At 34.9% G+C, this 144179-nt stretch overlaps 1 protein-coding gene across 7 annotated transcripts; it reads right to left on the bottom strand.

Annotated features, from left to right (window-relative positions):
* Window positions 1-32747: 32747 nt before the first annotated feature.
* On the bottom strand, window positions 32748-112128 carry LOC118745953. 7 transcript variants are annotated; one of them, XM_036479626.1, is made up of 10 exons: window positions 110638-111253; window positions 68141-68261; window positions 67476-67617; window positions 66556-66749; window positions 63708-63826; window positions 60890-60913; window positions 50527-50740; window positions 47335-47496; window positions 41533-41831; window positions 32748-32860 (listed from the first exon to the last, which is right to left on the bottom strand). In XM_036479626.1, exons 3-10 carry the CDS (start codon window positions 67580-67582, stop codon window positions 32849-32851), a joined length of 1131 nt encoding a protein of 376 aa, XP_036335519.1. In that variant the 5' UTR covers window positions 67583-67617; window positions 68141-68261; window positions 110638-111253; the 3' UTR covers window positions 32748-32848. The 7 variants fall into 7 exon arrangements, with proteins under 7 accessions (XP_036335519.1, XP_036335521.1, XP_036335523.1 ...); XM_036479628.1 differs by lacking the exons at window positions 32748-32860; window positions 41533-41831; window positions 50527-50740; window positions 60890-60913 and having other exon boundaries at window positions 47369-47496; XM_036479630.1 differs by lacking the exons at window positions 32748-32860; window positions 41533-41831; window positions 47335-47496; ... (2 more) ...; window positions 63708-63826; window positions 66556-66749 and adding an exon at window positions 111262-112128 and having other exon boundaries at window positions 67532-67617; window positions 108783-110653.
* Between the last annotated feature and the right edge of the window lie 32051 nt (window positions 112129-144179).

Raw genomic sequence — 144179 nt, 5'->3', positions numbered from 1 at the left:
CATACAACACCACTCTTTACTTGAAAATTGTAAAAATAATAAATTTTTGGAGCATTTCACGCTTTACACTCAAAAATAACCAAAATGGAAATCCATGCGTTACCACTACAATTCCAGACAGAAATTCCAATGAGCATAAAAACGGCGCTTGCGCATTATTTAGAACTGGCTTGCTACGGTGTCCTCGAGCAATTCTACAAACAACTTCGCATAAAATGCCTCAGCGGGTGAGCCATGCATGTCGTGTGCGCTACTTTGTACGTTGGTCTAATTTCACTCTGTGCCTTATTTGCTGTCTGACGGCCCTACCTTTCCAATGCATTTTTCTGCTTTTACATTTCTACCTTCTTCGCAATGCTGCTTGTTAGCTATTCACTTTTCCTCCATTTTCTTCAGATTGTATGTCAGTGTAACAATGGAAGTTATGTGCTCACACTCATCCAAATTCAAATACAAATACATGCATATACATACATATGTTCGCATGTGTGGAAGAGTATTCCCATACAGTTTGATCCGTGAATGAACTAGACTCGAAACTACACCGATTTGGTAAAGTGCTCATCCCTAACCAGCTTTTCTTATAAAATCTCTTAGCAACGTACCTAACTGGTATTCGGCAGTGATTTTGGTTAAATTTCGGACTGCCATACTAAGTTCTATTCAAAACGAGTGAAACTAGATCATTAATTTACGGCACAGGCAAATTTGGCACTACGGTTTCTTTCACCAATACAAGAGACAGTCATTTCACACCACCCCTTATTTAAAAACGTTCCATGTGCCCGTAAATAAAATGCATATGTAGTATGTGTATGCATGTATGTGTACATGGGTGTGAGTTTGTACGCATTCCAATAGCGTGCAATTAAGAGCGTAGCAGCGTAGTGGACGAAGGAGCGAGTGATGCCACAACGTAGACAGTTTTCCCTTTTTGGGGAAGGTTTTCATAAATAAATTGGCAAAAGTGGTAATATTAAAACGGTCCACTTTATGTGGCTGAGCTGAACGTGAAATTGTGTTAAAAAAAAAAAGATTTGGAGAACTAATTTGGCCACCTATTGGGGAACCGTTATCCGTGACGTGAATTGAGTTTAGATGAAATGAGGTAAGCTGGGGTGAAGTCAAATAAGGTGAGTTTAGGTGAACTGAGAGGAGTTGAGGTGTGATTCAAAGTGAGCTAAGGTGAGTTGAGGTGAAATGCGTTGAATAACGTTACATAACAAACGTAACATTACCCAACATGACATAACATAACATAGCAAAACATAACATCCCATTACATAAAATATCACAACATAACATAACATAATAAAACATACGATAATATACCACAACATAACATAACGTAACATAGCATAGATAATAAAGCATAACGTAACATAACATAACATAACACGGCACAGAAAAACATAACATACCATAACATCCAATACCGTACCATAACATAACATAACATCCCATTACACAAAATATCACAATATAACATAACATAATAAAACAAACATCATACGATAATATACCACAACATAACATAACGTAACATAGCATCGATAGCAAAGCATAACGTAATATAACATAACATAACACGGCACAGCAAAACATAACATAGCATAACATAACACGGCACAGCAAAACATAACATAACATACCATAACATTCAATACCGTACCGTTTGAGTAATTTCCTGCACTTCAGCTTCAAACTACCTTTCTATTTATATATAAGATACTCAGATGTACGAAATGATTTATCTGTTCTATTATATTAAGGTGACCAGAATTTTTTAACATTCCAGGAGCACAAATTCTCCACATTGAAAACACAAAACATTTTTTATATTTATTTTAACACATATATAACAAATAAATTAACAATTCAAAGTTTCTCTAAACAAAAGTCAAAGAAGTTAATAGTACACTGCCTGGCATGTTGCGTGCACGGTTAAAAATTTCGGTTTAAATTTTACACTTTTTGGACTACATATATGACCAAACTAAATTCAGTTTCAAATACAAACCTTCGAAGTTTATAAAAAAGAGAGCACATTTGTTGGGTTTAGAATTTAAACAATTCGGTTTAAATGTTAAACCCAAACATTTTCATAATTAAGAATAAAAAAAAAACAATCTTAAATTTCATGCTCCGTCTGGTTGGGATTGAACCCGGACAGCCTTGGTAGCAACCAATTGTATCAAGCATCTTTGTACACTCAGCTACAGCCACGCATGTAAATGTGCTTTCATATGTTGAGTTTGAATCAACACCACAATTCGCTGTGCAGACATATTCTATTTCGGTTTAGATTTTAAACCAAAGTTTCTATATTTGAAACCTAGAAACTAGAATTAAAACATTTTGGTTTGATTTTTAAACCACGAACTTTTTGGGCTAAAATTTAAACCAGAATATATTAAAAACTGCGTAAAACTATTGACTGGTTTAAAAAGTAGACTATAAAAGTTTAAAAAAGGCAGTAGTCCCAGCGCGGTTTAAAAATTAAACCCAAATTTTTGACCGTGTGTCTCACATGTGGTCCCATACTAATTTGGTTAAGATCCGATCATTGGATCATGAAAAAATTAACGGTACTCCTAATTTTTATATGAGAATTGAAGTCGGTTTTGTTTTTTGCTTAAAAATTACTTTTTAAATTATTTAATTGTAATTGTGTTCCTTGCAAAAGAAATTGCTTTCGTTCTTCGTCTTTCGCCAAAGTTCGATTAGAATTTTGTATCAACGCTATATCTCGTTCAGCAACATATTTAATACTTTAAATCGTCTCTAAGATAGCCAAGTTCAGGGTAATTTTTTAGAGAATTTAATGCTCTACAAGAATATGCCGACAAACCTTTATCCCTTTTTTATAACTTTTCTTAACGGTAGAAAAGTTATAACATTTTTAATAAAAACAAATTTTTTTACATATTATTTACATAGAAAATTTCAAATGCCGACCGACAACTTTTAAAATTGAAATAAAAATGTTTTCAAATGGGAGAATTTTCTTCTCAGTAAATAGGTCATTTTAAGGCCATAAATTCGCCAGGTTAGTTATTTTGGATCACCCTAATATTGTTCGAAGAATTGTTCGTAATTCGCTTGGTAATTGGATCTGAATTACCACCAAATTAAGTAATTCGCTCTCAAAATTTAGTGTGGAGAATTACGTAATTCCAAGGGCAATAGGAGTGTGAATTACGAATGAGAGAACAAACTACGTAATAGGCGTGCATTGGGAAAGCCGTATTAAATATTATTGATTAAGGCTCAAAACGCGTTTGTACTGTTAAACTTTCACAGGCGGTTAGTTGAATCAAAAGTTTACATCATTTAACTGAATGTTGAAGAATGTAAACTCCTTTTAAATACAATGATTACGATGTACGATTATGAAATAATAATATTCTGAACGAAATTTTTAAAAAAGTTCATCACTGCTATAAGACTTTGAAAGGAGGACAAGGAGGACATTTTTGCTCAAAAGGAGGATAGAGAAGGACAATATTTTTGAGGAGGACAAATCACGTTTGAGGAGGACAATCCTCCTCAAAGGAGGACGGTTGGTCAGCTTAATTATATGAATGTACAGGTATTGAGAATAAAAAGCAACTACTTTTGAGTCTTGGCAAAATGCATTAGTCCTTCATAATATACCTACATATATGTACATATCGTGTTCAAGAGTGGGATAAATTTTGGTAAATTGATACTTTTTTCAGATATTTTTCCTATCTACGAATATCTGTATAAATGCAATCATCTTGGAGTGTGGCAAAAATCAGGGATTTTCATTTTCCAGAGTAGACTGTGTGGCATCACTGTATGGAGCTTTGAACAGCACTGAGTGTACAGATTTGATTGGTGTGGGTTGCATTGTACGGAATCGAATAGTCAGCGCAGTTGGTCTTAATTGTAGAAACCAACATGATGTTGGTGGCAGATATTGCTGTTAACAGAGCTCAGTGAGCTTGTTTATACTCTCCTGATTTTGGTAGTAGAACGTCATTTTTGTCAACGGCAGTTCCGCAAAATGTCACTGTGTTTGTGTTAGGGTGTTTTTAGTCATTGAAGAAAAAAAAATAGAATAGATCTTTTCTCTTATGATTATGTACCTGAATTGTAAGTGGCAGCGATACAAGAAAAAAATTTACACGTACTTTGTTTTTAGTTTTGAGTGTGGCGATTGTCCAAATGTAGTGAATTACTTTTGAATGGAAAACCAAACACAAACGTAAAAAATATCTAATTTTGACAATCGTAAATAAGCTGTTCTAATAACGATGTTGGGCTTTCACTAATAACACGCCCCGAAAATCTTAAGTTATGATCAAAAAACTGAAAATCGGGATGTTGGGTCAAAACACCGGTCATAAATTGGACAATTTTCAACGGATGCTCATAATCTAATATCCGTTTAAAATCGAAAGGTTGTGCCTTTCCACTTCGTTAAGTAAGTTAAATCATTGACTCCGCGGCCCAAAATGCTTGAGAAAAATCCGAAAAAAGTTATGGTGAATTTGGGTTAAAATTACACCCTTACTTATATTAAACCCATACGTAGTTCTTTATCTAAAATAAAATATATATTCTTCCCTTTTCAAAAAGACCTCCATTTTATTCTCTAAGCTATAAATATTTTTTCGATTTTGCCCCCTTCATGGATTTATAGCATATCTATTAACTCAGTATCCGAGAGAAACTTTAGTTTGGAGCCTAAATCTAAGGATTTCACTTCGTCCTTGGTTATTAATTGTTCACCCAGGCGTCTTTTACGTGTGGACATTAGTGCAGGAAACCTTTCCAAGATATGCTGTGCAGTATCGATATTCGTCCTGCAAAATCTTCATCGCTCCAGCGAGTAAATTCCCGGTCAGGTGATAGTTGAGCCTGAAATGTCCTGCAATAATTCGTGTAATAATTCTTAACTTATTCTTGGATACATTCCTAGAAGCGTTTTAGGTTATAAGCTCTGGGCTCTGGGCTGATGAAAGGGGTTGATGCTCCTTTCTCAGCAAGTTTATTAGTAATCTCGTTTCCTTCATTACTAGTGTGCCCCGAAATCCACAGAACTCGAAACTCGTTTGGTCACACCAAGAGTATTCAACTTATCAAGGCACTCCATCACCAAATTAGATATTACCTAATGAGATCTGAGGGCCTTTATAGCCTTTTGGCTGTCAGTCCAGTTCGCGATGTTCTGATTCCGGTAGTTTCGCTTAATTTAAAGTCCACTCATCTTTTTATAGCGAATATTTCAGCCTGGAAAATGCACATATGTTTTCCCTTGGGTTCCGAGTATCTTAACTTCGGTCCAACTACACCTATCCCGGTACCATCTCCAGTCAGTGAGTCATTAGTGTACCAGGTCTCATGTTTTCGTTTATGTCTCGGGTATGCCTGTCCAGCAGATTACTCAGATCAGGTTTAAACCTCTGTGTATAGCTAAACCTCGGATGTGAATATCGACATTTATGGTATTTACTTTGTGCATACATATGTACATTCGGGTGGTCCAAAAATGCATGTGTAAAAGTAAAGTCGGAATTTTAATACCGCCGACCCCCAGAGTTTTTTTCTATACCGAAAATATATACCCCTATTTTTGTACTTTGAAAAAATATATATATATATATATATTACGGAGTGCTCAAAGAGCTCAAAGTTTTCCATGTATTTTATATGTAGAGAAAACAACCTTTCGTAGAAATGGTGTCGAATTCTTGAAAATCAATATTTCTCAATAGGAAAAATCTATTAATCTTCAGAGGATTACCAATAATAATAATACCCAATTGTCTCTTTAACCATTTTTTCCTGTATTTTATAGGTCCGCCAAAACCCCCAGAAAAGCAATGGGGGGACCAATAAAAAATCGTTAGTATTAAAAAATGGTTAAATAAACAATTAAATAGGTACTGTTATTGAAAGTCTCCTGAGGAGAAAAAGAGTTTTCCGATCCAAAAATATTTATTTTAAAGAACTCTACACTATTTCTACGAAAAGTTGTTATTTTCCCATATGAAATATATGGAAAACTTTGAGCGCTTTGGGCACTCCCTAAATATTTTTTGATTTCAAAATAAACAAATAAAGGTAAATGGTTTTCGGTATAGAACAATCCTAGGGGGTGGTGGCATTAAAATTCCGAATTTACTGTTTGTGGACCACTCTAATACATACAACAAAGTTCCAAATTAAAAAGTAAGTGAATAATGGAAATCCCTTTTTTCAAAAATTTAAAAACATTGACGTCCTCAACACTCATAGCTGCGAGAGTATTTCTATTCTTACTCATCGATTTTGCATTCATGCTAATAAAAAATGTGCAGTTTAATTTGAGTTTCCTTCGCCTCTGTTGTTTTTATGCCAAAACGTTCAAATATACATGTATAATATACATATAACATACACATAACATACATATGTATACATATGCACAACCATAAACATACATTTACAGATGTGTATGTATATGAAATGGGAATGTCGTCATGGAAACCCACTACCCTGCACCAAATGCGGCTAATACAGTAAGACTCCGGAACCAATCGAAAAGGACATACGACGATTTAATATCACTTTTGATGTCTTTATAAGGAATTCACTTTCTTTTCAACCGACTCGACAAAAAGGAGAAGGTTATCAATTCGTCGGATTTTTTTTTTTATGTACTAGCAGTCCCGGCGAACTTCGTCCCGCCCAAAATAATTTTTTTGTATTGAAACATTTTGGTCCAACATTTTCACCAACAGTTCACGTTCATGATTTTCAGTGACGCATGTATCTTATAATATTACCGTTTGGTGGTTGTCAGAAGGCATATTTGCATTGCTGTACACAAAAATTTTCATAAATATCGGTCAAGCCGTTTAGGAGGAGTTCGACCACTAACACAGTGATACGGGATTTTTATATATTAAGATAGCACGTTGAGAGTAGCATATAAACAATTTCGAAAAAAAAATTTTTTTCCGAATTCAAAACTATCTTTTAAGTTGGAACCAACAATACACACCCACAAAATTTCATTGAAATCGGTTACGCGCTTTCGGAGATCAGCGTATACGAACACAGTGACACGGGATTTTTATATATTAAAATGTTACCGTATAACTTTGGACCATGGTAACCGATTTCTGTAATGTTAGCTCACAGGTGGTCCCATACTAACTAATATGATGTAAATCCGATTATTGGATCATGAAGAAATTAACGAAAATCTTAAGTCGTTTTTTTTTGCTTAAGAATTACTTGTTTTATTTGAGCATTTATTATGAAGAGACTAAATTATCTCATTGGTACCCGAACGGCTGTAAAAAGCAACTAGTTGCTTTTGTAAAATAAAAATTTGCATCAGCTGAGATCCGAACCGCGGAACTCTATTTGCTAAGTGAATACTCTATCTATGTACTTGCCAACGTCGCATATTAAATTTCATTGATAAAGTGCGTACATATCATACAATCGTCAAAAGTAGCGGTTAGAGATGAGTCGGGGACTAATTGATCATCAATTATACCCATAAGGGATGATTCGAGATTAAATAATTTACCACCAATGCCCCATGGAGACTAATCCCGATATACTATCAATATGTAGTTATCCTGTAGTCAAATGTACCAGTTATAAACTACCTCACAACTAGTATAAACCGCGTGCCCAACTAGTCAGCCAACTATCTTTTTTCCATGCAAACAACTGGTATTTTTAACATGAGGATGTCCTACGAGATGGCAATTGTCAGATTTCGGTCAGAAATATACCAGTCTTATACTAGTTCAAAATAGACAGAAAAATACTAGTCCAATTATGCGCCAAAACCACTACTTTGGGACACAAAAAATAAAGTGAATTCATGAATAAACAATAAAAAACTTTTGATTAAGTACACTTTAATAAATTACACATTTTTATTTAGCAGCATTAGATTCGCCATTAATTAGTGTTAAATTTTTTGAGTATCATTTAAAAGGTAAAATAAATACATAAATATTTCAAACTTTCGAACATAAATTTAAATGCATTTTCCATTAAATGGCATTAAAAGTAAAAGCTTTCAGGTACAATAAATATGTACTATAATTTTATCTTTTTTAATAATATTGAATATGGAAAAGAAAAAATTTTATTTAAAAATAAAACGAATATTTTAGTTTATTTTTAAGTGAACTAAAATAAAAATAAAAATTTTCATTAAAATAAATTAAATTCATTAACTTTGCACATTTCAGTCCTTTCTTTTTAAAATTTTTTAAAAGTAATAATTAATGTTTAAAATTTGAGATTTGGATTAGAATAAAATAAATAAATAATTCAAGCAGTTATTAAATATTTTTAATTTTTGTCTATACTTTGGCTTGTTGATTGATAATTGAAATTAATCAAATTATTAATCGTGTAACTAAAAATAGTCAAAAATAACTGAAAATTATCTAAAACAACAAAATAATGATGTAATTAAAATTAACAAATTAATTAAAAAATTTTGTTTAAGTAATTAATCATTAATCACTAAAAAAGTGCCAATATCGGTAGTTAATCCATAAACGGTTATCCAAAAAAACATGCTTTACTTTATAATCATTATAAATAATAATCATTATTTAACAGGTATGGTATAATTGCGAGTACGTACTCGCTTTGATGGTTTACAATATACCCAAATAAAAGTTATAATATTTTGTGTACTCTATTGTATTAAAGTATCGAAGTCAAATAAAACCGGGCATGAATAAATCGTTTTGTACTTGGTACAAGTCTGGTAATTTTCGAACTAGTTCGGTTTTAGTCAGGAAATTTTAGTTGTAAGCTAGTATTTTTTACTGCAGGGTAGTCGCACAATTTTTTGCTGGATAAATGTGCTGTGCGTAGGTATTCGTGTTTGTTTCCAGTGCTATTGGTGTTTGATTTGTGCGGTAGATTCATCATTTCATTTCTTGGGTTTACTCTTTATTGAGCGGAAATGAATATCATTTTTTTTGTTTCTTAGAAGTTTGTCAAAATGGTGTATTATCATTTTGTATGTATGAATTTACTATACCATCTATGTATGTATAGTTGCATATATGTATATGTGTATTTCAAATATGTTACGTAGCCGCTTTATTAGAATTTTTTTCATCTGTAAGAGCCATTTTCACAGTAGAGCTAACTAGCGATGGGCAGTACAAAAATTTTAAATTAACTGTCTAAAGAGATTTAATTTTCTCTTTTGGGATTTGGGACAGGAATAGGGTTTGCTCATGGATCTATGCAAATTGGTCCCAAACAAATCTTCATTCGACTGGCGAAGAGGCTTTTAAAGTTGCATCAAGGCTTTTCTGTCGCAAAAAAAGAAAAACGTATTCCGTACCAAAATTCAAATAACTCTTACCTAGATGAAAATCATAAAGTTACTTCTATCGGAGCCTGGCGGACTAAAAGGACATTCGACTGCATAGTTAAAGAAGGCATAATCTTGACACCGTTCACACGGGGGAAGAAAATAAATCAGCAACAGGTAGCGCTCATGTATGAGAAGCTGACAGTCTTTAGTTAGAAGCGTATTCAAGCTACAGAGCCACAAAAGTCACGGGCAGCTGCTACAATCTGCTTATCGGATATATTTTACCTTTCAAACGGAAAATTTATAGGACTTTTAGGAAATCGAAAATTAAGGAAGAAGATTGAAATGTAAAATGAAAACAGGTGATTGGCGCATGTCTAGCGCTTGCAATTCTGTGGCGTGAATTGCCTACAGTAGGAAACCCCCCTGTAAATGGAAGAGGTTATAGACCAAGGAGCGATTGCTGCGGTTTAACAAGGGACAACATTGCCTCCGGCGGACAATGTTAGGGTTCAATGGCAGTATACGGACGTATTCGGTCTATGTGAGCGCCCTCACAGTTCTGCCAGTTTTATTAAGCTCTGAAAAAGTAATGGCACAATATACATACATACATAGCACACATACTTACATATGTATGTACACAAATATTCAACAGTACAAAAATATGAATGTTGCTGGATAATTTAATTTCAACCAGGCATTTCTAATGCAAATGTCCTTGGATAAACACTCTTCGTACCCACATGCGAAAGCAAATAGATAGATAGATATTACGACAAAAATCTCTGCAGTTGGTTTGTCTTGCACAAACACAAAGGTGCTGGTGCCAAATTATACAGCAGGAAAAGAAAGTGGCAGTTTGCAGACATACATACATGTGAGTACATATATGTAGTACCTACGTGTATGTACATTAGGTTGACTCCCGAAAAAATGTGTGGCTTCTTCAAGCGAATCGTAATGTTTAGTCTTTTTTATGGCTCACATCAAAATATTTTCTCTCAGTTTGGTTGTCATTTACGAGCTGGAGCGCGTTTAAAATACATAACTCTAAAAATTTCATTGCTCAATATTGCTGGTAATAATAGCGGTGACCGTTGCCGAAAGGTTAGAGATACGTATTTGCACCCGGTTGGTTGGTGGGTACGTTTCCCGGTACGAGCTACGTTAAAAAAGTTTGCTTTTCTTAGCTTCTCATGTAACCCCTTTTGCCGTTTATAGTCGGAGCAAAAGTGTAGGTCTCTCCATTTGTATAACGCACACCACAAATTGGAGTGAAAGCCCAGCGAAACACTTTTTTATCAAAAATTTCAGCGTCGAATACTATTTATGTATGTATTTTTGAATTCAATATTCGACATCGCTTAATAACGAATTCATAGAAATTGGAATAGTTAAGCCTAAACTTAGCAATTTTCGTGTGCCAGGGAATTTTGAATAAATAAATATTGCCTTCCGCGATCAAAATTTAAAATGTTCAAAATATTTGAGTTATTTGCTATGTACGAGTCCGGTTTACAGAATTTGGTCAGAACTTACAGGAAGTCCTTCCCATAAACAAAAAACCCGTAACTGGGAACACATCTGAGAAAGTAACTGAGTAACTCTTCAAACGATAGGCAGGATTGCATTAATGAACAAAAACAGAATACGGTGAAAGCAAAGAACCTTACATTTGTTAAAAAATGGAAGCAAACAGCCAAATATTTGTATATTTACGCAATTATGCCTAATTGTATGGATTTTAAGAATTATTTAGTGATATTTCAGCCAAATTAGTCTTGTGCCAATGACATGTAAACAAACCGACTGACGTTTTTGCTGGAAAAATTGCTTTTCGCACTTCTGCATCTGTTCTCCCTTTACTCTCACTTTAGCCCGACGTTCAAAGGAACCGACCAACTATGTGCCTGTTTGTTATCTGGACAGTGTTGGAAGTGTTTATGGCAGTTTTGGAACTTTTTTCAATAAGCGAACTTAGATATCTGAAAGATGGACACTTGGAAGATCAGTATTCAAGTTTATATTTAGATACTGGGCGGATATGTTTAAAAAAGTATGTTTTTATCGTAATTTTTGGAAACTTAACACATTTTATGTATGTATATGAAAACTTTAACAATTCCAACATTTCTTGTCCGATATTCCTTTCAGACGCATCATTGAAAAGATATTAAAAAATAAGAGAACAGTCAAGTGGATTGAAGACTTTTTATTTGCTCTCAAAACATTTTTGTCGGAGAGGGTTCTGAAGTGCGGTTTACGGTCTGTTCGACACATTTTATTTGGCTCTGAAGCAAACAGCTTTCCCACACATGAAAATATGGCTTTGAGAGGAAATAATATAAATCATCAAGTCGTTTAGACAGAAAATCAAAATAAATTTTAATAGAACATAAAGGGTTATGTGTGCACATGTTGGTTGCGCTCTAAGTGAGATAAAGTGGGAAAAGAACGCGAAAAATTTACAACAAAAGGTTTCCGTGCACGAATGGCGAATCCGCCTTAGTTTAAAAAAGAAAGTTAAAAGAGAATACTCTTTCATTGAAATCTTAAAGTTTTTGAGATTATCGTTGAATTATTTATATACTCATACTCGCATACTCGCATTACGAATTTGTCAAATTGAATCATACAATTTATTTATTTTAGACATGTTGGCAGAATTTTGAAAATACTTATTTACATTTTCTTGCTTTTTAGTAAATTTCATGGTATAAAAGTTTTGCGGTTAAAATTTTTGCATAAAAATCGCAATTATTAGACGTATTTTCAACAGGTCTGCCAACTTGGTTCAAACCGTGCCATTGTGGGCCCTGTTTTACTTAAAACAGCACTTAAATTTTCAATTTGGCGCAAAGTGCGAAAACAGGCACATTGGCAACTAAAATTTTCTAACTTGCTAAAGTTCATACAAATGGTTTGTCTTATTTTGGCATTATACTTTTGTTTTAGAAATGTGGTTCCTATTAGAAAGATTAAAAAGAATGGTACCTTCTTTGGCACTTTTATGTCTCTATTTGGCACATTTTTGTCCTCAGGCACCTCACAGCTAAGGATAGTTGGCAGGCCTGATTTAAAACACAATCTAGCATACAAATGACGTTGAATTGAAACTAACGAGGAGTTATCAAATTATTAAATTTCACAATTTGCATTGTAAAGAATACCGATTTTTCTTAGTATGGAGTACGAGGCTGTCTAATATGCATATATGTATGTCTATGTATTGCAATGTGTGTTGAAGAGAGTATTCTGCATCTACACTCCCATATAAGTTCACATGTACATCTGTATATTTGGACAACTGTAAGGGCCTTTCTGGTGACCAGAGGATACTCGCAAAAAGCGCAATGCCATGGTCGTTAATTACTTTAGCAAGAATTCAAACATTTGCAAAAGTCCAGCATGTGGATAGCCAGACGAAATGAAGATAAAAGGTAAGCAGAAGAACATCCAAAGCGTTTGAAATGCTTTGGTAATATGTATTCTTTTACAGTATAACACTTTTTTCCTTTATTTTTACGTTGACTGAAGTTAAAGATGCTAGTTTTTTTAATCTTTGTTTTAACTAAAGAAACCAACATTAAGCTTTGAGATGTTTTCTAACATAACTTTCTGATTCCTTAGTACTTCTAGATCCGTTATCTAATCATCTAGTTCTTCTTGGGTGAAAAATTTTGCCTTTGTAGATGCTGCTCTGTCGAAATCACTGTCACTGCTCGCTTCATTGAAGATTTCTTCGAACAAGGAGTCACGGATGGGAAAAAAATTTTGGAATATGTACTTCCTCGGAATGCGTTAAGGGTCTTCTAGCCGAATCTAAGTTTGGATAAATCATTTTTTAACGTTAACACCGCAAGTTAGCACAGCAGAAGTAACAGATATCAAAGGGTTTTTTAAACTTGCATAGATACTCGGAAGCCTATACGCCTTCTTTGACCACTGACCCACTGTCTCAGGTGTTTACAGCACAGTTTACCAACCGTTGGTATCCCAAATTTTTAGATTAATATATGAGAAATAAGATTTTTTTTATAAAATCTCGTAGAGATTTTCAGAACTTTTTAATTAAGTATTCACTACAATTATAACAAAACGCATTTGGCTAATTGGGACAACTACTACGCGATGACAGCATGCATTGAAAGGGAGTTATATAACTATAAAAACGTAGCGATAGAACTTTAAAATACGGCCAGGAAAAATATTGATTAACTATTTCGTTAGCGATATTTTTATCGATATTTTTCGATTTTGTTATCGATATTTATTGATTTTGTTATCGATATTTATCGATTTTTTTATCGATATTTATCGACTTTGTTATCAATATTTAACGATTTTGTTATCGATATTTATCGATTTTGTTATCGATATTTATCGATTTTGTTATCGATATTTATCGATTTTGTTATGGATATTTTTATCGATTTTGTTAACGATATTTTTATCGATTTTGTTATGGATATTCTTTTCGAGTTTCTAATAGATTTTGCTACTAATATTATTATCGTTTACGCTATCGAAATTTTTATCGATTTTGTTATCGATATTTTTATCGGTTTTGTTATCGATATTTTATTGGATGTTACTATCGATTATGTTATCGATGGAGTATAAAGATAAAAATGGAGATAAAGGAAAACAGAATAACATAAATTTAATTAGAATGAACAGAGGTAGAGGTAGGGATCTAGATAGGAAAAAGACAAAAAATATAACATTAAGCAAAATCAGATTTATGTATGTATGTATATTGGTTATGACATAAAATAGATATGTATGTAACGTAAGTTTCACTTCTCCAGTGTAGCCCAGGCGCACTTACTTTTTTTATCTTCATTTAACTTAATTTGTTGGCGAAATTTCGCTGTCACCATGGCAGGCTACTAGGCAAAAATTTGGCGCTTACTTTAATTGAATTTCCCCAAAAAACTTTGAAAAAAATTATTTTATTTTCTTTTTTTGTACACATTGACATATATAAAAACATAAATAAATGTATAAAAATATATATTTACAGTCAGTATTTACAGGTCACTACTAACTTCCATGTCGCTTACGTTATTTTTGCGGTAACTCAAAACAGCAGATGTCGCTTACGATAAAATTGAAAGTCGTATATCTCTGTGACTATGACGATTGACGATACAATTTTTTAACAGTTGACCTGTTATGGGTTTAAGAACAATTCTACATCAAAAAACTTATTTCGAAAAATATGCTGCTTACGTTAATTTCGCGGTTAGGGCTCGATAGAGGGAATTATAACAAAATAAAACACGAAACCAAAATCAAACTTTGCGAAGCACATGGTTTAAAAAAAATTCCTCGCCTATCTACATAAATGAGAAAGGCGCCCAAACCACTACCGAACATAAAAGTATACAGACAAGACATCGCGCGTTTAATAATATTCAGAAGTATTTCAAAATTTCAATTTTGTGGGAAAACGCGATCAAAGTTTGATCAATTCATACAGTTGGTATACAAAAAAAGGCCCACATCTTCGCCATTTTTGGGAACTTTAGCTATCTGTTAGGCTGAACATGTTCTACTTATCAAGCTTATTAATTGTATGATGAAATCCCCGAAAACGTAAATTTTGAGTTACATCTGTATATTATTAAACGTGCGACATTTTTGAGGGCAAAAGAGCCGAATAAAAAAATACTGTGCCGAACGTTATATTCGAACACTTGAAACAGTTTTACGAAAAAAGACCAACGTCAAATCAATAAGCCGGCAAACGCTGTTACGGTATACATACAAGTGCCAACAATACAATAATCACCGATTTTAACTAAACTGGAACTAAATACCGCAAACCAATCTCATAAGAATATCGAAATCGCAAATTACCTGTCATATGAAAAGAGATTATGCCGCAAATAAATTCTTAATATTTAACAACAGACGCAGCTAAGTATTTAATACTAGAAAGATATGTCTGTACATACCGCCGATGTATTTACAAAGACTCCCAACAACCAGTAGCAAAACTGCATGTGCTGCGCTGTGCGAATAATCAACTAACGCCGACGTGCATTTTCAAAGAAATCTTTGGTATTAAAAAAAGGTATTTTTAAAAGGTTGTTCTCTCTGTACCTACAACTGATCACAATTTTTTTGCCCTTCATTTTGGGCGGGCTATGAGTATTTATGTATTTGCTTGACCTTTCTTAGATTGGACAGCGTGTGACCGATCTCTAATTTTAGCAGGAAAAAAGGACCCATTACAGTATTCTGTACCTCAATGTGACCAACCAAAATTAACATATGTATGAACATACATACGAAAAAACACTATTTCTTATGAAAACAAACTTGTATGCCACGGTTAAAAATTTCGGTTTTAATTTTAAACTTTTTGGACTACATATATGACCAAACTAAATTCAGTTTCAAATACAAACCTTCCAAGTTTAAAAAAAAGAGAGCACATATGTTGGGTTTAGAATTTAAACAGTTCGGTTTAAATTTTAAACCCAAACATTTTCATAATTAAGAATAACAAATAAAAATTAAATTTCATGCTCCGTCTGATGGGGATTGAACCCGGACAGCCTTGGTAGCAACCAATTGTATCAAGCATCTTTGCACACTCAGCTACAGCCACGCATGTAAATGTGCTTTCATATGTTGAGTTTGAATCAACACCACATTTCTATTTCGGTATTCTATATATGAAACCTAGAAACTGGAATTAAAACATTTTGGTTTGATTTTTAAACCATGAACTTTTTGGACTAAAATTTAAACCAGAATATATTAAAAATTGCTTAAAACTATTGACTGGTTTAAAAAGTAGACTATAAAAGATTAAAAAAGGCAGTAGTCCCAGCGCGGTTTAAAAATGAAACCCAAATTTTTGACCGTGTGTAGAAGAAAATTTAGACGTAAATATTGATATTTATAAGTAACTAAATTCAGTCATAGCCACATGCACACATGTAACATCTGTAGAGGCACGCTGATTAAAATAAAATCCTAAATGCTAACAGCTGAAAAAGTCTACAGCGAAACAAGACATGATGCAGCATCAAGTTTATACACAAAAAAACAACAGTGCATTCAACATCAATGTATAGGTAAACCAGCAAGCGGCAACGATAAAATATTCATAGCGATTGCAGTTCGCTAACACCAAAGCTGTCGCTTCATTTTCATACAAACATGTATGCGCGTAGTATCTCTGGTAGCTCTGTCGACGCTGTGCACCACTGGCGTAGATACATACCCTGCAGTGAAAAGCTGAACTACCCTACAAGAATTGTGTGATGGAAACTAACACATTCTCATTTATCTTACTAACACTTTTGCAAATTTTGCGTTGGTTAAAAAGAGACCATTAAATAAGGCCATAAGTTGGAGGAAGACGGAAGATCACATGTACACAAATGTTTACATCATATTTTTCACACTGCCCTTTAGAATTTGATAGAAACTTGTAGGTAGCCAGTGACAGAAATCTCTATCAGTCTTGCCACTCAAATGATTTGTCAAATGATAGTCACTGTTCTTGCAGGGTAATATGCAGAAATTTCAGTTCATGAACTGTTATTTAAATCTGTTATGAAAGTTATACCAGTTCGTCATGGACTATAATTATACCAGTTCTCCGTAGTGAAATACCAAACCAGTCATTAAAAATACCAGTTCATTAACCAGTGTGTTCAAAAGCGAGGGGCCTACCATTTCCGCGATTTTGATCAACACTTATGCGACCCGCGACATCTGTCTTTGAATTGCTAAAACTAAAACTAAAATGCCGTGAAGACTACCGGTTCTGGATCTGAGATCTCAGGTTCGCGTCCGGTTGGAGGTGATTAAAATGAAGTAAGTAAATTATTTCAATTTACACATAATTTAAAAATTGTACATTTGAGTAACATCTTTTAAAAAGAGTAAATACTCAAAAACCATAAAAAATATTAAATGAAGTAACTGTGTTTTCTTTTTAATACAATACAATTTAAAAATTACATTTAAAAAACAAATTAATTAAAAAACAAGTAAGAAAGTCTAAGTTCGGGCGGAGCCGAACATTAAATACCCGGCGCAAGTATTAAATATATGTTTTTTCACCCTTCCGAAACCTTCCGCTAGATGGTAAGCCGGGGTGTATCAATTTTGAGTAAATTAGCGTCCTTCAATTTCGAAATATTGAAGTTTCAAGCATTTCTTAAATTTACCGTTATATGAGAATCGGCCGTTATTTTAGTCCGATTTCAATAATTTTCAACGTTTTGCTTACACGTGGCAAGTACAATAACCATACAAATTGTTGCAAGTTGGTAGAACGGTTACCGATATACTTATATGTGATCATAAGTGGGCGGTGCCACGCCCATTTTCTAAAATTTTACCATAAACGTATTTCTTGGTAAAGAATTGTTGCAAGCATGAGTTTTGAATAAATTAGCTTCAATATTTACTGATTTACCGAAGATTTTGTATTTCTCTAAATTACCGTTATATGGGATGTGGGCGTGGTTATTGTCCGATTTTAAAACGTTTCGGCGATTTTTTATGCTGTACCAAGGCCAACAACTGTGCCAAGTTTGGAAGAAATTGGTGCAGCGGTTACCAAGATATACACATGTAACCATAAGTGGGCGTGGCTACGCCCATTTTCCAAAAATTTATAAGATTCTTATTTTCCGTCTAAAAATTATTGTAAATATCAATTTTGAGTAAATTATCTTCAGTAGTTACTAAAATATCGCAGTTTTCGTATTTCTGGAAATTACCGTTATATGGGAAGTGAGCGTGGTTAAAGTCCGATTTCGCCCATTTTCAATACCTCCCTACCTTGGATTAAGGGAAACCTACATACCAAATTTCGTTGAGATATCTCAATTTTTGCTCGAGTTATCGTGTACACGGACGGACGGACAGACGGACAGACGGACGGACAGACAGACATGGCTTAATCGATTTCTTTTTTTTTTTCATCCTGATCATTTATATATACATTTTTCTATATCTATCTCGATTCGTTTTTGCTGTTACAAACAACCGTTATGTGAACAAAATTAATATACCCTTGTGCACAAGTGCGCTCGGGTATAATAATATGTAACTAAGTATAATAAAAATAAAATCCTCTACCTGAGATTCGAGCTTGGAACTCAGGAATGGCGCAATTGCAACTGCTACAGCGCCCCCAGCAAAATGGCATACTGATGCTTTTCAAGGGGAATGAATTGGCAGACCATGCCGTAAACTGGTATGATACAACTTGTATCTATGTATCTATGGCATCGCCATGTTAAAAATACAAGTCGTTAACATTGAAAAAGCATACAATGTGAACGAGTTGAGGTGAAACGCATAAAACTGGTAGCATTCTAGTTCACAACTAGTAAATTTCCCTGCAGGGTATGTACATATGTATGTATGTTTGTCTGAATTCGCACATACAAAATGTAGGTAAACATTCAGGCAATCTGCAAGCAAACAAATACTCGTACTGCTTGGTTCTTTTAATAAATTACAACTAGGTCAGTCAGCAAAAGTAGGGGAAATGTAAACGCTAGCCAGTGCTGGTTGCAGGTTACTGATAGCTGGTGACTACATATGTACATCCCTATGTACATAGAAGAACGCAAACAATTTCAATTTACATACGACTACATATTTAAAATAACAAAATATCAGCAATTCTAAGTACACACATATGTATGTATGTGCCAACAATTCGGAATGTGTGCAAATATTGTATTGAAAACCTTTTCTGATTGCCATGGACGTCTTTGATAAATTCCACCAAAAAATGTGTCTATGCTTGGATATACACAGAACCGAAATGAAATCGATGTGTAATACAGGCTTAATGGCATTGTATGGGAAAATGGTTTGAAGAAAAGGTTATTATATTCGGTTATCTGGGCTGTCCTCATCCAAGACAGGAAAAGGACACACTTAGTGAACGTGAACAATTGTGAAGCTATATTAAAGATTCCTAACGTCCTTTCTCCTACCTTACAAGTAGAATCAATTTGTAGCTCTGATGATGCACACAAAGTCGTAGATAATTGCTGAATCGAGTTCAGCTAACCATTCAAAATAGAAGTAGAGAAACGAGTGGAGACGAGCCCTCGCCAATGCAGCGCAGAGGCATAGGCAATGCGGTACGCTTTCGATTTCCATTATCTCAGCGGTGCACTTTTTATGGCATTTTTAATGCGATTTCGAGGTTAGGCTTGTATGTAAGGTATGCTTTAAAATAAACCGATCGATCGATTTTTTTTCTCGATTTTTGACAAATGTTACATACGAAACATTAAAACCCTACGCCACCTCCTTCTAATTTTTTCTAAAAACTGTATGGGGCGGAACCCGGGTAAGAACTCCAATTACATGTCGGACCAGTGGTGGCTCCGAGCAGATGAGACGACGAGTTCTGCGTTTATCCAACTTAGGCCAAATATGCTTTGTTATCCTCCACGTGGGCTACGCAGACCTTCTTTTATTTTCCCGTACGGTAAATTTCTTCTCCATTTCCTGGAATATGTTGGAATACCCGCATTTTTAGCTGATTGCATACTGTTCCCTGTCTTTCTAATGCATCTGCAACGCAGTTTCCCGGTATGTCTTTATGATCTGGAGTATTCTGCACTCCATGACAACCTTCGATGTCGATTTGTTACAACGAAGTGATTTGGTAGCTGTCTGGCTATGAGAAAAGATCGTTGATTCATGGAAATTAATGGCGGAAACAATCAACCATCTTGCAGCTCTGTTTATTGAAAAATGCTGCAGAGATCAGGCAGATGAAAACTGGGGCTACGAGAGAGTTCTTGCGAGAAAACCCCACTACCTACCTTCTGACCTTGAGTATAGTTGACTGCTGAATCAGAGTAGGAGATGAGGACTTAATCCTCCTCCCTTTTACCCTTTAAGGGGATTCGTGTCTGAAAATGAGTCCTCAGTCCAAAAGGTAGACCTATGTAGAAAAGGCGTGTGAAGTCTACTGGAAGATACTCCAGAATTATAGAGTGCCCGAACCTTGTAATATTTTACTTGATCAATCCGTTAAGTCTAATAGCTCTACAACTAACCAGCAGTTTGCCACACAGATATTTAGAGCTTTAGTCAGCGTTAAGGTTAACGCCCACGTCATCATCAAGCACGCCACCTTTTGAACCTTTTTTATTTCAGATTTGTCCACGGACGGACGGCCACCAGCCCGTTATGCCGTAAAACATGCCGCTGTGTACATCCAGTTCAAAATATTGGGCTTCAAGTCACATTTTTTTCCATAGTGCTGATTTACAGGAGTACCGTACAGTCACAGCTGCCTTGCTACGCTTCTACATTGGGCCGCCAGGTTAGTTTTCTGTCCAGAATAATTCCTAAGTATCTAACCTTCGAAATTAGTGCGAAGGAAGAAGTTATAGGCGGTCCATTTAAATTTTCGTTGAAAGAATAACCTTGACCGTTTTTGCCGGATTTGCACGAAAGCCTGCTTTTTTGGACCAGATTTCCACAACGCGTCAATCGCCTTAAAATATGTATATCGCATAGAAATAGGGGGTGCTTATCAATTGCCATCAGGGTATTATACTACGCACATTTCCAGAAATAACACCGAATCATTACAGAGAGTCCCTTACATTCGGCACAACCGACACGAATTGATGCTCTAAACGACTCCTCTCCTTGAATGTTATCATCAAGGCCGAAAATTTTAAGCTTTTGCTTGGAATTGCTTATTTTACTTATTTATTCAGGGTATCCAAGCTTAATTTTAGCGACCATGCCTGTTTTGCTTATTTTAATGTATGAAGCTAAGCAAGCACAGATCATTGTTTCGTGTGTGAATAGTAGTGTTCCAGGGGTTTTAGTATCTGATATTTCACAGCCTGCTGCCTCACCCTTTCTTCACGAAATAATGAAACGGGCAGCCTTGAGCTCTTTGCTCACAAAAAACTTTAGAAAGCCGTAGTGAAAACCAAGCTAATTTCTTAAGACCTCCGTCCTGCTTAACCAAATTTGACTTAATAAATTTTTCTTGAGTATTTCTTGATCTTTTTTATACCCGAGCGCACTTGTTCACAAGGGTATGATACCCTTTCTTCACATAGCGCTTGTTTGTAACAGCCAAGACGAATCGAGATAGATATAGACAAATGTATACATAAATGATCAGAATGAAAAAAGAAATCGATTAACCTGTGACTGGCTGTCCGTCCGTCCCTCTGTGTACACGATAACTCGAGTAAAAATCGAGATATCTTAACGAAACTTGGTATATGTACTTCTCTTCCGCGTAGGACGGATGGTACTGAAAATCGGACAATAACCACACCTACCTCCCATTTAACGATAATTTTCAGAAATACGAAAACTGCGTTATTTTAGCAACTGCTGAGGCGTATTCACTAAAAATTGATATTTACAATGGTTTTTTGACTAAACCTAGGAGTATTATAAATTTTTAGAAAATGGGCGCAGCCACGCCCACTTATGTTTACATGTGTATAACTTGGTAACCGCTCCACCGATTCCTCCCAAACTTGGCCCAGTTGTTTTCTCTTGATAAAACATACCAAACGGCTGAAAATGTTTAAAATCGGACAATGACCATGCCCACATCCCATATAACGGTAATTTAGAGAAATACGAAATCTACGATAAATCAGTAAATACTGAAGATAATTTATGGGTAAGGCTTCCTCAACTGGGCACCGAATTTACCAACATTCATATTTTTCAATGATATTCAGGCAGCGCCGAGTTTTGTAGTCGAACAGTACACTGTGTAATTTTTGTTGCAAAACTCCAAATAGTTTTTTTTTTTAATCAACAATTTAAAATTTGTTCAGTGTTTTGGAAATTTTTTTTTTTCTTTGAAAGTAAGTGTCCGAATGAAAAAATTTTTTGGGTGCAGATTTAAGAAACATTAAACTATACAATTAAATTATTTGCGTTACAAAAAAATTTTTTTTTTGCTTTCCAATCAATTTTTTTATGAAAAATTGAATTTTTAAACAATTTCTGCGCCTCGTGGAAGAAAATTTTTAACACCTACTTATGTAAAAAACATTTCTGCATTTACCTATGAAAAAAAATGCGTGCATTTCGATATAGTTTGGTCAGAATAAATTTTTATCTGCCAGCGTGCGCGCCTTACCCTTATTCAAAATTGATGTTCTCAATAATTTTTAGAAAAAAAACGTTTATGATAAAGTTTTGGAAAATCGGCGTGGCACCAAACACTTATGACCACATACATATCATCGTTTAAAGTACAAAACCGCGTATCGTCATTCTGCAAAACCGCGTAACTAACATTTTTTGCCAAAAATCGGATTTGCTCACACAAGCTCTTGGCTCATTCCTTATCCATTCGTCCTCAAATATGCTGGCCAGGTATGCGATTGCTTTATAAAAAAGAGAACCATTTTGAAATATGAGTGTTTTTTACTCTCTAGAATATAATTTACATAATTCACACACGCGGTTTTGCATTTTGTTGATACGCGGTTTTGTACTTTAAACGACGATATGCGCCTTTATTTTTTGGAACAAGAATTTTTCATGGGATCCGTGCCTAATCGGGTTGAGTCGTGCCGGGCCGGGCCTTATTAGTTTTTTTCCGTGCGTGTTCGTGCGCCTTACCGAATATGTGTTCTACACTCCTGCCGGGCCGAAACGGTAGTAGTTTGGTCGGCGCCGCGGCGCCCATCTCTACTAGAAAGTACGAACACGCAAAACCATTAACAATTTGCAATCTTTTATGAACAGTTGATAGTTATTTTACGAAACAATTTCCTAATAAATACATATTTTAATAGGTTTATTTTATCAAATTATACTATGCTTGCCTGGTTATCAGGTTCTCTGGTTAAAAATTATTATTGTGTAATGTATTTTATTGTACAAAAAATATAACCACATAACCAGATAACCTGATAACCATGCAAGCGTCAATAAGCACATGATAAAAGCGCCACAAACAGTTATTTTATCAGTGTGAAATGCATGCGCGGCAGCTGCGACAGAAGTCGTGCCGGTGTTATAGCTTAAAATAAAAAAGGGCCAAAGAAGATTTCACTATTCAATTTTTAAACCACATATCTGTCAAAGCAGAGTATTCAGAGAAAATTTATTTCCTCATCCGATTGCATCACTAATGGGTCTAAGCCATGGGCGTAGACTACTAGAGGCAGGGGGAGTTAGGGGCTCAAGCCCCCTAACTTACAAGGAGTGAATCACCACTTTACTTGTATTTGAAGCGCTAGTGTCATACAACTTTCGGCTCACTGGCAGTCTTAAAAAAAACTCCCAAAGGGATCTTCCGAGTGAATTCAGCGATTTAATTTGTCCAATCGTTCCTAGTGTGCAGAATTAGGAGGCGTTGTAGCTTGGTACGTGAACCAAATTGTGCATCGGTAATTGGTTAGAATATTGGTGTGACCGAATCGAGTAGTGTCCTTCTATTTTGAATTAGTTTAATTTACTAGAAATACGGCAAGAATTGTACTAATAATATTATCCTGAAAGGAAGAGAAAAAAAATAATGATAAACTTACAACCATACATATGTATGTATGTACTACCTTCGCAAATATTTTGGCTCATGCTTATAAATAAACGTGAAAATACTTAAGCAAGAAGCTGCTCATAATTACTTAAATATGAGTAACATAATATCTAATTGTAATCATATATGACAAATTAACAAGTTATGCCCCATTAAGCCGACAAATGAGTTTTTCGACACAAAATGAAACACTACTTTGTAGTGGGAAAACAACAAAAAATAAAGTAATAAATCAAAACAACTACAGACGTAGATACGAAATTCATTCACCAAAACAATGCTCATTCGTGCATATGTACAAGTATGCACCTATGTATGTACCTAGTATGTATATAGGCATGGTTGCATACATACTAATTTAACTATGCTTGTATGCCTGTTGATTTTTTGTATGCACGAAGGATAACGAAAGTAAGGAGCGAACGACAGAAACTACTATATTTTTCCCATGTGGTGCCTTCCAACCGACTTCCAGAGTCATCATATCTAACATTAAAACAACAGTGACATTAAAAAGCTTTCCAGCAGAGTGCCGAGTAGCAGCTTTTAATGCTAAATCTTTTTTTCTTATTTATCACACTTAATTTCAGGACACCTTTGACAGCAAAAATTCCTTGACCGGCAGCGGGTCGAGGCCACTGCGACTGTAAAAGCATTTTGCGCCGCTTGACACTACATTCGTGATTAATTTTGTTTACGAATAATTTTAAGACTTTCCATAATTCATTAGCTCATTAAATCCGTCTAAATGAAGCGGTGCCTCAAATGATGTTGACTTTGCCATACCTTTGGCTCATTGACGGAGAATAAGAGTTTTCAAAAGAGGAAAAACAAGCTAATTTGCACTGCTTAATTTTGTGCCATGTATGCATTTGTTTGTATATCAATCGAGAAAAATACATAGTTCAATTATTTGCAAAAAACCGAAAATATTTGTTAACGTCTAACGTTTGATGATGTTAATGAAATGTAACTATGTATTTGAGTATTACGAAATATTTTTATGTTGAACTGCTTCATTTTTAAATTTTTGGAAAAATTGTTTTCAAGAAATTGCTAGCTAATTCCCATAACGAAGAATGTGGTTAAAGTAATTGTATATAATCGCCGCTGTGGTGTAGTGGTAAGCAGTGCGCGCTACTATTCCGCAGTGCCTGGGTTCAAGCCCGGTTGAACCCATCATCAAAAAACAAAAACAGCAAAAGTAGTTTTCTAATATTTAGCGGTCGCAATGGCAAGCATCACTTAGTTTCTGCGTATTCGACAACTAAGTTTAATATGTCTTAAAACTTAATGTTGTGCTAGAGGGATGGCACGCTTCCAGGGGTTTGGACGTACGTACACTTCGAGGCCCAAACATCGACTCAGCCCACCATATTTTTGCAGCCAAGATACGTAACCGCCTCTGCGCATCGAAAAATGTGCGCCCAAAACTGCAAGGATAGCCATCAATGCATTCGCTACTCGACTGCTTTCAGAGAGCACTATTCAATAAAACGACATATGCGAGCAGTGGAATCACATTTCCCATTCATTACATAACGCCGCAGAAGAAGTAGTCGGATTTCAGCGAGCCCGCAGGACATTCGGTACGATGAGAAGTGTTAAGAAACTGCAGGGAAAAAAGATGCCGCACACAGGGTCTCGCTGCGATCAGCCGCAACGCGAGCTATGTGGGCCCGCTATAGAGAACTGAAGAGAGAAGCAAGATGTATTTGCCGCAATAAGAAGAGAGAGACCGACAAACGTGAATGCGAAGAACTTTAAATGTTGTCCGACATGAAAAACGCCCGAAAATTTTACCAGAGACTTAGGCGAACAAAAATGGCGAGAAAAGGATCGACACTCACCGCTTTCGACAGCACTAAAAGGAGTTGCCTATACGCAGATACGTCTGAATTTGGCATCCCCTCAAAACTCATACGGCTGTGTAAAATGACGTTGAGCAATACCACCAGCTCTGCAGAATTGGTAAAGAACTCTCCGAGCCGCTTGCTACCAAACGGGGTTTCAGACAGGGCGACTCCTTTTCATGTGATTTCTTTAAACTGGTACTGGAGAAGATAATAAGCGCTGCAGAACTGAACTGCTCAGGAAATCATCGGTAGCAAAAATCGCGAAGTGTGTTCTGCCTTTTCTAAGTTGGATAAGGAAGCAAAGCGAGTGGTTTGGTGGTAAACGAGGACAAGACGGAAGTATCTCCTTTCATCAAAAAAAAACAGTCAGCACATTCGCGCCTTGGCACCCACGTTACTGTTGACAGTTACAAGTTTGAAAAGGTAGACGACTTCGTTTATTTGGGAATCAGCAATAACACCAATAATAATGCCAGCCTTGAAATCCAACGGAGAATCACTCTTCCCAGCAAGTGCTACTTTGGACTGAGTAGACAATTCAGGAGCAAAGTCCTCTCTCGTCGTACACAGATCACACTCTATAAGTCACTCATCATACCTGTGCTGATGTATGGCGCGGAGGTATGGACAATGAAAGCATCTGATGAAGCGGCTCTTGGAGTTGTCATTCGAATGGACAGAAACGCTCCTGCTCTGAAAGTATTCAACGCGGGCCGCGATGCTAGTAACAGAGGAAGAGGAAGTTCTCCTCTGCGTTGGAAAGTGCAGGTGGAGGACTTGGCTTCACTTGGCATTTCCAATTGGCGTCAGTTAGCACAGAAAAGAAATGACTGGCGAGCTGTTTTGGATTTGGCCAAAATCGCTTAGGCGGTTACAGCGCCAATAAAGAAGAAGAAGAAGAAGAAGAAGAAGAAGAAGAAGAAGAAGAAGCGGTACAAGAAAAAAGTTTATTCTGGCGAAATCCGCAATAAAATCTGCGTTTTGCCAATTTTTGTCCTGCGATTGCCACGCCAATTTCTAGGAGTTTGTCGCGTTACAGAAAAATCTTGCCGTACAAATATTATACCTGGATAGGTATTCTATCGGAATCTGCAATAAAATTTAAATTCTTGCAAAAACCCGATGTTCAACACCTTGCTTGCTAAATATATCTTATCATAAGTTTTCGTAAACAAATTAAATAAGTGTCACAAAAAAAGCATCTCATTATAAAAAAAAAATAATTAAAAAAAGCGTCCAATGGTTTGAAACATGTTTTTTATAGAGAATTAACAAGAAATACCATGGTATAAGTTTATAATTTTAAATCCCCAATTTACTGGTATTCACTATGCAATTCAACTTCAAAAAGTTCAGCTGTTAATAGCTAACAGCCGCACTCAGAAACGTTCCTTAAATTAGCACTAATGGGCACTTAACTAATGATAGTTAAATCTGTTAATTAATGTTTCCTCTCAGAGTTAAAAATTATGAAATAAAAAATTTAAGTATGGCCCCAGTTACGGCCCTTCATTTTTGTGGCATCACTCACGTTTTTCGTTGCAAAGTTTGCTAAGTCCCAGTTTAAAGATTGTCGAGGAGAGGAAAAAACTTCTCCTAGCCATTTTTTTCAAGTATTTCGCAAAACTTTGAATACAACATTTTGCCTGTTTAAAGCAAAGCAAAACTCCATACGAATCAGACGGATTCGATCTTTATTAAAAGATTTCGAACTATTTTGGACTTATAGAATTTTCGGAGCTTTTTTTTGGACTTAGCAAATTTTCCTTTCATTTCACTTCACTTTTCGAAACGATGCATTTTTAATTTATCTAGCCTCCTGTATCAAACTATGATTTTTCATAAAAAGTTAAGTTAGCAACTTTTAACACTAAGCTAGCGATATGTGAGTTTTACAATTCCGGGATCCCGGGATTACTTACAAAATATCCCGAAATCCCGCGATCACAATTTTCTTCATATTCTGGCATTCCTAATGTACATACATGTGTAGACCTAGACAAGACTTATGGTCTGATTATGGCAACTTAACGTAACTTACGGCTCTCTCTGTTAAATGGGTGTTGCTTATAATTGAACAGCCGAAACTTAACGTAACTTAATGCCACGTCGAAATCTGTTTCATTTTGAATCGCTAAGTTCAACGTTCCGTTAAGTTAAGTTAAGTTGCCATAATCAGGCTTTTACTCAGGTTATATTTTTGTTTTTGTATGAGTTTGTATAAATCAAATTAGTACTCACCTCTGACGATGTTAAATAGCACATCCGCGAATCAGTGCTGTCAATGGAAGCCTGTTGTACGATGCCATAGCGAGAGTCTCGATCACTTAAATAATCTGAGCGTAAGCTATCTTGACGTATGAATTCAGCACTGAAGAAAGAAAGAGAGAATTTTATAAAAAAAAAAAAATTTAAACAACTGATGAAGCGTTAATTTTAATCAGTGCGTCTTTGTGGACAAGTTGCTTAATCAAATGAGAAGTCATTTAAGTGGGTAAGTACGAATTCTGTCTTACATGCAGGAGTATAAATTCTCTATTTTACTGATAATTGGAGCCATCAATATGGAACTAGAAAATCAGGCAGTGATTTTCTCCACTAGCGACAGCCATCGCAGGAGATCTGTCAGTTTCATTGCAGAAGATTTAATTTCAAAAAGTGCTTCCTAGTGTGTTCCACATGACGAAAATTAAGGTGTGCTTACCCCACGTTGGCAGTGTCACACGATTGATGCTAATCCTATCCCAATCGTGGGAATACGCAAATAAATTTTTATTTATCCCAATCACGACAAACTATTTTTTTTACAAAATTTCCAATAAAAGTCGAAAGTGAACGCTTAGTCGAATTCAAGCGGTTGATCGAATAATTGCTGATCGATAAAAAAAAGTAGCTAATCGACTAGTCGACTAACTGAATAGCCGGATACTCGATTTTTAATAGGAGCTCTAACCAACGCAGTATAAAAAATTTATAAATGTATCAATCGTGTGACACGATCGTAATAGATGCAGAATAACACACGATTGCGATGAGCGTTATCCACAAGCGATTCATCGCCGGAGATCTATCGCAGCACATTAACAATCGCTAATGGAGACAGCAAGTAAGCTATACAAGTATTTAATTACGAAACGAATAATAAAAATGTCAACACCACTCAGCGCTGGAAGAGGCAAAGTATTGCAAATTGATGATAAACAACTCACAACTTAGGATAGATCAATTTTGGCATTTTTTCAAGCTCGAATATTTCTTTGTACTTCGTGTCCTATTCAGGCCTCATCAAATAAAGTTACCATTTGCAAACCGCAATTATTGCCTTTAAAAACTTAAAATATTGCTAAATCTCTTCCTTTTCTACTCACCGCTGTTCAAGCGAATCAGCACGTGCACTCTTATATCCAGAATCATTGAGACTACTGTCCTGTCGCAAAGAGGGCAAAGAGTCCCATGGTGAACGTTTATGACCCGAACCCGTAGTTTGTTGTGACATTAAACCCTGACCAGAGCCAGAACCAATAGTCGAACTGCCGGAGCGCCAGCCATCCGAGTGGCGAAACCATTGAGCGCGAGCCGATTCGCCAATGCAAGAGGCGCAACGAGATGTTGAAAAGCTAATAAAGAAATTAGAGAAAAATGTTAAAAAAAATGTATTACTAGCAATTAACTTTTACTTCAGACTTCAATTACCTTGTGTTATGATCGGAGAGGTAGCCGCGATCTCGTTCTCTCTCGCGCTCTCTTTCGCGTATAAGCTCATTGCGATCACTATAGTAGCCGTCGCGCTCACGATCGCGTTCTTTGTCGCGTAACGTAGACAAGGGGCGATGCGGTGGTAATGGGAGAGTTGAGGATTTGGCGCTTGCTATAAATTGTAACAGAAAAATCGAAAATGCGGGGAGTTCATTAATCAATTCACTAATGTGTGAGATATACATAATTGTTGAGTGTACTAACTTTGTTTATGGAATATTTTAATTAAGGAATTCGCAAAAATTATGTGCAATGCTAAATAAACTAACGGTAAGTATTTTAATCGTTACAAAATGGACCATTCCAAAAAGAGAAATGTATCTATGTATGGGATACAGTAGCTTTAGGGTTATTCTACAAAGTATTTTTATGAAGCACTAAAAAGCATTTGTATATCTTTTACTATTAAAAAAAAGCAATTCATAACTGAAATTTGTGTTGTGTAAATACATGAGTTTCGAACATACTTTGGAGCTTTGTTTTTGTAAATTATGTATGTATGTAGTGCCGTAAAGTTACTTATGGAATTTCAAACTTAACTTAATTTATATATAAAAAAAAAAATTACGATTTTAATTTAATTTTTGCTGCAACTATTGCATATTTTATATAAATGATTTTGTGTTGTATGTTCCTAAGTATGTATGTATGTAGCTATGTACGAGCACTACTTACGCCTACGCATTGGATATGGACTGCGCTGTGTTGATCCAGGCAGGCTTTCAGCGAGTTCTTTAAAGTTTTTGTTTTATTTTTTGATTTTGTTTTTTGGGATGGTGCGTGGAAATATAATGAGATAATGAGAAATGCGATATGAGCGTTTCGCTGAGTAGTTATACATACAGATAAACATTTAGATTCTTAAATAGAAATTATTTAAATCGATCGTGCGGTAAAGAATAATGAGTTCTGTAGAATCCAAAGATACATAATTCTAATTTTAAAATCAAAAATAAAGTCGAAGATAAGTAGTTTTGCCCTGTTGTTATTTTTTTAGAATTTCGTTAATTTTGTCCAAAAAAAGTTTCGAAAATGTTAATTTCAGGTTGTTAACACACATAAGAAAATAGTCAACTTAAATTAGGCTTCCACTTTTAAGTTTCATGATCGATTTTTACCTTAAGTCAATACAAAAACCCTAATCTTGAATAATCAATATAACTTTACGTCATTTTCGACAATAAATCACTGGCACTGTGCTCTTATTTGCTAAGGAAATAAGGATTCGTAAACGTAAAATCCACTTAAGTGCTTAATTTTATAAATATCCTAAGGATGGAGTGATTGTTTAAGGGTGAGCACAATGATTTTAGCTGGATCCCAGTATTACGAATTTGGGTGTATTGGGTGTGGGTCCGCCACTGACTGACTCGTAGTTTACTTTTCTGGGCTAAAGGCACAAAAGTGACTAAATAAACACCTTTGGAGAATTGTGCCTAAACCTAGAGAATTTTGTGACTAAACCTGAGCTCCGAGATTCGATCGGAGACCCATGAATCTCAGAGGGAAAAATCGAATCTGGCATCCCTAGCTGAGGATAAAATCATCAGTTCCGCTAATTCATTTGAGGAAGCATCTTCCACTGGTAAAACCCATTCTATACCTCATTCTGCTTTCAATTATTTTCGGAGTGAATGTAATGTGCTTAATATAGTTTTTGTCTTGAGTTGTTATTTCTCAACTGCCCTGTATGCATTTGTATATAAAAAAATTCACTAATTTTTGCAAAACAATGAATTTTTTCACAAAATTTTTCTATGACAAACTTTATATCTATCCACCTTTTTGGTAAAGACCAGGATATTTACCCAATTTTCCCATTTACCGGGTATTTATCATTTGGGTATTTATCCTTTTCCCATCTCTACTTGTCTCTAAAGTTATCTTTTAAAAATTTAAGCAAACTTCCTGTAAAATTAAAACTTTAACATCATAATTTTTGTATGTGCCACAATATGTACGTAAATATTTTTTCGGCCAATTATGTAAGTACTATCAAAGATTATATCCCGGCTGCCGGTTCGAAAACGCCCTATAGCAAAAAATGTCTCAGGAACGTCCTACTTCAGAATTTCATTGCAAAGCGCTCTATCTCAGATTTTGTTTGAAGAACGCCCTATCTCAGCTGCCGATATATTTATTTTTCATTGAGATAGCGCGTTTTCGAACCGCCTGCCAATATAGGTCGATCAGCTGAGTCGTCCATATACGAAATAAGAAATTTTAAGTATGAAAACTGGTCTCATTTATGTACATATTTCTACATTGCGAAAAAAGTAACTATAGCCAAATCATGTGTTTCTAGAAATATATTTAGTTGGCGTAACTAAACTCTTTTCTCAGTGTACTATGGGAAGTGACTGTCTTGTATATTCAGTGATTTCAAATTAAACAAATAAATCTACCATTTCTGTCACTCAAAGTCACATGTATGCATACATACTACATATGTACAGGTGTTTCTATGTACTTTTGTCGATTTCAATTAACTCTACTTTTATCCAATTAAAGAGTTAGCGGATTTATCAAAAGTATTCCCCACATTAGGGATTGACATTCGAACTACTTTCATTTGAATAGCTATATGTATGTATGTAGCATGTAACGGTATGCAACTACGTAGGTAAGCACAGGTATGAAAGAAGCTATGAAAGTTTATCGAAAGCGTTGTAATCTTGTATGTGTGATGGATTTAGCGGGGTTCTACATAGATTTCTATACACCCTCATACGTATACGTGCGGGTATATGTATGCGCATGGTTATTCACTTTCAGTTAAAATTGATTTTACACTATGTATGCATAGCGAAGGGAGGGTAAATAATTTATGTAAATAAAGCAATAGAAAAATAATTTTCAAAAAATGCTACAACTATCACTAGCAAGACAAGAATGTCAGAAATTAAAAAAAGGAAAACAACACAACAACAACGAATAGGAAAAATAAATCTTTGTTTTAGTGGTGATTCACTTATTGACATACCCAAATTCTCCATGCTTTGTGAGAGCAAAGCTTCAAATGTATGCAAACTGTAGGATTCAGCGTCCATGCCCTTGGCCAAGGTGTTTCTCAAATGCATTTCATATTCGAGTAGTAGACGTGATGTTGGACTGCCTGGGGTGGGGGTGACATTTGGTGCTTGATGATGATGTTGATGGCGACCTCCACCGGCGTTGCGCTGACCATACGATTGATCCTGGTCGGAGTTGCCGTTGCTAGAGCTGGGCGTTGTGGCATAGCACTGATTGTCAAACATGACGTTGTCGGAGGGTGGCGAGCCCTCAATGCAGCTGCGTTCGCGTTCCAATTCCAAGTACAGATTTCGTTGTGGATATCCACGACCAATTTCATGAGATGATCTGGTTGAGCCAGAAAATAGAGTAGAAAAAAATGCATAAATAGTTATGAATTATTTAGTAATAACGTGTTGCCTTTAGTAAAAATATTATAAATAAAATATCACACGAAAAAAATAGTTATCTATCTATATTAGCGTTGGCCGAAAATCCGCTTTTTTGAAATTTTGATTAGTAATAGCAAAAATATGGTCCATTATGCTCTAAAAACAATCTGTGTGAAAGATGACAATTTTTGGTCAATATCTTAGGCTCGCCTAAGTCCATCAATAGGGTGTTCTTGAAAAATTCCAGCTACGCTAACTGCAGCATTTTCGCAGAAAGCTGTTCCTCGCAAAACCACTGTGGTCAGCTTAAACGGAGTTGGACTGATGAGAGCTATTTTTGAAGAAAAAATTACATCGACGTCGACAACCATAGTAGGGCCGATTTTTTCAGATTTACTGATTTATCGACAACGCTATAAATTTCTTTGAGTTTGATCACTGAGTTGTTTAATAAAATACACTAATAATTTATTTAGGCATTGCGGCATAGAGAAAAATAATTTTCTTGCTGTCCAAAGCGGCTATAAAATCGACAAATAGATGGTGAGTGTCGATCCCATTCTCGCGAGTCTTTCCTAAAATTTGCCGCACTGTTAATAACTAGTGTATGGTGGATAACTGATAAGGCACAATCAGTTCGTTGAAGGTGGACTTCAGTCTTTCACGCAATAGATAGTCAGCCAGTCGTCATCGACTAGGTGCTCAGTGAAGTGGAATAAACGTAGAAAAAAAAGTTTCTGCTGCTTTATCTAGCTAAGAGTGAAAACCCAGCTGGATTTGAAAAATATTAGCATGCATTTTTTAGCTTTATACCCCTGAATATGACTTTTAAATCGCATTTTTTCGATACCATTCCGCCTTTATCTTTATGGTTAGTCGCAGAAATAACATTGTTATGTAAAAAAGTTACTTAAGTTAAAAATCTCAAAAAAAACTATTTGTTAGCTAAAACATCAAATGTTTTAATAAATTACTGCTATTATCTAAGATACATAATTAAATAGGTTAGGTTAGGTTAATCTTGCCGGCACATATACCGTTATAGGGATGGCAGCGATTAATCATTTGATTAAATAAATCGATGATTTTTGTCCAATTTGCGATTTAATTGTATCGTAGTTTTGTGTGTGATTAATCGATTATTAATCGATTAATTTTGAAATAATCGTAAAAATATTTTCAAGAAATATGAATTATGTAGTTGTCTAAAATTGCAAACAGTCGCAAGAATTACTCAAGTTCAAAGCATGCAATGGTGTAAATACTGGTGCATGTAAGCCCATTGTAAAAGCTACAGAACACACACACGCATTGATTTATCGGTGAACCAGTTGGTCAAGTGCTAGAAGTTGGTTGTAAATAAGCCGTGTGTAGGCAAGTTGGTCAACCATCGTCAAGTTGTTCGGCAGGTTGGAGAAAAATCAAAAACTTTTGATTTTTGAGGCAGATTGGTCAACTTGTTGCTCTGTGTGTAGACAAGTTGGCAACCTACAATGCGATTTAATTTTTTTAAAGGCCCATTAACGTTCACATGTGTTTTTTTTCGGTTCATTTCGCTTGTGAGATTCCATATAATTTGTTAAAATTACGGCGGAAGCAATAACGAATACAGAAAAATGGCAAGCATTCTTAGCAAAACTTAAAGTCTAACGATGCTCTTGTGTTGTTTACAATTCACAAATCCGAACTTCGTTAAGTAAGTTGGTCAGCTTGGTTCGCCGATAAATCGATGCGTGTGTGGGGCCTTTTAAACACTCAAGCTGCACAAAGTTTTACATTTGATATATATTTGTACCCTCAGAAAAGGGGTTTCAACATTTTATTGTGACGTATGTATATCTGTAGACATCCATCATTCTCCCACTTTTTAAAAATGTTAGGAATATCCCAACCCCATCGGATGCTATCGTGTAATTTTTTAGTTCAAATATTCCTTTTCAATTGGCTAGCAAATATTCCAAATATGAACCAAATCGGTCCAGCCGTCTAGTAGTTTAGTGACATATAATATACTTCCGATGGTTGACCAACTCTTTGAAATTGTGAAATCGTGACGTCTCATCTTTCTTTACTTTTCGACAACAACAACAAAAATTCTTTAATTTTTTTATCGAAAAACCATCCACATAGAAGGTCCAATAAAGTACTTTTTACAAAATCGAAATCGGTTCAGCCATCATCGGTCAGGCATCAACGTCATACGGAAAAATTTAATTTTTATATATATAGATATAGATGTATGTATGTATGCACAGTGCCGTTCAAAATTAATGGCACAGAGAATTTTTCACAATGTATGGACAATTTTTTACTTAATTTTTCCGCGAAATTTTTATTAAAATATAGTTCATACTACATCAGAAAACATAACAAAATCTCTGGACTTTGTGCAAAACTTAGGAAAATTTTGCATTGAAGTTAGCATTGTAGTATAACTAAGAGTGAAGTTGGTAAAAAATCGCGAATTTTTTTGAGCATACACAGCTTGAATTCTTTCTTAAAATCTATTCAGCGATAAAATAGCAATCGCGTTTTTATTTTTTTTTTTTGTTTAATTCGCTAATTTTAATCAGGACACAATCACAAATTCTGTTTATATCTACGCTCTGGAATCTAAACATTCAAGAGAAAACAATTAACTGTTTACGATTATCAGCTGATTCAACGGCGGCGCTGCCACAAATTGTTCGAAAACAGCTGTTTGCACGGCGCTACCGCATTGCGCAGTTTTTTTTTTGTTACACTTAGTTAAAAATTAAGCCGTCTCATAGTGAGGCCGAGTCCCAAAAGTGCAGCCATAATTCGAGAAAATAAAGTTTCTAGATAGGCCTTTTTTGACATTGAGTTTTCTAAAGGGATCACCTAAGAAGCGAAAACTGTTCACTGTAACGGCCTGTACCCTAAGTGCTCTCTTTATATTCATTCATTTCGAATTTTGCAATTCTGACAGCGGATTAATAATTAGTGACCCCGAAAATGGCTGTAATAATTGCTTATTGGTTTTACAGTTGCAAGATGTTTTCGTATTCTCATTGGTTTGGTTTTAAATGCAAAAACACATTGCGCCAAAGCGGTTTGATGAAATCTGAAGAGGTGAGTAAATTTTATAACTTAAACAGTAACTTAGTTCCAGAGTTAGAGGAAAGAAATTGCGTTAGGAATTCCCATTTCGAACTAAGCGTTTCCTTCATCCTATTCATTAGACACAATTGGTACAGTTTTCCAAAAATTAACGCCTACTTTTCGTATTCACAGCAGTTGCACAGAAGGCAACCAAATGCAATTATTATTTGTTTTTTTTTTGCATCACAACAAACCAAGAAGATATCTGCACAATTTTCACAATGCTAATTTTTAGCTCAAATTCACCGCTATTCGCACCTCGACAAAACACGCCCGCCACACTTGTTGCCTCATGCTTCCCCAACACTCTTTCCTAATTTGCCAATTTACACTAAAAATGCTGGCGAAAATTTATTGGCGCGGACTGGCTTAAACGGCGATGCAAAACAACTCAACCGCGTTGCGGTGGTTGCTCTGTCGGTTGCTTTGGCAGTTAGACTTTTAGATTTGCTTTGGTCTTGGCCCGGTCATTTAGTTGTGTGGCACACTGAGTTGCAAGCAATGCTTTTTGCTGCAGTAATTTTATATTGCCTTTCTACTGTATTTATTCGGTTTCTTTTTCCAATTTAATGCAAAATATTTTTTTTTTTGTTTCGCTCACGTACAAACGCGCGCACACACCCACACCCACACACACTTACCTAGATCCAGAGAATCTCGACGATTGACCGCTCACACGTCCCATGGTATTGTTGTTGTTCATTATGTGGTGCATGCCACCAGGTCCACCGCCGCCGCCCATGCCCATTCCCATGCCCATGCCGCTTCCATGTTGATGCATATGTTGCGGCCCAAGAGTATTGGCCACATTGGCATTGTAGTAATTATAACGGCGCCGTCCCATCTCTGGCGAAGTAACGGGACTCTCAGTACTGGGCATGGGCTTTAGCATGCGTTTCAGGGTGCTGGTGTCAACGTTCATGTCCTCGGTGCTCTTGGTTTTGCGTCTGGTGTTGTTGTTGATTATGTTGTGCTGGTGCTGGTGCATGTCATGTGCGCGTGCATCACGTGTCTGCAACGATAACAAACGGTTGCATTTATTTACGTGTGATATACATATATATGTATGTATGTATATATTGTACCCCAGTGGAAAAATATGAAGAACCACATTGACGACTACGATTGAATTTTGAAGCCACAAGAAAATCAAAATATTGTCATAACTCAAAAAAGTAGAACAAGAAGAAAAGGGCTTTTAAGTTTTAAATTTACATACATATACTTCCATAGTAAATATACGTTGCGTTCCAGATAACTTCTTGTAAAAACCTGTAAAACTGTCAAATAACAAAATTACTCTCTTGAAAGAGAGGAGCGAGATCGAAACAGCAAAAGTCACCTGGAACGCGAAAAACCACTTTTCCTGTAACAACTTTCATTTTTTAACACATGCAAGATTCTTTGCTTTCACCGCGTTCTGTTTTTGTTTACAAATGCAACCCTGCCTATCGTTTGACACTTTTCATGAACTTGCAGGAAGAAAAACCTCGGACTAAAACCTGCAACTTTTGACTGAGAGAGAGAGTGCAAGTTACACTCTGTATACTCAACTCAAAATTTGTATTTTTTTAATTATGACACTATTGCAGTAAATGAGCGATATGTCTTTTTTCCACGTTATCTCAGCAACTGCTGTAGCCGAATGAATTTACATACTAATGTATGCTCAACTGCAAAATTTTTGGTCGCGGGTTCTGTGGCACGAGCGCTTTTTTTCTTTCTTTTTACTTTCCTAGGATATGCCCGTACAAAAAATTATGAATCTTGTAATGTATCGGCTAGCTTTTTCCAGCCTCGCTGTTGGACCATGATCTGATGACCCCTCCTCCTGACCTCCTTTCGAACCCTTCAAGGCAGCGGGTGGGGATAGGATCTTCCCAGCACTACTGCAAAGAAGTATTGATCCCCAGATCTGTACATTTAGGGCTAGTTATTGCTATGAATACATACTGTACACTTGGAGGAAGGTGTCCCCTTCACTTAGTTAAATCATACATACCTATTAGCCTAACTTCCTTCACTCCCAAAACTTTAGAGAGACTGTTAGACCTCCATATTAGGGAGAGACTTAACACTTTCACTCCCTTACACCACACACAATTTGCTTTTGTCAAAGGGAAATCAACGGATTCGGGGCTACAGTATCTGGTTTATGGGATCGAAAATGCTTTCGAGGCTAGAAGCCCGCTCTGTGTACCTTCATGGACAGCAAGGGTGCTTTCGACAATACTATTTCAAGGGTATTGGTCCAAAGAGGTTTAGACCCTACTACCGTTGGTTGGATCGACGCTATGCTTCGTGAGCGTGAAATTACATCCTCCTTGGGTAATACTCAAGGAAATATCATAGCCATGAGATGCTGGCCACAGGGAGACGTCCTTTCTCCCTTGCGTTGGTCACTTTTAGTGGACTACCACGTAAACATACTACATGAGTGAGGTTAGGAGATTGTGGGATACGCAGATGACCTGGCAATTCTAGTTGCGGGAAAATTCGGCAGTACTGTCTCTGACGTTACATGTGCAGCTCTTCGCGTTGTCTCAAACTGGTGTGCCAATGAGGGCCTCAGCATAAATTCTTGGAAGGCTGTTCTTGTACCGTTTAAAACAAGGTATAAACCAAACCTTGGTTTGGTCACTCTTGGAGGCACAGTGCTTCAAGGCTCCGATGAGGTCAAATATCTGGGGATTACGCTAGATAAGAGACTTAAATGGAACTCACATCTTGAGAGAACGGTTGCTAAAGCCACATGGGCCATGTGGGCCTGCGAACATGGGGATTGAGCACAATGCTGATAGAGAGGCTATTCCGTATGCTCGTCCGCCCATAATCAGGCTTCTTATGCTTCCATAGGATGGTGGCAGAAGAAGCTGCAAAAAACTGGTATACTTCGCCTTAACAAATCGCAAAAATTGGCATGCCTATTTGTGCCTGAATCTATAGGAATGTGTTCAACTGCGGCTCTCCATATTTTTATCCGGGAAACAGCAGCCACGACGGAGCTTCAACTTCGAATCTAACGACGGCTTCTGAACAAAGAGGCTTCATGCAGGTATTCTTGGGATGATACCAGATAATCTCTGATTCCATGACTAAAGAGGTCTGCTTTGACAGAAAGTTCCAAGTAATTATCCCCGATTGCGAAGATTGAGCAAATGGGCTCCCTGCACTTGATCTAAGATACGTACACTGGTACAAAGACTGTTCAAGGATGGAGAATAGAGCAGGTATTTTTGGACCTGGCACCAAACCTGCAATTCCCATGGGCAAACAATCCATGGTGTTTCAGGCAGAAATAGTCGCAATTTCAAACTTCGAAAAATTAAACCTTAAAAAGGGTTTAAAGTGCGCCTTTTTAGTTACCTTTTCAGATAGCCAAGCAGACATCAAACTGAACAATGAAATACAAGCTGGTTAGAGACTGCTTTGAAACGCTACAAATTTTGGCACCCAAAAATATGGTAGCACTGTGCTGAGCAACGAGGTCGCCGACGAGTTAGCACGAGAAGAATTGCTATCTGCCTTTTCGGGATCTGAACGGTTCTGTGGTCTCAGTTGGTCCTCTTCGAGAGCCATGATTACTGAATGGTTACACTCGGAACGCAGTGAAAACTGCAGAGAGGTGGGGGCCTAAGACAGACTAGGCTCTTCGGCTACCCTTTCAATAGAAACGATATTATTTTAGTAAATAGAAATGGTATCAGGCTACTTTCTAGGTAAATGACAGGTCACAACCAATTGCGATTCCACTTGCACAGAATAAGTGTGATCACAGAGACGGAATGCCGACTCTGCCTCGATAATGAAATTTCGGAGCATATTCTCTGACTGAATGGTCGAATCCTTTGTTATAAGGGACTCGTCTACCAGGACCCTTTTGGGATGCATTAGGGAAGCGGAATGTATCTTGGCCACACCGGGTTAGGGACTCTCTCTTTACGAGTTACCAAAGAATTTCAAATTGAGGGGTCTCTTGTTCTGTTACACCCAAGAAATTAACTAATTAACTAACGTATCGGCTATAAGGGCGAGACATTATTTTTTAAACTACATTATATTTTCCCACTAGGATGTATTAGAACACATAATTATATATGTACATTAGTATTTTCAAGCACACAGCAGGGTATAATATTATTACTGTGGTGTTGTAAATTAAATGATTGAGTTTCTGCTGATCGACTGCATATACAGGGGAGGTGGCGTGGAAAATCAGAAGTCGCCACAACTAAATTACACAAAATCGGTGAAGGTAGGGGTACGTCGATATTAAATACTTGAGCGTGTGGCCGATACATATGTACTTGTACATATACACATATGCATATGTATATGTATGTAAAAAAATAAATATATTTTCCATAAAGGCATTTAAATGTATGCGTGTTTGGCATAAACACGCAGCATATGTGGGCGAAGCCTTTAAACTCTCAGGTATGGCCACACACACAGCTCTAATCTGTTGCATTTGTAGAGTCGCTTGCCTTGCGTGACGCGAAACATTTGTCTGAGGACCAGTCTGTCGGCCGACAAGCCCACCTGAACAAATGCGGGTGCCCCATTCATGCTCACTCAGACAACATGTTTAAAGTTATGCAGTGAGCGTCACGTCGCTTCCGTAAATCCAAGTCTAATTTGCTTAAAACTTGTCTGAAGTAAATTTGTTTTTAAGGAGAGCAAAGTGGGATACGTTTACCGGTAAAAATTACATAGTTCAGAGCCTCTGCGAATATGAAAAATCATTATTCTTGGTATGGAAAATTTCCCGTCACAATCGTAGTTTTTAAAGTTACGTTGTAAAATATCAGACCACTCAATCTAAGGCATATGTATAAGTGATATCGGGAAAAGTATGGGCCTGCTCCTTAGAACGATTATGCATATGTAAGTACTACGCCAGAGATTGACAAAGTGGCTCCCAAGAACCGTTTGCACTTAGGAGCCGGCTTGGCTTATTTTAGAGCTAGATGAGAGGTGCTTTCAAGAGCCAGTATGAAGAGGGAAGTAGAACGTAATACGATTCTTTATCCTCCGGCCGACTTAAAAGAGAAAGAAGGTCATATACATATGTATGTATGTATATGTGTGCATGTGTACCCCGTATGAAATAGCAGCACGCAATAATGCCTCGCCAGCAACATACACTTCACTTGGTGGTCCTTACCACTTCCCTGGCGAATTTCATTTACTTTAGCAAAGGCGTTGCCGCCTTATCGAAGTAGGAATTCAGAATGCACATTTGGTATCGGACATACTTCTGAGTCGCTTAATCAAGTAAGGTAAATGCTCCAAAAACTGTTAAATACATGTTTAATTTTTTTCGGAATAAGCAAAGCTAAACTTTAAGATCTACATGAGAAAACGGCACTTAGTCATTTTTTCCCCCACTATTTTTCTAATTATAAAAAAATAGTAGGTATCTAATTATGAGTATAATTTTTTACATTTTTACTTGGGTATCAATTTAACCCCATTCAGTTAAACAACCAGTTACATACTCACCATTTCATCCATGTAATCCTTAGTGCGTGTGCCGGTAGACTTTGTGGAGGTGCCAACATTCTGGTGCAATGGCCCACCAACTTGAGTGCCTTCATTCTTCGACACATCCATGTCTTGCTGACCGCCAACAAGTCCATCGTCTGGACCCACTTGCGAGCCAACATGATTTTGTGTGCATAAATCATTTGTGCCAGTAGCAACTCCGGAAACCATAACACTAGGAGTGCCCGTGTTCACACCTGCATTCGAGGCGGCGATATTCGCATCTTGTTGTGATTTTACTTGGCGACCCAAAGTGTCTATTAACGCAATTTTATGGAAAAAGAAAAAATATACCAAAGGAAAAATGGTTGAAAATTTTATGCATTTAATGTATGTACATATTTACAAGTATTGTATTTCTTTTGTTTATCATTTATCCAAGTTTTTGATTTTCCCATAATTTCAAAAAAAAGCTTCTTAAATTAGTTAGTTAAGCTCGAAACCTAATGGGAATGCATAGCTTTTAAGCTGAGTTGCCCTCTCAATTAAGAGCGCATGCGCAAAATGAGAGTACCGTAAAGAAGTATCAGTATTTTAAGGGCTTTCTTATTGATTCCACAAAAAAGCTTTCAGCGCACATTCATTTCAAGCTCTACAAGACTGCAAACCTATAAAACTTACAAATAAAGTGCATATACATACATACATACTGCATTAAAACTACATACATAGATGTATACTATTTGAGTACTATCGCAAAAATGTTTCTAAAATGTATTAACTCAAAATTTCTCATTTTGTCAAAAGCTACAGTAAAGCCTTCCTGCCCCATTAGATTAACTCAGCTCAGAAATTGTGTTTTGCGTTTTTTGGCAAACAAGAAATTTTAAGTTGATGCACTTTTGAAGAACACGTGGGGTATGGATGTATGTACACTGAAAAATTTCGCCCTAGCCTTTCTGCTGAATAAAATGTAAGCGGTATACGAATGGTTTCTTTACTTGAGTAATTGCGGATTTAGGGTTGCCAGATTTTTCATGCAAGAAATCAGTACGTCAGACTTTTTCACGCTAAATTAGTACTTTTCTGTACATTTTTATTCAAAGCAAAATTATGAATGTAAGTAACAGATAATACTCTAAAACGCCAGAGAACTTGTTTTTAACAATATTTTGGTATATTTAATAAAATATAGTTCATAAAAAATAAAAATGTTATTCATTTTAACATGAGAGTACACATCATTGTACACAGAAGCCAATAAATTGTTTTACACTTATGATAATTTTGAATAGCAATAATGAGATCATTTCCATCTTCAGTGTTTAAATAGTCAAACAATTCTATACATTTAATTTTAAAATTAATTTTAATTTGAAGTTCACTTTAAAAATTTTTAATTAGGAGTTGATTTCGCTCTTTGCGCCAGGAAGCAAACTATATACTTAAGATCCTCTCAGTTTGCTTCGTTTGAGTGTGGTATTGAAAAAAACACTAAATTACATATTTTTTCAAATTCTGGAAGAGTGCCACTATTTAAGGACTGCATCCGTATTTCCTCATGGCCCGCCGATATGAACGTGAAACGATTGATCTTTTTGTTGTATTAATTTCTTGGGCATATAGAACATTATCTGTAACATGTCAACTATTTATAATTAAATTCTTTTCTTACAGTACAGTTTAAAAAAGTTCCGAAGTTATGTAAAAACCTTAAGAAACCCCTAAAGTATTTTGTTTGAATTGAAAATCAGTACAAATCAGTACAAGTTTTGAAAAATCAGGACATTAGCGTACCGATTGAAAAAATGAGTAAAATCAGTAGAAGAGTTGAAAAATCAGTACTGTACTGATAAAATTTGTACGTCTGGCAGCCGTATGTGGATTTATGCAGTGGTCAATAGGCAATATAGATATATTTGTTATTCTCATTTTCGTTGTTGGTGTTTCCGACAGGGTAGGAGTGTGATGTAATGTGGAACGATTTTCCGTCATCCCTTGTCAAATTTGGTTTGGAGACAAACCGGTTTCGGCGTTGTCATTACATCAGATATTTGTTACCTTTTGTTGAAATGGGTCGTTATTCTTGAAAAAGTTTTTTAAAGAAATAACATTGAATTCTATAACTGCGTTGCTCCTATTTAGCAAACAATGGCGTGTCAATGTTCAAGTCAGCGTGAACTCAAAAGTAAAAACAGCTGAACATTTATTAGTCACATGAAAAGAAATATTTTATTTCAAAATTGGCCCGATAGGTGGCGCTGGATTCGAGATATTCTTAAAACCCGTATTTAAAGTCCAATTTGATTCAAATACAGAACATATGAATATGTACCTACATATTAAGCACGTAAATAGAAAAACTCTTTCCTAAAATTCGTCCTATGGGTGTCGCTGGAGTCAGCATGTCTATAAAACCGTACTTGTTCCATATTTTTCAGTGAGATTTAAGTAGTACATATGTATATACAGATGTCTAAAATTTTTAGATACTATTGATTCGAATTCAGAACTAGCTTAATATTGCTTAAAAGGTTGGTCTTGATTTTTAATGAAGATTTGTGTATAAATCTTTAAAATGGCACATATATATAAATATATTGTTAGACTTGAACTTTTGGGAGTTTTCATCGAGTAATCCTACAATAAAGATAAGTGCATCAAGTAGTAAAATGCCGTTATTTTATTGTAGGCTTCACGAATTAACTCTAAGAAACCTATTTTGGTGTTTTGTATTCGAACCCACCTATAACCTGCACTATGTTGCATTTCTGGGTTATTAATTTGTAACAATTGTCACAAATTATCACGTTTTAATGCTCATGTGCCCAAAAATCTTATTAATTAGGGGAAATTATCAGAAAATTGCTGCCAATAAACAACAAATTAATCAGTTGTGCATGAAACTTGCAAATTAGTAAAACTTTTTTTGAATATATATATTTCTCTAATAGATCGAATCCAACAAATCACGCTAGTCGTTTCTCTTTTGTGCCTTTCCTTCCTGGCCTTTTCTTCCTCTTCTGCTGTTACCAGCGGATACAGCGTTTCTCAAATCGATGGTCCTATGTAATAACGGCACAACCTAAAATATCATGTTTTTGGGTTATATAGCGGATCAGGTTTATACATAAATAACCATATTTTTCTGGTTTGGCCATGTCGTTCGAATGGACACCGACGCTCCAGCTCGGAAATGTTTCAACTCGGAACCCGCTGGTGGTAGCAGAGGAAGAGGGAGACCCCCACAGCGATGGAAATACCAGGTGAAGAAGGACTTGGCTTAACTTGGCATTTCCAATTGGCGTAAGTTAACATAAAAGAGGAACCACTGGCGTGCTTTGTTGAACTCGACCAAATTGTTTTAGTGATGATTTATTTTTTGTTTTCTCTCTCTGTGAACCTAAGCATACCAAAACCCAAATTCAAGTACTAACTAAGTAGAAAATATTAAAAGATAATAATTATTTTATTTAAAATGACACTGAAGATGGCACAACGCCGAAACCGCTTTGTCTCCAAACCAAATTTGACAAGGGATGACGGAAAATCGTTCCACATTACATCACACTCCTACCCTGTCGGAAACACCAACAACGAAAATGAGAATTATTTTACCATTTTTTAAGTAAGTGACAGATATTATTGAATAAAAATAATTAAATTTTCGGTTAAAATTTATTTTTTGTAAAGGAAAATTGCAATATTCAGCTGTTTATAAACATAAGTTATCAGACTAACAAAAGTAAGCTGAATAGGGCGTTCAGAGTAGATAAAATTATCGAGTAACCACCAGTTTACCAAAACTACCAAAATGCATGTGAAGACCCCTAAAGTTTTAAATTATTTCATAAACTTTTTGAATTGGGAATTGATTATGAAATGCACAGAAAGAAAGTTACAAACCTGCGTACGCCCATGTTAGGAATTAGTACTTATTTTGTGTTCTTGCAGTCAGTACAATTATCCCGTTTAATCATAGAAAGATAATTGACACTGGCTGCCTCATCAGCCGACTCCGAATGTGGAAGATTCCAATTCGCTAAAAATTCCTCCATCCCCTTTTTTAAAATAGGCGGATTTTTTCTAACTGAACAATATATGTACATATCGTCGCCTGGATAAAAGATAGTCGTAAGCACGATTTGACAATATTTAATTATAGTTTAGTTTTATATATTTTAAAATAAAGGCTTTAGATTGGTTGTGTCAGTTTTTATATGTGTCCTTTAAACTCACGGAAACAACGTATCGTAAAAATTAATTTTTTTTTATTTGATTATCGTTTAAAAATGTTCGTATTTAATGATAAAAAGTGAAGTGCAAAATGCTTCATTTTAATATAGGCGTATTTTAATTGAATATTTTCTGCTATACAGTACTTTTATTGACGTTTTTAGTAAGATCAAATACGTTTTTGTTTGACTTTACTACTTTTTCCCCTCAGTGTAGTTTCCGATATATTTACTAAAATTTATCGGTAATGAAGTAAAAATTTAGTTAAAAATACAGTGATACTAAGCTAATCAAGATCTTGCAAATGACTTTATCTATTTTTGGATATATCATTAAATTTCCGATAGAGATTGAGTAATAAGTATTGTTAAATCAGCACCAATTTGTATCACATGTCTTAAAAGTGGCTGCAAAATTGTTGACAAATGTAGCATACGAGAAAATTTTACTGCAGAAAATCGTTCATAAACCGAAAAATAATTAACGGTAAGCAATAAAATTAAATAAGTAATTTAAGAATTTCGTGAACTTCCGAAACTTTGGAGAAAGTGTATCGTCGCGTTTTTGAGAAACTGCATTCCAAAGTTCAATCGGGATTTTCCAAAACCTGCCGAAAGTAACATACGACAATCTTTTTCCCGGGAGACGATATGTATTTATTCTGCAAGCGAATAGTTCCGCGAGATATTTACAATTGAGCTGATAGGCCTCGTGTACAAAATGTTGCTTTAGCTCATTAACTAATATAATTTTTTTGAGTGCATTCCACTTATAGCATTCGTATATATGTGTACATGTGTGTCTATTTAAAAAGTTGCATTATTTAGGTCGGTTGTGTGCAGAAATTTCGTTTGACAAACTGCATGCTATTGTTGTTGCAGCCAACTCGCAGAGCGAGAGTTCGGTGACTCTCACAGCAAACTAAATTCTTTGGGACAAACTGCTGTAAAATTAGTGTTGCCATATGAAAAAAATTTAGATTGTTATACACAAAAATTGTGTGGAAATCAGAAGACAAGAAACTGAATTTTTTCTGTGAGAGCTTCAAAGTTTAGGGTACAGTTAATTGCCTACGAAACATTATAAAAAAATATTAATTTTTGCCCGATATATAAAACTGAAATTTTCATTTCGCGTTGACAATAGGCATGAAAACCAAAATCAACGTGCAACCCTGTGCCAAACTCGACATAACAAGCTCAGAGAAAACTGAGCAGACGCTAAAAAAAGTTTCTCTGCATAACACCGACCTTAAAGTACGTTTACATATATAGATAATCTCAATTAAATCTTTTATTTTATTTTATCTTAATATTTTATCAAAAAAAAACTTTACAAACCTCTTTTCCTTATTTTTGATTACTTTTACATTTGACATTTCTCCTCTTCATCGCAAAAATAATCGATAAAACTAGTTTGGGCACCGAAGTTATCGGTTTGACCTGCATTTTTTTATAATTGCAGATTAACGAGGAACTAATTTCGTATGGGTAATCTCTTTTTTTTTTAATTATAGAATAAGGAATAAACTTATGTGTAAACTTAGTATTAAATAGTCATAGTTTTGCGTTATGCTACACTTACCTTGTCCGCCAAGTGTATTCATGGATTGAGCTCCTACACCACTGCTGGCAACATTATCGTACAATGAAGTGCTGCTGGTGGCATTTGCCATCACCTTCTGTTGTCCACCAACATCGACATCGGTTATGCGAGAGCCTACTGAGCGTGGCAAAGTGGATGAACCTGCAAAATGTGAATGAGGTGTGATGAGATTGCGATGGCGAAGTATGTTCGTATGTATGTATGTATGTATGTATGTGTGCTTGTATGTAGCGAAAGTGAAGGAATGAAAAGAAGGCGTTTGGCGTTTTTTGTTGTGATCGTAGTAGTGAAATGGGTAGTAATTTTGCAATGGTAGTAATGGGGAGTCCGTCGTGGGTGATGAGTAGGGTATGTATGTATGTGTAAATGTGACCGAGATTTTATTGGATTTTAGACGGATATTGGTTTGGTGGAATCAGTGGAATGAAAGTAGAAAAATAAATAAAAGATAGGCGATAATAGTGTTATGTGGGCAGACTAATGTATGTAGTTTTAATCTTTGTATAAATGTACTACATACATATCTATGCATGTATGTTTGTGTGTATGCAAGTATAAAATTGTTCTTATATACAGGCATGTATATGTAAATGAGTTGTCAGCCACAAGAACAATTGACAAAATGGAAATGTGTAAGTGTGGGTACATATGTATGTGTTTGTAGTTCGTCCTGTTGTAATTTCCTTAAATATGCATGTACGCGTCTCTGTACAAAGCATGAAAAAGTCCTTGCAATTTTCTTGCAGTAAGTGCTTCCGTTCATGACCAGTTATTCAATTGAAATCGCCAATAATTTGGAATTAAATTTGATTATATGTATAAGCCTAATACATATGTATGGATATGTAACTTGCAAATATGCAGAGTATGGATTAAAAATATTGTAGAGTAAAGCTTCACAAAAGTATATTAAGGAAGGCGTTGAGGTATTTGATAACTTCCTATAACATGCGTGACTCTTAAGATGTTTTCCTGCGAACGTAGCGCTGCCGCTAAACTCAGGCGGTTAGCCAATAAATGCTTGGAAATGTGTAATCCTAAAAGCTCTTCAAATGTGAAATGCAACATAACTTCTGGCTGTTCCATCTGTTTCTTTTAAAATATTGACTTTAAGAGTTCCAACTGTGCGCGCTAAGCAAGAAACTCGTAAACTAAGCTCTTTACACAAGTACTGGTGAAAAAAGTTTTGGGTAAACTTAGACAAAAATATCTGTCTGCCAACACAGATTACAATGTAGGGAAAATCTCAAGTTTTGAAATTACACAAAAATGCCAAAACATGTCCAGATCAGGTTATTTTCCCAAGATACTTTCAGTTCAATGAAACAAAAATTTAAAAATTAATAAATATTTTGTAATTGCTTTTTATTTTATATTAAATCCTGAATAAATAAACAAGTTGCGAAAGGTCAAATGAAAATGTGCAATAATTTTTTATATAAAATAGGAGCAGGAAATAATGTTACTCATACGCCATAGCGTACTTGTCACTACTCGTACATACTTCTACAATGGCGTATGAGTAACATTTTCCATGTTAAAGTTTGAGTTTTTTTTCATTGGCAATGCAAGCTTCAAATGGAAATATGTTGCGAAAATTACATGATCTAGAAAAGTATTGTACAGATCCATAATCTACTGCTCAAAATTAAGGTTATTTGTACGATTTAGCTACCCGACAGTGTCATGTCCGGAGAAATTTTACGTTAAATTTTTTTGTTATGACTCTGTTATGCTTGATCAGCATTGAGATGTTTTAAGAAATCTGTTAAATTAACTTTGTGTCTAACGAAGCCGGCGTTCCTGACGTGTTTTTTACTCTCACTTCTTACTAATTAATTTGCTCGCGGAACGCATATGAACCTGGGACCGTAACAGTTACAACTTTTATTAAAAAATCGCTCTTTAACAATTATTTTTTGACTTTTATTTAATTACTCCTTAAATAACCGTTATTTCTAACTTTTATTTTATAAATCCAAAATAACAATTATTTTTGATTTTCATTTATCATCATCTGCAAATAACAGTTATTTTTGATTTTTAAATTATACATATGTCTTAGATAACAGTTATCGAAGACTTTTATTTATAAAAGTCATAAATAAAAATCAGTCACTGACCTTAACTCTTTAATTCACACTTATAAAATTCCTTTGTATAAGTCAAAGTAAACTTTTGTTTCCCAACACCTTCTAAACTGCACAAAATGTTAATGACTTTTATATGAATAATTTAAAAAATAAAAGTCGGTGACTGATTTATATTGATGACTTTTAAAAGTAAAAGTTACTGACTGATTTTTATTGATGACTTTTATAAATAACAGTCTTCAATAACTGTTGTCTAAGAAATATAATATAAAAATCAAAAATAATTGTTATCTTGGATTTATAATTGCAAAATTGCAAAAAAAAAATTATTTTCAAATTTGATTCTCGGTGAAAAAAGAAATCGATTGGTATGTATCACTTAGTTGTTGAACATATCCTTCATAGTGAATTTTTCCGTGACAGTTTTCATCAATAACTGTTATGTTCGGTCCCTGATATGAATGTCTGCTCGTGGTAACTTCGAGTAGCTTAAGTAACAAACGAGGAACTTCTGAACTCCGATTGATCTTACAGCTCCGAATCTGACTTCAAATCCGATTTTAGCGAATATCTAAATCCAGTTTAAGCGAACAAACGTTCTAAAGGAAAATAACTCCGGTTACGCTATGAACTCTTTGGTACTCGTATCACTATGCGTCTATGCAAAGTGTGCTTAGCTTTTCTTAATTTCTAAATGGAATGAAATCTGGTTAATACTTAAAAAGTATTTTTCTTTATTTCTCTGGCTGGTATCGGAAGAACAGTCCAGAATTGCTACCACCCAACTTAGAAGAAACGCTACCGATCGATTTTTTCGGCAATTTTGACTGAAATCGACAAAATAAAACCTGGCAATCAACAGCACTAAAGGTAATATCTTCCTTAAGTAAGAGGTCTAAGTACGTCCTACTTTGTGGTCGCATGCAATCAACGGTACTGGTCAAGTATTCTATAAGAGAATAGTCATTTCAACATAACATAGTTCAACTTTAAGAGTTTAGAGTAACAGTTTGTTGTAGTAGTAATAGTAGTAAGTAGTAGCAAGTGGTGGTAGTACTTAGTAGTTGTTGATCCTCACCTCGTACTCTGGGATCGGTCCGGAGACGGGCATACTGTTCGGCCGACATGCAGGTGCATTGCGGTTCGCTCCGTACGCGCGACGGCGAGGCCGGTGTGCTCAACGGCTTTCGCTTGGCCTTGATTTTTCCCTTGCCGGGCGGATCCAATTTCAGCGAGTAACTCGACGAGGCCTTTCGTGAAAATTTGAAAGAAGGCGACTGTAAAACGTCGCACTATCATTAGGTTAGTTGGTTGGGATTTACAAGGTTCTGTGTGTGCGGTTTGTTTATTTTTTATCGTTTAAAGTTTTTTCTTTTTGAATTTTAGTTTTATGTTTATAAGTTTTAAGTTTTAATTTTTTTCTTTTTGATGTTTTCTAAGGTACTACTTGGATATTTAAGATTTCATTTTGCACAACTGCCAGCGCATTGTTTTCGAATTTGGATTTTGCGATTTGCTTGTAAAAACTTTTTTTTTTTTTTAACATTTTGAGAGCGTCTAAGTTATTTAAATATCTTGGAAATGGATTTTGTTTGTTTGTTGTGTAGAAAGTGTGCGCTCTTCGATTATTTGCCAAAATTTAAAATACGCAGCATTTGATCGTTTAGCCGAAATTCCTTGTGCTTATTTCAAATACAATATATATGTATATTAAAAGTAAATATATGCAATTTAAAAATTTTTGCAGAAAATAAATCATTGGGAGAGTTAAGGCGAAAACACAATCGGGACACTTTTGCATTGCAATTGAAAGAGTATAAAAAATATGGTGCAAGAGAAAGTTTTTGTACAACAAGAGCGTGGAAGAGCGACAAATGCGGAAAATGGAATAAACAAAGTTAAAATTCAGAAAGTAAGGTAGGTTTACAAGCCGCTCACTCAAGATAAAAACTATATATATATAACATTTATTGCTTTCGTTGGTATTTTGTATTTTATAAATATTTTTTCTTTGCATTGAATTTAATTTAATTTAGCTTTTGTTATCTTCTTTGATTTCATAGTCATTTCTTTGAGGAATGGAAGCGCCTGATATTTTTGTTTTTGTTGAGTATAAAACTGTCAGTGTTTATATGCATTAATACGTTATTTTTTTTTATGTGTGCGTGTGATTTTTCATTTACCACATGACAGTTAGTGTGCGAGTTTGTTTAATAGAGGGATCTAAATCTATGTATATAATTTAGTTTAAGTATTAGTACAAAATATATACTAAGGTTGCAAAAAACACTGGTAAGTGCTAGAAATACGGTACGATCGAACAATACGAAGCAAACGGAGATCTAACACTAAATCGATTGCTCGGAAGTTACTTCACCAACTGCTATGTTTATTTAATCATTAATGACACCGTGCGACAGTACATTTTACACACAAACAGATCAATATATGCGCGAAGCCGTGGGCCATATATAGTAAAAGTTTTTCTCTCTGGCGTAAGGATTTTTTTAAAAGAACTTTTAGAATTGAAAAATAAGATTACTATAAAAAAGTATTAAAAAAATCACTACAATGTAGAAAAACACCATTGATATCAAATTAAAGAGAAACTTCTGTAGAATTAATGCTGATTCAATTTTTTGGTACCTAAGATTTTCAATAATTATTATTATTTTTTTAATTTTATTTTAAGTTATGTTACACTAGACCTCTTTCTGGGATTTCGTCTTTCCAACTTTATTAGCTTAAAAATAAATCAATTATTTAAAAGGGGATTTTCACTACCTAATCGTACTTGTGAACCAAAAAATTAAATTTTTTTTAATTATACAGAAATTCCTCTTTCATTTGGTACCCATATTGTTATTCTACATTGCACAAAATTTTTTAAATAATTTTTGTAATTAATTTCAGGACCATAAAAGCAATTTTTACAATTTTTTACACCATACAAATTTCCATTGATCTCAACAACAATTTTTGTGAAATATTTTTTCTGGGGTTTTTTAAGTCACTTTTTGTTTTTTTTTTTTTAATATTTTCCCAAACATTGTTTTCCCCAAAGAAATCAGCACAAGGGTATACTTTTTACAATTTTGGCAAACATTTTTTTCTTTTACCTGCATTATTTTCTCCGCAAATACTCAGTACCCTACTTTTAACACTGAACAACTATTATTATTGGAATGTTTATTTCTAAAAATATGCAATATTTTTCAAAACATTACTTTTACTGCGAACATTTTTTATTTTCTTAAAAAAGGGTTTATTAATTATATTTTTTTATAAAATTTGTGTTTCTCCAAAACCTTAATTATTAAATAACTATTTTTTGAAATATTTTTCTAATTTTGATGAAAAAAAAATCTAAAATTTTTCAACAAATTGAAATAAAAAGAATTGAATAAATAAATATGCGGCATATTCTTAGAAAACAAGAATATCTACTAAAATCTTATAAATAGTGGCATAGCATTTTGGAAATTATGTTTCGCTTAGCCCTGAAAGGGTTAATCATATCTTGCAAACTACAAAGTCCATTTAAAAAAAATCTCGGCGTTATAGAGAAAAACTAAAAACGCAGTTTTACTATATTCGGCCTACAGTTTCGTGAGTATATTGATTGCTGCATGTTTTTCAATTTTTTGAAAATGAAACTATATTTTATAACCCGGTATCAGAAAAAAAATTAAAAAGTTTTTTTTTTGTATCATCCTCCTGCCCATGTTTTCTATTGTTGACATATCTGAATTAGTCTAGCGCACTCTTCTCAGAATACTCTAGCATTATTTCACTAACTATTTGATGTCTAATTCAAAATAAATTCGTAAATGTGCATTTGTCTTTTGATATCCTTATACTTAGATCAGATGTATGTTAGCAAGTATTTATAGAGAAGAAATGTGATAAACCCACCTACATAGTTCTCGGAAATTTAATACTTTATTATACTCCAAGTTTTTACCTACATATGTAACTATTTGGTAGTTTAAAAGTACTCAATTTTTCAAATAATATCTCGTTGCAGAGAAACGTTTGTTTTTGATTGAAACCCCAATTTTCGTAGATCGTTAAAATTCGTTTTTATAATTTTTTTGTAAGATTTATATAGAGAAACCCGATACTGTAAGTTGTCTAGTTTAGTAAGCGAAACATTTAAGAAGCAACAAAGTATATTTATTATAGACCTTTATACGCATATTAGATTTCCAGTTTAAATATACTCATATTTTCGCGTTACGTTAGTTTATCATTGCCATTTTTACAAAGGAGAACAACGGCAATGTCGCAAATGTAACCGGAAAAAATTTTACATACTGCAATCTGCCTCGAGTTAGACGGTGAAATAATTACGTGGAATCAAAGTTTGCATTAGCGACTGATTTTAACTTGCTTTGTTAATGATGATTGGAAGTTGGAGTTTAGAAATACTTACAACAGATGATGTAACCAACTCAGCAGAAGCCTGAAAGCATGAATATGGTAGGAAGTTGCTGTTGATTCAATGGCCCGCTCATATGGCTCTGGCAAAATACGAGGAAAATATCAGAAGTCAGTGACTTTTGTGAATTTCCCGCGCAGTAACTTTAAATGCCATACTGCTCCCGTAAACTGCTCTCAATTGCATTCAGTTTGTATATGACAGCCATTGAAAGCAGGCAACGGTATGAATTTTAATAAAAATAGAAAAAATCCATTACCGAAACTAAGGAAAGGCCAGACATCATCGATAAAATCCATGGAAAGAGTCTTTGGCGATGTTCAGCCGCAATACGAACGAGTTTTAGCAACGTTTCGTAACTGTTGACGAAACATGGATGCACTACAACACACCAGAGACCAAGGAACAATCAGGAAGTGTATCAAAGAAAATTGTCACTGGCGAGTATTGTTGAGAAATTTTGACATTTGACCACAAAAAAAGTGCTGTTCCATCAACACAATACCCGTGTGAAGTGATCATAGAAAAAATCCATCAATTGGGCTACGAACTCCACACCATATTTACTAGATTTAGTCCCCAGTGACTATTTCCTGCTTTCAAGCCCAAAGAAATGGCTCGGCGATAAGATATTTGGATCGAAGGAGGAGGTTATCAATGAAACGAATTTACGTATGTTACGGGCTTGAAGGGGGCTGTTTTAGAAATAAAACGTTTTTTTGCCGAAATATATATATTTTATTCAAAAAGACATTGACTTTTCAAATTGCCCTCGTATCCAATAGAAATTATATATATATCAACCGCCGAAGGTGATTTAACCAAGTGCATTATTTCCAAGAAATGTCAATTACAAAACGATTGTGGTAAGGTGATCTTAATTCTCTGCGTTTTAAGAGTTCCAAGGTCATAACTCAACCACTTGCAGGTGTACCTACTAGTGTCTTTTGTTATAAATTTATATATATATTTATTTGTTGAATTTTCTTATTATAACCTCATACATATTAAGCCTAACAACAACTATTAAAATTGTAACTGGCGGCCAAGAGGTAAACGGTATGGATAAATATTTGCCAGAGCTCAGGCTCGATCTCAGTTCGGCGCAACATCAACAAAAACGTGATAAAGCAAGCCCGCTCAAGAACACAAAATAAAAGCTGATATATGTACCATGAAATGTATCGGGGGGTTATACGGGTATTCAATACGCTCTATCTGCACTTTTCACAAAAATTAGATTCTGATATAAAAATCCATCTAACACTTAACTGTCATCAGTGATTTTAATGCTGACCTTTTATAACGCTTGACAGTCGAATTTACTGTTAAACTGCAAAGTTAGAATTAACATCAGTGATAACAGGTAAGTTCCAGATTGGTTCTAACATCACAAAGTAGTCGATATCCAGGCGCCGTTGAAAGCAATGCTCTAACAATAGAAATAAGGCAACCAAAGTAAAGACATATGCAAATACAGCTCTTATCCGCATGATAACCGGACACTATGCTGCTGTATCGATGCTCAACCGATGGCAAATGTCAGCGAGTTCTCACTACAAAAGCTGTATCCATGACAACTAGGAGAACTCAATTTACAACTTTCTTTGAAATCGAAGCGACTCAAACACTTGATCACACCAGTCTGGTAGAGATGGCAAAGGTGGCAGTCTTCGACCTCTTTAACTTAATTCATGCCTTGACATTTCTTTTTTGACCGTCACTTTTTCCACTTTTCACTTACTATGTCTAATTTTTTTTTTGCTTTTTCGACGGTAAGCATTGATGAAAACTGCGGTTTTCAGACCGGAATTACAAAATCTATTATATTTTAAGACTTCCGCCAAAATATTTCGGAAAAATATTAACATCTAGGTGAGCTAGACCGATTTGAAAGTACCTAAAAAAATCGCATTATTTTGATGCCCTTGATACAAATTTCAAACATAACTTCCAGGCTTAATAATACAGTCCATCTGGTTCCGTGTGTAGGGGTGCCTGGAAAAATGTCCATGTAGGATAAAAAAGCTCATCAGAAAAATATTTTTATCAAAATAAGAAAATGTTCTATCTCTCAATTTGACAGGAAATATTTTTAATTTATTTAAAACTATTAACAACTACCGCATCGATGCTACTAGCACGGTTACCAATTTTGAGAAAAGCGGAGTGATGACGCCCACTTTTTTATTGTGGTTATTTTAAAAATTTAATCTTTCTTTTTTGGCCCGGTTACTTATTTCGCAACACCCGAATTTTTAGTACCGGTTACCGGTTAGTCAGTCAGAAAACAACAGCCAAAATACGAAGTTCGGACACTTGCGCATAATTGAGTGAGGTATCAAACGAAATTCAGTTGTATGTACATACTTCGTGCTGTTCACATATTCTATAAAAATAATTCAATTTATCAATTTTTTTACGTTTGTTCTCTTGATGATTGGTGATCGCTTGGTGGTTCCAAGGTTACCAGATAATGACGACTCTCCAGAGACCATGCAACTCATCAAGTTAACCTTTCACGATTATTATATTTCCATTTTGGTATATTCCTTAATTAAATGTATGAGCACTGAAACTTTTTAGAATAACCAATTTTTAATAATTTATTATGAATAAACCAAAAAAATATTTGTTAAATTCATTTTTGCTCTTTGTATATTTAAAAATTGGTAACGGTTACTAAAAATTCGTACTTTTCTAAATTGATAACCGGTACAAAAAAGCGACTTCAATTTTGATTTTTTGGAAAAGATTTTTTTTTGCTTTTTCCAATCGGTCCAGCTCACATAATTCTGAGTATTTTTCTGAAATATTTTGGCGTAAGTCTCAAAATATAATAGATTCTATAATTGCGATGAAAAAATAACAGATTTTTTTATGAAGAGCGATGCACCCTAATATACACCATATATTTATGTTCTTCTTGCGTAAAAGAATCCATTTTTTCATTAGAATTAGCTTAGAGCAGTCCTCGTTTTCATTAGAGTTACAAAATAAAATCAAGTTGTCAATAAAACAGGCGATGATTGGCTGTCAACGAGTAAGTATAAAGTTTACTATGGATATATCGAAATTAACCTACGGAACGGAGGCTAATAAATTGATTTCCTCTGACCCAACTAGGAATGAATTGAGAGAGCTTTAATTGGTATGAATTCAGCTTTAGTAAGATTATAGATAACTCGATCAGATCATAGCGTAGAATACATTTTATCCGGCTACGACATGTTGCCCACCATTATAAGCTACAAACGAGTAGAAGTGCTTTATTATGTCCAGTTCTCGTCCTATATTTACATATGTTTATATGGGCATATTCGAAGATGGTTAATTGCATAAATATTACAAATTCCATTTAACAATCATTACTTAAGTATATTAGTATGTGCCCATTGATATTCAATGGATTCCTTTCCAATTTAAGCATCCTGTTTTTTGGGAGCATTATCTTCAAATATATATGATCATTTGCGTTAGGTACCAATTCTCTCGTATCCGTATGTTTCACGGCGTTTTGTATGCATTTAGCTTACGATAATTATTTGTTGCTTTCATACCTCAATGTGTGTAATCTAAAAATATATGTATGTATGCATAACTTTTATTCTAAAATTCTCTTACAAAAATATATTCGTATTTACTTATTTCATCTTGTGTTAACTATGCTTTCGATCCTGACGAGTGCGGAACATTCTCAATACAATTTTCACTTTCATATTTGTAGGAGGGTCTTGTTTTTCTTTCTTTCTTTCTTTCTAATCTAACATATTAATTATGTATGTATGTTTGTATTATGCTTGTTGTACATAGTAACTGTTACCTAGTTTAATCTACGCCTTTCAGTTTGAGACCATTTCTAATTGTGTGCTCAAATATATTTTATGCCATGTTCCGTTTAACTAATTCAAGCTGCTCAAGCTCACTCGCTTTGATAGCAAATTTCTGGCCAAATCAATAATCGATTACGATTATTCACACACTGCAGTATTGTTTTGAGTTTAGAATTTCTTTTTTTTTTTGCATGCATACATATACAAATATAATTATGCAATCGAATATTTTTGGTTTCTGTTTTGATGTGTTGGTGTTGACTTCATTGTTTGGTGTTACTGAATTATTGATTTTCTATTGAAAATTTAGCTTTTTGAAGAAATATTTTTAATTGTTTATATTTATATTGTTAACTGTTTATTTTGTTTATTAGTTAGTTGTTTAGTTTTATTTTTTTTTATATTTAACAAAACCGCCAGTGGAGTTTTTGTTTTTATTCAAAAAAGCGGAAGGGATTTATTGCGGGACTCGTAATTATGTGTGAGAGAGCACACGTTGAGGGAATCGAGCGACTGGCTTGCAGCAACAGCCGAATCTCAGGAATCGTCATCGGGCATGGGATGTATAGGATAGGAGAGGGTGTTATAGTACAGGATGCGTGCGATTGTTTTAAATCGTTTTGCATTTTTCTTTTTCATTTCATTTTGCAGTGACGACGTATGCGATTTCGTTAAACAAATTCAAGTACAAATAGTTTGAAATAATTGAGTGATAAAAATTCCGACGCGTTACCGTAAAATGCAATCGATTATTTAGTTGTGTTCCAGTTATAGTTATAATAAGTGAAAAATATATTTTAGTAGAAGAATTCGAATTTATATAATTTTTTTAAAAATTCAATGGTTAATTAGCATAAATGGATATAAGTTTATATATAGAAAATTACATAGAGTGAGTGGAAGAGTCAGTGAGAAGATGTGTGAAACGAATTTGGGTAAAGTATGTTGAGTGATTTTTAGCCAAAATGCCAAGATGATCATAAATGAGGGTTAACAATTTTTCGAAAATGATGAAAGGAGAAGAGAAAAAGAATGAAAGAATACAATATAAATATAAATAATTTAGTGTTTATTCGATTTTGAAAAAATATTATGTTTTTTTTTAAACAAAATTCTTTTATTTACATACATTTACAAACACATGATATTGTCGATCGACTTAAACATAAAGATAATAAAAAAGTGATTTTCATAATATCTAATTTTAATTTACAACGCGTACAGATGACGGAATAATACTTTACTAATTGGCAACTGTGACGATGATGAAGTGAGTGTTTTTACAAAACATTGAGTGAAAGGGACTACGCTATTAAACAAATCGAGTTAAGGAAAATATCGTCGGTGATACTGCAAAACGGTCTATGTCTATTAGTACTCTTGACACTCAGATGGTCTCTTACTGGCACCGGAATACATCTGCAAATCGTTGCACCCAAATAAACGAATGACAAAACTGTCTACCTTTGGCTGATGAAGACGAACGATTGCCAGAAGAGATCAGATACAGATAACAAATCAATTAAGCACCAGAGGTAATAAGTGACATAGAACGTTTTGCAGTATCACCGACGATATGTATGTTACATGTATTTAAGAAGTAACTTTTATTAAGAAAATTCTAGGAAAGGGAACGAAAAACAGATTTTGAGCGAGGGTGGTGATTGAAAAAAGTGTAATGTGAATCAGAAGAGAGCGGCTGCCAAGAGGAAGTTGAATACCTTTGTACAAAACATCAATATGCAAAGGCACCTCTACAAAATACATATGTAGATATATCCTGTTAATTATTTTAAGATTGAGTACAAAGTACACACATAAAAGAAAGAATATGTATTAAAAGAAAGAACAATCTTAGAGAAAAAGTTTACTTTCGGCATTTACGAATTTTCTCAAAAGATGTTTTTTTAATTTACTTCTTTGTTAGTTCCTAAAAACCTTTAACTATTTGTTATCTTGAAAACTCCTAGAACACTACTTGATCAATCATAACAAAATCAATCTAGTGACATTGAATTAGGGACACAACAGCTGATAAATCTCCTAGTTAAAATTTACAACTCCAGTGTTACGTATATAAGCAAATCTCACAAGTTGGTAAATTTTTCGACAAAAACGTTTTTTTTTTGACGAAAATGGTGGTCTCTTAAATTATTAAAATTGAAAAAATCGTTAATTTTCAAAAATTACAAAATAGCTGGGGCAGATATTCTAAACGCTGCCATTTCTTTAAATTTGGTGGCACACTCTTCAAAGTTCCCAGATATGTTGTATTTGATGCCAACGTCCATTGTCTCTAATATGCATATTCTATTTGAAAACTTCCCAAAGTTATTAAAAAAAAAAAAATTATGATTTTTTCGAGTTGAAATGAAAAAATTGGTAATTTCGGTACTTTTTCGGCTAAATAAACGTTTTAAGGCAAAATTTTCTAAATACTTGATTTATTTTTAACGTACTTGTTTCTGTTCTGGACCGCCATTGAATGAAATATATGCAAGGAGAATGGTTTAGCGGTTTTTTTCGGGCAAGAGAAGGAAGTGCAACTAAAAAAATAACTCTGAGATTTGCTCATATGTATGTATGTACATATATCGTCTCTTGGTGCGCAATACCTCGTATCCGCCAAATGCAATACCACGCTTTATTGCATATTTCAATTATACTATAATCCTATATTGATTAAGTTCAGTTATAAAATAACTCACAAGTTTAAAATAAGTTTTCTTTTTGCCCTTTTTTGAAATTTTCGGGCTATCCTAAACTTGGTATTGAATTTGGCGTATGCGAGCTATTGCACGCCAAGCGACGCATGTAATCCCTACTTGGCCACCTGCTGAGAAGATTAGATGAAAAGTGCTATTTGTGATTAACTAAACGTGTGTGAAATCAATAGACATAAGAATAAACATGCCAGATCTAGGTAATCAACAAAGGATACATGAAAATGTGGTACAAGAAAATTAAGCACAAAGAATGAGTCAGATTCATTGATACTAAACCGCAATGACACAGTTCCTGTTTTTGTTTTGGTTGATTGGTTAGTGAAGGAACACTTAGCCGGGTGAAACAATTAGTAATGATTGAAAAATCCACAATAACTCGGAAACATAAATTTAAAACCATAGGTAATTAGGGAAAGACAAGATACATGGAGGTATACTAACGTATTTCTTTACAATGTAAGACACCTGAAAATTTCAAAAAAAAAAGGTTTTGTGATTAATCGATTAAGAGGAAGCTCTACATAATTAAATAAGATACATGTTATGAATGGCTTTTAATACGAATTCATCAATTAAGTCTGCCAAAAATTTAAGATTTTATTATAAATATTAAAATAAGTTTCTGAAATACTGTGGAAGCAGCTGAAATAGATTTGATATATTCACATATCAGTCAAGTATGATGATAACTGGCAAATAGGCCATCTCTTGCTCTTGCCCCTCGGGAGGCAATGGCAAGCCCCGAGTGTATTTCCGTTTGCCGTTCGGAGGCGCCGTAACATTGTGTTATAGTTTATATCAACACGCACACCACAAATTGGAGATGAAGTTCTAAAAACCATTTTTAGTAAATAAATCAGTGCATTAATGTTTGAGATATCGGTGCAAACAAAATTGATCGGCAGTTTCAAAAACCTGTGCTCAAAGCCTCAGATTTAAAAAAAAAAAAAAAAAAAAACATTTAGAAAAATTGCAGAAAAGGGCGCCAGATCTCCATCTTGTGATGAAAATAAGATCCACGAATACCTTTTCACAGCGCCACAAAACGTACTGGAAAGACGATGAGTCCTATTTTTGGGGATACGTTACACTTAGCCTAATCTTAACAGGTCACATAGCATGATTTCAGGGATAGACTAAAGAAAATTGCAACAAGGCGATAAAGAAGCGTAAGTTCCGGCGAAATAATATTTAATTTTATATTTTTTCAGGTAGCGATTTCACTACGGAAACAATTGTACACCTATTCGTTTGGGCGAAGGCTAAAGTGTATACATAAATCATGCTGAAGATCATCTTGAAATCCAATAAGACCATCTTAGGGGAAAATAATGTTTTTTTTCTTTGGTTGTCTAAGGGCTGTTTTCGCAAGTAGCCTGTAACTTTAAAGCTCACTTTATATTTAAAGGTTGCATTAAAATTTATGATTGTGTCTAAAGTAAAGCATTTTATTATCGGTTTTAAATTGGTTTACAACCAGGAAACATACATACGTCAAAAACCGATAATAGAAATGCTTAAGTTTAGACATAGCTTCGTCTTTATTCCAACCTTTAAATATAAAGTGACTAGTCCCGGGATTTAGATATTCATTACTTTTCAACAACTTAAATCGAAAAAATTGCTTCTATCTCTCCTACCATAAAATAAATAATAATTAAATGGGTTTGAAAACTCCTTTTTTATTTAAAGTGGCGTTTTAATTTGTTCTCTCTGACGTCAGGATTTATTTTAAAGTACTTTGAAATTTCAAACTTCGAAACTTATTTAAAAAATTCAATGCAATGTAGAATAAAAATATAGGTACCAAATGAAAGAGGAAATTTCTTTAGAATTTAAAAAAATTAAAATTTTTTGGAATGCTGATAAAGTTAGAAGGATGAAATTCGAGGGTATTATTTATATAAGTCCTTAACATATAATTATTTCAAAAACAAATTTCAAGGATACAATTTTAAAAGAACATTTTAAATACTTACCAGTCATTATGCACCAAAAAATTTTATCTGATTAAATTCTACAGAATTTCCTCTTTAATTTGATACCCATACTTCTTCTCTAAGCGCATTTCACTGAATTTTTTTAAACCATTTTTTAATTCCTGACGTCAGAGTGAAAAACTAAAAACGCAATTTTACTATATTTACAATTTACTATCGCACGGTTTTATATGTATAATTAGCTAGACATTTATAAAAAAATATTAATTATTGAATACAAAAAAAAAAATTAATATAGCCAATACTGGTCAAGAAAAGGAGTTTCTATTATTTTCATCAGTAAAATTACAAATCCGGAAAATTTTCGGGACCTTAAAATAGCGCGGGATCCCGGGACCCCGGGATTGACATTCCTAGTACCTACTTTTCCATCACTGGTTCTTAGATCAGCGATGTGTTAATGAATGGGATTTGAGATTTTTTACACATTTTTAATAAGATGGTCTATTTGCCATTTCGGCGTCTCAAAGTTGAGTTCCACAGTATTACATTGAACCGTGTGAATGAGTTGGCATGAATAATTCGAAATTCTTGAAACAATGAACTTTACGAATTGTGAAAATGAAAGCTTGTAGGGATAAGGCAATAACTACTGTACCAATCATGATTTCAGTTAATTATAAAGCAAATAAACATATCAATACGCATGTATCTAAAATATTTCATATACTTCAAAGAAATGACAATGATTCAATGAACAACTCAAGATTGCAAGTAACTACCGCTTATTGTTATTAATTAAATTAGTTTATTTTTGATTAGTATTTAGTATTGAAAAATTGTTAAAGCTTGCCACTTTTGAAAGGGACACTTTCAATTTAGCTCTTCAATTTCCCAATACATTTATACCGAACAATATTTTATAAACTTCCAATTCACTTGCTCTCTTTTTTTTAAATCAACTAAAGGTTTTGCAAATTCTTTGTTTTCATTGATTTATTTTTTAACACTAATTTTTAACTCAATGGTTTTTTTTTAATTCCATTTTGTTAATTCTGCACTGAACCTTGTCGGACATACGTAAAATCAAAGCAAACATCGACTGCATTTTGGAATTCTGCTGCCACCAGTCGGCATAAACATGCGCATACATACATATATGCACCAATAATTGAACAAGTGCAGGCTCTATATACACAAACACACATTCGTAAAAGCATATGCCTATGCGAGTGGCTCAGATAATCCTGAATGCATTTGACACACAGTTCGCTTTGTTTGTAGTTGTCGGCCTTGCTAATCCGCATGAGAATACTTACACAACATTCTCGGAATTGTTTTGCATCGATTGGTGAAGTGAAATTAAGACCCCACGTATCATTGGTCATCGGATCCTTCCAGTACACAAAGCATTCTGATGCTTGGCCAATGCGAGTTCCTAAAACAAAATTAGATACATATATGTATAAATAAATATTTCAACTTAACAAGCACTGGTACATATAATGTTAAGTTATACCTACAAATCTAAAAAGTTCGTAAATTAAAATTCGGAATTAAAGTGGATAATCAACTACATATCGACGTCTGAGTGGAAGATCGACCTATCTCGGCAGCCAGTTCGAAAACGCCTTATCTCAGGAAACTTTTCAAAAACGGCCTATTTCAGAATTTGATTGAATAATACCCAATCTCAGAATTCGGTTCGAAAACGCCCGAGAACTGTGATGCTCTGCATATATATTAAGGGATATGCAAATTTCGTCAATAAATCTTTTTTGCCTGATAAATGGATACCAGTATTATTTCCACAGACACTATGTGAACTAAAATAAATTTAGAAAACGAGTTTAAAAAAATTTTGTCAAATGAAAAAACTTTTTTACACAGAAGTTGGGAACTCCAGATTTTGGAAAGTCTTAAAACTAAAAGTTTCTAAATTACTTGTCCAGACCTACGTAAGAACTCTACTCGATCATTTGCAAGGTTACACCATGTATGAATACCGAATATTAATTCTGCGAAAATAATGCGAAGAACACAAAGAAAATATTCGAGTGGTTAGAGGTGCATACTTCTACTCAGTAGAATCTAAAGCTTGAGCCCAGGTCTGAGGAACACCCAAAAATTTTAGATACAATTTTTACTAACAGCGAAGCCTTTGATAGGCAATGGCAACTATGCGAGTACTTTTTTTTTTGTATTTGGAGTCAGACAGTGGGTCCCTTTTGTCTCGGAACCACACTTTGCTAAGAAATTGACAAACCTGTTTAAGGAACTAGCAGAGCCCTCTTTTTACAAAAAAAACACACTCTGCAAGTCTCTCAGCATGCCCCAGCTAGTAAAAAGTACTTCAGCTCGGCTCGCATGGATGGACAGCGAAGATAAGGCTAGAAGGACAAGTGTAGGATAAGTGTAGAAGGACAAATTAAGACTAATGGAAAGATGGACCATAGATAAAGGCCTGGGTGCTACCTCGGACAAATCTAAATAAATATCTAGGCGTAGTGCTGGAAAAATAGCTTAACTGGGCACAAAATTTACAAGAACGCGTTAAAAAGCAACGTTAGCCCTCTACAGCTGTAAGGAGATAATTATACGTTGTTGGGGGCTGTCCCCAAACATAATACATTGGCTCAACACGGCGGTTATTACTCTACGGGATATTCTTATGGTGTCCAAGTCTCGGCAAGAAATCTACAATTGAAGCACTTCAAAAAGTGCAGAGAACTGCGATGCTCTGCATCTGCGGGGCTCTACGCACACCTCCAACGGAGGCAATGTGCGTCTTACTCACTATTCTGCCAATCAGCATTGCTGGAAAACAGTTAGCAGGGTGCACCGCCCTGAGGCTGCGGAAACTATCCGGCTGGATAGACACTCATGATGGCCACACTGCAATCTTAAAGCGCATAGATATACCGGGCACGGATTACGCTGTACTAAGTCTAAACTTCACAAAGAGGTATAGGGCTTCTTTTCCATATAGATTTTTGGTCACGAGGGGCTACTGATGTTAAGGAATGACTCCACGTCTAAACCGATGGTTCTAAACTAGAGGGCAAGGAAGGGGGGTGGCTAATCAGCCCGACTGTGGCTGGAAAAATTGTTTCGCCTACCCGACTATTGCAGCGTCTTTCAGACTGAGGTCGCTCCGATACAGGAGACGATAGAACACTTAGGTGCAGGAGAAGCAATACGTAACAATATCTCTATCGTCTCTGACAGTGAGACGGCAATTAAAGCGCTTGACTCGGTCACATACAGTTCAAGAACAGTAGCGGGCTGCCGCGAAGCTCTGAGCGAGATGGTTGAGCAGTACGCTCTTCACCTGGTATGTGTGCCGGGGCACCAAAACTTACCAGGCAATGAAAAGGCGGACAAACTTGCAAGAGAGGGCACATCAGTTCCACGCCTACTATCTGCAAGCTCATTCTAAGGGATTTATCTCTCAAACAAGCGAAGGACAGGCGGGATAGTCTCACAACTTGCAGCAACATAAATCTTATGTGGCCAAAATGGAAGAAGAAGCGGTCGAAAGGTCTAGCCCTGCTGAGCAGATGGGACTTAGTAACAACCGTGGGCCTGCTAACACGCCATGCTGCCATTGGAAGGCACGCGGAGGGGCTAGGGATCCCCCACAGTGACTTCTTCAAAAGGTCCTTGGGCTCAGAATTCTTCGACGGTTTAACCAACATAACCGAAATCAGAATATGTGTAGCAATTCTTGAGTTTCGCAGATTCCACACAACGGTAGAAAGATTCTAACGTCCCGCGTTGTATCAGAACGGGTCCAAATTTTTAAGGGCCTAGGTGTGCTAGTGGGATTACTGGTAGCCACTTCAACCTAAGCTAACCTAACCATGTATGCAATTATTTTTGTCAAGAGCATACACATGTCTATATATAACCTAGGACGAGATTTTACTTTTTGCTAAGATTTTTATCATATTTGTCCTAAGCCTGATGCTTAAGTACGGCCGATACGATTCAAGTAAATACATTAATGTTTTTGATGTTTAAGTTTTCAATCAAATCATGTTCCATTACTTACTTGGTATTGAAATAAAAATAGTTTTATCGAATTGATTTGTATGATGGCATTGGAACAACAATATTCTAAAATACTAAAAAAAAAAATATTTAAAAAAAAACTCTCTCACTCACCTGGCTGAACGAGTCGTACGTCCAATATTTTATCGACCTGACTATTGTAGGCCGTTATATGAAATACGCATTCGGGAGAATCCTGGATGCAGGTTATGTTAACAGGAACCAAATCTTCAGATACTTGCTGCCACTTAACGGTACCGGCGCCACTTGCCGAAACATGAAATACTTCAGCCCACAACCTGAATGAACTGGCGCAGATTAGCCACATTCATTGTAAATATGTGTGCGTATGTGATTATGGAGTTATTTAGCAAGATTTTTTTTTTTGTGTAAATAGAATATAATAACGGTTAATGATTGCAATTTGCAATATTCACAAATATTTGTACATAAAATGTGAAAACGAAGTACGAAAAGTTCGAAAGGAAAAACAGGATGTTTTAGTTGTTATTGTACATTTGTTGGTTTTGTAATCGATTGATTGGCATTGGTTTTTTGGTGGTTGAATAATTCGTTAATTGAATTCATTTTTATTTTTTAGCAAGTTTTGTCATGACGAAAATTTTGGTGACAGTTTTTAGTGGATTTAAATTTTTGATTTGTTTTTTTTTCGTGTGAATGTTGAAGTCGAGGAATAAGTTTATTATAGTTGAAACATTTTTATATTTTTAATATTCATATTGTTGTATAGGTTTGTTTGTTGTTTGGTCGATTGGTGGTGTTGATTAGTTGGTTGGTTATGGAACGTTGGACGTTGGTAAAGAGAAGAGGAGACCACAGGAAAAATAAATCGGCGTAAAGAAAAAGAGACAAAAGAAAAATAAAACGGAAATTAATTTTGGTTTCACAATTTATTTTTTTTTAATCTTATTTTCAAAAGTGTTAAAAGTATAAACGAAATATAAAGTTTAGAAACCGTTTCTATTCTTTCCACATTTGTTTACACATTTGCCAATTTATTTTGGATAGCTTACCTTAATAAATGCCCGTCACGCCGACGTGACGTCTGCCATGGAGAGTCCTCGTAGCGATACGCTTTGCGCATCAATGGCGCACAGGAGCAGCTCAACTTGTTACCCATGGCGCAGCTCGCACAACCACCCTGACCTCCTGCAGCTGAAATATGAAATTTCAGTAAATATTTGCATGCTCGCAGTTATAACAGAAATATTTATCCGATTCATAAAAGTGCACTTTTTGTGTTGGCCGCTGGAAAAGCAGAATTAATCTGGAGCTAAGTAAGTCCATTTATTTTTTTTTTTTTTTGAAAAGAGAAAAGGATTGTTCTCATAGAGGCGTAGCTTATTTATTCAGCCATACGATTCTCCAGAAATTAACGTTATGGGGAAATTTGGTTTTAAATATATATTTTAAAATACAACCCATGGCCAATGGATAAATTAAATTTTGATAACCGAACATCCGTCTTTTTTTAATATTTTTCTTCTCAACTGGTATTGAACGAGTATAGGCTAAAAAATGGGCCACTAATAAAAGGCCTCCTTAAAAAATGGTGTAAAAAAATTTAGCTCCGATAAGGTATTTTGTAAAATTTTCTTTCATGTCCGCTCATTAAATGATTTAATGAATATTTCTGTGTTATTACTTACAGCATTTTTATTTTCTTTCATATAATTACCTTTACCAGAGGCACCCCGATGTCACCACATTCCGCTTACATCTGCTTGAGAAAGCGCTTGACCGCGATTTAAGGACTGCGAACGTTGGTTGTGACGATGAGCGTGATAACGACTACCGCGCTGCAAAGACAAAAGTTTTTTTTTTAATTTAGACAACATGTTTATTGTGTATGTTTTATTTAGATCTATAGAATATTCTCTTGTAAAGATGGCCATTTTTTTTAAATGTGTGTATTCCATTCTTAACTTAAATCTTTTGTTTGACTTGAGATGATTTTTTAACTCTTTATTTGACTTAACAATTTAATTTAATTAGTCTTTTAAACAGGTGGCAACACTCTTTAAAAATATTTTCTAAACAAAGCGTTCTTATAGCTTTTTTGATTGACATCCATAGAAGTACTTTCTTCGTCGAATCAACGAGCTGACTACGTGTGTTGTTTACGTATACAAAAATATGAAGGTACTTCCAGGGTTAAAGAATATTTTCTAAATTAATCTTTGAACCCCTTTCGTTTCACACCCACAACGTTGTAATACTTTATTTAACTTATGTATTAATTGACATTTACTTTTCAAAGAGGTGGCAACCTTCTTAAAAATATTTTCGGAATATATCGTTTTGGAGCCCCTTTTCGTTTTTCATCTACACTGTTGTAATATTTATTTTTTAACATATTAATTAATTAATTTTAACTTTCAAAATGGTGGTAACTATCTTCAAAAAATTTCATATATGTTAATCCAAGTTATAACCTATTTGTGTGCCAAATTTCGTTAAAATATACACTCACACGTTTACTCAGTCACACACCTTATTTCTTCTGTCTGGGACAAAAAAGAGAGCCTGCTTTTTGGAGCAGATATATTTTACGTAAACTCAGTGAATTTATTTCACTTTTCTCTATGAACTTGTTGTCTTGAAATAAAAGAAAGAACCACACACACTAACAAAGCAAAAACTTTTACAGAAATTATTGCTTTACTATAAAAAAATACGGAACTCCTCTGTCACGGGTGGGGCAACGTTTGTCACTGGTGGGGCACGTACGAACTTTTGTATGAAAAGGAGCTTTTAGTGTGGTCCATATTGAAGATTATCTATTAAAAAATATAAGAAGACTAGTAGTAAATAGTAGAGCTTCAATTCACTAACTTTTTATCTTAGGATAATGCATTTTATATGGAAGAAAGTTCCTAGCACCGTCAGGAAAAAAAAATATTATAATAAAAATCAACGCGATCTCCTGTCGTCTTGAAATTTTCACTTTTATCTAATTAAATTTAATGGGCTATGAAATTGCATACCTAGAATTTTTCTAAAAGTTCCGAATAAAAAATTTTAAATTTTAGCGTGTAATTGTTAAAGTTTTTCCAATTTTTATACTTTTTTACAAAGTTATACTTTTAAAATATTGCCGAAATTTCAAGAAATCGAATTTGAACACTTTCTTCTCTAGAAATAAATACACTGAAATGGGCTTCTACACCGATTCTCAATCGATTCGAAGTATTATTTTTCACTTTATCGTTTAAGACTTAAAGAAAATTAAAAAAAAAAAAAATCACGCATCAATTAATTTAAGATCATGATCATATAACGGTTTTGAAAATTTTTCCGATTTTACATTCCAAAAATGTTTTACAAATGGAAAATTTCAAATAAAAGATGGTCCAATCGGCCCATTTGAACAAAGTTGTGGGCATTAAAAAAGCAACGCTTTTTTTCAAATTCAATATCTCGAAAACGGCTGGACAAAAAAAAGTTGTAAAGAATAAGCGAGGCCTCTATCAATTGGTACTATACTTTGGGCTGGAATGCCCCACGTGAATTTTTTCCTTTAAATTTAAAAATTTCTCAGAAATATATCCCAGACTTTTATGCACTTTACATTTCCTTCTTCATATGTTTGTATGTGCTATATGTATGTCTATAGAAAATAGTGCGAGCAGTATTTCTTGCAGCTTTCAATTTGTTTTAATGCCTTTTGTCTAAAGAAATTCGAATGAAGTAGTTCTACCATTTGTTAGCTTAAGTGCCCCGTCGTTGTTATCTTTGCAATTTTTCATTGTTACCAGAATTGTTTTTTTTTGTCTTCATAGTGGTATAAATTAATGTCTTCCTTACATGTTTGCTACTCGTTCTTCGAGGCTTTTATGCGTCTCCTTAACTTAAACTTGCATTTGTAAGTATGCAGGCAAGCAGTTAACTATTTACATACGCATGTAAGTAGTTGCAGGAAGCCCATCATTTGAAAAGGAATTTTTAAAATATTCAAAACTTTTTGTTTAAAATTCATTAGAATATGTCAGACTCGCACACTATTTTGTAGAATTTGATGTGAGTTATCTGACCTAAGATAGTTTAGGCTATTTGTAAGAAGAGAAATGTGATGATTTTTTGAACAGATAGGTTTATAATAAAATTCGGAAGTCTTATTAGTTTTAGAGACAAAGAACAGGGGCTTGCTGATATCACTAACGGCATTGTTATCATAAAAACTTTAAAATTTTAAATATGAAATATGAAGTCTTGCTTCTAGAGCTTAAAAATATATTTCTAATGCGAAAACATCAATTACTTATGAAAATTGCAATAATATGCTGGTAAAAGCTTAAAAAACGTTCGTACATTATGTGTATGCATTAGGATGGTCCAAAAATGCATGTGAAAAAGTAAAGTTGGAACTTTAATGCTCTCACCCCCTAGGAATGCTCTATACCGTAAAAAATATACCTCTATTTTTTTATTTTGAAATCAAAAAAATATTTAGGGGTCGCTCAAAGCGCTCAAAGCTTTCCATGTATTTTGCTATATGGGGAAAAAACAAATTTTCGTACAGATGGTATGGAATTCTTTAAAATTAATATTTTCGGTCGGAAAACTCTATTGCTCTTCAGGAGACTCGCAATAATAATGCCCAATTTTTTATTTATCCTAATAAGCTTACACTCAATTCAATGTTCATCCATGTGAGTATATACATAAGTATGTACGTTTTTCAGCACTTCAATACATACGTATGTACATACATTATGCACATAATTGCATACGTCCGCGCATAAACACATACATACATATATGTATGTTTGTATATTTACTCGCCAACTATAAATTAATTTCTTTGTTTAATCTCTTCAACTTATGGTGGCAATTTATAACATTAGAAGGAAAGTTCGAACGCAGCAGCCACATTATTCTTACTTTGTCAGTTGAAACAAAAGCGCCAACGGCTAGAATAACATAATCAATGGTGAACGAAAGAGCGAGAGAGAGAAAGAGAGAGAGAGAGGAAATGTCGAGAAGATTATCGATTTCATTTTCAATGTTGTTGCAGCTTTAAAAAGTTTATCCAAAGTGCAGTCAACGCTTGAACAGTATTTATTAGTTTAGAAAACAATCTCTACAACAACAGCAAACAATTAAACCGCAACCAAAGTGTCAACTTCAATCAAGTACTTTCGAAAGCCTTACATAAAAGAAAGTAGGAAAGAGGTGGTGAGGAAGGACCAACAGCGGCGGGGTTGCAACAGAGCGCTAAGGCCAAAAGGAATAGGAAGCAGTATGAGGAGTGAAATATGTTTATGTATACATATGCTGTTAGTGATATGTAGTTTTTGTTCAATTGTATGTAAGTTGATTATTATCAGGACATACATACATATATATCACATACTTAAGCATGTAAATTAGGGTCGTCCAAAAAAACCTAATTTCGGAATTGTAATGCGCTCACTCCTTAGGATTTTTTGTATCGAAAAAATAAACCTCTATTTTTTTGTTTCGAAGTCAAAAAATATTTAGAGGTCGCTCAAAGCGCTCAAAATTTTCAATGTATTTTATATGGGAAAAACAACTTTTCGTAGAAATAGTATAGAGTTCTTGAAAATCAATATTTTTCGATCGGAAAACTCTGGTTTTCTTCAGGAGACTTGCACTTTTTATTGGTCCCGCCATTGTATTTCTGGAATTTTCGGCGGCCTATAAAATGTAGTTACTGTGAAAAATGGTTAAATAAACAATTGGTTGGTTTTAGCGACCTCTAAATATTTTTTGATTTCAAAATAAAAATTAGGGGTATTTTTCGGTATAGAACATTCCTAGGGGGTGAGAGCATAAAAATGCCGATTTTACTTTTTACATGAATTTTAGGACCACCCTAATGTACATACATACATACATACATACATATGTATACAGAAGCAGCCCAACAAGCATACAATAATGCACGAATGAATGAATGACGAAGGAAATTTCGAGCAAGAATCGAAAATAATAATTATTTTTAAACTTTTAATGGAAAAAATTAAAAGCTCTCAAATATCTGTTACGATTTAGCAATTTTTGAGCGATATCTATAAAATTATAATTAATAATTAAATTTCTATTTTTTTATTCATCGCTTAAAATATATAACCACCTGTTTTAAAACCTAGTTTCAACTTGAATTAAGCGAATTATATTACTTAAATATGTATCACATGTAAAGTATTTGTGTCGTAAAAGTCTCACGCAATATAAGTGGTAGGTGAAAAAACTAATCCGAGGTTTTGGTTTTAAAATATTTTGAACAGGGTTGCCACCTGCATGAAAAGTCGAATTTAATTAAAGTGTACATGCATACATACATTACAGGATGGTAAGAAATCGTCAGTTGGGAAATTCAGAATTATAGAGAGGATTGCCACCTGATCAAAATTTAGTTCAAAATATTTCAGAAGTTAAGAGTACAATATGTGTAATCGATCGAAATGGTTTTGAAACTGTTTTACTTCCTAATAATATTTAAAAATTCAAGTTTAACTTAAATTAAGAGAATGAGAAAATTTAAATATTTATCACGATATAGGTGTAACACAAAAGAGATTGTAGTTTGAAAATATTTTGAAGAGGGTTGACACCTGTTTACAAAGTTCAATTGAATGTATGCAATACTTAGGTTTAATTAATTACTACAATTGATATCCATAATCAAAATGGCTTAGAAAAAATTGTATTTCTAAACTTAATGTAGCAGAGTTGCGACCCCTTTTAAAATCTAAACCTTTGTTGAATCAAGCAAATTAGATAATTTAAAGATGTATCACAATATGGGTGTCAGATGAAAAAGGTTTAGGAAAATTTTAGTTGGAAATCAATTTGCACAGTGTTGCCACTGATTTACAAAGTTAGATTCAATGTATGCAATTGATTTAAATAATTACATACTACAATATGGGCATCAAACAAAATCACATCGTACATGTAACATGTAAAATTTAATAAATTGCATGGGCTAAATTTTTTAAGAGCGTTTGTTTTTATTATTGTGCATTTGAAGGGACCACAAGAATTTTGTTTTTTGCAAACCACCCCTCTTTTTTGATAAGGAATATTTTTCCCGACGGCGTCATACAGCTTATGTAAATAATTCACTTAAAAAGTTCTTACAAGATATATTTTAACTCGGGTTAGGATTTTAAGGCATTAAAAACTTGAAAAAAGGCAAAATGAGCTTTGAGAAAATGCAAAAAAAGAGGAATTTTTTTTTATTTATTTTGTTATATGCTTCCTTTATGGTACAATACTTACAGTGATCTTCTATTGAAAAATTGGAACAAATTATTTTTGGTGATTGGGGTAAAGAAAAAAAAATGGGTACTCACCCAATCGTGTGACACTGCCTTTAAACTTGTATTTACACGGATGTTGTTAAATAATGAACTATGTTTTTATAAAAAACTAACCAAAATTAAATAACAACAAAAATTCAATTTGAAATTTGCAGGCTCATTCGATCATCGCGAAGCATGGATTTGAAGGAACTAAAGCTCATCTCAACATCTACAGATACTAAACACGACTTCAAAGCTCGTGACAGCAGTAAAAAGTATGTTTTCCCCCAATTCTTCTATATAGGCATCGATTTTCATGGATTTATAACAAGCGGCCTTAGGCATTTTAAATATTCGCAAATATTTGACTTATAAACAAAATACGGGCACGAATTTCAAAATTTCAAACCTAATTTACAAGAAGCTCACCACTAACTTATATAAGGTGGTAGCGGCAGCATAAAAGCAAAAAACTACACTAACAAATTATACCCATAACGGCAATACGAACAAAACAAACGTAAATAGATATATCATGACATCTGTACGAAAATCTACACCCCTATTGCGAGTGTCGACTGGTAGTAGATAAACGACTATTATTCGTTCAATAAGTCAGTGTGAATAAATTGTAGGCGCTCATCCTTCACAAATAAACAGTGGAAGAAGGATGAGCGACTAAAAACTATTCACAGTCGCTTATTGAACGGAAAATCGACATTCACATACCTTTCATGAACATTTTACTATAACAGATTACTGCATTTGAAATTAATTTTTTGGGAGCCAAACAGAATTTTTATATTCACAGCATATTAAAAAAATCATATCTTAACAATCAGTGGTATGGAAGATATAAGGTATAGCAACGATCTAAGTGATCGTTATGGCTATGTGTGATCGGTATGTAAACCGATAACACAATTTAATGGTTTTAGCCGCTCACATAAAGGAGTTATGTCGCAAAAATGTGTATCTGAACAATCAGTTACATGGGAGATATAGCTTATACAGCACCAATCTTTACGATTTTCTCACTAGGCTTTATATGATTTATTGGAAAAAAAGGTGACGAAATTTCTCGGTTTTTGGATGTCCAAATAAAGGTGTTTTAAAGTAAAGGCCCATCTCGGACAATGAGTTGTATGGAAGCCATAGGTTATAGTGACCTGATCTTTGTCATTTTCACTGTAAGAATTTTGCTGATAATGAGTAATCAGGCTCCTAGCTGCATAAATGGAGGAGTTATAACGAAAAATCGCATTTCTGAACAATCAGTGTTTCGATTTTTCCGGTTCCAACAAATGATAAATAAATTATAAAAATACACTCACTAACCAAATTTCAGTCGGATATCTCGAAAACTGACGGACTAGATTGCATACAAACAGACGGACATGGCTAAATCGACTCCGTTCGACGTTCTGATCAAATAAGTATACATTTTCATGGGTCTATCTCTTCTTATTCTGGTACTTACAAACATCGGACCAAAGTTATAATATTTACCATTTCATGCTCATGAAAGGTATAAAAAGTATCAGTTATATGTGCAAATGCATATCGTGTAAAAGCCCTGTTAGCATTCCTGCTCTTTGAAAAGAAAGTATTAAAATCGTTAAAAAGGTGGGAAGGATGGGTATAGTAATAAATGTTTAATATTTAAAAACTAGATCGCTCTCACCCGCATCGCTAAATGTATGAAATTTCCACGTGCTACATTAGGTGTAATTTATTTTAATTAAGCTCAACATACTTAAAATATGCGAAAATCAGGAGATTTAAAACTTTTTAAATATCTTCAAAATATTTTTACAAACTAATACTATCTTAAACCTCTCACTTGTGTAGTTTAGAAATGAAGCCATTTAAAAATCATTTCGATTGATACCCATATTATAATAATTAATTGAAATGATTGAAAATTTTGAATTTTAATTTTTAAACCGTTAATTCCTATAATTGAAGTTGAATTTGAATTTTCAAACATGTGGAGTCCCTGCTATACATATGTTGCTTAGAAATAAAACCTTTTCAAGACTCTTCCGATTAAAACCTAGATTGTAATAACTCATTAAACTTGTAATATAATTGTATTCGAATTTAGATTTAACACAGGTGGCAAGCCGCTTCAAAAACCTCCGAAAACTCTACACGTTCAAGCTGAACATTTCTAATTTAAACTCGACTTTTAAAACAGGAGGCAACCCTCTTCGAAATATTTTCCTATTAAAACCCTATTAATTCCCTCTTGTCTGACGTCCATATTGTTATACATATTCCAATTATCAAATTCCTCTAATTCAAGAAGAATTTGATTTTTTCAAACAGTTGGCAACCCTCCTACATGTTGTTTAGAACTAAAACCCTTATCAAAAACCTTTCGGTTAATACCCATATTGTAGTAATTCATTTAAATTAAATGAATTTAATTTTTAAACGGATGGCATGCTTGTCAAACACCTCAGTAATATTTTAAATGTTCCATCTGAAGCTTTCTTAGCAATCTTTCATTTGGCACCCATATATTAACTTTTCAGATAGCTTGCTAATAATTAATTTAAATTTGGCTTTTGCAACAGGTGGCAACCCTTTCCAAAATACTTTCAAACTGCCTCTTGTCATCAATTCTTTAATATAATTTTCAAATAATCTATTCCCTTAATTCTAGTCGAATTTGATTTTTTAAACAGGTGGCAGCCCTCCACCATGAGTATAGAATTGATTTTACATATGTACGTATATGTATCTATCCAAGTTCCTGTACTCTATCAAAAATATTTTTTGAGATATGATAGGCGGTATTTCGTATAATCGAGATTAAATCTATCCTATATTTTAAGTTGGGCTAAATGGCACCAGTGTACAAAATTTAATGGGAATCGGTTGAGTAGTTAAAGCGTGAAAGCGTAACAAATAAACAAACTCACTTTCGGATTTATAACATTAGTAAGGAAAGGATAAGGATAAACAACTTTTCTTCAAGCTTTAAAGTCCTTACACTTTCGAGTTTTGTAGTCTCATTAGAAAGACCCGTCATGAATTTTTGACTCGAAATAAAATAAAACTCAAACGTGCTGGACTATGACTTTTTTTAGGGAAATCGATCTCTATAATATCCTCTTTCGAAATTATAGCATGGTTAATTCCTTGCAAAAATGCTGTTGTTGTAATGGTCAACCAGCTATTCCACAAATTTTGCTTTGTGATTGAATAAGTATACATTTCACATGTAATATTATTAAAAAAAAACAATAGGATAAAGCCGTTAGTCATTTCAAATCTTTATAAATCAATATGTATAATGAGACCCTTGACGATCGTTGAGAGTTTATTGAAAATTGGAAAACGTGTATTTTTTTAAGTAATTATTTGACATAGCCAGTGAATACTTGACAGCAGTCAATCATAAACTATAAAAACCACTTATGTATTCGATATCAACATGCATATGTATGTATGTATCTACACATGATTTTACCTTCATCTGTGCATATTACACACATACATATGTATGCATACTCCACCAACAACCAAAATTTAACCACCAAATCTAATAAAATGCGGCGTGACTAATGTCCCTCCCAGCAAAGGGAAGCCAAAAATAGCAATACTGCATTTAAAGCAGGCTAGGTATGTTGTATGTATGTGTATACATATATATGTATGTAAACATATTATTTTGCACCCTTAAAAGTAACTCTATTCGCGCTATGTAAACATCTAAATAAGGACGAACAATACACTCTAAAAAAAATTGTGTAGATTTCCTACCTAAAAGGTAGGTTACTGATTTCCTACCTTATTATTTGCGAAATTACATGCTCGATTATTCAACGAATAGTTTGTTTAAATTTCGGACTTTTTAGAGCGTAATATAGCTACTGTGGTGTGCGTAAATTTACTACGAAAGTGTGTACAAAATACACATCTGCTGCTTGATTTCACCCGTAGAATGGTGTAAAGCCGCTCACAAAAAGGATTTTTACACACGAAAATGTGTAAACGAGAAAAATACATATTCATCGTGTAAATTTACCAAAATATTTTAAAAATAAACAAAAATATACTCGATTTAAAGACGCATTTTTAAACAGATTTTTTAGAGTGTAGCATCCAACATGCGAGCACGAAGCTTTAAAGAAAACAGGACGAAAAATTAAGATTGGCTTAGTTTCGCCATAGAGAAAAAATGTTTTCTCAAAATTTCAAATGTGTAATACATAAAAACTTTGCAAAAGCGTTTCGGTATACCTACAAACAAAAAATTTATAAATATGTATTCAAACATCTATACATAGCTCAAACTTAATTGGATATTTTTAGCCACGCAGAGAACTTAAAGAGAGCAAGGAATAGCAAACATGGTTTCTAGAAAATCGTAAAAAGTAACAACTTGTGCCCAAGTGGCGCGGATGTTAATAAGGATGATCCAACTACAGCTCAAATTTGCTGAAAATTAATAGGATTTTAAATGAGTAGCAGAACCGAGATTAATAGGCACGCATGCTTGTGCAAACATGCTTACATAAACATAATATTTTCGTACTAATGGAAAAGCAGGCGAAGAACAAATGGCAAGAAGCCGAGTAAAGGGTACTCAATTCAATAGCGGCCACCTGTTCAAACTAATTAAAAATTCTTTAATCGATACATCAATTCGGAAGATTTTGGTTTCGTTTCGAAAGTATGTACATTATTTCAATTTCAATTTATTTGATATCGTATATACATTAGTACATTAAGATTAAATCTTTTATTGCACAGTAAGAAAAAAAGAGGATAAGAACATTAAATATAGGAAAACAAGAAGGTATAACAAGGAATTAACAAGTTTTATAGTACTTATAATTATACAGAGTTATTACAATAACCAACATAGAAAATTTATAACCACTTAAGTTGTTTTATTAGAAAAATAATAGTTGATAAGACCTTTGAAGTTGTGCTTAAATACGTAAAGAGTTCTTCAAAGATGCTGGCAGAGAGTTCCAAAGATTTACAGCATTAACAAAAAATAACCTCGACGTGGTAAGATAAAAATATTTCGGTAAAATAAAACTGGAAGAGCGTACACTTCTAGGGAACTTGAGGTTTTCATACAGGTATTCCCGTTTCTTAAACATAATCAGTTTGAACATAAAAATGCAATTTCGAAAGAAATTAAGAAATTTCTTAGGTCGTATCCCAGTATCGAGTTTCTGAGGGTATTTAAATGATCAAATTTCTTTAACCCATGTACATATCTGGTGGCAAAATTAAAAGCAACATTAAGTTTTTGAAATGATTGAGAGTCAAGTTCGCTATACACTACATCAGAATAAGTAATGAGGGGAACAATTAGACTAATTACTATTTTTTCTTAGTGTCTTGGGGTGTAAAAGCAGAGGTAGCTCGGAGACACCGCAGTGCATAGTAGATTTTTTTAACTACATCGTTTATGTGATCCTCACAAGTCAGTCTAGAATTTACTATGAAGCCAAGATTTTTTACTTTATCAACGAATTGAAGAATATCAGCACCAAGATATAGGTGAGGGACCTCAGAGGGCTGGATCTTATATCTTATCCTTGCATATTGGAAGCACATAGGATTTCCTAGCATTAAAGAGAAGTAGGTTTTCATTTGACCACTTAAGAATAGAATGCAAATCATAATTTAGTTGAAGCGCGATTTCATGAACCATGCTAGTGCGATCAGAGAGATAAAGCTGAACATCGTCAGCGTAAGCATGTAAACGGGCATGTGAGCATGCATTGAAGATATCATTTATAAACATGCTAAAGAGAAGAGGGCCAAGTATGGAACCCTGTGGAATGCCAGAGTGAATGTGCAGAAGACCTGAGAAAATATTATCAAATTTTACTTTTTGCATTCTATTACTTAAGTAGCTACTAAGAAATCGCACTGCTAAATCCCCAAAGCCAAACTTTTGTCTAAGTTTCTCCCACAACAAGATATAGTTGACAGAGTAAAATGCTTTAGAGAAGTCTAGGAGACACAGTAGGGTAAGGTGACCCTGATCAAACTGCTGACGAACATCATCCAAGACTTTAGTAACAGCGGTTGAGCAGGAGTGGCCATCCCTGAAGCCAGATTGGAGCGGGTTGAGAAGATTATTCTCTTCAATAAACTGTGTTATCTGTCGTGCCATAAGCATTTCAAGGACCTTAGACAATGCGGGCAGAATACTTATAGGCCGAAAATCTGTAAGCAGGGTGGCGCCGGGTTTTTTGGGTACGGGAGTCACAGTTGCCAGCTTCCATGCATTGGGAAACGAAGAGAATAGTTTGTAAGGCTACTTAGTATATATGGTAATATTAATTTGATAAATTTAATTGGAATATTGTCGGTACCGATGGCATTAGTTTTTATTCGGAAAATACATTTAGCCACTTCATCCTCTCGCACAGCGGTGAACTGGAACCTTGATGAAATTAGAGGGGGTGACATTAGGAATGAAGCTGCCTGAATCTGGAGAGATATTATGGGACGTGAAAAACTCATTAAGCTCATTAGCATCAAGAGAGCACGACGTATTAGTGTGGATACATTTTTTTTAATGATGTGAATTTTTTGTATGTAAGTATGACTTTTTTAGCTGCCTTCATATAGTCGAAGCACAGGGCAGCGCCTTTAAGTTTGCCATATATTTTACATGGAAAAATACTTTTTTTCGTAGAATCGCTATAAAACCTTTATAGTGACTGTCCTTATTTTTGATATTCTTCAGTTCTGGGGGTGACGGCGGGAAAATTAAAAAAAGTGTATTTCCCTCCTTGGTTATTTTCGAACCACCCTAATGTCCATGCATACATACATACATACATACATATGTAATCCATTATTTTATCGTTTTCAATATCTACTCAAAAGTAAGCTATAAATATGGTGTAAAATATGTATTTGCCTTACTACCCTAAAGTCTCTAGTTCCTGTACGACATTGTCCACGTTTCGGACCCATGTATAAAACAGAAAAGGCATGACGAGTGGCTTAAAAGCTTACGTAGTACATGCACATAAGAGAGGTTGGTGTTTTCAGTTCATTGCCAAACACAAGTACGTACTATCATATCGTCGATGTTTTTGCAAAACCGCCCATCGACCAGTTGCAAAACCGCCTAAATCGCCGTTGTGGCAAAAATGAGATTTGGTAGCCCTGAACTCCAGGCATCGAGATTTATGCATACAAATCGTTAAATCGTTATTAAAAAATTAGATTTGTAAAATAATAGCTAGAGAAAATACCGCCTATCAAGGATTTGTCTTCAAAGAATAAACCGTTTTGTCGCTCTCCTGTAAACCTTGTGTGCCGTAAGATAGGTGGTTTTGCAAAAAATCGACGCTACATACATGCTACATAGTAACTGTTGGCATGAAATATTCTTTTCTTGAACTCCATATTGAAATTGCAGTGGTTCATTTACTGATTAATATACATATTTATTCAATAAAAACACTAAGGGCCGTTTTCTCAAGTAACCTGTAACTTTAAAGCTCACTTTATATTTAAAGGTTGCGTTAAAATTTATGATTGTGTCTAAAGTAAAGCATTTTATTATCCGTTTTAAAAGGGTTTACCACCAAAAAACATACATACGTCAAAAACCGATAATAAAAATTTTTTAACTTTAGACATAGCTTTATTTTTAATCCAACATTTAAATATAAAGTGAGCTTTAAGGTTAAAGGCTACTTCAGAAAACGGCCCTAAGAACGCAAAATCCGAAAAGTGTGCAAAGCGAATAGGTTTTATGGTAAACAAAGACACGACGAATTATGTATCTCTCGTCATCAAACAAACAGTCTGCGCATTCGCGTCTTGGCATCCACGTCACTGTTGACAGTTATATCTGCGAGAAGGTAGAGAATTTCGTTTACTTGGGAACCAGCATTAACACCGATAATAATGTCAGCGTGGAAATCCAACGCAGAATCACTATTGCCAACAAGTGCTACATACTTTGGACTGAGTAGGCAATTTAGGAGTAAAGTCCTCTCTCGACGTACGAAAACCACACTCTATAAGTCACTCATCATGCCCGTTCTAGTATATGGCGCAGAAGCATGGACAATGAGGCGGCTCTTGGAGTATTCGGGCGAAAGGTTTTGCGGAAGATTTACGGGCTTTTACGCTTTGCCGACGGCAAGTACCGCAGACGATTTTATGGTGAGCACATGGACATTGTGTAGCGGATTAAAATACATCGGCTCCACTGACGTGACCATGCCATTTAAATAGGTACTGACGCTCCTGACCTAAAAGTATTCAACTGGAACTCGCTAAGGTCAGCAGAAGAAAAGCCAGGCCCGCTCTGCGATGAAAGGCCAAAGCTTCACTTGGCATAAGTTGACAGAGGAGAGATGGGTAACTCGGCCATAATCGCTTAGGTGGTTGCAACGCCAAACAAGAAGAAGAAGACGTAGAAAAAACGATTACAAAAGTAACAAATATTATCTGTGGAAAGGAATAGAGAAAATTAAAAAGAAAATGATCATAAAAAAAATTTAATATAATGCGAATTTGCACTAGGCATTGAATGGCAATGCTGGACATGAAGAAATACCCGTTCATAAAATTAGTACGCCAATTTTTCTAACTATGCAACCTGGTAAACTTACTTAATTTTGTATGGAAAAATGTTTTATTTACGAGGTTTACGCGGTTACGAGGTATTTACGCGTTTCCATGAATACCCACAGTGATTGCTTTTTTTTCCCACATGGCATTTGATTAGGAATTTTTTTACCACGTATGGTTAGTGAAAAAGTGTTTGTTTATTTATTATGAACCTTCGTGATTTCAATATGCCGTTGATGATCACTTTTATGTGAACACTAACGGCTATTTGGCGAAAAAAAAACTTTACAAACAAAAAAAATATCAGCATGGATGCTGATTATATCATCCACATTTAGTTGTCCGAATCTTTTCGTCCCCCGCACTTGTAGATTGAGAATAAAAAAAAAGGTTTTCAGAAAGAAAAGGGCTCCATGAATGAAATGTGAATAAAATATGTATGTGTAATAAAAGGAGATTAATTTGATTGTTTGTTTTAATAACTCTTAACGTAATTGCTTCAGAGGAAGACGAAGTACACTTTTTAAATGACTTCAAACAGAGGAGAAGGTGATCAATTCGTCGAATTTTTTATACACATTTGGTTAAGATCCGATCATTGCATCATGCTATGTTTTTTGCTTAAAAATTACTTGTGATATACTATATGTACATAAGTACAAATTTCAATATCAAACATTTGCTGCTAAGTGAAATATTCCTTAACAAATCTACGCGCACGATTTCCCGTTTTTATGTATATTAATTATGCTCATAATAACATATTCAAATTTTAGAAAGATTGGGAAATTCATTACAGGTAAGTTTATTTTTTCATGAACATGCTCCGATCTTGTAGGCAGTTTTTGTGCTAATGGTTCCTAATAATAATATACATACATATGTATGTATATACATAGTCATTTACTATATGTTTATGACATGAACTGCCCATATGTTAATTTTGAATGTGTTCTATGTATGACCCGACCGCAGCTGTACATTCGAGTGTATATCTATATTGTTTACTTATATAGAAATTTTATGATCTACAAACTAAATAAATGCTGATTTTAGCGACTTGAAATCTAAATTGAGGGATGTTTACCCACAAACGAAATACATTACTCATCATCATTACATTATATTATATTTTCATATCCCCTTGGCAGTTTTTAATCACAACTTGCGAATTACATTTTCATTAAATACTGCCATAATTGCTCTTAAGCTATCGTTTAATATTTCTAAGCGTTCATATACATTCTTCACATTTTCGCTAAATAAGAAATGAATTCATCATCATCCTCATTGTTAATTAGTTCATAAGCTATTAAAAGTCGAATTAAGACATTACTTTGAAAATTTACATCGCAATCTCGTAATTTCTTGACACCCTTTTTCAGAATTTGGTTGCGAGCTGCCAACCTAACCTAATGAAGTAATAAATAATTTTTGTATAACATAACGGGTTTTACTGTCTTTAAATGTAATGATATATTACAATGAGCAAATGCGCTAAATATCTATCCACAACTGTATGTGTGACACGAAATTCCCTAAATCAGGCACTGCACACATCGGAATTGATTGTGAAATAACGTTGATGCAAACGTCACTTCCTTTAGCAAAGCTCAAAAAAAAAATCATCGTAGACATGAACACTTCGTATGCTAGGTAAAGGTTAAATTTCTGGTGACATACCATAACGCCATAGCCATTGCCATAACGGTAACCACATTGATTATAGGTATCATAAAAAGCAGATTTTTCGCATTCAACAATGTCGGTGTTGCCAGACGCGGAACCTGCTTAATATCGTAGATAGGATATTTGCGCAGAACTTATTTCGCTATAACTAAATTAACACTAAATTCTTAAAACTCAACAGCATATCATAATAAAATATATACATCAAACTAAAGGTACTAACTTGCACTTTCTGAATAATATAAATTTCTTTTGCATTAATTATGAAATTTTGTTAAAAAATGTTACTTTATAGAAAAATACGATTTTTTTTTCGTTTTCTAGTATTTTTGGATTAAAAATATAAAAAAGCATATAAATTATGTACATCAACTGAAAGATAAATTAATTGTCTTTATTTTGGCATAATTAGTTTTTGAATCGGATGTGATGTTAATATTTAGAAAAATCAAAAAATATAATTTAATCTTTTAAATCTTTTTTATATTTTTGCGCCAAATAATTTTGGTACAGTTGAAGTCAGCCTGGGAAGTCCTATCGAGCCACATTTTTAGTTTTTGTGTAACTAAATGGTTCATATTCTACACTTATGCCAAAACTTTGGCTGTGAACAATATTTTTGTTTTTTGAACGTCTGGCAACACGTTCTTACCCGCACTTCAGATATCAGCTGATTATGGTTATGACGGAAAACCGAATTTCAATTGCTCTCTATGGTTAGGGTTATGGTTATGGCTATGGCGTTATGGTGTACCACCACTAATCGAAAACAGTGTTGGTCATAAGGTTGGTAGGAACAGCTGTTTTATATGGTTATATGGTTATGTCACCACTAATTTAACCTTAAGGTTCAGACCTTCCGCGTTTGTGCGTTTGTGAGGAAATATTTTAGTCGTGCGTTAGTTAAGCCAATACCAAATAAAGTCAGTGTTTGTATTAGAACGATCTGTTAGAGAAGAAAAATGTAATTAGAACTAAAATTACTGATTATCTACATATATGTGCATAGTATAAAGGAAAGTCGAGATTCCTTGTACGCGGTAATCTCGAAAACTACTGAACGGATTTTGACGATATTTTCTCTAAATATACTCTGTATCGCCAGGAGAGGGATCTTTTTTTACCTTCCTTTTATTAGCTCGGGATGTAACTATGTAATATTGATGAGCCTAAAAGATGCAGCGATTTCTATTCTACCTGATGACAGTACGAATTGCAATTATAATAGGGAGGTGTTAGTTTTTTAAACAATAATTTTATTACTAAGAATTTTAATAGGTTTGCCACCTGTCTAAAAAATTATAAGATCCTCGCCGTTCGTTGGATTACAAAAGATGAGGGGTCAAATGAAAGGGATTGGCCTCTAGAAAATCACAAATATTTTTTTTTTTAATAGAGTTGCCACCTGTTAATAAAATTACCATATTCAATCATAATAAGCGTAGGCATCAGTTCTGTACCGTCACTGTAAACGAAAAGACTTAGCCTCTGGATATGTAATACTGTATTATTTTTCTGAGTAGGGTTGCCACCTGTTTAAAAACTATAAGATCTTCACCGTTCATTGCATGGCCTTCGCATGTGCAAAAACTTTAATTTTACTATCTTCTATACACTACTATCTTCTATACATATGATTTCCTTCTCCAAATACGTAAATGTAGTACATACATATGCATACATTCAGCGCGTGGCAAAGCCTCGTGCATCCGTGGCCGTCTAGTATATATTAAATAAAAACTTAATCAATTATATAGATGTATGTATGTAGTAAATATGTACCTACATCAGCTTCTGAAAGATAAAAATCGAGTTGCACTTCTCCTTTTTAAGTCTCAACATTTATAAATATTAAATTTTCCTAGAACTTTTATTACTTTAATTTTTCGCGTTACTCAAAGTGGGTAAAATATTTGTTTGCGCAAACAGAAACACGTCACTTGTTGCTTGAAAAAGCCATTCACATCGGCGGATGTAAGAAATTAGTAGGTTAGAACTCGTTGCACCTGGGCGCTAATTTGCTATTCGCAATATTTGTAATCTTATTTTCATTCTTTATTTTATTATTAATCTTTTTTACTCATAATATATTCTTATTTCTCTTGGCACCATAACATATTCTATAAACTGCCACAAATCACAAAGGCAATGAAATCAAATTTAAGCCCACACTATGCGCCTTTTCCCGAAATAAACATAAATTATGCTGCGACAAAAACAACAAACGCAAAATAAACACCGTAAAATACGCGATGCAGCAATGTGACAATATATGTCTACATACATATGTACATATGTATCTATATCCGACAGCTGCCACCATACGTGCCGGCAAAACGTCTACCGTCAAACTGATGAAAAGCGCGAGACACGCGACGTGCAACTGATGCTGCGAGAGATCTTGGTGCCGGTGAATGGGGCCGACCCACTCTTTGTCGGCGGCGGTCGCTTATCGATAATGCAGTGAAATAGTTGCCACAAATGCAAGGTGTACCTCTTCTCAACGCTTAGAGCAGCGCCCACACCTGCGCAACGCTAAGCATTTCTACACTCGCGCTCATTCTCTAGCCAGCTGTAATTGCCTACTCGAATATCTATATATTTATGTACGTACATATGTAGACTGCGCTCCGTTACAGCACTACGGCAAGTCAAGTGGTTGCTGCTTTAGATGATCGTTCATGAATCATGATCTCTAATAACACAAGCTCTCTCTGGCGCCAGTTCTCTGTGTACGCCTTCGGTTTGTTGTTAGATAAAAATGAATCGAGAAATCGAAGAGTGTGTTACGTATTTGGATCCAATATTGTTTTTTAACATTTGCCACATCTATTTGTGGTACCATTTGTGTATCGTAACGCAGGGCCCAACTGCACATGGCATTGCAGTCTGTTAGTCTGCCCACACTGCTTTGTTATTTTTAATATATTCAACACTGCATTTCAGTTGGGTTTGAAGAATTTGTATACGATAAAATACATATTGCGAGCTAGCGTGTGGCTGTTGTAAAGTAGTCGTCGCGTTAATGTATTTTTAATGCAACTATCGTAAATAGTTAATACACTTCTACCGGCTGATAGTCAAACTGCCATGCAGACAAGCCATGTAGTATAGTCTCCGAGCAGCCTCAGTTGTGTTCTAAAGCTCTTAGCGCCACAGAATTTGCCATTTGGTCACGAAAATAAACCACGAGTCAAAATATTGGTTTTCTTTTATGAAACAGCTATTCATTGTTTCTTATGATCATAAAAGTTTTCCACGTCAACCTCTGCCTTAAAAAACAGCCAAAATCGCGTGTTATTCATGGCTTCTTTATTTGTAACGCCATTGCAAAGTTATATACAGCGTGCAAAAGCCCAGTCCAAACGGCAGGCTGTTATTTCTTTTATTTTTTCGATATAGATTAATTCTATGGGGTTTTTGGGCCACACTTACATAGATACCCTGAAGAGAAACCCCGAACTAGTGAATCAAATTTCTAGTTCCGTACTAGATCTTTATCGCCAAAACCGAATCAAAAGCAAAAGCAGAGTAAGCAGTAAGCCAGCCATTGGAAATATGCTTATTTGAAGCTTTGTGCATGTATATAATTTTTTTTGTCATTAACCCATAGGCCACGACTGGGGGGAAAAGTCATTCAAACGACAGTCGGGTCTACGTAAGCGGAACGACCCAGATTTATATCTGGCCAAGGACCGTCACTCCAGCAAGACTCCCCAAAAACTCTTTAAGGAATTTATATGCTGCTACAACAACAACAACAAGTGGTGAAAAAGTACCGACAAAATTTTGATTATATATTTGAAATGTAAATTTAAACAACAAAATTCATATACAAATAATAATAAAAAACTAGTGAACCCGCATGGCGTTAAAACGCCCAAAATTGAATTTCAAAAAATTTTTAAAATGTTCCAGATGTTAGTCAGAGTTATAAGAGATCCGAGTGCCATATTTCATCAAATCGTGCAGCCGTTTCTGAGTGAAGAGCAGTCTCGCATGCACTATGTGTTTATTTTCATCGAATTTCAAATCACCCTATACCTATGAAAAAAGTTCTTATGTAATTAAAAAAATAAAACTTTATCATGCATCTACAGGCTAAGGTCACTAATTTGACCTCTCATTTGTTGAAATTCCTTTTCAAAAGTATTCTCAAACTAAAATCTTCTTAAATCTCTTCGTCTGACATTGTGTTAAATATGTATTTCAACAAAATGATGAACTAATTCCAATTTGATTGTTCCAACAAATGGCAACCCTCCTAAATAAAGGTCAGTAATAAATCCCTTTCAAACCCATTTCGATCCATACCCATATCTTAAAAATGCATCCAACTTACTGAATAATTTGAATGTTACTTTTTAAACGCGTTGCAACTCTCTTCAAACATTCGAAATGTTCTAACTAAAGATTTCTTAACACTCTTTCGCTTGATTGCGGTATTTTTATATTTCATATACTTTCTGAATTAGTTAACTGAGTTAGACCTTTCAAACAGGTGGCAGCCCTCTTCAAAAGTGTTTTCAAGCTTAAACATTGTTAAATCTCCTTCGCCGGACACCGCGACACATATTTTAATTAACTGATGAATTAAGTAGAATTTGAAATTTTCAAACATGTGGCAACCCCGCTACATACAGTTCAAACATTTTTCAAACCCCCTTCCATTGATACCCATATTTCAGTAATTCTTTTAACTTATAAAATAATTTTAATTTAACTTTTTAAACAGGTGGCAACTCTCTTCCAACACCACAAAAATATTCTTAGCGTTCAAACTAAAGATTTCTTTTAGGCAGTTTTTGGCAATCAGCTGATAGTGTTTTTACTTATGAAACTGTACGATGATACGATGCTCGACCATGCTCAAAATTTCTTTTTATATGGAAGGAAATGCCTAGCAGCGTCAGCAAAATCATTATATTAAATATAATATATTATATATATTAAAAATCAATGCGATTTTCTAGCGTCTTGCGGTTTGCACCTTTACCTCCTAAAATTTAATGGGCTATGAAACTGCATGCCCAAAATTTAAAAAAAAAATCTGATTAAAAAGTTTGAAATTTTTGGGTGTTTTGTTAAAATTTGTTGAAAAACATTAAACATCGAATAAACAAAGTAATATAGCCAAAACTGGTCATAGTAAAAAGTTTCTATTATTTCTTTCACCACTGTATGTATACCAGAATCATATTTGTATTTATTGATGAAATTTTTGTAATTGCCTACAAGTCGGACTAAAATCAAGAGAACAGTTAAATTGTTGTTTTGTAAGTAAATTCTTCCAAGTATCTACATATGTAAATCCTATATCTGAATGCAGTTTCTTTAATTAATTTTGGAAAACTTTTCTATGTATTGATAAATACTTACTTTTATTAGAGTACTCAAAACATTGCCTGACGTTGGCTTGGCGTAAAAAACGAAGTGAGAAAAATTAAATATGAGCAAATCCCACGAGATATTACATTTTTCGAGAAAAAACGTGTTTTTGGTCGAAAATGTTGGTTCCCTATATTTTTCAAATTTGTATAAAAAACAAGATTCCATCGCGAAATTTTGTTTAAATGAAAACTTAGAAAAGATGTATCTACAAAAAGTAAAAATAACCACTCATGCTTATATACCCGTAGTCGCGTATGTAACGTATACGCCCCATAGCACCATCGGAAGTCATCTAATAAGTTTACTCGCACACCTTAATTAATATGGCTTATTATTTAAAAGTGATTAAATACTGGCATTTAAGATTTTTAAACAGTATTCCTTATGCACATATACATATATTTCTTTCTTCATGCATTTAAAAATTTCAGATTGAATTTCGAGTGCACAAATAAAAATTGTAAAAATGGAATTTTAGTTTCTCAAATCGTAGTCATCTTTTACTCAACGTATTTTTTTTTCATTTGGTGAGACACTAGTCTTATTACACTACATTCGTTCGTTTTGGAAATAAGAACATTGTCTTTGTTTAATTTTGACAACTTGAAGTAACCTAAATTATTAAAAAAAAAATCGTAAAATTTCAAAAAATAGCTTCGATAGATATTCTGCATGCTGCCATTCTTTTTTTTTTAATTTCGTGGTGCACTCTTGAAACTTCACAGATATGTTGTATTTTATGACAAGGTCTATTGCCTCAAACATGAACATTCTATTTGAAAACTTACCAAAGTCATTACAAAAAAAAAAAAACAAAATATGGGTTTTTCGAGTGACCATGAAAAAATGAGTAATTTCGATACTCTTTCGCCTAAATAAACGTTTTAAGGGCGAAATTGTTCAAATACTTGATATATTTTTTATTGTACTTCTTTCTAGAACTTCGTTGATTGAAATAAATGCAAGAACAATGCTTAAGCTTTTTTTCCCGGAAGAGAAGGGAGTGACACTAAAAACAACTCGTGGGATTTGCTCATATAAACGTGAAGTGTCGCTATGCACGGTTGCAATTTCTTTAATATCCAAACGGTTTCATGAGGCTATTACAATATATTTTAAATCCGTCACGCCCTAATAAGAGATTTTTATTACAAGGTTTAACTTCATTCTCAATAGGAATGTTCTAATAAAAGTCGTTTGTAGATTGAATTCCCCAAAAATTTAAAGCAATTCCCCGATTCCGCCGATAAATTCAAATTCCACAAAAATCGGGGAATTCTCCCCGATTGGCATCACTGCTCCAGGCCAGCGAACCGCAGCTCGCCAATTCATCTGCCAGTTCGTTGCCTTGAACGCCTTAGTGTCCTAGCACCCACATAAGTTCAAGCTCATTCAAACTTGTAACGAGATTCGGCCCCAACTTACATGCCCGGACTATTATTGAAGATGTGCGAGCGGTTTCTTTAGTGTAACTTGGTTGTCATCCTGCATATTACCCTTACAATAAAAAAGAGTTTTATAAAAAAAAAATGTATGTAATGGTAAATATAAGGGCGAAAAATATTTTAATTTTAACCATTTTGATGTCAAACATTGCGATACCTTCTACAAGAGCGTATTAATTCAAAATTCTACATTTGTCAGAAAAAGAAGAAGAGAAATGATGACTCGAGGTAAGCATTATTGTAAACAGAGTTTCCAGCAGAAAATCCTTAATTTAACTATACTTTACATTTAAAGCAATAGGATCTAAATGTGTTTTGGATGTAGAGATATTTTAAAGGCACAACGAAACAAGCCGAGTATTTGCTTGTTAACGATAAAATGGATTTTTTAAGTGTTAAATATTAAATGAAACACCCTGTATATTTGTATGTATGTACATATATAAAAACATACATAGTTCCCACCAGCTAACGGAAGCAAACATATGCGTGCTAGTTTGTTTTCTCGTTAAAGCTAAATATAGCAAAGCTTTAATACTTAACTCATGCATACGCATTTAGTTGAGATTAGGGAAATCAGGTCAGAAAATCCCAACTTTCGGGAATAGCAAAGGCAATGGAGCACACGTGGCAATGAAATTGTCGTGTTCAAATTTAAAGATTACCAAGTCGATTTTTTTTTTTTAATATTAAATTCTAACATACTCATCCTACTTTTTAAAGTGCACAACATTAAAGTAAGTATGTCCAATAATTCAAAGGGTGATGTTTTGTTGCTGAACAAGTAGCCTCCATGTTTACACATGTACGTTTGTCAATAGAACACGCGAGCAAGGGATGATAAAAAAAATGTTCAAATTAAGCATTGAGAAAACATTTGATGTGGGCTGCTGGATCTTACTGCAAAAACATGAGCTCAAATATGACTGACAATGGCAGCCTTTATATTTACTATGTATGCAGGATTCAATAATGATTGATTTGTACTAAAATGTAAACTTCTTCATACTAGATATTCGTTGGCAGCACTGACTCGTTTGCGTCTTATCGGCATAAGTCCAGAATAACAACCGTTTCCCTTCAATATTTCCGTGTCCGGCAACCCAGCATAGAATGATGTTAATGCGGCTCAGTGACGCCAGCGTGGTGCAACATTTCCATACAATTCCCTATTTCACTATTCTAGATCCTATTTCCTTCTGTACTGGCTGACTGTCGACAAAAAAAGTGGCTTTGTCTGCTGGAACTCTACTACTAAGCAAAAGACTAGCCGCCTGCGTAGATCTCCGCTTGAAAGACACTGCAGTCGTTCAGTAGGCGAAAGGACCGGTTGATCTGCAGGTCCTTCGAGTAGACACCGGCTCCGGTTCCTTGTTCCATCTTTGACCCGTCAGTGTAGATGGATATGCCTCCCTCTGCTACTGGTAGTCCTGCATCCCATTCTTCTATGGGGTATCTTCGTATTTAAGTACCAAACAGTCGTTATGTAATCAGTGCTGATTTGTATGTCAGCTTTAATTCCATTTAGCCGGCCCCTTTTCATTTCATTCAGTAATGCTGCATGCCCGAAATTGGTTGCCTTGCACGTTTTGGCCCCAGAGCGCTCTTTGCCGCCGTACCATGGATGACAATATGCAGCGGTTGCAGATGAAATATCATGTTAAGCCCTTCCTGAGGTGCGCTACCCACTGCCGGGATATGCCAAGGCATGCGAGTTTTTGCACCTTTCCTATAATTTTCTTGTTATTCTCTTTGTCTAGAGCTCTCCACCTTACCTACCAAGGACCCGTGCGTTGCAATTGGTCTAATCACTGTGGTGTACATCTCATAGGTGACGTACGGTGATAGTACCCATTGTTGTCCAAAGGTTCTTTTGCACGTGTAGTATGCTGCTAAATTCTTTTTCCAATTTAACTTGGAGTCCGGAATATTTCCAAGGTATTTTGCCTCGGAGTGGAGTTTCAAAGTGGATTCCCCTAATTTCGGCAAAGAAAAGGTGGGTACTTTTGTTTTCTTTGTAAACCATACCAGTTCTGTGTTGGAGAGGTTTAGCCCCAATCCATTCTGGTTGGCCCATTTAGAGATATCATCTGGTGCACTCTCCATTAGTTCACTTATCGTTGACAGGAATTTGCCAGTGATGAGTATCGCTAAATCGTCGGCGTAGGCGACCACCGTTATTCTCTTGGTTTTAAAAATCTCACGAATTTCGTTCATCACCAGGAGCCAGAGCAGAGGGGATAGTATACCCTTTTGAGGCATGGTTTTTCTTCTCACAGCTCCTGTGCCTATGGTGGCATTAAATATTCTACTCTCGAGCATGGAGCCAATTCATGCCACCTTAGGACCCTGAATGTCCTGCTCCAAAACTGTCTTGCTTATCGCCTACGTTTGGACATTATTGAAGGCCCCTTCAATATCCCGGAAGGCGGCAAGGGTGTATTCCATAAGATCCAGCGATTTTTCAATAGTGTCTACCACTTCGTGTGGCGCGCTTAGACGATTAACTGCCCTATTAACAATAGCATTCCCTCGACTAACTTCAGTTTTCATCAAGCTTAGTGTATTGGACGCTAATTCAGAGAAATTTTTCCAATCCCCTTTTTTCGGACTTCTAAAAGGTTGTGATACTGCTACCTTAGAATCTATCGTGAAGAGTATCCTGCTGTGATCCGAAAAGAAACATGTGTCCCATAACCTCCACTCATTTATCCTGGCTGTAGCTGAGTCGGTGACCGGTGTTATATCAATAACTTCTGCCCTAATCCTATTACGGAACGTTGGCTTGTAAATATATATAAAAAAGCATGTAAAATATGTACATTCACTGAAAGTTAAATTAGTTACCTCTATTTGTACGCCATTATTTTATTAATGGGTTACGCAGAACATAAGATATTCAGGGCTGTCACTGAATCCATCGTTGTCCGATTTTAAGTAAAATCTACGAAAAAGCCGATCACGGAATCCGAATAGCTACGTATGCATTCAAAGTACATACATACATATAAGCTACGTTCGTATATAGCTATACGGATTCGGTGATCGCATTTTCGTAGATTTCTCAAAAATCGGACTACGATCGATTCAGCGATAGCTCATATTAATATTTTAAAAAATTTTACTTCAAACTTTTATATCTTCTTCACTCTTGACTTGCACTTAGTATTGCTGGAATCAGCGTATACATTTCTATCGAGTCACATTTTTGTTTTTTCATAGCGAAACGGTTGGTCCTCTAGACTTATACCGTTTTTAACATTTTGTTTAATAATGTATGCGATCAGTTGGCGGAATTCGGTTTTCTGATCCTATAATATTGGTAAATTTTACCATAACCAAGCTGTTCTTCTAATAGTATACTGTTACTTCTAATAGTATACTTTATTTACTATTTCTTCTACCATTTTCGCAGAAGGCGATCACATGCTTCCCCCTTCTCCCTACACCCAAAATACAACTATAGATTAAGAAGCATCAAATCTCAGCTGTCACATAACCTTTCATTATTAAATAATGCTAAACATTTATATTTATGTCTTATGGATTTTTAGATACCGATTAAATCCATTTACGCTAATAATGTCCATCCAAGCCCTTTGCGTTTTCAGCCTGCAAAAATAAGTGTACCGTTTCTTTCTTTAAAGTTTCTGCAGTGTCCTAAATTTGACAGTTGTCGACTTTCAAATGTCAACAAGCCCGTTAAAAGTTTTTGAGGTACGCAAAGGTTGTTCAATAGTGACTCACAACGACTTAAGATGGCACAACGCTAGCAGCCATCTTTAATTACAGGACAACTAGCCGCACCACCCCACAACCTTCCAGGATATGCATATGCCACAACAATAGCAACAGTTAATGTAAGTGGAAGAAAAGTGAAAAATGTCACAACTGCAGCACGGATCCGCTACAAAGGCGTAACGACTAAACGAGCAACACACGTGTGCGACAGGAGAACGCTGGTATGAGGCATGGCGGTGGTGGCAAAGTGCGGTAGTAAAATGTCAGTTTAATGTCACGAACTGCCAACTTGAAGAGGAGCAAGCACTTCAACGTCACAGCAGAAGCAACGAAGGCAACTTTTAGAGTCAGCGTGAAGGCAGGCAATGAACATCGGAACAAGGGAATAACCTTGTGCCGCTGGCTGAAAGACGACAAGGCTAGTAAGAGTATGTGAAAAGAAGAACTAGTAAATTGTGACGCAGTTAAACACTGAAGTGCAAAGAGCTCCATCGCACAGGATGTGAGTCGAGAGCGGCCATCATCATTGCAACGGGTAAGCGCCAACAAGGCAGCTGTGAAATGGAGTGAAGTTGATTTTATCATGAATAAAATATAATTTCATAGAGTGAGTGCGCATTTTATGCCCCTTCGCTGCCACTGCCGCCGTGTGGCACATCAAGCGAAAGAAAGTTGATAAGCAATATACCGACAGTGAACTGCTGGCTGGGCGGTGGTTTGGCAGCGCAGCTCAGGGCTGCTGTCAAATGAGCTGGTGAATTGAGACCTGAAAGCTGACAAAATGCGCTGCAGGCAATGATGAACAACATCACGACCGAAGCTATGTTCGTGCAAAAGTGTAAATGCGTACACGTTTCAAAGCTCGAGAGAAAAAAAAGCCAAGCAATTTGTCTTAAGTGCCAATTTTTGAGCTAGCTTCGCGTTGAGTACAACAATATTAAAACCAATAATGCATAAGTGAAAGTGTGTATGTATGTATGTATATATGTATGTGTGCGTAAGTAAAAGGGTTGATGAGTTTCAAAGCCATTTGTTTGCTTTATTGGCGATCATTTCTTTCGTGGGTGAAGGTCCCGTTACTCAAGAAAGCCGGATGAACAAATGTGTGTAAGGGCTAAACAAACGTTATACAATTTTTATACCAGCAACATAATAGTTATTAGAGCATGAACGAGAAGAGACGATTGCTGAAATTACATATATTATGGAATATAAATATTGGGCCGTATGCATTAAAACTAAGCAATTGCTTTTTCTTAAAATTTCATACCTTTCACGTCAGTTTATTTGAACGAATTGAGTAAAAGTTCTGAAATTTTAAGGAAAAGCATTTGTTTAGGTTTAGTGCAATAACTAAATTATTACAATTTCACTAATTTACTCAAAAAATATGTACTTTCTTGCTTATTTATGTATTGTTCGAAGATATTAAAAAATTTTGCGTTGATCCCATGCGAAACTGATTTGAAACTTCTTTTTTCTTTATTTCCCGTATCACAGTGGGCCGCCTCATACAAGCTAGCCGGAAAAAAATATTTTATTGCTTCAGATGCTTAGATTTGTTGTAAATAGTGGCATTACAAAAATTTACCTTGATCAAGGATTGATTAGATGACACCAGAGGTCCTTTGAGGAGGATTTGTAGCAAAAACGGTATACGGAAGGTATCTACATATATATAAATACGCCTCAATAAAATTTTGATTTAATATAATTTTAAAGATTTACACTGCAAAGAAAACACTACTTCAAGTTTGAATCTACAATTTTTTAATATATTCAATTATTTTTTAATGAATATATAACTTGTAACTACATATTTGTTTTTTTATATATATATATTTTTTTTTTTGAGTTATGTCTGCAAAATGTCACTGTCGGAGTGTGAACTTTCAACTACTTCATCAGTCGCAACTCTTGGATAACTATGACCGTTTCTTCGTACAGACTCTGCTTGATATAATACACAATTTGACATTGTTGCATGATCGCACAAATTTCGATAACTCGATATAATTTGAAAATTCCAAAAACCACGATTCGATAAATCGAAAAATTTCAGTAAATCAATAAATATCTCTAATAACTCGATAATTTCAAAGATACCTCAGATAAGTGCAAATACCTCAAAAATATTTTAAATATTCAAACTAATTAAACTTCTTTGACTCTTCCAATTCCTTAAATAAATAATTCACGAAATTATATACATACATATCTATGGTCCTGCACAATAACGACACAATTCGAAATTCAAAAAATAAAATCTCTTATCACTATTAAGTGACTCATGTCTCTAATCCTTGTCGAATCCATGTCTAATCTTTATTACTTAACTTAGCAATCCCTACTGCTTACTTTAGTAGTATTCTAAATTGCACTGAATTTTTTAAATAAGTTTTGGAACTAATCATATCTTTGAAATTTTAAAGTCCTTTTATTAAAAATCCTGACGCCAGAGAGAAAAACTTAAAACGCATTTTTACCATATTTGGCCCCTAATTTCGTGAGTATATTGACTGCTTCGTGGGTTTTTAATTTTTTCACCGCCAAATTGGGTCTTCCATTTTCAATTTTCAAATCAGACTTCAGATTCGTAGTCAGCGACCCCAAAACAAAACCCTCGAGTAACAAGTTTCAAGCCAATACAAGGAAGTTTTAAAAATATGTATCGTTTATCTAGTCTGTGAATTGTGTATCTAGTCTTAGTAGTCGTGCGAAAATTTTATGAAAAAATTAAGAATTTCAATACGATGCGTATAGGGACAATTCGAGAATCTAGGACAACAAAAATGTTTGCTCCATATTTATTTGACAGATTCCAATGAGATTTGGTATTTAGGGCTTTTTAAAAAAAAATTTGGATTGTACTGAAACTTGATAGCTAGGAACTTTCGAAGTCACTAATTACGAATTTAATATTCGATTTCCAAAATACATACAATTATATATATGAGCCATTCTTTTTTAAATCAAACGGATTTCGGAATGGATTTTTTTATAGGTTCTATACATGAAATAAGCTAACACGTGTTCGAGGAATTTTTTTTTTACATTTTTTTGTGATTCTGACTAATCATGTACTTATATCTCGGGTTTTTCTCATCGTAAAGACTTCATCTTAACGTCATTTTAAAACTAAAAAACGGGCTTAATACTTCTATATGTAAGATGGTCAAGATTGTCCTAAAGCTAACTTAGCTATTAACAGTTGAACTTTTTGAAGTTGAACTGCATAGTGAAGACCAGTAAATTAGGGATTTAAAATTATACCATCGTGTTCCTTGTTTAATGCTCTATAACAAACGTGGTTCAAAAAAATTGGCGTTTTTCAATAACTATTTTTGAAATATTTTTCTTTTTGACGAGATGATTTATTTTATGAGAATCAACAATTTTTTGTAATTTGTTTTCGAAAACTTATGTTGAGATAATATTTAGTAAGGTGTTAAACATCGTTTTTACAATTACAAATCCCGGGATTTTTGGGACCTTAAAAAGGCCAGGATTAACATTCCTAATGGCGTATGAGTAACATTTTCCGCCATATTGAATTTCGAAAATAAAATATCAATTTCGTTATCACTGACCCCTAAACCCCCTCGATACCAAGTTGCATAAAACTATATAACTATGTTTTAACAAAAAATCCGAAATTTTGAATTTTGGAAATTTAATATAATATCAGTAATCAGTCGCCTCGAGAAAACAGTCAGACATGTGAAGTAGATTCTCGTTTCGTCCCAGTATGCGATTTAAGCAAAATATGCTCTATTTAATGAAGGTGAACCGGGGGGACGAGTTCTTGATATTATTACATTGGCTCTACTCTTTGGAACTTTTTTATAATTCCAGTGAATATAAAATTTTCAAAATTTTTTAAATAAAAATGACATTTTTTAAAATATGTATTTGTTTTTTTTTATATTTATTGGCCTAATAACAAATCGTGTTCAACAATTTAATTGAGCTTGAGGTCGTTTTTAATGAAAGATTATTGTGGAGAAGCAAACAATGATGAGGAGATTTAGTGATCTCCGAAATAGCAACTGTAACTTCTACCATTTTTAAACTTTTGTTCTACAAAAAAACTATTTTAGTAACAAAAATTGCCGAATAAAGTACCTACTTACATGACCCCTCACTATCAATGTTGAAAAAACTGTAATTTATTGAAAAGAATAAAATGGCAAGTGACATTATTTTGTCACCACTTCAAAACAGAAATAATAATTTAATTCGATGAATGAAAGAATGACCAATTTCGTGGTTGTGCCAAAGCTACTGCCTTGTGTTAAAAGTAAAAATTTTTATGTTGGATTGTGGACTAGCTTATTTATAAAGAGTATTTTGAATGTATGTATTTGTTATAAGGTTTAAAGAATTTGTTTTTCCTATTTTAGTCGTAATTAGTCACTTTGTCCCTATGTGCGATATAGAGAAAACAACGGTAGCGTCTTTAGCAGTATCGGTACTTTGTTCTTGGCCACAGCAGATTTTGGTATGATGTCATCACAGAAATATTCGCATTAAATTTATTCTCATGGATAGTTATAAGTACATAATAACTTAATCCGGAATCGAAAACCATTTTTCACTGGTTGAATCTTAAAACTAAAACTTTATATATCGAGAATACTAAATTTTGTTCCATACATACCCACATATATAGACATGTACATTTATAACTATTCGTATACCAGTGCATTTCGTCATCTGATTTATGTGCATAAAAAGGAAACACAAAGCGAATTGTCGTCACTACCTTTACCGCAACGAAAACTTCTATTCAACCGCAAAATTTTTCAAACCTCTTTTTATTGTCATACTTGAATTGATGTATAAAACATTGGTATAGTTGAAATATTTACAACTGCATACAATCATACAATTCACATGGTACTGGTACGAGGGGTTCGTTGTATTTTGACCCATTTATGTATTTTAAATCGTTTCTCTTTGTATTTGTTTTACCCAACTTGTTCTTAGTGGGGTGGCAGTTGTACAAAGCCACCAAAGCCACGAAAGCTAGATTTGCAGCATCAAGTTTTGTAAACTGCAAAACTTTTATTGCAGTCAATGTGTCGACCTGGTGAACTATATTCGAGGAGCACTATACGATATCAAAAGCGTTTCTCTGATTTAAAAACAACAACAAAGTAAATAACTAAAAGAGAAAAAAATATATTATAAACATTTAACTACTTGGCGCTCACACATCGATATAACCAAAGGCGCTTAAAATATGTTTGTATGTGTTTATTGTAAATAATACATATAAAATACCGATAAACATATAACGACGGAGTCCCAACAATAATCAGCCTGAAGGAAATATCGTCTCCAACATCAAATTAAAGAAATCACATGTAAGAGAGCCGGCCTGTCTGAAACCCCATTTGGTAGCAAACGGCTCGGAAAAGTCTTTCCCAATTCTGACGGAGCTAATGGTATTGGGCAACGTCATTATACACAGCCATATCCGTCTAGTAGGGATACCAAACTTAGGCAACTCTCTTTTCGTGCTGTCGAAAGCGGCTTTGTAGTCGACAAGTCTAAACCACACTGATAAGACGCACTCCATCCGCTGACTGTAGGCTTCAGCTTTTCACAAAATACGCTCGAAAAGACCATACTAGTACGTCATATAAAGAAGGCTGATCCCGCGGCAGTTGGCGCGTATGGCGGGGTCGCCTTTCTTGTGGATTGGACAGAGCACACTTAAATTCCAGTTTGTCCAACCATATTCTGCATAAGAGTGGATGCATGCACCTTATCAACTCCTCGCCGCCGCACTTGAATAGCTCAACTGGCAGGCAAGTTGCTATTCGAATCTCGTCATTTCCTTCGCTGGGTTTACCTTTCAAAATCGTGGGACATTATTCCGTTTCCAATTTTAGCGAACTCTGGACATCGATCACTAGGTCTTGAAACCTTCCATAAGTCGCATAAGAGCGATTTTTCTGTTTTTGGCTACAACAATAAAGGGGTCCAAGTCGATGTTTGTCCTTCGGAATGTACGAATGTCTAAAACACTGGAAGCGTGCCTTCCGTCTATCACAACATAATCGGTGTGGTGTCTCGTTTTTCTATCTGGAGACAGACACGTAGCTCGATGGATCTCTTAATGATTTAACCAAGTAATCAAGTAATGCATACTACCATGTTGACATCGAAGTCGATCAGCCGAAGTCGATAGTCCGTTATCGGCTATTTCGTCGTGGAGGCTGAATTGTGTGACGGTGGGTGCAAGGAGCGCTTCCTTGTCCACCCTGGCATTGAAATCACTAAGCATGCAAGCTAAGCGAGATGTTGAGGAATTTTGCTCCACGCATTTTTTGTCTTACATTTTTTGTTTCACATTTTTTGGAGGGAATTCTAAATCACATTCGCTTAATAGTTTCCCGTAGTTGTCATCAAAAGGAGGAGACATCATTCGAGGCTCTATTATTTTGTTCATTGGGGCTAGTTTTTTTTGCGTGCCGGGCTTTGCCTATGGGTGTCCGGTTGCTACCCAGAGGGCACTTGGTGTTAACACCGGAAGTTGTGAGCCGGTTGAAGCTGATTAAAAATAATCTCTTTTCATCACTCCTGGTAAATGGCGTTCAAAACTGTCACAGGATGCGTGGACTTCTGCATCCGGAACCATCCTTTACTGATCACTAGAATGTTGCAAATCCGAAATAATTGCCAATCCTACGGGAATTAAAATTGCATTCATTTGATCCGATTGCAGGACTTTCATAGCACTATAACTCCTGCTTAAATGAAATTGGTACACATATTTCAATCGTTTAAAAATAGTTTCTTTAAACTGACATATCTACATCGAGTTGACGATTGTTTAACCTGAACCCTGGCAGCTTGTGAATCGGTTCGAGCAATAAAAAGGCTTTGAGATTTCAAAACACACTCTCAGTTGCATAATTAAGGTGATTTTTGGAATAGACATATCAAAATCAGATTTTAAAAATTCAAAATGGCGGATCCATATTCGATCTACCATTTATCAGGGGAAAGTTAAAATCGACCGTACGTACATTGCGTATGAGCAACATTTTCATCTCGTCTGGGTAACTCATACCTAATGTGACCAACTATTTCATAGCTCAAAGAAGTACAGAAACTCAAAACCAAAAATAGTATGAAAGTAATGAGAAAAAGGTTAAATCAAAATATATCAAAACGGTAACAGTGTACTAGTTCAACAAATAAATTTTATTAATTCAAAATCTATATTATTTATTGTTCTAAGACAAATGCGCTTATTCCCAGCGATCTCACTAATCGTACAGGGACAAGTCATGTATCAAATTGAAGTGCTCGATCTGAAACTTTGCACGAACATTTCAGATTTAAAAATCATTTTGAAATATTTGCATGGAAACAAATTTTAAGATTTACATTCATCATTCATTTCACGTTCATTTCAATAGGCAGCAACTGCAGAGCGCTCTGAATATGGAGTGAAAAGGGACTCCCACCTTAACACCTCGAATGAGTGTTTTCGGAGCGCTTCGAATATGGAGTGAGAAGGGAGTCAAAGTGTTTTTTAACCACGCACTGAACGAATTTAGAAAAAAATTGTTTATGTATATAATAAACGCAGTATGATTTCTTTCTCCTAATATGTAAATGTACATACATATGCATACATTCAGCGCGTGGCAAAGCCTCGCACATCCGTGATCGGCTAGTTAATTAATAAAATCGGAAAAATAGGAGAATCATAATGTTTTTTGCGCAGTTTCGAAATCACACTTTTTCGTGTTCTTATTTTAAAACTACAAACGTTTGTCGTTTGGGCCGAGACCAGAAAACTTCCCCGATTTCCTTTATCCTTACGCTCTTAGTCCGTAAATTTTGTTCGTGCCCTACCTACCTTTGTACCAAGCCCTAAGCAGCATCTGTTAACTTACATTCTGGGAGCATATTTCTCGTTGATCAATAACATTAAATGAAAGAATTAGTCTTCATTATTGGCATGTTTATGCTGGATCTTAGTTAAACAATGTCTTTCACTACTTCAGAGACCTCGTTCACCGCTATGCCAGCGCATTTTTATTATTTTTCTTAGCTTCAAAACTGCACTTCTCTTCTCAATTGGCGCTGTAACCGCCTAAGCGATTTTGCAAATGCCAAGTGAAGCCAAGTCATTCTCCACCTGGTCTTTCCAACACATAGGAGGCCTTCCTCTTCCTCTGTTACCAGCATCGCGGCCCGCATTGAATACTTTCAGAGGAGGAGCGTTTCTGTCCATTCGGACGGCATGCCAAAGCCAACGGAGCCGCTGAATTTTAATTCGATGCACTATGTCTATATCGTTGTAAAGCTCATACAGCTCTCCGTTAAATTGTCTGCGGTAATCGCCACCGCCAACGCGTTAAGGTCCGTAAATCTTTCGCATAACATTTCTCTCGAAAACTCCAACAGCCGCTTCACGTTTTCATTGTCCATGCCTCCGCACCATACACCAGCACAGGCATGAAGAGTGACTTATAGGGTGTGATCTTTGTACGACGAGAGAGGACTTTACTTCTCAATTGCCTACTCAGTCCAAAGTAGCACTTGTTGGCAAGAGTGATTCTCCATTGGATTTCAAGGCTGACATTGTTATTGGTGTTAATGCTGGTTCCCAAATCAACGAAGGCATCTACTTTTTCAAACTTGTAACTATCAACAGTGACGTGGGTGCCCTGATCTGACTGTTTGTGTGATGACAGGAGATACTTCGTTTTGTCCTCGTTCACCACCAGACTTATTCGCTTTGCTTCCCTATCCAATCCCGAGAAGGCAGAATAGATGTAGCCCTTGTTTTTACCGATAATATCGACGTCGTGGGCATACACCAGCAATTGTACGCTCTTGTAAAGTATTGTGCCTGAGCGGTTCAGTTCTGCGACTCTTATTATCTTCTTCAACATCAGATTAAAGAAGTCACATGAAAGAGAGTCGCCCTGTCTGAAGGCGCGTTTGTTGGCGAACGGTTCGGAGAGGTCTTTCCCAATTCTGACGGAGCTGGTGGTATTGCTCAGTCATTTTACACAGCCGTATTAGTTAGGCGGGGATGCCAAATTAAGACATAGCGGCCTATAGGCAACTCCTTTTAGTGCTGTCGAAAACGGGTTAAAGGCGACAAATAGGTGGTGAGTGTCGATTTTTTTCTCGCGGGTCTTTTCCAAGATTTTTCTCGCTTCCTTCTTCAGTTCCCTATAACGGACCGCAGCGTGGCACTATAGGCGGCATCTATTTTCTCCGCGGCTTCTTGACATTCCTCATTGTACCAGTTGTTCTTTCGGGCTCGCTCAAATCGAACTACTTCTTCGGCGTCGGTACTTAATGATCGGGAAATGTAGTTCCACTGCTCGTTTATGTCGGATTGTCAGAGAGCAGGTGTGTGAGTCGAGTGGCGAATAAATTGGCCGTCTGTTGTGATTGCAGCTTTGCGACGTTAAGCTTTCCTTGCATTGTTGGGCGCACATTTTCGGCTGTACTAATTTAGTATTATTTCAATTGACGTATAATTAGATAGTCGTTTGTCCGACTTGTAACTCAATCAACATCAATTAGGATAGCATGCATGAAAAGCATGAGTAAAATACGCTCACTAGCCTTAGGCTGAATTTATATGAGAAAACTCGTTCGTGTAATTGATGATACAAAATTCGCTGCCCTCAAATTAGACAGCAAGTCAACGTTTGCAGGCGATTATCGCCTGTGAAAAAATCCGTTAGAAAGGATTATATCAATCTAGTTAAAGTGATCTACCTTTACCAAAAATCTCGAGCTTACAACAGGTTGACTAATAAAACTAAATATGTCATCGCGCATCCAGTAGCTTTATCAATTTTGCATAAATTCGATTTTTACACTCTTTCCTTTAAGCCTTTGATATGAGTTGAAATTCAAACGCATACGCGAGTACCGTTGTTTAATTTTTTGTTTGGCAATATTGTTAGTATGCCAACTTTAAATTTTTTTTTGATCCTGCTGACTTCTTTATTATTCTTGTAAATAGTTACACGTTTGTAGTTTTTCTCTTGTCTTGCTGTCTTGTTGCGTGAAACAGACGCTATTTCCTTTACAGTTCTTTCAACTCAGGTCGACATTGCATTTCGCAGCACACCAAAGTGTTATTAGTTCTGACATCCGCAGATTCATGCCTGAGTCTCCGGCAATTTATCTTTGTTACTTTTACTCAACAGGGTTGACAATGTATGTATATGCATGTATACTCTGCATGTCCTTTTGCCAACTAGCATTTGTTTTTAAGGTTTAGTAGACATCTATGCCTATATAACTGTGTGCTTAGTCTCTAATTTGTTATTGCATAGCTACGAGAGTCACAAGAACTCAAAAGCTGGTTGATGTTCTCTTCCATATACATATGTATCTAAATTTCCATAGACTTATGTACATATCTGTGGCATTTTATTAAAACAATCTAAGTGACTTTGAAAGGTTTGACTTTGAATTAAAATATAATAAGTTCCCCTTGAAAAAGCTTACATTTTTATTAAGCTTCCATTAAAAGGGCGTCTTAATCTACACTTATGCCTAGTTAATCCATAAAGTAATGCTTGGGAACCCAATGAAATATTGATTTAAAGGGAAAATAACCTCTCTGGAGATAAGTTGTTTAAGTAAAATGTCACAGTTATCTACGTAAGTAGTATGCACTTACATACATACATTACATGCGCTGTTGTTCCGGATTACTTTTTCCAAACTTTTGCTTTGTTAATTCTTTCTTTTTGTGCCACTAGTTTTTGGACAAATTGTGACATATCCATTTGGAAATTCGCTTTGCTTTGCATGCATAAAACAGTGGCTCTTTTTGCACCATCCAGTTTTCCAGCATGAAAACGCAAAATAAAGGAAAAGATTCGCTCCACTTTCAGTGAAAAATTGCAAACACATATGATGGCACTGAATACCGCTTGTATCTGTACATTAGAGCTGGGATACTATCTTGAAACTGTTGAAAGCTGTCGCCACTATCGATTGTTTTTGAAAACTATCGATGTCGGGTTTAGCGAAACTTCTCTCTTTATATCTCTTAACATTACATTAATTTTTTTTTATCCAAGAAAATTCACAATACAATCGGCAAAAAAAAATTTTAGTTATTGGAATTTTTAGCAACTATAAGCTTACACTGAGGTATAGTAAAATTGAATAAGCTATAAAACCGCTTACACAAAATTCTTATAGAAATTCGAATTAAAAAGCTTGAAATTTTAATGATTTTGTAGTTTTTTATGTTTACTACAACTACTAAAGTACTACTAGTAAACAAACAAAAAATAGTCAAAACTGCTAAAAATGTTGTGTTGCTATTATTTTGAGCAGTACTTTATTCGTTTTCTTATAATATGGTAAAATCTTAATAGTTTCCTTTGTCCGGATTTCGATATGCGCCGCCGCATTTGATCTCAGTTGAACTTTTATAAGTATGAGTTGTCAATTTAAACGAATATCTTTTGTTTTGTTTTGTAGTATTAGAAATGTATTATTATAGCCAATTTCACTGCTTTGCACTTCAAAAGGGACAAACATATGTATATATAATTCAGACGCATAAATGAAATAATTTTATTTTATTATGATAAGTATTTTTGGTACACTCAAATTTAAACAAATTTATATAATCTCTTTAACTTACAAAATAATTTATAAATTTTATAAATTTATTAATTATTTAATTTTTTAGCAATTTAGCATTTCAATTCAATACCTCTCACGACGATAGTACGATCGATACTATCGATGTTTTCAACTATCGTTTCGAAAACTATCGAGTGGTGGTACTATCGATAGTATCCCAGCTCTACTGTACATATGATCAGCTAGGTATGTATATACTTTTAAAACTCAGATCATGAAATCCGAAATTAGTTTTCACGGACTTACTGATGTAATTTACGTCATTCCCTTATAAGCAGTGATCGGACTTTAAAAAAAAATTCTGAGTGGTAGAATCTGGAAAAAAAATGTGGTAGATTTCCCAAAAATGTAGTAGATCTCAGGTTTTGGATCAAACTTTGTACAAAAATTAAATAAATTCTGCAAGGTTTCCGTTAAATTACAAACTTTTTAATTAGACTCTAAAAAAAAATAATTTTAGTATAATAAAGTGCAAGATTGAATTGCTAAAAATTGCGTTGAGTTTTGTCAATTATTTTCCTTGACAGTGTAAAGCAGTTACTTCCATATCAAGATATTTTTCGAACATAATTTGCAACCTTGCTGAGTGCTGCCAGATTTTCTTTTCATCACATCAGGATGTAGCGAACAAATGTGGCACGTTACAAAAACCGCTACTTGGGATTTGCCGATTTTGACAATTCTCAAGTAAAAGTAAACGCCTCTGAAACTTTAGATGCACTGAAATTTGCTAATACTTTCACAAAAGTATTTTTTTAACATTTTCGCTATTAATTCTTTTTATAAATCATATATTTTGCAATTTAACATAATAAAACCACGTTTCCTGTCGAAAAATTTATTATTGAGAAAATTTACTATTTTACAGTTTATAGCTTTGTTTACTTTTACTTGAAAAATTTCATCGCCGCCGGGAATGTGGAATATTGTATTATATAATTCTTGTTACCAAATAGTGTTTAAGGCTGGACAATTTTTGCTCTTAAAATTAAGAAAATTATGTCGACCAAAAATAAAACTAGGTACTCAAAAACGCGAATATGTGGTACATTTTAGACCTTGTGTGGTAGATGCTCAAAAAAGTGGCAGATCTACCACAATGTGGTAGAAGTCCGATCACTGCTTACAAGGCACTAAGGCTTTCCAAAACAAATTTAGGGTAATAAACCGAGGAATTTTACCCTTCAAACGCATTTTCCCAACAGAATAACCTCAGTATATTTATGAATTTATCAAAAAGTTTTGATTACTTTTTATTAAATAAAATTATGGTCCAGCATGCCGAGATTTGTTTTATTAGCATTCAATGTTTAAGCAGCCATAACAAGCCTTTGACAAAATGTGTGTGTCGAAGCCGCAGCCCCTAATCTTAAACGTAGAATACGTAATTCAAGTTGAATTCAAATTTTAAAATAGGTCGCAACTCTCCTAGATGTAGTTAAGAAATAAAATCTCTTAAAAACAACTTTGGTTTATATATAGTATATTAAAGTAATTTATTAAACTTATTGCATAAATTAAATTAAGCTTTGTAACCAGGTGGCAACCCGCTTCAAAATATTTTCAAACCAAAACCTCTTTTGTCTGGAAGCCATATTTAAATTTTCTATTTTTTTTAAACAGGTGGCAACGCTCCTGCATGTACTACAATTGGTCACAATGAGGGGCGGAAGCTGGCAAACGTCAGACTGCCTCTCAATGATTTTACCTTGTAAATAATGTTTTTATCATCGTATTTGGAACTGTACTCCTCATGCCGTCAAAATTAAATTCAACAAAAGCAACTTGAGCAAACTTCCCTCTATAACTATTTCTCTTCTAGTAGTATTTATCTAGTCCATAATTTTTAGTTTGTACATTTTATTTACTGAGATCTAATATCATATTTCATATTTTGTTTTAATTCTTGCATTAATATTAATTTACCTCTAAGTCTGTTTAGTTACATATATTGCTGTTGTACTTCAAAAGACTAAGTCTTATCGTACTAATTTTAAATAAAGATTAAAGAATGAATGAAAGAATATTTACCGTTGTTTCTACGACAGAAACCGAATTGGTTTCTTAAAAAAAGGAATCTGTCGATAGGCTTAGAATTTTATCTTTGAAATGCCATACTTTTCCTTTAAATCGTTTCATTAGTTCTCGTGTAAGGAGCGTTTTCATGAAGCTCTAAAAATTACAACTACAACATTTGAGCATAGCCTCCATACCGAAACGTAATACGTATTCTAAAACCAAAATATATGCGACAAATCTGGGACTGTCACCTATCGAAGTTTCAAAATTTCCGAACGATGGCGTGTTACCGGTCTCAACAACAATTTAGTCACAAGTTAACAGAAAAATTATGTATGACACTTAAAAGTTTGCTGAGATATTTCAAGCTGGAGTGTTTTTCAACTTTCTAGATTTTACTACTTACGATACTTAGTTAAGCACTTTTTTCATATGAGTCTCTGGTTGGTTCAAATCTTAATTTAAATACATATATGATATTTTTCTTTACACTATTTACACCATTACATACCTCTACGTGACCCCAACCGTCCGCATTCATTTTCGCGGCAGCTTCAACACTCTCTTTGGCGCCCATGTTCTCAGTTTATTGAATTTTTTTTTTTACAGAGAACTCTTCTTCAAATCTTAAATTTTCCAAAAAAACAGAGCTACACCAGATCGATGTGAAAGTGTTCTGCTAGACGTTCAGTTTAGACACTCAAATTACTCATACAAGCGCAATTGTCAAGTGATGCATCTGTTCAACTCGAGTTTGCTGGCAACGCCTGCTGCGTTTAAGTAATGATATGTAAAGAGACTTCGCGAAATAGGTCACAATTTAATTAAGCTTTATTTTGATTCAGTTCGACGCCTATAAGTAACTTTTCACTTTCGCTACACTACAGTTGTTGTCCACTTTTCTTTTGCGTTTTAAAGCGAGCTTAAATTTTCGATTGGCTCAATCAGATGTCACTCTTTAATTACAGATGACTGTGATGGGTTGTGTTTTCACTTTGTCCTACTCAGCTGTCAAAGTTTGTTTATTTTGACATTCGCATACAATCAAACATGCAGGCGTTTTGACTGCGACTGCTCCACTTGGATGCTGCACGGCGAGGCTTCTTCGTTCACTTTTTTAAAACCAAGGAGGCTGCAGGTGCTCTCTCTTATACTTATTCTCTTGTTTCAGCTGCTTAATGTTGCGCTCTCTTTGACTTGCTGGCTGTTGGCTGCTGGCTGCTAGTCTGTGTTTATTATATCGTTTTTGTTTTTGTTGCTTCTAGTCGCAGTTTCGTTAAGTACCTATGATTGTAAGATTTGTTAGTGCCGCTGCTGCTGTGCTAATTTTTCCTCTCGACTGCGACAACTGCAGAAGTTTTGGGTGTTTTCAATGCTTTGTAATGTCGTTTTGTGCTTTAATATATGTATGTACTTTATTGTTGTTTGTAAGGAGAATAGTTTTATAGTTAGTTTATGGCTGCTTTATTTCGATTATTATTTTTTGTGCTTTGTTTTCCTTACTTTGTCGTACTGGTTTTAAGCTTTTAAATTTGCTTAAACTTCTCGACTCTCCTTAATGAAGCGTGTTCGGTGATAAAATCGTATGCTTTCGTAAATACGTGCGTGAATTTACGTGCATATTTTGTGTAATTTTCGAAGTCAAGCTCAAAAAATTCGTAGAAATATTTTCACTTTTCGCAATCTTTTACAGCTGGTTTTTCACAATTTCCACTTTCTAAGCGACTGCCTTGGTCGTTTGCCACGAAAAGACTTTAGTAACGAGAAAAGTCAAACGCACAGCTACATTCATATACGGGCACACACACACATACATACACACACATATACCTACACATATGTATGTACGTAAGTTCAAACAGGCTGTTGTGCTGTTACACGAATAAACGACGAATGCGAAAAACTTTAACGACTGGCTTTGTATAATATATATTTTTACACTTTTTGCACGCCTTTCGATTATTTTGCTACATATTATATGCGAATTTTGCTGCGTAAAAATTAAATTTTCCCCTTCAACCTTAGCACACGAATCCACACAGGCAATGCTTTATTGGATGAGTTCAAGGCTCCGGAAAATGTGGAAAATTAGAAGAATCCTACAATGCAGTTGTCCGCTGCTAGAGATCCCATGAAAATAGTTTTAAAAAGTTTTCGAAAGTTTGCCGAGCCTTTTTTTTTTGGGGGCGTTCTGTTACAATTTATGTTTTTTTTTTGGCTATAATTCACTTCTCGCACATATTTTGCAGCGTATACTTTTCTTGCTTTACCACGTTTATCACTATTTTATTAACCAACTTTCGCACTCTTTAAATTGCCATTTTTTTAAATAATTTTATTAGCCTTAAAACTTTTCACCCACTCACTTTCTGTACAATAACTCTGAAAAGTATGCAATATTTTTGGAATTATTTTCACTTGGCTCTCAACTCCCACTGCTGCTACGCACGACTGCTGAACGACAAATGCGCACGTTGAGCGTTGAGACGAACGGTAAAGCAAATTCAGCGAATGCTGCCACCACTTTTACTCACACAAACACAACACAAGCACAGTTACAGACACATCGATAAAATGCTGCTGTGGCACTGGCAATCAGCGTCCCTATCACACACACACATACACACACATCAACACATAAATACTGTTGCTTTACTGCCGAATGCTGCTGCTGCTGTTGGCGGCGACGTTAACGGTGTGGCTTGACGTGCGACACTAGGCAGACGGCAGGCGGCGGTGGTGGCTGCTTCTGACGTTGAAGTCGCGTTAATGTTGCTGACGATAATGATGATTACAATGTTGTGGATCGATACAACAATGCGTCGCAGAGCGAAATATTTTAAATTAATGTTGGACTACGTTTGGTTATCAGGTAGTTTATTAGGTCACTTTACCACTTTGTTATTCATCTAATTTCCTTAGTAAAATTGCTATTTTTCACTCGTTCATATAAACATTTGATTTTTATCCTTTTTTTATTTCACACTCACATGCCGCTGATTAAATCCGTGAATTCGCCTTCAACTTTAAACCAAAGTATTTGTCAGCAAATGTCAAAACACTGGCCAAGTAAAATGTCAAAAACTCAACGAAACTTCAGGTCTCAAACTGAACGTTTGTGTAGTTCAATGGAGAGCGCACTTTCTCTTTCTTGGTGCGACAATATCTTTACCAAAATATTGAAATTTTCTTAACAGAAGATTTCACTTTGTAAAACTCTGTTCAACTTTATCACTATTTATGCATAAAACACTTGCCTTCTTTTCACTAAGCGCTGTTTAGTTTTGATTATTTATACAGTATTTCTATTCTCTTTCGGCACTACTTTCGCAACCTCTTTGCGCTGCGATTTAGCTGCTTTGGAATGAGAGAATCGGCGTAGAAGTTGCATAAATCACCACACCTTAATTTACTTTTTTCAATTAAATGCAGAAATTCTTTGCAATCACACGAAAGGGAAGCTTCAGATCATTGTTATAATTTTCATTACGCAGTTCACTTTACTGTTTACACTTTCAAGACCAAGCCATCATTTGCATTTTCTACCAGGCGCACTTTTTTCAAGCACACTGCAAATGCATGTCCCGGAAAGAGCAAATTCATCAACTTCCAATTTTAGAATTTCACTATTCATGAATTTATTTTTGAGTTTTACTTTTCTACCATTCAGATGGTCATTTTATTTTTCACTTCACTTTTTTCACTGCCCAGCATTTACTTATCTACACACAACATTTACATATAGACTATTATATATATATTTTGCTTGATTCTCTGTGGCAGCTCAGCTTTCGCCTAGAAGCATAACAACACCGCTACACAACCGAAGGCTTCGAAGTTTTGATATTGTTTGACCGCAGCTTCAATTCAATTCTGGCTGGCTGTGGCCTGAGTTTTGGTCCAGTTGCTGATTTGCGAATTCGCCGTCATGTAAAGAGGAATTGCATGCCATTGCATGTGGCGCTCGAAGAGCATTTGTTGAAGGAACTCTCAGAAAATACACTCGCACATACCAAAACATGCATCCATACATACTTAAATAAGTACATATGTACATACAGTGCGGGTGTGCGTAGGCACAGGTCCGTGTGTTTACATTTTTATTGTATGTAGTGACTGCACTCATTTTGCTGTTGTTTCATTTTAATGGATGCCATGACTTGCACGTCAACCAGCCACCACACACACACGCACACACACCGCCAGCCAGCCAGCCATCCAGCTCAGCATTCCGACAGCTGCTCCAGTAATATTTACGCTTGAATGTATGTGTGTAGGTGTTTACTCATGTATATGCATATATATATGCGCCTGTGTGCTTGCTATGTGAGTATTTGAGTGTTTTCTGCGTGCTAATGGAGAACGTAGAATTGTTGGTGAATCGGTTTGGTGTTGGTTTAGCGCTTTTACTGTTAGTTTCTCACACATTTACTCCTCACATCTTTTCACCTATTTCACTGGTGAAAGTTGTTCGCTATTAACACTGTCACTTGTCATTTTTTTGCAGCGTTTTTGTTGTGAAAGTAAGGATTCTTCACAGACATACAACCGCACACATACCTAAGTATGTTCAAAGGTGAGTATGTGCAGAATTAAAATGCATTTAAGTTCTTTGTTTTACTTCTAGTAGCTCATTGTGTTATCATTTTCGTTTAGACTTTGTGTGTGTGCGTTTTTTTTCGTTTGTTTCATTATTCGAGTTGGAGTTCATTGTTTTCCGTTTATACATGGTTACACATACATACATACATACATACGTGTACATTTAGAGAAGCACTGGCTTGTCAAACGAATGTAGGGCAGCAGTGATTATGTTTGCATTTTAATTGTTGTTGAAGATTTTTTATGTATGTACTACATGTGCGGCGATGTTAATTCGATCAAAGCTTCAATTGTTTTGAATAAGTACTCCAATAATTTTATTTATGCACATTTTCCTTTAATGGTTGCATCAAGTGGTGTGAGATTTTTTGGCAACAAAAAAATTTATAAAACAAAAAGAACGTCGTGCACTATTGTGTTAAGCGATTCGATTAGCTCAGTAATGTAAGGGTCAAGGTTGAAGGGTTGCTTTTCAAATAAGTGTAAAATAAGGGTACCAAACGAAAAAATTTTACGAAAACCTTAAATTGAACATTTAGAATATTTTTGAGGTATTTTACGAGCGCTGCTACCAGTTGAAATAGTTAATTTAAAGCAAAAAAAAAAATAATAATTTGAGAATTCTTGCTTTGAATCTTAAGTTTAAAAATTTTATTTTTGGCTTTTCAGTTCACTTGTATTATATTTTTTTAAACTTGGTTAATTTTTTTGGTAAAAAGCTTTAAGGCAACCAAAGGTACAGTAATTTTTTTATGAAAGTAAAATTGAATGTTTAGCACAAATAATGCTTTTTGAATTCTATTCCTAGGTATATGAGCAATTTGTAAAAAAATTAAATTTATTAAAAAAATAAAACAAAACAAGAATTGCAATTTTACAAACTGACCACTTTGTTTTGTTGCCCAATAAGTTCATAAAATCATAAGATTCGAATGAATGGTTGCTGAAATATTTCAAAAAGTGTAACTCCCTTCTCTCCGCAGAAAAAAATCGCTTAAGCATTCTTGCATTTATTTCAATCAATAGAGTTCCAGAAACAAGTATGTACAATAAATAATAACTCAAGTATTTTGAACAATTTTAGCCCTAAAACGTTTATTTAGGCGAAAAAGTATGTACATCAAAATGTTATTAAACGGTGAACACTTGTGTGTCACCCAATGGAAAAAAATGAGGATTTGAGAAACTAAAATTCCATTTTTACAATTTTTATTGGCACACTCGAAAATCATTCTAAAACTGTTATATATGTACATACATGAAGTAGGTAATATATGTATGTATTTGTGCATAAGGAATACTGTGTAAAAATCTCGCACGCTGATATGCAATTATGACTTTAAGTTAAGGCGTGCGAGGACTGCGTATGGTGCTACGTGGCGAATACGTTACATACGGAACTATGGGTATATCGCATACCTATGTAGATCTAAAGTGCGATCAACAGGCCTATTCTGCGTTGGTAACAAAAATTTTGTTACCGGTAAATAAAATTCTTATCAATTTTTAAACCATTTTCGCATTCTGCGCACTCATGTAACCGGTACATTTTGTTACCATCTCATAAACAAGTAACGAAATATTGCCCCGTTATGTATGCAACACCAAGAATTTCTACATAACTTCGTAGCTGTATTGCTGAATAAATTAAAACGTTGCCAGGGTAAATAGTATTGCGGTTGCAAGAAGTGGTGAACATTGTTGGTAAAAAAATTTGCTTGTTACTAAATGTTCGGTAACAAGCAGAATAGGCCTGCAAGTCAAAAGAAAATTAAGACCTTCTTATACCTTTCATGAGCGTGAAATAGTATTATAACTTTGGTCCGATGTTTGTAAGTACCAGAATAAGAAGAGATAGACCCATTAAAATGTATACTTATTTGATCAGAACGTCGAACGGAGTCGATTTAGCCATGTCCGTCTGTCCATCTGTTTGTATGCAATCAGTCCTGAGATTTTTTAATCTAAATTTTATTACAAATTTTTAAATATAGCAATTAAAAATTTATAATAATTTACCTCAACTATTCTTCTCTTTTTAACCGACTACAAAAAAGGAGGAGGTTATCAATCCTTATTTTTTTATGTATGTTACCGCATAACTTTGGACCACATTAACCGATTTCGATAAAACTTTTTCTGGTGCCCCAGGGGAGGTCCCATACTAATTTGGCGTAGATCCGATCATTAAATCATGAAGAAATATACAGTACTTCTAAATTTTTATATTAGAATTGAAGTCGGTTGTGATTTTTGCTTAAAAATTACTTATTACTGTAACAATTGAATTGTACCGAGCCCTACAAAGGAATTTTGCTTGCTTGAGAATTTTCGTTATAAGTCCTCCACATGTACAGCTAGAAATATGAAATTTGGCACTACAACTGATTGTTCAAATACAAGTTTGTGCGATATAAGTCCTTTATTTAGGTAGCTAAGCACTTAAATTGTGTTACCGCTTTACATACCGATCACACATAACACTTAAAATCATTTAGATTGGTGCTTTATAAGGTATATCCTCCATACCACTAAATTTTTATATATTTTTTTATACATATACATATGTATGTACAGTAGAGTGGTCCACAAACAATAAAGTTGGAATTTTAATGCCGCACTCGCAACCGCCCGCCCCTCCCCCCAAAGAATTGTTCCGAACCGAACAAAATATACCCATATTTTTTATTTTGAAATCAAAAAATATTTAGGGAGTGCTCACAGCGCTCAAAGTTTTCAATGTATTTTATATGGGGAAAAACAACTTTTCGTAGAAAGGGTATAAAATTCTTGAAAATCAATATTTTCAATCGGAAAACTGTGATTCTCGTCAGGAGACTTCCAGTATTAAGATCTAATTGTTTATTCAACAATTTTATAATATTTTAGATTTTTTATTGGTCCCCCCTTTGGTATTTCTGGGCGTTTTGGATGACCTATCAAATATAGTGAAGAAATGGTTAAAAAAAACAATTGGGTATTTTTACTGGGAATCACCTGAAGATAAGCAAAGTTTTCCTATCGAAAAATATCGATTTTCAAGAATTCTATACTATTTCTACGAAAAGTTGTTTTTCCTCCATATACAGCATGGCGACGAATAACTGTTACCCAGGTTTTTCTGAGAAATAAAAGGGTCCTTTATAAATTTTGCGAAAAAAGTATTTTATTGTTAATCCTCCACAGATTTTACTTTAGTTGTATTAATAAGTTTTTAAATTTTTAATCCCTATTTACATTTGCCAGCAGTGTAAACATGGAACATTTTGAGCGCTTTGGGCACTCCCTACATTTTTTTATTTCAAAATAAGAAATAGGGGTTTTTGTTTTCAGTATAGAACAATCCTAGGGGTGGCGGCATTAAAAATACTACCTTTTTTCACAAACATTTTCAGACCATCCTAATGTATACCTATGCAACTCCTCTACCTATATATGCTGTGGATATACAAATTTTGTTTACCTCCCAAACGACTCATTTCAAATGCAGTAATCTGTTAAAGTAAAATTTTCTGATGTTGATGAAAGGTATGAAGCCTTCGACATAGCCGAAGACGGCACTGCTCTTACTTGTTTTTTGCACAAATCATTGCCTAGCAGCTATCTCAAATGAATACAAATATTTTTTATTTTCATCATTATATAGACTAACTAAAAAACTACTGCTATACCTGTTTTTGTATTAATTGCGTTGAATCTGTACGATCCACAAACAGTTATATTTCCCGATCTAAAATTTGAGTTAGCTCACTTTAGATCAAGGTGTGCGATATGAGCATGAGTAATTATTTTTACCTTTTTAGTATATATGTAAAAGTTTAAAAATAATTTGCAATGTCAACAGAGTTGAAAAGATTTTCGGGTACTATATTGAAAGACTAAGTTAACAAACCCTTGAGGTTAGCTGATTAAGTCTAGTGACATTTTGACTAATTTCGGCTATTTGATTACAACGCTCTTATCAACTTGCAATGTTGTGTGTCCAGACCACCATTTATACTATAAATATAGCAAAGCTATTTATGGCAAAATCTAGATATCAACCTCGTTGTAGGCGTCATAGCAAAAATATACAATTAGGAGACTCTAGATGTCGCCGCGCAAGAAAAAGTAAAATATTGCGCCCAAAAATATGCACTACATACGCTACAGTGAAAATGGACGACACGCCATTTCTTTAAATGAAATTAATAGCTGCTATATGAATGTACGTATATACTAAACGTCAAAACATTTGGCTTGCATAGTCTTCTGTTCTCTTTTCCCTACAATTTTAATTATTTTAATATATATATATAAAAAGTAGTAAATTAAATCAAATAAAAAAAAAATAATATACCACGATTTTATAAATGGACTAAAAATTAGAAAATAATATTTCTCAGTTCCATGGAATTTGTTTTGATAACTTTTGATTTTAAAATTTTAGCAAAAGCCATTATAAACAATTTACGAGATTGAAAATTAATGATATGGAGAGTAATATGTATATGTATGTATGTGGGTATATGAATAACGACCGATTAAAATCGATCTCAAATTTGTACATTTAATAAATTTACATACATCACCACACAATGCTATGTAATTAATTCGCCGTCGATGAGCGGCAAAATAAAATTAAATTATCGAATTGAAACGATTTTTATTCCTTTAAAATTCAAAGAAAACGGTTTACTCATGTATAGCGCATATATCACGTATTGAGTACTATGTATGTATGTATGTGTTGCCAGTTACTCGTCAGGTGGGCTTGCAAAAACTATCTCCTATTAATAAGCATTGTAATGTATATTTTTCTGATATTAAGATATTTATGCATAAATTTAGCTGGAATTGCATCTTCAAATGTGTAGGGTGTAGCGAATAGAGATGGGCAAAACACATGATTTTCTACGCGACACGTCGTGTCACGCTTTTTTCACGCGTGATCGTGAGTGGTTCTGAGAGAAAAAGCACGAATCTCCGTGATCGTGCGTGACTGAAACTTTGGCTGGCGTGAGCGTGCGTGAGTTGGATTTTCCGTCAGTCACGTAGTTTTCGCATATCGAGCCCTAACCACCAAAAAGATGTAAGCGATTTTTTTTCCAAATTTTCTTTTTAATGCAGAAATGTTTCTAAAGCATCTAGATGCATTTCTTCATCAAAGTTAAAACTTTGAAAAAAATTTCGCTTATATCCTTTTGGCGTTTAAGGCTCGTATGATGTACATATGTATACATACACTGAACCAAAAATCCATCTGTGGATCAAAGAAAAACTTTCCTTACTTTAAGGTGGAAAATTCTTCCGAATGAGTAAAAAATTCTCCCGAATGAGTATTTTTTCTTTGGAATGTGTAAAAACGTAAACGAAAATATGGAACCGTGGATGTAATCTATCATTTTGAAGAAATGTTGGGCATGAAAAGAGAATAAAACTTCTTTAGTGCTATTTCGTTCCAATTTTTCTTCATTTTGATTGCTGTTTTTCTTCAATTAAGAGAGTTTTTTTTTGAGTGTATACGTATGTGTGTTTTTAACCAAAATAAAATCGTAAACTACTACTGTTTAACTTATTTGCTGTATACGCTTCTAACGAATTCAGGAACAGTTTTTGAAGACATTAATGCGGAAATACAGATTTATTTGAAAAAAATCAGAAAAAAAAGTTGTGACAATGTTTTACATTTTGGAAGAAAGCTAAAGATTTTCCACTTCTTGGAAGCTTTTCAACGCAAAATTTACACATAGCAGCTAGCAAAGCAACTATTGAGAAAAGTTTTTCTGTGTGAAGCAGACTTTTAGAAGAAAGACCTCGACAAAATACCATTTTGAAACAAAAATATAAACTAGTCATTTTAAAATTACATTGAATGAATATTGATGTGAATTCTTTTCTATTCCCCTAACACATATTTACATACATACATATGTATGTATATCTGACATTTGTAAAAAAAAAGAATAGTGCGTACATCCCAGGCAAGGCGTTTGGCCAAACTTTTGTAATAATGTTTATATGAAATTCTATTTATATAAATAAAGTTTCAATTAAAAAAAAATATATCCCTGAAAAGGCGTGCGTGAGCGTGAGTAAACGTGATTGAAAAAAAAATTTAACAGAACGTAAGTGTGCGTGATTTACAAAACCATCAACGTGAGTGTGCGTGACCGTGAGCCAAAATAACTCACGCGCCCATCTCTATTAGCGACGCGCGCCGGGCAAGATAGTATAGTGTATACATTTATTCAAGTAAAAGTAAGTAAACAAAGCCGAATAGGAAGATAAAAAAGACTGTCGAAATAGTCAATTTTCTTAATATTAAATTTTTCGATAGGAAACGTGGAAATTGCATTAAATTGTAAAAAATATGTGATTTATAAAATTAATTTATAGAGAAGAAAGTATAAGTGAATTTCAGTACATTTAAATTTTTTTTAGATGTTGTTTACTTTTACTTGATAACTGTCAAAATCGGTCAAACTAAAGTAGCGGTACCACTGACTGCACCACCTTTGTTCTACACATCCTGATATATGAGTATATAGTATGTATGTGTGACAAAATTTTATTACCTTCATCATATATGCTTTTCTCTTACATTCATATTTAGCTAAACCACCAACTGGATATCTATGCAGCAGTACCAGATGATTTATAGCTTGGTGCGACACGAACGCAAATTACATGGCATGTACGTAGATACATATGTACTATATTATATATGTGTGTAGGTATGTACAATATATTTTCATACCACAAGAAGTGCATGACTACACTAGGGTGGTCATATTGGCAGCAATTTTCTTATTTTTCAAAAATTGGAAATTTTTAATTTGATGACATAGTTGGAAATTTCACTCTATAAAACTAAAAAAAGCAGAGAATTGTGCTTCGAAATATCTCGGAATCATCTTTGACTTCAAAATGTAATGGACGTTGCCAAAAAGCCACGTGAGCTTTAATGGTATGTACATGTCCATCATGACAGGCAAGGATAACTTTCAACACATTGAGAGAATCGCTTACCAGGTTTCAGCGGCTGACGCACCCCTGTATAACGGGTGTTATGCACAATAATTAAAATTTATTTGTAAAAAATGAATAGTCAAAACTTATCCATATGCGGATGACCAAATCATTATGTCACTCACTAAATATGTACATCTAAGGATGAGGATTTTAATTAGATACATGCATATAAATATGTATATACAGTTTGAAATATGTAGGTACATACATATGTACAAACTTGATTTTTTACCAGAAGATTTGTCATTGTTTTTGAAGCCCTGCCACTGGTAATCGATTTTCAAATCGTAAAAAACATATAAATAAACTACATTAAAGCCATCCGCGTCTAGTATGTATGTATAAGCATTCTGATCGAAATAGATTACACAGGCCCGCAATGGTTTCTCCCTTAAAACACTTATTAGCAATTCGGGTAGTTATTAGATATTAAGCTACGAAAAAAATTCTATGGCGTATATTTCCCGAGAAAATTCAAATTTCATTTTCCTTAATGGTACCGCGTACTCCAAAAGTCTTTCTGATTTACTTAACTAAACTATATTTAACTAAAAAAAATTTTATTTTAAATTAATTTTTGTTTTTCATGAAAATGTTAAAAAATTCTAAAATATGCATGCCATTACGTCTCTCACTAGAACTAATTAGCAATTTTGGTAGGTATTAGCTACTAAATAAGTTACGAAAAAACTTACAAAAAAAACTCAGTCACATAAATCTTCCGAGAAATTTATTGTCTTCGCTTTCTTAGTAAATTTTCCGAGAAAATTACTCTTTTTATTTTTTTTTTTGTATTACCGACTACTAGCGTTAACTTCGAATTTCTATAAGTCTTTCTGATTAACTAAGTCTCTTTTGGGGTATTTTTAACTAATACTATTTGTTTTTAAGTAAAAATTTAATTACAGGTTGGCTAATATCTGGCATTTCTTGGAAATTGTTACAAATTTTTAAATTTGCATGTCATCAATAAAAATAAATCCCAGGACTTTATTATAATTTAACATACCTAGATATCTTATCAATTATATAAATAGGCAATCATGTTTCCTTTACACCCCTTTTACGGCTAAACTGTACTTCTAAGGTATAAACAATTATATATCATTAGAAAGGTATTTTGATGCTGATGTGCAGATAATTTTTAAAATTTCAAATTAGTTTAAAATAGAGCGAAAAATTCAATTAAAAAGTGACACCAATACCAATGCCATACATGTACACGGTTGGGCCGGAAATGCCTCTTAAATGAATGCTTTAATATTGATACTGAATTACAAAAACGTGCTAAGCAGCAGTTTAGAAACGATATGTATGTATGTATGTATGTACATGAATAAATTAAGACTCACACATGTAGAAGAAGAAAGTGATAAATACAGACATTAAAATAAAAGTAAAGAAACCTAAACATACAGACATGGAGGAAGGTTAATTTAAATACTTAATATAATAGCAAAGCGAATATTTAGATAAAGAAAATAATGCAGATAAAGATCTAAATTAAAGTAAAGGGAGTGATAAATATAAAAATGAAAGGATAAAAAACGGCGGAGACAAAGATAGCGACAAAAAAAGAGAAAGAGGTGGTGTTGTGTTGTGTTGTGTTGTGTTTTATTGTTTTGTGTTGTGTTATGTTATGTTATGCTATGGTATGTTATGTTATGTTATGCTTAGTTATGTTAGTCATGTTATGTTAAGTTACGTTATGCTACCTTATGTTATGTCATGTTTTGTTATGTTGTGTTAGTCATGTTACGTTAAGTTACGTTATGCTACCTTATGTTATGTCATGTTTTGTTATGTTATGTTATGTTATGTTGTGTTATGTTATGTTATGCTATGTTATGTTATGTTGTGTTATGTTATGTTATACTATTTTATGTTATGTTATGGTATGATGTTATCTTATGTTTTGTTACTGCCATACCTAAACAAATGCGTTGGGCGGAGCCTTTTCTGACGCCTAGCGTCAACGCCGAAGTTCTATACCTAAACAAAAGCGCCAACGTTGCGTCAAATGCGGAGATAACATCAACAACAAGCATGGGTCTGTTTGTGCGAAATACGAAAATGAAATTTTGGTCGTTTTCTGCAGCCGACTTCACTTCCTAACGCCCTGTCAAAATCGGATTTTCCAACCGCTCAGCGTTGACGCCACGTTATTTTGGTATGCTTCATACAAATTGTGTAGGCATGAGAAATTTTTGACAGCCAGACAACGCTTATGGTTTTGTTTAGTTATGTCAGTTATGTTATGTTATGTTGTGTTATGTTATGTTATGTCATGTTATGTTGTGTTGTGTTGTGTTATGTCGTGTTGTGTTGTGTTGTGTTGTGTTATGTTATGTTTTATTATGTTATATTCGGTTATGTTTTTCAACGCATTTAACCTCAATTCACTTCAATCAGCTCAATTAAACTCAGCTCGGCTCAGCTCAGCCCACCTCAACTCCCCTTAATTCAAAAGGTTGAATTTCAACCGCTGGGCGAACACTAGTTTAAAACATAACATAATTATTGGAAGGGGAAAATAAAGATGAATTTTCCATATAAAATTTTTCTAAGATCCTATTCGTTTCAAAAGTCATTTGTTTATAAACGAAGGAAATATGACACTGAAGATGGCACAACATCGAGCGGGTTTGTCTCCAAACCAATTCCAAAAAGGAGTGACGGAAAATCTTTCCACAATATTCCTAACACAAACAACTAAAATGAAATTTTTACATAAGCTTAATATGTACATACATTTGTTTTTAAAAGGTTTCGCCTTGCAGTGCAACTTTCTGATGGGCAAGAGGATATCCACAAAGTGAGGTGCAAAAGTTCATTTATGGAAAAATATAGACATCCCTATAGTGCATATTCGCCAATACAAATACTTTCGCGTCTGACGTTTGTTTAGCAGCAAAAGTGTTCTTTAGATGAATGTATTTAGGGATTTACATACAATCCGTATCAGAATGATAAACGCACCACATAATGATAAGATTTACAAATTTTTTTTATTCATTTTTTTATTTAATATTTCAATTTAATCTTTACTGATTATATAAAGAGAAATCCCTTTTTTTGTTACAGGTAATGTCGCGAACGCCAGGTCCGATTTTATGAAGCTTTGTATTTAAGTAGCTTTCAGCAACCGGAACCAGGCCAGGGACCGAAAAAATTCGAAAAAATCTTCTTTATTGTCCGATTTGCTTGAAATTTGGTACATAGGTAGCTTTTTGGCTAGATTAACATATAGGATACTTTCATTCCGGTTAGCGGGCCAAGGGGAAATCGTATTTATGATCAACTTTGCATGAAATTCGGTATACGTGTTATAGATATACATAGAATAGAATTGAATGATTGTTTTACAGTTCGAAAGGTGTTTTAAGGCGCCGCGGCAAAGCAAGCGGGTATTTGCTATTTACCTATACTTATTATTGGTACCAGTTATATAAAGAGAAGTCCCATCCTTTTATAAGAGATAATCTCACGAACGGCTGTACCGATTTTTTTGAAATTTTGGACTACTTTTGGCTATGGGCTGATAATAATTTCGATATACATATCAAGGGAGTGTGGCATCTCCCACACAAATCGAATTTTTCATAAAGCATATCTATGGAAGTATTTGTGGTAGAGTCCTGGAACTTGGTATGGATACATATGAAATCAATCTCATACTCATGGAGAAAAGTAGGGGCTGTTGGAAAAGAGGATGTTCCAAACATACTGAAACTTTTGCCTGTATGCAAATACATAAATATATAATTCTTCGTTACGTGTGTTTGTTAGTGAACTCTTCCTAAACGACCGAAATGTGTTTAATGAAATTTTTTTAATGGGTGCCTGTATAGTTGTTCACAACCTAAAAGGCCAGGTGGCGCTAGAGTCGATTTATTACTAAAATTCATATTTATGATCCGATTTGCCTTATAATCGAGACACCAGGGATCAAAGTCAAATTACCACCGTTAAATCAACCACCATAACCAATGCGGTTCTTGCTTTACGACGGCTAAGTAGAATAAAGACAATTCTTGTTGAATGCCTACAAATACAATTGTAAGAAATTTATGATATTTCGTCCGAAATAAGTCTATGTATGTATTTATATCGGATTTCTGAGGGCTAATGGTACTCCCCCATTTTGAAATTGCCACCAACTATACTATACAGATTCAAGGACGTTTCACCATCGAACCGGGTCATTGTTGCCACAAGAACTTCTTCACGGACATAACGCTTTCGTTAGGTTATTTAAGACGGCAATGGAGGATATGCTTTTTGACGACCACAAAACCAAACGTGAACGAGAATTGTGGTGAAAATGTTGGACCAAATGTTTCAGTAAAAAATAAATTTTGTGCGGAACCAAGTTCGCCGAGACTGCTTATATAATACTTTTTATTTTTTAACAAATTTTATTACGTATACATTTCAGTTTTTAAATAAATTTAAAATTTATTTATTTAAAAATTTTACATTCATTAAAAATAATTTTTGTTAAAAGTAGTGCTCATTTTCTCAACGGTTAGTTCTAGCTCCTTCAAATTTGCACTTTATCGTACTAAAATTGAACTACAAAAGGGCATACTCAAAATATTAAAAAAAAATCGAGTTAAAAAGCTGGAAGTTCTTACGAAAGTTAATTTAATTTTTCTGTTACAGAACAAACTATTTTTTATAAACAAAATTATCTGACAAAAAATGAAGTTTGTTAAAACATGTCAAAATATGGTGAATTTATAATTTTGACACGGAGTGTAGGTAAGTAGATTTTGTGAGGGAGCCAGAGCATACTAACGCTGTTAAACCGAAACGAAATACAAATAGAAAATGTCAAATAATGGCATGCTAGTAAAAGCTTGACATAATACAAATGCACGTGTAGAAGTATTTAATCAAACACACATGGGTACCTGAGTAAATATGTATAAACCCGCGTGCGGGTGTCTCGGTGCACAGAAAGTCCTCAGGCAAGAAGGATGCTCGTGCCTCAGCATCCAGAGAATAAAAGTGTCACTTGACGGCTATGAGAAAGTTAGTAAAGCGCATGCGCCACAATTGTCAAAACGAAGGTAAATTAATTTCTTAGCTTCCGAACTTTCTCTTTTTTCAGCATGAGAGACAATGGCTTTGTTGCCTTATGCTGCTTTTTTGCAAACGTTAGCGTTGTAATGCTCACAACGTGCTGCTTCCAAGAGAGTTGAGGTGCAAGGGTGTGTGTTTGAATTGACACAAAATTTAGTTACCAGTGTGCACATTTTAAGTCACAAAGAATTACCCAATTTCAAATATGGAGCAAGTGACGTTAAACCAACAGGACTTCCTAATTACGAACACCTACTAATCACTAACTATTGGGAAATTGAATAGCATGCCTGCCTATATAGATAGATATGTATGTAGGTATGAAAACGAGTATGCCTACTTGCATATTTTCGCGTATTTATTATGTGCGCCTTAACATCATGTCACATTTTTAATTTTAGATTTCCTATCTTTTTGCGCCACCATCTTCCGTTAGCGTTTCCTCTTTTCAGTGCTCTGGTTTCCTCTACTCCACTCCTTTTTCTGCACTGGCAGGCATTTTGCTATTTACCCCATTTTATCGTTACAAGGACATGCTCTGCATGCATTCTTGCAACCAAAGCCCAAACAATGTTTATGTGTGTGTGTGTGTGTGTGTGCTTTGTGAAGTGAACTTTGATGCGACCACACCTGCCTCACATTAGGTGTGTTCATACACACACACATACATACATACACATGCACTGCATAACAATAACAACGGACATTGCACAAAGAAGCGCAACAACTGTGTTAAAGTTTCCTATACCCGCTTATCCTTGGTTAGGGATGCTTTAGTTCCCAAAACAACTTCCAGCTCATTCGATTTTCCGCTAGTCACAAGTACCTACATATGTACATACTATGTGTGTATGTATTTCCATACACATGCACTGCCACCCACATTAGGTGTGGTTAGGGCTGTATTTAACAAACTTGAATAACATGAACGGCGCAATGATTTTGCGTTTTTGGTGGACGCGTGTGTGTCAGGGCATGTATGAGCGCTTTGAAAGCATGATATGGTAAACTCAGTTGCAGATTTCCAATTATGTTTACCACTATTTGTTTTTGCTATACTCATATAAATACACACATATTTACATATGTATATACGTTCATTTTTTACGAAGAGGAAGCAACGAAAGCCTAAACCCAGCGATTTTAACCTTTTGTGAGGTACCGTTCCCCGCACTTACCGTCTACTTTTTCGGCGGGAAGGGGCTTGAGTACGAAGCTGTATATCAGTACTTGTTGAAATTCAGTCCAATAAAATTTGAATCTACTTGGCTCTACCCCCTATAGGCCTATTTTGAAAGATCTTAATATTCCCAGTGGTGTTCCTAATCTTCCTCCCACTGGGATATTAATGGTGTGTAGCATACACTCATGAAGCTTTTGCGTCAGGTACTCGGTGTCATTGACTATCTCTGCCACATGTGTAAGTTTTCGAGAAGACTGTAGCGTGTTGTTTCTTATTTAATTTCAAAGGATGCAGCGGCAGGTTTCTTACGGCAATTTATGACTCTCTGTCTCTCTCTTTTCTGCTTCGATGGCCAGACCTAACCAAAGTTTCAATTGCGGATTCCGAACATGAACAAATCATCCCTCTGTACATTATATTATATAGTACGTGTATGTTGCATATCGAACTCTAACCGCAAATTTAATGTAAGCAATATTTTTTTTATTTATTTTTTACTTTTTGGTGTAGAAATGTTCTTAGTGCATTTAGGAGCATTTCTAAATCGAAACGTAAACTTTGAAACAAAAACCGCTTTAAAAATATCTTGGAGCTTGGATACGAAAGAGAATGATTCAGTTCAACTCTAGACAAAGCAAAGTGTGCTAAGGACTTGTAGGCTACACAGCTGTATGTCGATGAAAAATCCACTCATCACCGAGGTGAATAAAAGAGGGCTTGGACTTTGCAACTAAACATAAACGCAAGGTTAAATCATTTCGTCTTAAGCAAACAAATTTATTGTTTCCGATTTGCAGGAAAACAAAAAACATAGCGGAGTTACTTGGAGCTTGTGTATATCAGAACAAAAGACACCACTACCTAGACTATCTTTTGTATCTCTAAAGACATTTTCAACCAGTTTTGCTAAGTTTTTTTCGAAAAAGCACCAAAAGTTTAATTGTAGGTAGACCGATTCAAATTAATTAAAATTAATGTTTCTTGCTCGGCGCTCGAAGGTTCGTTATTCATTTTACTGTTAGGAGATGCTGGTGATTTTTTAGTATTCGTAAAAAATATAACAAATTCAGCCCAAATTAAAGGTCTAAAGATCGATTCCTGGTCCCAGCAATATGGACGTTTTTGCAGGCAATGGCAAACTACCGTATGTAATTCTGGCATGATTGAAAGTACTGCCACATATTTTTTTGGCAACCATATGCTCTTTCGCTTATGATTGTCATTGTACCATTATTTTGTTTCCATTTTTGTAAAGTACCTTACGAAACTTCTAATTGCTCTAAATTTAACTTCCATTTTTGTTTCAGATTTACAGTTTTGGTGTCTGCAAACTAAACAAAAAGCACCAAAAAACGCACCAAGCAACAAACTCAAAAATTTTCGCGTTTTGAATTATTTAAGAAAATCTTTAAATTTAGTGGGAAAAGCACTAAGTTGGCAACTTTGCTTTCAGCCCAGTATGCCCAAGGTACCTTTAGCTTCCCTAATAAATCCTAAAAGGGTTTTGGTAGGCGAATTCTTTATAAGCCGGACAATAACAGAGAATGTGTTCTGAAGTTTCATCGTCTTCAAGGCAGAACTGGCATTCCGACTCTGTGAGCCACACGCGGTACCGCTCAAGGAGGGATTTCATCTCCTCTGCTGTGGAACCTCGTGCACATCGAAAGCCGCTAAGGTCGTTGCGTATGCAGATGATTTAGTCATTCGAAATTCTAAAATCCGCCATTTGTATTCTGGCAGGGCGGGAAAAAGGAACGATCTAGGGGTTAGCTCCTACGAAACCGAACTTTTTCTTTTCACCAAGCGGTATTAGTTAGACAAATTGCGAACTTCATCACTCAATAGCACAAATATTAAATTGTCAAATGTGGCAAAAATGTTAGGGTTATTCACTCCTGAAACGGAATACCGAGGAGCAGAGAGGAAGGGCGGTTAGTGGGCTCTACACCTGTAAAACTACGATTGGGAAAGACTGGGTGCTACGACCGCAGTTAATACACTGGGCTTATATGGCGGTAGTGAGACCTATTCTCACCTTTGGCACAACCGGATCGCTTTTCTCTACGCTCCAGGCGGCGCTACTAGAGGCACTCCTGGGTGTTTCATCCCCTTAGACCTATACGTTAAAAGTGACGCGTTTAAAAGCACTCTACGCCTCAGGGCGTCTAACAGGCTGCGAACTACTTTGCAAGGGTAACACCACCATCCATCCATGATTATAAGGTCATGGACACTGAATTCGACCGAAACTTTGATATCCATTTGATATCACGACAGAAGTAACTGGGTGTTTAATATTGTTCTAAACGATGACGAAATCTCGGATGGCTCCAAAAAAGATATTGGGACAACGTCTGGCATCTTCTCACAGTAGTTATCCAGGCTGAGATATAGGCAATCGAAATGGCGGTAAATCCGGTAACTGGATCATTGGTCACATGGTCCGCCAGCCGCGGATCCTCGTATAACGATTTCTGCAGAAGCTGCAAAGAGGAGGAGGAAATAGAATCCGTCCAGCCCTTCCTCGGCGAAGGCACAGAATTCCGGAAAAAACACCTACAATTTCTGTAGAAGCGTTTCTTTGAGAGCCTAGATAGCTTAAATAAAGCTTCACTGGAAGGTCTGCTAGGAAACTGTAAGTTCGGTGCCAGATCCAAAAATACATGCGCCGCTCTTTCCGCCATCCATGAACTGTCTATGCACCAGTTTACGTATCTAGGATTAGGTGGACGAAACCCTTTCGCCCAATACCCGCATCGGGGATTTTCCCTTGGAACTTTCTGCCAAAGGAGATTTTCTTAGTCATGGAATCAGAAATTCCGCTAATTTTCAACCCTCTTATCTTCTGAAGAATACTTGCAAGAAGCTTCTTTCTGAAGAAGTCATCGTTAGGTTACCAAAGTTGCAGCTCCCTTGTGCCAGCTGCTTCCTGAATAAAAATAGTATGCGTTTGGTCCGTTTGTTCGTGGGCGCCATTGCTTTCGTTGTCCACCCTTGGGTGCCGAGACGAAGAATATTTTTAGTGGAGCCTCATCATCAATGCTTACAATATGCCCAAGCACACGAAATTATGGCATTTTTGTATCTATTAGACTGATCAGAAAAAAAATTTTAAGTGCTTTCTTTTTTAAGTCGCATGACTTTAAAATTTTTTATTATCGCTAAAAACCATCCCGTCAAAATATGGTCTCGCGCGAGCGTTTAATGTTTCCACCTCAAGGACTTAAAATTACTCGTCCTTCAATCGTTGAAAGATCTAAATTCCTAGGGAAATTGAAGCTTTTTAAAGTCTTCGAATATGTTTTCGAGGTCACTTAACACACTCGGCAAGTTCTTCTTTCGATCTGATTTTTATATTTTGAGAAATTATGGGAAAAAAAATAAAAAATCCAACAATTGCTCTTTTAAATTTGACTATTTCTTAGGGCGCTATTACGCAGACGATCATACGATCTCTGGTCACGAATTGTTGTTGCTCTCTCTAGCGGGTTTTTATAAAAATCTGGATTTTTCTACTCGAAAATAGTTGGCAGCACTGCTGGTCATGCAGTTCAGTTCTCTCTCTCTCTCTCTCAAGTTTTTCATTGTGCAGTGAAAGCAACAGCAATTGGTGACCAGAGATCATATGATCGTATGCGTACAGCGCCCTTAGAGAAACAATTTTTTTCTCTTTTTTTCATCATATTTATAGCCACATTTTTGGCAAACAAAATAAGAACTTGACGTTCATTACTTCTCGAATAATCGGTAAATTACCGAAATTGTATATCGTTGCCATGGAAGAACGTTAAAGACGTAGCGGTTAATCGAAAGACTACTAGTCCAGCACGCTCGGTGACCGTGAATATATAGTACACCACCTCTAAAAATCTTGTAAGTACGAAAATTTTAAGCGGTACGTGTTTGATTAACAAAACCTAGAAATACCCCAAAGGTAGACAAAATTCCCTTAGCATCAATTGGTTTATTTAGAACTGGTGTTGGCAGACTATAGTCACTGCTTCGTATATATAATGAGAGAATCGGAAGAATAGATTCCATGTCTATTCGTTAATCGTCCTACAAGGCAAACAAGTATTGAAAGCCTTCTTATCTAATATTCTTTTTAACTCCTAAATATTTGGTAAATTTTGGGAGTACTGTTTAATAACGTGGTTGAAGACATAGATAGAATCTTAAAGGTTAGGTTAAGCGGGAGGATCTGAGAAGGGTTCACTCGGAGGCCACAGAGGCCCATTGCGATGCCCAGGGGGGTTTTCCCATGCCTATCCCAACATGTCTTTGAACCATTTCGATTCTATGGCGAATCCAAGCAGTCCTTCCAGTGGAGCTTTCTCTTAGATATCCAGGCTCTCGAAGAAATGGTCACCAAGACCACTTGGAAAGGAAGTTCTGGACGGATTCTACCTCCTCCTCATCCCTACAGAAATCAAATTGCTTAATTCGTTTTTGCTCATTTAAAAAAAGCGCGGTACCACGCCGCTTCTTTTGAAATCTGTAACCGGTACTGAAAACTCGGATTTTTCGAAATCGATACAAAAAGCGACTTCACTTTTGAAATACCAAAATAAAATAAAAGGGCGTTATCACTCCGCTTTTTTCAAAATTCGTAACCGGTACTAAAAATTCGCGTTTTTAAAAATTGGTAAAAAAACAGATTTCATTGTTGGAGTAATCCTTGTAGGAGTGAAGTTTCCTTATTTGTCCATTTGTGCGCCAGTGCTAGTAGCAGCGATACGGTAATTGTCAAAAGTTTTAGAATAATTAAAAATATTTCCTGTCAAGTTAAGAGATAGAACGTTTTCGTTTTATTTAATTTTTCTGAACAGAATTGTACCTACATATTTTATCCTGTATGAAATTTTTTCCACCCTAAGTTATACATACACATATGCCCTGTACTATATACATAAGTACCAGGGTTGTTGCGAATATTCGCATTCGCTTTTGCATTCGCAATAATCAATGCGGAGCTTTTGCGAATGCGAATGTTGTGCAAGTGCACCGATAAAACGTATATATGGCAAACAAAATGACAAATTGTAGCCAATATTTTCGCCTTTGGTAGTGGGAGTATTTGTGTAACAAAACTGGTCAAATGTCATATTTATCAACTTTGATAAAAATGTCACATTATTAAACATTATTTCTTAAGCTATATAACCGAGCTATCACCGAGCTACTTGACCTTTGACGTACGTCAAAGAGAACATAGTCTTTTTAACAATATTTTTTTCTGTGCTTTAAATACCTGCATTGGTTTCTTTCTTTATTATGATTTTTTTGGGCCAATCTTAAAAAAACTACTAGATACAAAAAAAGAAAGTGTGCACTGTAATTCATAACTAAATTTTCGTGATTTGCTTTTGATGTTACATATATTCGTTTCAATAATTTCTTGGGGGAATTTATTTTTAGCAACAATTTTAACCTTCGGAGGACACACCTTTTTTATTTGACGTGAACGACACACTGGGGTAAATTGCACCCCAATTGAAATGTTGCTTTTAAAACACACAGCTTAAGCTTTTTTTGCATATATTACGCTGGAAATATTTAGATAAAATAAATTTAAAATGAAATGTCTTATTGAATTTTTCAAAGGTACAAGATCATATAATTGCATGGTTAGCTTTTATTGACATAACGAACAAGTTTATCAAAAATAGGCTTTGCACTGGGGTGTCTTACACCCCAGTGTGTCTTCTGAAGTTTAAAAACATTAATATTGTTTACCTGTCGGTTAATATTTTTTTCATAGGGATATACATTGGATTCTTGGCTAAAAACTTCGGTGGTAAAACTGTCCCTTCTTTGCTATTTAAAGTCAAAGAGTAAGCTCCTTCAATAGGGATTTCCAGCAGAAATGATAAACGTCTGGCTATAAAGAGAATCGATGCTCAAATAATTAAAAAATATAGGTCTGACCTTTAATAAGATAAGAATATAAAGAAGAAATATATTTAACAAAAATAACAATATTCTGATCCGATTCGGTTGGCAGCCACGACTTTGAAAACAGAATTTTGTTCAAAATTTTCATTCCTGGAAAATAATCTGCCTTATCCTGAGTTTCGCCTGAAAAAAAAACACCCGAAAATTTGTCAACCGCCCATAGTAAAACCACGGAAACCAAAAGTGAAAAGTGAACCGGGAAAATGAAACTCATGATAAGGCTGAATAATTAACTTTTCACATCCACCTATTTAGCTCGCTATAAGCACAAATTTTTCAAACCAGTTGCAGAAGAAAGTATTAAAAATTAATTACAAAAATAAAATCGAAAAACGCTGATGAAGTTACAGATTCCCCATATTCTGAAACAGCCAAAGGAATGAGAATGAAGAATTATTTTTAAAAGACTTTAGGAAAACCTGGCACATCTGGTTTGGCTTGTAGGCGCTGTTTAATCAACGATCTCGCCATTATGCTAGATTCTAATTGTTTCTTAAAAATACTTGACATCCGCATTCGCATCCGCATCCGCGGATGTTAGCTGTTAGATATTCGCATCCGCATTCGCATCCGCGGATGTCTAAAATTCCAAATTCGCAACATCCCTAATATGTACATACTTAACAAAAGGTATTTACGTCAAACCTTTGATTTTTTTATTTTGTTTTGCATTCTTGATGGCCGAACAAAAAATATCGCTTATTAACTAAAATTGCAAAAAATTTTCGTTATTCATGATGTAGATGTATGAAGATTCAGATGTATAAATAGAATCTTAATAACCAATTTGCATGTTATATGCGAGATCAGGTAAGCTAGTTTTTTCACGCATACAGGGTGCCCTCGTCCGATCTTTTCCTCCAAAGGGCAAGTGGATTTTGTGAAAATATATTTTAAGGCAGAAAAATATTCGGAATTTTCCTATGGCCAGCTAATGGGAACTGCTTTGTACATATGTATGTATTTTTGCATTTGAAAACATTTTTTTATCATTTCGGATGCTACTTACATATGTACATACATATACATTATGTATGCACTATATACATACCTATGTACATACAATATACATAGCACCACGCATTTTACGCACTGCTTATTTCAACAACGCTCAGAGGCATTTAGGCGCTTTTACGCTACGCATCGTTTCATTTGAAGTGAAGAAATGTTAGCGAAAACTGGCATTTTTGTGCATCGTTGGTTTTGACGTAACACCTAGGCAGGTTATTACGTCAGTAAATCGGGTGGTAAACGCATCGTAATGGTTAGTGAAAGGGCCGACCAAAGTACATAATCGCGCAAACGATGAAGGGGCAATAGATGCATCAATGACGTCATAACATAAGAGTACATACTCTTGTAGCGAATACGATATGCAGCTACATACCTAACTTTATAAAATGGCCTTGAAATGGAAACGAAATTGGCATTAGGTTTAAAGTTTAACACGTATTAGCGAGCACTGGATTAATATGTATGTGTATGTATGTAAGTTAAGGCAAAATTAAAAGTTAAAGTTAGAGGTTTTGACACTAATAAACCACTAATGAGTTTAAGTAATAGGTTTTAAACAAAAACTAAACAATTCAGATTTTGTTATTTTTGCTTAGAAACTTTAATTTTAACTTTTTAATTTATGTATTTATATTAGTTAGCCATGATCCGGTATACCAATGAATGAAGGCACAATAATGCGCATGCATAAATATGTATTTGTAGATATGTATTTTTATATATGAGGCACTCCTCCTCGTAGTGACTTCCTGAAAATGTCCGATGCTCATCGACACTTGACATTTAACTCTTTATACTATTTATTTAGTAACAAAAATTACGCTCAACAAACGCCTCAGGAGAACACCCACGCACAAAATGGGGGGATCATACAGATGTGTGTATGTAAGTAGGTGCACGTGCCACCGTACACAGCTTGCCACACCCACTCTGAGTGCATCCTATGCAACGAAAATGATTCGAAAACTCAGTCAAAAGGAAAGGGCGCATGTAGGCGGTGCTGAGATTGAAATGAGCAAGCAAAAGCATACATACATATATCAACATGCATCTAGCATATGCCTGTATGTATGTGCATACATTCATTAGATTTGAGCGCGAACCAATGTTTGCGAATAACACCTTAACACTTGTTTAAATCCGTTCTTTTAGAGGATTCTGGGATTTCGCCCTTGGCCCGAACTTGAAGCAGCCGAAATCTAGTCTTGTTCACAGCACTTTAATTTGTAGCCCAATTTTCATGTTTTATATGTATGTATGTATGTTTATCGTTGAAAATATATATTTACATACTACACCGTGCGACAGTACATTTTACACACAAAAACTCTACACACCTGTATACATACACGCGAAGTTAGGGGCCAAATACAGTAAAACGGCGTTTTCAGTTTTTCTCTCTGCGGTCAGGATTTTTTAAATGAACTTTAAAATTTCGAAAATGAGATTTATTCAGAAAAATTTTTTTTTTTAATTCAATATATCAATATTCATAAGTAGGTGTCAAAAAAATAAGAAATTCAGCAGCCATGATTCAATAATGAAAGGTTTTGTAAGAAAAACTTTCTCTCGCTCTAATTTTATCAATGACACTCCCACCCTACTCCTAAAAACAAAAACAGTGATATTTCTTTTCCAAATTTCTTTGCAAGTTTTAAGAACATTTTTAAATTGTTAGTAGTGAAATTTTTACTTTTTAAATTTGAAGAAATGTTTGTTCTGCATTCGCTGGCGCCAACAAGACAAAATGGGTGAGAATCGTTGGACTACAGAAATTCAATGTTAAGAGACGAAATTCCCTTAAATGCCGAAATGTATTTGTCGATATTCGTGGAGACCTCTTGATTCTGCCAAGTCGCTGTAAAGTAAAGCGTTCAATGAGCCAACGAAGGTATTTAGGTATTGTACTCCACGACACAGTCCTGGTGTCTCCGAATGAGATTTTGACGCAATATAACATTGCCAAACCGCATCCATAGGCCCAATCGTCACACGACAGCTCGGTTTAGTCAATGGCGCGATGTAATTGCACACTTAAAAGGTGTACGCACGAGGCGAATGTTGGCTGGCGACCAACTTTATTGCAAGCGATTAGCTGAAAGTAGAATGCAAAGTTGAACAATACAAACGCCTTTTTATGGCGAATATTTTAATATTTTTTTATATTTTGATATTTTTAGTCATTCAAATTTTTTTTCGTGCAACCCGGCGGGAGTTGAACGCAAAAGTTGCCTGAAAAATCGCCTCGTGCGAAAGCCCCATTACGCCACTTCTCATTTGACGATGTAGATCACGTTCCCTATCTCAGTCGTTCAGTAGCTGCGTGCTCTGAGTTCGTCCGGCACCAATCGCCAACTGCGGCTGTGCAAGCCAGTGTTGAATATTTTCCCCAGAACATAAAAAGTGCGACATCAAAGAATTCGAAACAATCGAGCCATAACCGCGAAAGAAACGTAAGCTCCAAATTTTTTTATTTGCCGTTTTTTTGTTTAATAAATATTGCATATTTTCCGCAAACAAATAGCTTATTCATGTCCATCAACTGGCAAACAAATACAACAAAAAAAAAGCTGAAAGTGGACCGTCCATTCTCGAGTTATGCGCCATCTGACGTACGCAAGTTTGGTATAAACATAGAAATATTTATTTTTAATAACAATAGGGGGTTATATTCGATGTAAATAAGCTTGTTTAAAATAAATAATTAAATCAAATTCGTTTTTGTTTTAAAATACCACCATTCACTATTATCCACACGTTTTTATAGAATTTAGCTCCCATTTTAGGAAGTGTGATTGAATTCTTCCCCTTTTTCTTCTGCTTCTAAAAACCATCCCTGTGGGTGGGAGTGCCAAATTTTAGAAAAAAGCTACTTACAAAACCTTTAATAATTGAATCATGTTCAGCAGCATTGAAAATTAATTTAATTTTTTCTTTTTTGGTGCACGAAGTGGTATTTAAAATATCATTTTAAAATTTTCCTTGAATATTCTTGAAATATCCAATATTTATTTCTGAGAAAATTTATTTGAAGGACTAACGTATACACGACCATTAGGATATAAAGGTATTTTCAATACCTTTTCGTCCTTGTGAAGCAAAAGGTTTATGGCCATATTCATAAAAAATACAAATTTTAGATTTATAAAGCAATTAAAGTTTCATTTATTTCCTATGAATCTGGTTGTTAATTTTTACAGATTTTTATTTTTCATTTGTTATCATTGTAAATTTTACGATTTTACTTTAACTTTTAAGCCGATGTGGCAGGATTTAAGATAAAGCTAATAAAATTGTTTTTCACTTTTCCAGAAAGTGATCAACCATTTCTCTATTCACTCCACACAGAGTTGTATTTACAAGCTAGTATTTATTATAAGAATCACCCGAGTTTTACATATTCTATTTCTCAGCTCGGCCAATACTGACCATAAATCCACCTCGCTCTTTAATAGAAATTATGTTCTGGTGATCTCTAGAGGAGCTGTCTTCTCGATGCACTCATCACGCCGCTGTGCTGCAATCACGCCCTCGTACGGCAACTCTGTAAGCTAGCAGTTATCTACGTCACGAATTAAATATCGGCCTTTGTATCGGGTAATGAACTTTTTGTTACTTCCGACCGTGTTATCAACATTTCTCACGACAACGAAGTCCCCTACATTGCAAGTCTTGGTTCTGATATTGTCTTTAAGGGATCTTCTGCTGTCGTATTCTTATTAAGCGGTAATGTAGTTGGATGCGTATTTACTCTTAGTCTCGTCCTTCGTCAACGAGAAGTTTGTCCTGCAAACATTCGATGAATTCGGCAGACACTGTGAATTTAATTGTTTGTGGCGTATTCTACTTAAAGCTATTTCTTCATCCAGTCGTCATGGTTTATTTCTTCAGGCAGTGTACCCAGAATCACCTTTAGTACTCTGTTCACTCTCTCTACCAGCCTGTTAGTCTAAGGGAAGACGACAGAAACTTTAACATAGTTTATATTTCTTTTTAAAAAGAAGACGCTAAATTCGGATGATTCGTCAAAGGAAGTATTCCTCTCCTCCTACTGAGAGCATCGGGATGTCCCATAGAAGCATCCTTTCTGTGTCGTATTTTATGGATAAGGTTTAAAGTTCAAAGCTATGATACTTTGATTCAGTGCTTGGGGTGGTTTTGGAAAAGTACGAAACGGGGAGAAATTCATTATCGTCTTATTGCTGCAGCAGTACGACCCTAAACCCTAAACTACTAGCGTAGCAGTGAAGTGTTGTGACTTTTATCATTAAAGTCGAATTGTGATTCTGTTTTAAACATCATAAATTAGAGATCCTAAAGATATATCCACACTAAAAAAAAAACTTCTCTTAATTGAAGAAAAACAGCAATCAAAATGAAGAAAAATTGGAACGAAATAGCACTACAGAAGTTTTATCCTCTTTTCATGCCCAACATTTCTTCAAAATGATAGATAACATCCACGGTTCCATAATATTTTCGTGTACGTTTTTACACATTCCAAAGAAAAATTACTCATTCGGGAGAATTTTTTACTCATTCGGAAGAATTTTCCATCTTAAAGTATGGAAAATTTTTCTTTGTTCCAGAGATGGATTTTTGGTTCAGTGTATAGCTTCCAAAAATACATTATTAATTTTACTCGTAGATTACATTTTAAGAAATAATGAAGAAAACTTGATTTTGCAAATGTTTATGGGCCCCAAGTAAGCTTTCAAACAAGGAGGTGTAATCACAAAGTTTTCTCTTTTGAATGGGGACCAACCCGGACTAATATTGTCGTACTTACATACATACATACTTATAGAAATGTATATATGTATATGCATACATACAGCTGCGTTTCTCTACCTCTCAGCTTTAGATGCAGTTAAACTCAATCTTTACCAATAACATTTGCAACAGCAGCGCATCTACATACTACCAACAATTTTAGTTTTGTTGGGCTTAATTTTTTCTTTTTGTTTGCCTTCGAAACGTGGGCGTTTTGGCGTTTGTTGGCGGCGCACTTTCCGTTACTTAGTTTACGGCTTGGTTGTACTGCGTGTTAACGACTGCAGCGACAACTCGAGGGACTTTAACTTTTACTAACATCCTTGCATACACACATACGAACAGGCATACATACATACATCGTTTGCTTTGCATTAGCAAGCTGCGTGATGACATAAGCAACAGCAAGCCAAGCAAAAACCAGGCGAGTAAGTTCAAAAACTTTCCTCTGATAAGCGTGCATGGATTTGTGCAAGTGTAGGTAAGGTGTATAAATACATGAATGAGTGAAATCGGACCGTAACCACGCCCACTTCGTTCATAACAGTATTTTCGAAAAATGCAAAAACTACGATATTTCAGTAATTATTGGATCTAAATTGTTAAAAATTAGTATGTGAAGTCAAATTTTGATAAAAATAGTATTATTATGAAACTTTTGGAAAATGGGCGTGACCCCGCCCACTTATGATGAAATGCTGTATCTCAGTAGCCGCTTCACCAATCCTTCCCAGACTCGGTATGAGCCCTGCCTAGGGCCTAACTAAGAAATCTTTTGAAAAACTTTGAAATCGGGCAATAACCACGCCCACCTCCCATCTAACGGTAATTTACAGAAACACGAAAACTGCGAAAAATCAGTAGCTACTGAAGCTAATTGACTCGCAATCGATAATTACAATAACCACTTAGCACACACAATTACATTATTATACATTTTTGGATAATGGGCGTGGCGCCGCCCTCTTATGACCACAAATGTGTCTCGGTAACTGATTCATCAATTTCTAGGAAATTCGGTGCACTTAATAACCTTAGTACAAGGTAGAAATTTGTTGAAAATTATTCAAATCGGACTAAAGTTACACCCACTTGCCGTATAGCGGTAAATTTCAGACACCCAAAATCTTCGATATTTCAATAACTGAGGACGCTAATTTACTTCAAATTAATAGTTACAACAATCTCTTAGCAATAAATAAGACTGCTATAGACTTTTGGGAATGGGGCGTGGCACTGCCCACTTTATGAAAGGTGTATCTCGATAACCACTTTATAGATTTCTACCAAACTTGGTTCAATTATTTCATTAACTTTAATTCAGCATATTATCGAAAACATTTTAAATCGAGAAAAATCCCCCTGCTTATCATGCAAATTTAGTTTAGGGAAAGTTGAAACGATGATATTTGATACCTGCGCCGGATATATAAAGTTCGGTTTCGCCCGAACTTATACCTCTTTACTTGTTCTTAATTGCAGTCGGTGTCATCAGACAAAAGCAAACTTTCCGTTCCTGAAAAGTTTTTCTTGCGCTCAGCCAATTAATTTTGTGGCCAGTGACGTATACTTTTCGTTTTCCTTGAAACTAAAAAAGTCAGATGCTTTCATTTTGTAAACATTCAATTTCGGCTCGCACTTTTTAGCAGCTTTTAAAGTGTATAACCAGTAATTTTCTATTAAGCTAAAACATCTGTCGTAACTATGGCCAGATACGAACGATTTTTGCAATTCTGACCTCCACAAGCCTTGCATTAGCAGTTTATGGACTTAAGCCGGCTTGTATGTATTACCATTTATGGAATTCTAAAAATATGTATTTCTAAAGTCTCCAAGGTATATTTTTTGAATTTTACTACATTAATATCATGTTGAAATAAAAGATTAAACTTACGTCTAAGCCTGTAATTCAGGCATAAATACAGGCTTAGGGATGCCGGATATTAGGGACGGCCAATATGCCAAAAAAAAGGATGGTAACAAGACACGCATCATAAATACTCAATATAAATACTCAAGAAAGCGATATTTAACCCTTAAAATGTATATGGTTGTAAAAAGAACCCCAGGTATAGGGAACTTTATAATAAATTTTATTTTATTATTAACCGGATGAAATTAAGCCCATCAAATGTCGAGGAAAAGGCCAAATTATTGCAGACTTAGAAGACAATTTTTCAGAAAAATTCCAGTGCTTAAAAAACTGCAATAAGTTTTATTTCACTTACTTTTGCTTATGCTTTTGCTTTGAAACAAGACAACAGTCGCAGTCAAAGCACAAGCATAAACCTATTGCCGAGAAATGCAAAATGAAAATTTTCATTTTGATTTGGTTTTGCGTCACAAGTCGAAATAGTTCCCACAATGAGTCTCTGTGTCTCTATCTATATTCTTTTCTTTATAATTCCGTTATATTAATCTTTCTTTCTCTATCTCCATTTTTACTTTTATCGGTATCCTCATCCTCATCTTTTTTTTTAATATGTATCTTTATTTTTACCTTTATGTTTATAATATTCTTCATCTACATATACCCTTATATAAGTAAAGTGTTTAAATTTACTTTGTAGGAGAGCCCAAGAGGGGATTCAAGGATTTACTCGAGCGCGTCAGAATAACATATGGGGTATACCCTGCATACTGTTAAGTACCTTTGACAAATCTAAGCCGTCTATGTAGAGCCGTGCGCATAGGAGAGCTGATCAGTATAGTAAACAAGTAATTTTTAGCAAAAAAAACCGACTTCAACTCTCATATAAAAATATATATATATATATATCTCATGATCCACTTATCAGATCTTAACAAGATTAGTATGGGACCACCTCTAAGACACTACCTTTCTGATGCAAAAAGAATTATTGAAATCGGTTGACGTGGTCCAAAGTTATGCGGTAACATACATTAAAAAAAAATAAAAAAATATTCCGACGAACTGATAACCTCCTCCTTTTTTGGAAGTCGGTTAAAAAGAACTTATAGGTAGATTTACTCGAGCCCGTCAGATTGGGAAATAGTGGGTTAATTACATGCTGAAAAGTGTTCATTTTAATGTTTAATAATCTGACGATTTGAGCGTGACGCAAGGGATTTGGAGGGTCGCAAACTTGCAAAAAAAAAACACGTTACCTGGACATTCTCGAGCGCGGTCAATTTTTTTTTATTATGAAGCATACAACTGAAGGATAACGGGAAGTATATAATCTGACGATTTCCAAAAGCCGGATTGACGAAAACCGTCAACAAAGATTGTCGTGTGCACTTGCTGTTTTTTCAAAACTTCTACAGATTTTTCTACGAAATTTGTTATTTTTTGATTTGTTTGCTGCTTTCCGTTCATATTATTTGTCACAATCATATGACTGTAAGTCTACCCAGCGGACCAAAAGCTCGCAAATGATACCAGTTGCGAGTGAAATGTGAGAATTAACCCAAACAAACTCTTACTAAAGGCTAGTGAGTTGCTTCGCTGTATATGTACATAAGTACGTGCATTTGCGAATCAAAAAATGTATCTAAATTTGAGCTAGGCGACGAAATTACATGTATAATTAAGTGCGTCTTCGATTTCGATTAATTGAATCCCAGTTTCAAAATAGTTTGAATTAGGACTGAAATAATCGTAAATCGAAGGAGTATTAGATTAAAATTATATTAGGAAAAATTAGTAGCACATGATGTAACTTTTAGCTCAACAAATATCAGTTAAAAATTACTTTTTTAACTTATGTATGTGAATTTTACTCATTTCATAGCCAAAATCACTAGACATAAGAATTTGTATGTAAGAAAAACGCGCATCTTTGCAGATATAATATTGAATACGGCAACCTTAAGTTTACTTATACATGAAAATATGTTAAACTCCGCTCCTTGCTTGCTCACTCTTTATATAAGTAATATAAAGTATAGTATCACGCAATCATGGGCGATCAAACCACTCGTGGTGTTACATGAAATATAACCTTTGAAATTTTACTAACTAGCACCTTGTTTATACCGACAAATTTAGATAAAGGTATTTATTTAAATCTTATTCTTAAACCGCTTATTACCACGTTTTTGTTAAATTAATACCATGTGCATACATTTAAGAAGTACCATTTCCATCCCAACCGTTTCCGTGTGCATCATTTCCATTGAATTTTCCAATTTACTCCCAACCAACGAACTGCCGCTAAAGAAGATTCATTTCAAAAATGAGCAGATCGGATTTCCCAATTATAATTTTCCGCAGCCTAGAAACGTGAGCAATCAGATCCATTCGATCTGTTTTAGCGTCATTTTAGTTCAGCTTTATTGGGGTCCCGCTGACCGAAAGCATCGGTGAACCGAGTCAAGATTTTGAATGTCAGATCTAGCTCAGGCACGGATGATTAAAATACCATACAGCGCTAGAGCCGGCCATTCAATGAAGATCCATCTAAGCCATGACTGGTCAAGCTCTATTTAGGTATATCACAGTAAAGGAAACATACATACATACGCCAAGAGAGTTTTCCTTAACACAGACTTTTCATTATCTAGCCTTGTTTAGGTATTGTCCAAAAATATGAATATATGAAAATTATTCAAGTTTGGATGCGAATTAGCCTTCCTTCGCACGATAGACATGAATAAAATGTAGTAATCTAGTAAAAAAAGAAAGTGGACAGCAACTAAACATCGATTACTCGCCACCGACGCATCGAACGCGTGTAATATACATATGTACATATATACATACCGTGATTTGACTACATAAATACAATCACGGCCGAGCAAGGATGTACTAATATTAAAGAAGAGTCGGATCCAGATTAAAACAGATATCAAAAAGAACGAGCAACAAAACTTGTGGAAAAAAGCAATGCAATTCATAGAGCTTTCGGTCGCATACCAAAGCTCTGTAGCCATTTGTTGCGAATGCTTTGGCTAAGGGACCGCAGCACTGCTGCAGCGCAATGTTTCTTACTGCGATTTGTTTTGCTCGCAGATTCTTTTTAGGGCATCGAGAGGGTGTGGTTCAACGTCGGAGCTTCAACAATCATAGCGAAGGGAAAGCTAACACGAATACCAACCAACGTCACAAAGCAGCGTGCGAACTTATAACGAAAGAAGCAGTATTCCTGTGAATCCTTAACAATAGTGGGAATAACATAATTTTTCCCACATCGGGTAATAAACGAATCGCAGCATGGCGTCTATACGTTGCATGCACTGTTCGTATTGAAATTTTAAAGGAATTACAGAAGTGCATATACCCAGGAATTAAAAACAAGTCACATACTAATGTATAAAAAATACAACGCAAAATGAAAGTAAACAAAAAAAAATGCACGTACAATGTATGTACAAACAAATAGCATCTTACAGTGCTCTTTACACTTTCGATCCACTCCCTCTGCTTTTCTACCAACTGTAGGTCACATGGGAATAACTTATAAATAGATGAGCATAGGACTTATGCATATTTGCAAGCATGTGCTCAAAGAAGTGCGTCATTAATGCTGCAGCTGCAAACAAAAACATTGCCATAGTAAAGAAAAAGCTCTACCGAGTGAGCACTGAATTTTATGAATGAAAAAGCTTTGAGGAGTGGTTGCCGAAGTAGTGCATATATGTACATACATATATGTATATACATTAGGGCGGGTCGAAAAACACAAAATATATGATACGAAAATTATACACGTCTTAACGGGTGGTAGTATTTTAATCCCTTATTTTTATACCCGAGCGCACTTGTGCACAAGGGATATTAATTTTGTTCACATAACGGTTGTTTGTAACAGCCAAAACGAATCGAGATAGATATAGACAAATGTATACATAAATGCTCAGAATGAATAGAGAAATCGATTAAGCCATGTCTGTCTGTCCGTCCGTCTGTCCGTCTGTCCGTCCGTCCGTGTACACGATAACTCGAGCAAAAATTGAGATATCTCAACGAAATTTGGTATGTAGGTTTCCGTTAAGCCAAGGTAGGTTGGTATTGAAAATGGGCGAAATCGGACTGTAACCACGCCCACTTCCCATATAACGGTAATTTCTAGAAATACGAAAACTGCGGTATTTTAGTAACTACTGAAGATAATTCACTCAAAATAGATATTTACAATAATTTTTAGACGAAAAATAAGAATATTATAAATTTTTGGAAAATGGGCGTAGCCACGCCCACTTATGGTTACATGTGTATATCTTGGTAACTGCTGCACCAATTTCTTCCAAACTTGGCAAAGTTGTTGGCCTTGATACAGCACACTAAATGGCCGAAAATTTAAAAAATCTGACAAA

The sequence above is a fragment of the Rhagoletis pomonella genome, unplaced genomic scaffold, assembly GCF_013731165.1.
Source record: "Rhagoletis pomonella isolate Grant_MI unplaced genomic scaffold, Rhpom_1.0 Rhpom_scaffold_00010, whole genome shotgun sequence".
Lineage (NCBI taxonomy): Eukaryota > Metazoa > Arthropoda > Insecta > Diptera > Tephritidae > Rhagoletis > Rhagoletis pomonella.
The sequence above is the reverse complement of the archived record's forward strand: the minus strand, read 5'-3'. Positions and strand labels throughout refer to the sequence as shown.

What these genes read in the sequence shown, in the direction of transcription:
- LOC118745953 (XM_036479626.1), bottom strand. Translation starts at nt 67,582, where the DNA reads ATGGGTAACAAGTTGAGCTGCTCCTGTGCGCCATTGATGCGCAAAGCG. An exon ending in CGTGACGGGCATTTATTAAG is followed by an intron (nt 66,750 to 67,475) that starts GTAAGCTATCCA and finishes AATCTGCGCCAG; the next exon opens with TTCATTCAGGTTGTGGGCTG. An exon ending in AACAATTCCGAGAATGTTGT is followed by an intron (nt 60,914 to 63,707) that starts GTAAGTATTCTC and finishes TGAAATTTTCAG; the next exon opens with GTGTCTTACATTGTAAAGAA.